Here is a 112,753-nt window from a genome sequence, read left to right as displayed (position 1 = left end):
AAAGAGTTAGAGCATTCAGAGATCTTTTTAGGCAATGCCTGCATGTTACATGTGCATCACCTTCACTACTTTTCGAGTCGCACAAGCTTCATGAGCATGTGGTGTGGAGAATAAAAACAGTCAAAAAGTCTCTTTTTTAGGACCATCTCAATGATGCTAAGCATTTGATGACGGACATGTTCGTTGCTGCTCTGTTGTTTCCTCTTTTAGTTCAAGGTACAATCTTATCTCAAACTCAGCCATTGATCTTGTCAAATGAAAATGAAAAAAGATAAAAAACGTGAAAATATATATATAGCCCGTTTCATTTGGTCATGATACCTTATATTTTTTGAATACTTTCGAGTGTATTGGCAGCCAATTGGCTCGCTTGTTGCGAGTATTGTTGCAAGTCCGTCACGTAGTGAAATGCCACCAGAACAATTCAATCATCGTTTTTAGATTAAAAATATAAGGTATCATGACCAAATGAAATTGGCGATATATATATAGAAGATCGAAGGGTTATCTTGCAAAAAGGCCATAGCCCGTTGTAGCGTGGGCTGTCGGATGTAAACTTTTTTTTTTTTTTTTTTTTTTTATACCTTTCCACCTTAGGGGAGTGTAACCTACAAAGTCGAATACAGTGACCATTGATTAAGCGAACATTAACATCCTGGTCACCAAACCAGCCTTTGCCAGAAGAGGAGGAACTTCTTTTTTTTTTTTTTTTAACATGACGTGTCCGTCCTATTTGGAAATTGACAAACCGACAGCCAGTGCTAATTACACCAATCTGACATTTCCGATGTCCATCCCCTCTAAATACTCGGACTATCCTCGCCCACATTGAAGATAGCGATGTTAGAACGAAATCCATCACTCGGTCCCACGCTAAACTCACTGCTGTGGAACAAGTGCACAGATCCAAAAAAAAAAAAAAAAAAAAAAAAAATCATGCGATTATGCATGCGTTTCCTCGATGAAGACGCTCTCTTTCCTTTTTTCGTCCTCATTCACATTCACATTCACACACATTTGCATCATTCTCAATTCATTGTTTACAAAGTTCAAGTCCCAGTATGGCCTTGCCACAAGAGATAGTCCAAAAATTAGAACAGATGCGGATATGTCTATCAGAGCCATCAGAAGAGGATCAAGATCAAGACTCCGTTGCAAACCTTGATAACAAGTTGGGGCAAATGTTTCTTAATGGTTCTCACCCCAATGGTGTAGCGGGTAGTCCTGGTTTTAGATCCCGCAAGGAGGATCTGCTACAGTCATTGACCCAGCTGAGCATCTCTACAAGTACTTTTACTACTCCTGCTCCTGCTCCTACCCCTACTCCTGCTCCTGTATTTGCTTCTACCCTAACTCCTGTTCCAGCCACCACCGCTACTTCCACCGCTACCACTACTCGCTCTCTATCGACGTCTCCACATACTTCTCATTATAAAAATAGTCATATTCTGGGGTATTCGTCCTCGCGATCGTCAACTGCCAGTCCTTCGTCTTCTCGTCCTGCTCCATCTACGAACCCTAAAGGCCCCATCTGTCCTTTTACTCTACCAGGCGGTATCCCATGCAGAAGCGGCACATTTCCTATATGCGCTACTGGGCATATTGCCGAGTTTTTAGCTACAGCGATGTTGTCTGAGGATATACCCCTGTTTGATAACTTTCTTTGCGCATTTCGAATTTATGTACGCTACTGCGTGGCTACCTACAATGGCGGTATCCACAGCAGTAACAGCAGTAGGAAAAGCGACAGGAGCCATAACAATAACGACAATAGCAGATCATCAAGAAATAGTAGGGAAGCTAGAACCTCTAGGCGGTCGGATCCTTATAGGAGAACTCAAAGTGTCAGCAGCAACAAAAGTTATGATAGCTTCGCCACAATATCCTGTCAAGGACAGAAAAAGTCTATGGAATTGGAACAAAAAAAGGACAAAAAGATGGCCGGAATGATGACAGAAATGGAACTATCTTGAGTAAAGAAAGTGATTGCTAAGGCCATACCACCTATTGGTGTTATCATAACTATATTCTTTTGTCAGCAATGAGAATAAAGGTCGCGCTTTGATCACGCACACGTAAATATAAAGTATATACCTCTAAAAAAAAAAAAAAAAAAAAAAGCGGAATCTCAATATGTGATAAATATTCCTGCTCGGTAATTTGTCAGTATACCAAGTACCTCCGATGCGCATGCTCTACAGAGCTTCTAATGATGACGAAAACTGCATAGTATTGGAATCCGATAGGGAGAAACCACATGGTGGCGTTGTCCATTTGAAAGTTTTCGCATGGAATGAGCTCCAACGCCGTCGAACAGCCATGCCTTGTCGCAAGGGAATTTCGTAAAAACTGTGTCGACAAGGAGATATGGCAGCCAATCTAGTGCCCCAACTAACTAAGGAAATACAGAATGAAGCTTAACCGAAGAAAAAGAATAAGAGCAAGTGAAGACGGGAAAAGGAGAGAAGACTGATTAACATCGTTGGCAGCAGGAAAGGTGGCTCAAATGGCTCTGCTTTCCTAAAATATTACGTCATGCGTCGTCGCGTGTAGGACAGGATCCTAGCCCATGCAAACAGTTAATTTGATAAAGTGCACAAGGCACTATTGTAGTCAAAATGTAACGTTTTTATTTTATTTTTTTATTTTTATTTTTTACTTTTGTCACCATTATCACGGTATCCTAATCATCAGTGGTAGATCTTGGAAGCCTCATGCTCTTGTTCTTCATACCCATTCCAGGCTATTATGCAAATATACGTATATTGTGCGACTCCAAGAACCATTTCAACAAGTCAGCTGTCTCTTTCTCATCGTTCAGAGCACCATACACGTATTTAATATTTGGCCAATTGTCCACCATCCATGTCGCATCCTCAAGCTGCATTCGCTGGTGAGCATCATGTTCAACCACTAGCACTTCTAGTCTCTTCAGGTTGGCTAGTTCACCTAGACCTGCTCTTAATCTCATGTCCAGTGTCCTACTATGAGGATACAGAGAGCGTCGTGTTAGGTTAAGATGTTCTAGCCGAGTCAGCTTGCCAAGCTGCTTAAACGCAATACGTGTCTTTGCCATCCCTTCTTCAGTCTCTTCATCAATATCTGCCTCAAGAGTGATACTCAAGCGAGTCAATCCACTACAAACCCATTCTGCTCCATTGACAATCTCTGATACTGTAGTTTTAGGTCCTTCTAGTCTTTTCAGCCGTGGACAATTTGATAAAATAGCCTGAGCAACACTGCTATCTTTACCGAACACTAACGTCTCAACTGTCTCACAAAGTCTCCGAAGCCTTGTCTTCTGTACTAGCTGTCCATTTTCCACCACTTCTTGCTTGTCAGCTAGCAACTCCTGCAAAGAGAGCTGATAGAATCTACCCCAAAAGACGTCTAACCGCCTTAATCCTGTCATCCGTCTGAGAGTTGCCGCCATATCCTTGTCTTCTATTCTCATCTCACGAAAACATATATCTGATAAATTATTCAGGGTCCAAGGATGCTGAAGGAGTAGCTCCCTGTATAGTTCATTTGTGGTGCCACTTAGTCTAATAGCCAATAAACGCAATGCTGGACATTTTCTTATAAACATTCCAAGACAATACCAAGAGTTTTGGTTGAGGTTGCATATAGAGAGAGAGTCCACACGCAGTGTGTGTATGTTTGGGAAAATATACTCGTTGTTCTCCCTACTTAGGAAGTTGACATGGCCCAATTCTAAACACCGAAGTCTCTTGCAGACCTGAAGAAATAAGTCGAATTCGACATCGATATATGTAGTTACTTCCATAACCCCCAAGTGGTTGAGACTGGTGCATTCTAGTAAAGCATTCCAGATATCTGGCCCATACTTAATAGCTCTGCTCACATTAAAGCCGGTGATGATGGAGCTGTGGGCCTTGATCTGATTGATGGCGTGGATCGGTTTGGGCCATGAACACCACCCTTTGTATGTGATGGGCTGAAGCCTCTGTAGCGACTCATACTTCTCTGGGAATGAGTCATTAAACTTGTAGCTGTCAAATGTAATTTCTTCAATGTATTCGTTATGCTTCTGTATTGCTTTGCTGCCAGGTTCTCCTCCCTGTCCGACAGTGATTTTCTTCCATATGAGGCTGATAAGAGTTTTATGAAAAGCCTTGGAGACGCGGATACAGTTCAGAAGGTCTCTTTTGTTGAGCAGCTCGGCAATGAGTAAGAGGATTTCTGGAATCTGTAAGGGATTCAGCTTAAGGTTGTCCATGTTGCGAAGAAACAAAGTCGATGGAGTGAGGAAAATAAAAAAAAAAAAAAAAAAAAAAAGTGACTGGATTCTGCGTGAACAGTGAAATTGAATTCCAGGAACACATCATAACCCTCCCTCATCTGCAACAAACCACAGCTCGTTGGGCAGCCATAAAAAATAAAACAAAGCCCATTTCATACAAAGCATTCTGTACAGCAGGATGCAAATTATATCAATGAGTGAAATCAAGCGTGGACTGTAAAATCCAGCCACATTTGTTTTTCTCACTCCATCGACTTTGTTTCTTCGCAATATGGACAACCTTAAGCTGAATCCCTTACAGATTCCAGAAATCCTCTTACTCATTGCTGAGCTGCTCGAGCGAAGCGACCTTCTAAACTGTATCTGCGTCTCCAAGGCTTTTCATAAAACTCTTATCAGCCTCATATGGAGGAAAATCACTGTCAGACGGCAAGGAGATCCTAATAGTAAAGCAGTACAGAAGCACAAGGAATACATTGAAGAGATAACATTTGAGTCTTACACCTTTAAGGCTTCTTTCCCAAAGAAGTATGGATCACTGCAGGGACTCAAGTCCATCGTATTTGGAGATGAATGTAAATGCTCCAAACCAATCCGCCTTTTCAACCATATCAAGGCTTATAGCTCCATCATCACTAGCCTTTGCTTGAACGAAAATATTAAGTTTTCGTGTTCGTCAGAGCTCTGGCTGGCTTTATTGGAATGCATCAATCTCAGGCACTTGGAGGTTTATGACAAAGTTATTGATGTTGGAGCCGACCTATTCCTTCAAGTATGCAAGAAACTTGAGCACTTGAAATTGGAAGATGTGTCCATCCAGCTACCTATCAACTTCTTTAGTAATGAGGACAGCGAGTATATTTTCCCAAACATACACACACTGTGTATTTCGGATCTCAGGATAACCAACCCTCCGCATCCGTACAGCAGCTGGTATTGCCTCGGGATGTTAGTAAGGAATTGTCGAGCATTGCGTTCATTGGACATTGAGAGCTGGGACGAAGAAGATCAGTCAGACTTCTACAGGGTATTCCTTCAGCACCCTTGGGCTCTGAATAACTTGTCAGATCTATGTTTCCGTGAGATGATAATACACGACAAGAATATGGCGGCAATTCTCAGACGGATGATAGGGTTAAGGCAGTTAGACGTTCCTTATGGTAGATTCGATCAGTTCTCTTTGCAGGAGTTGCTAGCTAACAGGCAAGAAGTGATGAATAATGGACAGCTAGTACAGAAGACAAGGCTTCCGAGACTTTGTGAGACAGTTGAGACGTTAGTGATTGGTATATATAGATATAGCAATGTTGCCCATGCTATTTTATCAAGTTGTCCACGACTGAAGGAACTGAAAGGATCTAGAACCACGATATCAGAGATTGTCGATGGAGCAGAATGGATTAGCACTAGATTGACTACACTAGCTATAGATCTTAATGTAGGTATTGATCAAGAGACTGAAGAAGGGATGGCAAAGACACGTATTGCGTTTAAGCAGCTTGGCAAGCTGACTCGGCTAGAACATCTTGACCTAACACGGAACTCCCTGTATCTTCCTAGTCGGACACTGGACATGAGATTAAGAGCAGGTCTGGGCGAACTAGCCAATCTGAAGAGACTAGAAACGCTAAAGGTTGAAGATGACCACCAGCGAATGCAGCTTGAGGATGCGACATGGATGGTGAACAGTTGGCCAAATTTTAAACACATATATGGGACTCTGAACGATGAGAAAGAGACAGCTTACTTGCTGGAAGTGTTCTTGAAGTCGCATAATATAAATTGGAGAATAGAAAAGCACTGTCACATATAGCCTGGTATGGAGAACAAGAGCCATAGCCATGAGGCTTCGAAGGCCTACCACCGATGATTAGGATACCTTCGTGATAATGGTGACAAAAGTAAAAAATAAAAAATAAAAAACGTTTCATTTGACTACAATGATGTCTGCTTTTTGCATCCCATGGAGCTTTTTAAACAATGCATTCGTCAAGTCTATTTAAAAGCGCTCTTCGGAAAGAGTTTTTTAAGCATTGCTTATGAGTGGGCTAGGTCTTGTTAGAACGAACTAATGATAGTCTAGTCTTGTGTAGCTGCGCTTTTTTTTTTTTTATTGGCCAACAAGGACCTGAATCATTGTCTAGGACATACACACTCAGAAAATAGCTACAGAGTATATCGCATGGCCTAGAAGTGATCCCGTTACTCTCTCACTCCAACGTATGTACTCATGTTCCTTCAAAGAGTGCATCAAGACAAACGAATGGAAAGATCCAGCCTAGATTTCTTGCTTCCTCTGTCGGTCGATAGGAATCAAGTCAAAACTCTCTTCTCTGCAGCATAATCCACGCCTAGTTTTTTTTTTTGTAACATTTCCCAGATGTAAGAGTTTACAAGCTTCCAAGTGGCAAAATATATCTAAAGGACATATTGCAAGCTAGCTTATATTCACCAACTATTTGACCTGTGCTTCTAGTTCAAAGGATGACTCACAAAGCGGCCAGAGGTCCTAGCTACGGCATTGAGGACAGCAGAAAAAGAGGGATTCGATGCCTCCCAACTACCAGATTGGCTCACATAGGAAGGAGATCATTGCAACTTTGGAGGCAATCAAATGTCAGTGGGGGCTCATATGAATTTGCTGTTACCAGGATTTGGGTTCTTGGAGATATCTTTTATGCACTATCAAAAGACATCAGTCCATGTCACATTGATGATGTGGTATGAATCGGTATCTCTGTCTTTGCTGACGACTATCCCTGCCATCCTTGACAACTTCGACATCTTCAGCCACTTGCACTTCGACTTCAGAACCAATGTACATTGATCCAATGCTTATGCTTGAGAGTTCAAAGAGGTTTTGGGGAAATTCTAGTAGTTCCCTTCAGTATTATTGTCTAAAAGCCAGACAGTTTCCATACTACACTTTATAATATTTCTCCATCTTTTTCCTTTTTACTCAAAAACATAATTTCTTATCCTTTTGAGGAAGATGTATTTTCAATTATGATTGACACCCTGAGAGACGCAGTTACATGCACGTTTAGAGTTGGAAAGAGTGCGCAGTAGTTTCTGAAACTCAATTTCTCTGTCGACACAAATTCCGGCCACATCGTCGTCTTTTTTTTTTTTTTTTTTTTTTTTTTTTATCGCTCCATCTCTCGCAGCATGGACAACCTTAAGCTGAATCCCTTCGAGATCCCGGAAATCTTCTTACACATTGCCGAGCTGCTCGAGCAAAGAGACTTCTAAACTGTATCCACGTCTCCAAGGCTTTTCATAGAACTCTTATCGGACTCACTTGGAGGATAATCACAATCGGACAGGGAGGAGAACCTGACAGCAAAGCAGTGCATAAGCATAACGAATACATTGAAGAAATTACATTTGAAAGCTACAAGTTTAATAACTCATTTCCAGAGAGGCATGAGTCGTTACAGAGGCTTCAGTCCATCGCATACACATGGTGGTGTTCATGGCCCACACCAACCCGCCTTATCAATCAGATCAAGGCCCACAGCTCCATCATCACTAGCTTTCATGCAACCGAATGTATTGAGTATCCGCCAGAGCTCTGGAAGGTTTTGTTAGAATGCACCAACCTCAACCACTTGAATATTAATCGCAAAGATGTCGATGTTGGAGTTGACTTATTCCTACAAGTCTACTAGGAACTTCGGCACTTGGAATTGGACCATGTAACCATTCACCAGCTCCCTGTCAATATTCTTAGTACAGAGCACAGTGAATATATTTTCTCAAATAAACACACACTCCGTATTGACCATGTCAGGATAGCCGACCTTCTGCATTCGTACAGCGACTGGTATTGCCTCGGGATGTAAGCAAGGAGCTGCCCAGCATTGTGTTCACTGGACATTAAGGGTCACAGCCGAGATGAAGGAGACTTCTACAAGGTAGCGCTCCTTCAGCATCCTTGGACTCTGAATAATCTGTCAGACCTACGTGCCTATATCACAATCGAGGGCGAGGATATAGCAACGCTTCTTAGACGGATGAGTGAACTAAAATGGCTATGCCTCCCTAAGTGTAAATTCGGTCAGCTCTCTTTGCAGGAGTTGCTAGCTGACAAGCAAGAAGTGATGGATAATGGACAACTAGTACGAAAGACAAGGCTTTGGAGGCTTTGTGAGACAGTTGAGACGCTGGTATTCGTGATAAATAGCGGTATTGGTGGCCAGACTATTTTATCAAAATGCCCACGACTGAAAATACTGGATGGATTTGTAATTACAGTATCAGAGATTGTCGATGGAACAGAATGGGTTTGTACTAGGTTAACTCGCTTGAATATCTATCTTGAGGCAGATATTGATCAGGAGACTGAGGGAGGGATGGCAAAGGCACGTATTGCGTTTAGACAACTAGGTAAACTGACTCGGCTTGAAAGTCTTGACCTAACAGGATGGGACCCAAGGAGTCTAGATAGACGGAGACTGGACATGAGATTAAGAGCAGGTCTGGATGAACTAGCCAATCTGAAGAGACTAAATTGGCTAAGCTTCAGATTTGATCGCTGCCAGCGAATATAGCTTGAGGATGCGACATGGATGATGAACAACAGGCCAAAGATCAGAGGTGTGGGTGGTGTTCTGAACGGTGAGGAAGAGACAGCTGCTTTGCTGAAAGAGTTCTTTGAATCGCATAGTATATCCAATAGACAATAAATATAAAGGAAAGTATGATCAGGTCATACCCTGGTATAGAGACAGAGATCTTATACATAGATCTTATAGTGCACATCTACTTCCTGATAACTGTTATTCGACCTAAATGATAATGAAGGTGATAAGAGTCGCCACAGTAATGAACATATGCGCAAAGCATTGCCATTGCAGAAACTATCCAAAAGTGGAGAACATCTCCCCAACTTGGATAGCCTATGCGCAGCATGGGTTTGTCTCAAAATAGGGCCTTTATTTTGCTGCCCAACGAGTAGTGCAGCAACTTGATCTACTGTAGGTTTAGATGAAGGGATAACTGAATCTCGTCTTTGTTTGATTCGTCCTTCTTCTTTTTCTTGCTATTGCTCCTTTCTCTTAAACGATTCTTTTCACAACGTTGAGATAAAGTAGATGCAATGGTTAGTGGAATTCAATCTCGCTTTTGACGTATAAACCTGACTTAAAATCAAGCGTAGAAATGAATACAGTATTCTATCCAATTTGAAAAAATAATAGCCGCACATTTATTTGGCAGCCTCCTTAAGGGAAATGTCATAAATGTGAAAGATTTGTCCCTTCACTTTTAGGGAGGTTGCTAATTATTTTAGTGACGATTTATTTCGCGCTTTTTGGATAGGATAGATTTGTCTTGAAATCAAGCGTGGACTGTAAAATCCAGCCACATTTGTTTTTCTCACTCCATCGACTTTGTTTCTTCGCAACATGGACAACCTTAAGCTGAATCCCTTACAGATTCCAGAAATCCTCTTACTCATTGCTGAGCTGCTCGAGCGAAGCGACCTTCTAAACTGTATCTGCGTCTCCAAGGCTTTTCATAAAACTCTTATCAGCCTCATATGGAGGAAAATCACTGTCAGACGGCAAGGAGATCCTAATAGTAAAGCAGTACAGAAGCACAAGGAATACATTGAAGAGATAACATTTGAGTCTTACACCTTTAAGGCTTCTTTCCCAAAGAAGTATGGATCACTGCAGGGACTCAAGTCTATCGTATTTGGGAGAGGATGTAATTGGCCCAAACCAAAACCAATTCACCTTTTCAACCATATCAAGGCTTATAGCTCCATCATCACTAGCCTTTGCTTGAACGAAAATATTAAGTTTTCGTGTTCGTCAGAGCTCTGGCTGGCTTTATTGGAATGCATCAATCTCAGGCACTTGGAGGTTTATGACAAAGTTATTGATGTTGGAGCCGACCTATTCCTTCAAGTATGCAAGAAACTTGAGCACTTGAAATTGGAAGATGTGTCCATCCAGCTACCTATCAACTTCTTTAGTAATGAGGACAGCGAGTATATTTTCCCAAACATACACACACTGTGTATTTCGGATCTCAGGATAACCAACCCTCCGCATCCGTACAGCAGCTGGTATTGCCTCGGGATGTTAGTAAGGAATTGTCGAGCATTGCGTTCATTGGACATTGAGAGCTGGGACGAAGAAGATCAGTCAGACTTCTACAGGGTATTCCTTCAGCACCCTTGGGCTCTGAATAACTTGTCAGATCTATGTTCCTGTGAGATAATAGAAGACAAGGATATGGCGGCAATTCTTGGACGGATGACAGGATTAAGGCAGTTAGACCTCCCTTATGGTAGATTCGATCAGCTCTCTTTGCAGGAGTTGCTAGCTAACAGGCAAGAAGTGATGAATAATGGACAGCTAGTACAGAAGACAAGGCTTTGGAGGCTCTGTGAGACAGTTGAGACGTTAGTGCTCGGTGGAGATAGCAGTGTTGCTCAGGCTATTTTATCAAATTGTCCACGGCTGAAAAGACTAGAAGGACCTAAAACTACAGTATCAGAGATTGTCAATGGAGCAGAATGGGTTTGTAGTGGATTGACTCGCTTGAGTATCACTCTTGAGGCAGATATTGATGAAGAGACTGAAGAAGGGATGGCAAAGACACGTATTGCGTTTAAGCAGCTTGGCAAGCTGATCCGACTAGAATATCTTGACCTAACATTGTACTCAAAGTATAGAGGCGGACGGACACTGGATTTGAGACTACGAACGGGCCTGAATGAACTAGCCAATCTGAAGAGACTAGAAACGCTAAAGGTTGAAGGTGATGATCAGCAGCGAATGCAGCTTGAGGATGCGACATGGATGGTGAACAATTGGCCAAGGATTAGAGGCGTGCATGGTGTTCTGAACGGCGAGGAAGATGCAGCTGCTTTGCTGGAAGAGTTCTTTGAATCGCATGACATATGCATTTACTGATATACTGATAGATAATAGAAGAATAGGAGGGCGTTATCACATTATACCTTGATATAGAGACAGAGATCTTACACATGGACCTTTTAGTGCATACATATATCCTGATAGCTGCTATTCGATCTAAATAATGATAAGAGCCACCACAGCAGTAAAAATATATAGATCCAAGGCATTACCGTTGCAGAAACTATCCAAAGTGCAGCCTAAAAGGAGAGGGACAAGGTGCCACTCTTTGAATCTTTCACAGCTATGACATTTCACTTAAGGAGGCTGCCAAATAAATGTGCGGCTATTATTTTTTCATTAAATCAAGCGTGGACTGTAGGTCAAAAGTGAGATTGAATTCCAGTAAGCATTACATATACTCTACCTCAACGCTGTGAAAAGAATTGTATAAGAGAAAAAGGAGAAATCAAACAGAGGCGAGATTCAGCTACCTCTTCAGCTAAACCATCATGTCATTTCTTTGCAGAAAACCAAGTTGCTGCACTACTCGTTACAGTTATCAGGAAGTAGATGTGCACTATAAGATCTATGTATAAGATCTCTGTCTCTATATCAGGGTATGACCTGGTAATACTTTCCTCTATATTCTATCTTCTATTGGATATGTTATGTGATTTAAGGAGCCCTTTCAGCAAAGCAGCTGTCTCTTCCTCACCGTTCAGAACACCACCCACACCTCTGATCTTTGGCCTGTTGTTCATCATCCATGTCGCATCCTCAAGCTATATTCGCTGGCAGCGATCAAATCTGAAGCTTAGCCAATTTAGTCTCTTCAGATTGGCTAGTTCATCCAGACCTGCTCTTAATCTCATGTCCAGTCTCCGTCTATCTAGACTCCTTGGGTCCCATCCTGTTAGGTCAAGACTTTCAAGCCGAGTCAGTTTACCTAGTTGTCTAAACGCAATACGTGCCTTTGCCATCCCTCCCTCAGTCTCCTGATCAATATCTGCCTCAAGATAGATATTCAAGCGAGTTAACCTAGTACAAACCCATTCTGTTCCATCGACAATCTCTGATACTGTAATTACAAATCCATCCAGTATTTTCAGTCGTGGGCATTTTGATAAAATAGTCTGGCCACCAATACCGCTATTTATCACGAATACCAGCGTCTCAACTGTCTCACAAAGCCTCCAAAGCCTTGTCTTTCGTACTAGTTGTCCATTATCCATCACTTCTTGCTTGTCAGCTAGCAACTCCTGCAAAGAGAGCTGACCGAATTTACACTTAGGGAGGCATAGCCATTTTAGTTCACTCATCCGTCTAAGAAGCGTTGCTATATCCTCGCCCTCGATTGTGATATAGGCACGTAGGTCTGACAGATTATTCAGAGTCCAAGGATGCTGAAGGAGCGCTACCTTGTAGAAGTCTCCTTCATCTCGGCTGTGACCCTTAATGTCCAGTGAACACAATGCTGGGCAGCTCCTTGCTTACATCCCGAGGCAATACCAGTCGCTGTACGAATGCAGAAGGTCGGCTATCCTGACATGGTCAATACGGAGTGTGTGTTTATTTGAGAAAATATATTCACTGTGCTCTGTACTAAGAATATTGACAGGGAGCTGGTGAATGGTTACATGGTCCAATTCCAAGTGCCGAAGTTCCTAGTAGACTTGTAGGAATAAGTCAACTCCAACATCGACATCTTTGCGATTAATATTCAAGTGGTTGAGGTTGGTGCATTCTAACAAAACCTTCCAGAGCTCTGGCGGATACTCAATACATTCGGTTGCATGAAAGCTAGTGATGATGGAGCTGTGGGCCTTGATCTGATTGATAAGGCGGGTTGGTGTGGGCCATGAACACCACCATGTGTATGCGATGGACTGAAGCCTCTGTAACGACTCATGCCTCTCTGGAAATGAGTTATTAAACTTGTAGCTTTCAAATGTAATTTCTTCAATGTATTCGTTATGCTTATGCACTGCTTTGCTGTCAGGTTCTCCTCCCTGTCCGATTGTGATTATCCTCCAAGTGAGTCCGATAAGAGTTCTATGAAAAGCCTTGGAGACGTGGATACAGTTTAGAAGTCTCTTTGCTCGAGCAGCTCGGCAATGTGTAAGAAGATTTCCGGGATCTCGAAGGGATTCAGCTTAAGGTTGTCCATGCTGCGAGAGATGGAGCGATAAAAAAAAAAAAAAAAAAAAAAAAAAAAGACGACGATGTGGCCGGAATTTGTGTCGACAGAGAAATTGAGTTTCAGAAACTACTGCGCACTCTTTCCAACTCTAAACGTGCATGTAACTGCGTCTCTCAGGGTGTCAATCATAATTGAAAATACATCTTCCTCAAAAGGATAAGAAATTATGTTTTTGAGTAAAAAGGAAAAAGATGGAGAAATATTATAAAGTGTAGTATGGAAACTGTCTGGCTTTTAGACAATAATACTGAAGGGAACTACTAGAATTTCCCCAAAACCTCTTTGAACTCTCAAGCATAAGCATTGGATCAATGTACATTGGTTCTGAAGTCGAAGTGCAAGTGGCTGAAGATGTCGAAGTTGTCAAGGATGGCAGGGATAGTCGTCAGCAAAGACAGAGATACCGATTCATACCACATCATCAATGTGACATGGACTGATGTCTTTTGATAGTGCATAAAAGATATCTCCAAGAACCCAAATCCTGGTAACAGCAAATTCATATGAGCCCCCACTGACATTTGATTGCCTCCAAAGTTGCAATGATCTCCTTCCTATGTGAGCCAATCTGGTAGTTGGGAGGCATCGAATCCCTCTTTTTCTGCTGTCCTCAATGCCGTAGCTAGGACCTCTGGCCGCTTTGTGAGTCATCCTTTGAACTAGAAGCACAGGTCAAATAGTTGGTGAATATAAGCTAGCTTGCAATATGTCCTTTAGATATATTTTGCCACTTGGAAGCTTGTAAACTCTTACATCTGGGAAATGTTACAAAAAAAAAACTAGGCGTGGATTATGCTGCAGAGAAGAGAGTTTTGACTTGATTCCTATCGACCGACAGAGGAAGCAAGAAATCTAGGCTGGATCTTTCCATTCGTTTGTCTTGATGCACTCTTTGAAGAAACATGAGTACATACGTTGGAGTGAGAGAGTAACGGGGTCATTCCTAGGTAATGTGATATATTCTGTAGCTATTTTCTGAGTGTGTATGTCCTAGACAATGATGCAGGCCCTTGTTGGCCAATAAAAAAAAATAAAAAAAAAAAAAAGAAAAGAAAAAAACCTCTCTTATCTTTTCATGTCAACCTGCTACCTCCGAGATTCAAAGATAGAAGGTCAAATGTCAAGTTGACGGACAAGTTTGTGGGAGATGGATGTGGGGGGAAGAAATAATTAGCCACCAAATCAAAATCAAAAAAAAAGAGCTCCTATGACGCTTTCGGTTTCTAGTCATGTTAGTCTACTATGTCACATCCCAGAAACTCATCCTATTGTCAATTAAGAGGTTGTCTCCAGAGCTGTTCCTTGTCATTAAAGGATATTAGAGAAACTTTACAAATTAGGTTTTCTTTTTCATAAAAAAAGTGTCTCGTTTTTTTTTTTATTCAACGTTACAAGTCGTCATCGCCAAATGTTAATCGCATTTTTGACAATGTTCCTGTAACTTTAAACAAAGTTACGCGCGAGAAACCCCACTGTCCAATGACATTGTAAATAATAAAAAAAAACGTGGCAATTTTGTCTCCTTTGGAGATTAAGTAAATGAATAAAGAACAACCACGAACTCACACAACTTTTTTTTTTTTTTTAAGACTGCAATAGGACCCTAGTTGGTGATATACGATGCAGACATAATAAATCCATGCAAAACATTCTCTTGAGTTTTGAATTATGGCTTACATAATTACCTCCGAAAAAAAAAAAAAAAAAAAAAAAAAGAAAAGAAAAGAAAAGAAAAGTGAGAGTCTCAACATTTGACAAATATTCCTGCTGGGTATTTTGTCAGTTTACCAGGCACTTCCGACGCGCATGCTGTACAGAGCTTCTAATAATGACGAAAGCTCTATAGTGTTGGATTCCATCAGGGAGAAACCACAATGCGGCGTTGTCCATTTGAGAATTTTCGTATGGAAACTCTCTATAGATCCAGGAGTCGAGTATGCCCATATGGGCCACAAAACAGCCCATCTTCCCCACACGCTCATTAGCTCTAACAAGACCCTAGCCCACTCATAAACAATGCTTGAAAAACTCTTTTAGAAGAGCGCTTTTAAATAGACTTGACAAATGCATTGTGTAAAAAGCTCCATGGGATGCAAAAAGCAGGCACTATTGTAGCCAAAATGTAACGTTTTTTTTTTTTTTTTACTTTGTCACCATTATCACGAAGGTGTCCTAATCATCAGTGGTAGGCCTTCGAAGCCTTATGGCTATGGCGCTTGTTCTCCATACCAGGCTATATGTGTCATTGCTCTCATTTATTTAAAACTATATTATGCGACTTCAAGAACCAAGTATTTAATATTTGGCCAGTTGTTCACCATCCATGTCGTATCCTCAAGTTGCATCCGCTGCTGGTCAACATTTAGGAAACTTAGTGTATGTAGTCTCTTCAGATTGGCTAGTTCATCCAGACCTGCTCTTAATCTCATGTCCAGTGTCCTACTAGGAGGATTCAGAAAGCACCGTGTTAGGCTAAGATATTCTAGCTGAGTCAGCTTGCCAAGCTGCTTAAACGCAATGCGTGCCTTTGCCATGCCTTCTTCAGTTTCTTGATCAATGTCTGCCTCAAGATAAATATCCAAGTGAGTCAATCCAGCACAAACCCATTCTGCTCCATCGACAATCTCTGATACTGTAGTTTTAGATCCTTCTAGTGTTTTCAATCGTGGACAATTTGATAAAATAGCCTGAATAATACTGCTGTTCTCTCCGCTCACTGCATGGAACACTAACGTCTCAACTGTCTCACAGAGCCTCAGAAGCCTTGTCTTTCGTACTAGCTGTCCATTATCCATCACTTCTTGCTTGTCAGCTAGCAACTCTTGCAAAGAGAGCTGATCGAATATAGCATAAGGGAGGCCTAACTGCCTTAATCCTGTCATCCGTCTGAGAATTGCCGCCATATCCTTGTCTTCTATTATCATCCCACGGAACCATAGATCTGACAAGTTATTCAGAGCCCAAGGGTGCTGAAGGAATGCCCTGTAGTCTGACTGATCTTTTTCGTCCCAGCTCTCAATGTGCAATGAACGCAATGCTCGACAATTCCTTACTAACATCCCGAGGCAATACCACTTGCTGTACGGATGCGGAGGGTTGGTTATTCGGACATGCGAAATACGCAGTGTGCGTATGTTTGGGAAAATATACTCGCTGTCCTCATTACTAAAGAAGTTGATAGGTAGCTGGATGGATACTTCGTACAATTTCAAGTGATCAAGTCTCTTGCATACTTGAAGGAATAGGTCGGCTCCAACATCAATAGCTTTGTCATAAACCTCCAAGTGCCTGAGATTGATGCATTCCAATAAAGCCTCCCAGAGCTCTGACGAACACGAAAACTTAATACATTCGTTCAAGCAAAGGCTAGTGATGATGGAGCTGTGGGCCTTGATCTGATTGATGGCGTGGATCGGTTTGGGCCATGAACACCACCCTTTGTATGTGATGGACTGAAGCCTCTGTAGCGACTCATACTTCTCTGGGAATGAGTCATTAAACCCGTAGCCGTCAAATGTAATTTCTTCGATGTATTCGTTATGCTTCTGTATTGCTTTGCTGCCTGGTTCTCCTACCTGTCCGACAGTGATTTTCTTCCATATGAGGCTGATAAGAGTTTTATGAAAAGCCTTGGAGACGCGGATACAGTTCAGAAGGTCCCTTTTGTTGAGCAGCTCGGCAATGAGTAAGAGGATTTCTGGGATCTGTAAGGGGTTTAGCTTAAGGTTGTCCATGTTGCAAAGAGATGTCGATGGAGTGTGATCATGGATAAAGATAGACACTTAAATTCAGAACCCTTTTAATACTTTTCACACATGGTGGCAAATACCATCAATTTGTGCTTGACGATTCGCCACCATCTCCATTTGATTGGCTAGGTTTTGTCCTTTCCTGTGACTGGTAAAATACTGTCATTCATTGTCAATAGCGCTCCTTTGGTTCGGTCATCCACAGCTCATCAACGTAATAGCTGATAGCTGACGCGAACTTTTATTTGTACAGCTGCATTTAACTCTTTGTCCAGTATTCGCCTGTTTTGCAAGTAACAGTGAAGCAAAGAACAAATAGGGATCAAACGAAGGCGAGATTCAGCTATCCCTCCAGCTAAACCATCTCTTGATTTGCCGCACAACTTGTTGAGCAGCTTTAAAAAATAAAAATAAAGAAAAACCTCATTTTTACAAGTTTGGAATTATTCCCCCATTTTTGGATAGTTTCTGCAATGGTAATGCTTTATACATATTTTCATTACTGTGGTGGTTCTTATCATCCTTATCATTTAGATCGTATGGCAACTATCAGGAAGTAGATATGCACTAAAAGGTTCATGTGTAAGATCTCTGTCTTTATATCAGATATGATAATGACAATGCTCTCCTATTCCTTTATAATCTATCAGAAATTGGATACGCTATGTGATTCAAAGAACCCTTTCGGGGCACCTTGCACGTATTTAATGTTTGGCCAGTTGTTCACCATCCATGTCGCATCTTCAAGCGGTACTAGCTGGCGATCATATCCAAACCATAGCGTATCTAGTCTCTTCAGATTAGCTAGTTCATCCAGACCTGCTCTTAGACTAAAGTCCAGTGTCCGTTTACCTCTATCATGTGTTAGGTCAAGATATTCAAGCCAGGATAACTTGCCAAGCTGTCTAAACGCAATGCGTGCCTTTGCCATTCCTTCTTCAGTCTCTTGATCAATGTCTGCCTCAAGATAAATATCCAAGTGGGTCAATCCAGTACAAACCCATTCTGCTCCATTGACAATCTCTGATACTGTAATTACAGATCCATCCAGTATTTTCAGTCGTGGACATTTTGATAAAATAGTCTGGCCACCAATACCGTTATTTATCACGAATACCAGCGTCTCAACTGTCTCACAGAGCCTCAGAAGCCTTGTCTTTCGTACTAGTTGTCCATTATCTACCACTTCTTGCTTGTCAGCTAGCAACTCCTGCAAAGAGAGCTGACCGAATTTACACGCAGGGAGGCATAGCTGCTTTAATTTAGTCATCCGTCTGAGAAGCGCTGCCAAATGCTCGTCCTCGATTGTGATATCGGTATGTATATCTGACAGATTATTCAGAGTCCAAGGATGCTGAAGGACCGCTATCTTGTAGAAGTCTTCTCTATCTTCGTTCTCGCCCTCAAAGCGCAATGAACACAATGCTGGACAGCTCCTTACTAACATCCCGAGGCAATACCAGCTGCTGTACGGATGCGGGGGGTCGGTTATCCTGACATGGTCAATACGGAGTGTGTGTATGTTTGGGAAAATATATTCACTGTGCTCTCTACTAAGAATGTTGATAGGGAACTGATGAATGGTTACATGGTCCAGTTCCAAGTGCCGAAGTCTCTTGCAGACTTGTAGGAATAAGTCGACCCCAACATCAATGTCTTTGTGAATCTGCAAGTGGTTGAGGTTGGTGCATTCTAGTAAAATCTTCCAGAAATCTGGCGGATACTCGGTATATTCGGTCACATGAAAGCTAGTGATGATGGAGCTGTGGGCCTTGATCTGTTTGATAAGGTGGGTTGGTATGGGCCATGAACACCAGAATGTGTATGCGATGGACTGAAGCCTCTGTAACGACTCATACTTCTCTGGGAATGAATCGTTAAAGTTATAGCTTTCAAATGTAATCTCTTCAATGTATTCGTTATGCTTCTGTACTGCTTTACTGTTAGGATCTCCTTGCGGTCCGACAGTGATTTTCCTCCATATGAGACTGATAAAAGTCCTATGAAAAGCCTTGGAGACGCGGATACAGTTTAGAAGGTCCCTTTGGTCGAGCAGCTCGGCAATATGTAAGAAGATTTCTGGAATCTCGAAGGGATTTAATGTAAGGTTGACCATTTTGCAAAGAAATGTCGATGGAATGAAAAAAAAAAAAAAAAAAAAAAAAAAAAAAAAAAAAAACTGGAATTTGTGCCGACTGCGAAATTGAGTTTCAGAAACTGAAAGCGCGTTCAAAAATAAAATGAGAGATTCACCTGATCATCAAATAAACCATTAGCCTTCCCTCATTTCTCATTCCCATTCCTGGCGCTCAACATGGATTCTACGACTAGTGTACCAGTATACTCTAGTATCTAGTATAGGCGCACCATATCCCTACATTTATGCCACCAAGGAAGCCAAGGACAATACACCCACTGTTTGCTAATGTCGCTACGAGAACTTCTCTTATCCTGTGCGTAAGACAAGAGGGATCGCCATGACAGACCAAGAGTTACATTACAATAAAGCGTTTGGTGGATTTCGGTCAAGCATTGAAGGGTGCTTTGGAGACATGTAATCCACGTTCTTCAAGCTCACACATGACGCTCCCTTCCGTCTCTCAGACGCAAAGATGTTTGATCTTCGATTCAAGCTTTGTTGCCTGCTTATGAATATCAAGAGAGCCGTGTCAATCCATAATATCGCCACTCAGACGCACCACACATTCTGGATACAAGATGCGTTTGACTTTTCAGACAGCAATGGTTATCAAGGTTGCTAATGGGAAGCTCTCCAGCATCAAAGTCAAACTAAATCATGGTCGGAATCTGCTGAAGCTACAAGAGGCATACCTATCTGTAGCTAGTTTGCAGTCTAACGTATTAAACACTGCAGATGAGGCTATGGCAGAGATAGCGCAGGAGGGATACGAGGTTGCTAGGATTTTAAACCATCGCAGAGGAAATGATGGCATGGGGTTTCTGGTCCAATGGGAAGGCTTCGATATCTCTGAGGTAGCATGGGCAACTCTGCAACATCCCAACTACAAACAGTGTATTCAAGGCTATTGGAGAGCTAAAATTAGCTTCTAGAGACCGATTGCACATAATTTCAAAAACCAGCATGTCGCGCACGAACCATGGGGGGCGACTTTTTAAATTTTATTATAGAGATGGAATCCAAAGTCACCGATAAAAACTATATATATTTATCATTAGAAAAAAAAAAAAAAAAAAAAAAGTGCATCAAAGGTATATATACAATATATGATCTTATAAATCTTAAAAAAAAAAAAAAAAAAAAAGGTATAGACAAAAGTTGAGACTATTCTTCTCCACTTGAGGCACGGTGCCGCTTAATTGACCTCGGTGAGCCTGCTGTAGTCAGTGCAGCTGAATCTCCGCTATATTCTTCGAATCCATATGCGCCTTCTACCTCAAACCCAGGCATTAAATGGCGTATTTCACCCTGTTGCCTCAATCCAGCCACCGCTTCACCTGACAAATCATCTGAACGATATCCATCCCCTCCTCCTTCTTCTTCTCCTTCTCCTTCAGACCCAGCTTCATCATCACTGGGTCGCTCAGGAGGCCTTCTTGGGCCACCGAACATGAAGCCATCATACCCTCCCTCTTCTTCTTCTTCTTCTGCTTGACGTGCTCGTAATCTCTGCATCTCTTCCAAAATTGTTTGCTCGTGGATAATACACTGTTCCAGAAAGTCCTTACGCATCTTTGTTTGCTCCATTTGATCTCCATGAGCACTTTGACGCTCATGACCCGGTTCCAGTTGTTTAGTTCTCTCCAAATAATGATCCTTGAATGCAAGAGCTCGTCGAGCAGACGGACGTGCTGAGCCAGAGTAGGTGATCATACTCTCTATCAATTTAAATGCTGTATCAGAAATAGTTGCAGGGGATGATGAACATTTCGCTACACTGACTCCTTCTTTATCAAGATAGTTGTGAGAGCTACTGCTGTCTTTATGTTGAGGGGCCTCCGAGGTCGGTCCGGTGGGCAATAATATGCTCGACAATGGGTTTGTCTCCAAGGCTTGGAACATTAATTTCCCATAGTCCGGCATGGTGGGATATTCCTATCAACATAAGATTGTAAAACAGCATTATAAACAACCCCCAAGGATGTATGTCTGTCGTTTTAGAAACATTTCTAATCATTCTTCCGACAGATTAGGAAAAAGGAAAAAGGAAAAAGGAAAAGGAAAAGGAAAGAAAAGGAGTTAAAGTAATAATAAGGAAGAAGCGATAAAAACCCTTACCGGCCAGTTCTCTTCCGTGGGAGTCCCAAGCACCTTTACAATGGCGCAGACTTGACCAATATCGGACTCTGCTTCAAAAAGTCTCCTTCCAAGAAACATTCCCGCAAATAAAACACCGGCGGACCAAATGTCGATCGTGTTGGTGTAATTTTCCGATGAGAACAAGAGCTCTGGGGCGCGGTAAGCTCTTTTGAGTTTAAAAAAAAAGGACATATTGAGTTATCAAAACATATATATATATATATATGTAAGCAGCAGAGCTTCCACACCCAAAACCAACATGGTTGATAATATGATTGATTATGAATAGATTTTGTGCATACCTAGTCCCAACTTCGAAGGTCAACCTTTGTTGATCATATTCTATGTTCTCCTTCTCTTGATGACGACGACATTCTTGTTGATTATCAAATGGTTCTTCTCTGTCTTTACCCATGGTCTCTTTAGGGTTCTGAAATGTGGCGCATCCAAAATCAGAAATCAAGCATTGGATGATACCGACCTCAGAGCCCTGTAGAGCCTGCTCTCCTTCATATTTGTTGATGTTGTTGTCTGTCGGGTGAATAGCCACCATGATATTAGAAGCTGAGATGTCCCGATGAATTAACCCTGCCTCATCATGGACCCAAGCCAAACCCTCCAGGATCTGTCGCATGCATGTCTCAACGAGCAAAGGCCTTGACTTTGTCCAACCGATTTGGATCAAGTCCTCCATGGTAATAGGCAGATATGGTAAGAGAAGACCACCCATCCTAGGTTGGCGTGTGAATAGTCTATTCCAGCGTTTTTGAGCAGCAGCAACACCATCATTTCTGGAAAGAGTATTAGGGTCGGTGTTCCCGGTCTTAATGTTGTCATAGTCATGATCATCATCCGAGGAGTATATGTCCGAATCATAATCGCTATTGAAACCAGAATTTCGGAATGGTGGGAAAAGCCCACTCGGAGTCATTGATTGAACCTGTCCCGGAGAGGAGAGGAGATCATTTCCTTGCTCCTGAAACAAACTCCTGCCCAATGGAGCTTGTCCAAATAACGATGCACCGAGGCCTTTATTCACAAGATCCACGTTGTCATATTTGTTATTGGTGATACTAGACATTTCCTGTGCGACAGAAGGAGGGGAAAGGGCCGCTGGAATTGAGAGTGGGCCACCTTGGTATGATTCTTGAGCTGAGAAAGCGTCATTATCGTTGTCGTTGTCGTTGTTATTGTATTTACTCTTTGAGGTCTTTGAAGGCTTGAATGGGTTTTGGATAGGTAAGCCTGTGAAGCCAAGGAATGGAATCACACTAGGGTGTCCTTGAGCAGCACGAAGGGCCCGGATTTCGCGCTTTGCTTTGATGCCAAACTTAATTCCCGGAGGAAGAGTTGACTCTCCAACAAAAGGCCACTGTCTCTGTTGCTGTTGCCTTGACTCACAGCTCTTTGGGGTTTGTAAATGGCTGTAATCTCCGTCAAAGGGATCTTCGCAATTGCTCTCATCATCACTATCCCATTCTTCGCTTGCACTGCTTCCTAGCCCATCACGATCTTTATCTCGCTTAGGATGAATGGTCCTGTAATCGCTCAAAAATTTGATAGCTACAAGCTGGGGCAGAGAAGGAGGTGAAGGTGAAGGTGGAGGTGGAGGTGAAGGGGAAGATGCTAGCGCCCCTTGAGAGCCTCCCTCTACCGGAGCCGCTTTAATGTTGTTGTCTCTTTTGAGGGCTCTGATACCCTCTGATTCAGTAGTGGTAGTTTCAGTCACATTATTATGATTGTGGTTGCCAGATTCCTGACTACATTTCTGCTCCTTTGACCGATTGTGTGCATTTGACAAGAGAGAAGGCTCGATTTGGACGATGCTTGCCTTTGTGATCTTGTCACCTGTGTAAGGGTTCTCATGAAGGATCTCTAGAGTGTTGAGAACATGCATGTTGGAATATGTATGTGTGTGTGTGTATGGATTGCATGTCTTTTTATTTTCCCCCTTTTTGGCTTTTGGTCAAGTGGAGCAATTGGGTTCTCTATTGGCACAGTCACCAAAAAAAAAAAAAAAAAAAAAAAAAAACGCGAAAGACGCGACTAGTTTGCGTCAATTAGAAAACAATAATAATAATAATAATAATAATATAATTAAAAGGGTCTAAATAACATGATTTAATTTGTTTTACGTGTAATGGATGATGCGTTTTCTCAGGAACGAGCTTTCTTCTTACAACGTTTTAAAGACTTGCATCATTGCATTATTGCATTATATATAATATAGTTTATTAGTTGTATCATCAAAGGAGGTTCTTGTTCAATATATTCTCACACTGACCAACGGTAAAAAAAATAAAATAAAATAAAGACCGTTGGAGAATCGTTCTTTATGCATTTTGAGACTATAACTCCTTTCTTTTTTTTTTTTTTTTTTTTTTTTTTCATTCTTTGCCACACTTTCTTTTATTCTTTTATTTTATTTTTATTTTTATTTTTATTTTTATTTTTTTACATGTCATCTTGACAGAAAGAAAGAAAGAAAAAAGAAAAAAAAAAAAAAAAAAAAAAAATTCAGAGCGCTTGAAACATGGCCATTCTAACTTACGGACTGGAAGACCAGACTCCAATGTTCAATGCTTTTTTTTTTTTTTTTTTTCTGCTTGCTTGCTTGCTTGCTTGCTTGATGGAGAAACTTGTTTTGATATCAAAAACTATTTAGAAAAACAATGCTCAATCGCGCTTTCCTTTGTCCTCCCTAGCATCACAACAAATATAGGAAAAAATAAAAAATAAAAAATAAAAAATAAAAAATAAAAAAATAATAAAAAATAAATAAAAAATAAATAAAAAAAAAAAATTACGTTCAAAGTTGGGAACCACTGAATCAGGGACTCATAAGGATCCCGCGACCTGGCGGGTAAAAGCGGGTTCAACTTTGAACGCATTTGACGGGGGGGGAGGTTTTTTTTTTTTTTTTTACAAGTGCAAGTTTGTGTGTGGTGTGGTCGCGGGTATGACTTTTTTTTCTCCCAGAAGTGCTCATAATTTCCTTTGGTGTAAATGTGTATGTATAGACAAATATATTTGTATGCTTGTGCGTTTCCGTGTTTCCGTGTTTCCATGTTTCCGTGTTTCCGTGTTTCCTTGTAAAAAAAAATCGTTCGAACATTAATACGTTTTTGGGAAGAATTTTCCAGGCGGTAGACGGAAAGAAAAGAAAAGTAATGAAATCAAAAATCCGTGTTAATTTTTTTTCTTACTGCACAAAAAAATCAAATAGTCAGTCCATAATCGTCAGTCCATAATAGCCACAGAAAAAGGTAGATCAGAAAAAAAAAAAAAAAAAAAAAAAGATTAATGGAAATTGGCAGGATAGGTTCATTCATATGAAGTGGTTTTTTTTTTTTATATGAGCATTTTCTATTTTGCATGTGTTGAATGTGTGTTTTTTTTTTAATGTCTATAATTTTTATGGTTTGAATATGTGTAAGAGTGTGTGGAGAGCGATAGATGGATTGGCCTAGTTTTTGTTTAATAGACTGTATTCTCTCAGGGGAAACGGTGATGTTATTGGTACTATGGAATGAACGAACGAACATCTGCACCATGCAGATTGATACAGATCTTGATGCAGTACTTTAAAAAAAAAAAAAAGGAAGGTTGTGGTTGAGATGGCCTTGGATCCGAATACGAGTATATGATGCAAACAAAAAAGATAAAAAGATAAAAAAAAAAAAACGAGGGCTCTTGAAAGCACACACCACCACCATGCGACTTTACGTGAATCCTTTGTTTTTTTTCATTTGAGGAAATGAAAAACAGAACAAGGAACCCTAACGCTCCTAAGACATGTGGTAGAAAGAAATTCATGGAGCATGCATTGTAAGGTCGTACAGGATCTTTTTTTCTTCTTCTTGCATTACACCTCACTGACGTTGACTAGAATATAAATGAAAATTATGATCATTAGTGAAGAAGAAGAAAAGGGCTTTTTCATGATGGTCAAGGTCCTTTTGGAACTTGCTTGAATCCCCCTTTTGTCTTTTGATTGGTTCTAATGCTCACCTTTAGTCTCTTTCTACGTGTCTTTTTTTTTCTTTTGCACGAGCCTTTTTTTTTTTTTCTTTTCCTTCTTTTTTTTTTTCTTTATCTTTCTATCTTTGGCCTTTTTTTTTTTTTTTTTTTTTTTTCCTTTCTTTCGCATTGACTTGTAATGCTTTTGAATGTGTATGTGTGTGCGTAGAAGAAGAGACAGATAATGGGTTCATCATTTGATCAGAGGGGCAAAGTTCAAATTCAAATCCAAAATTCAAAATTCAAGCGCAAGAAAGAATCGGGAACTCTTAAAAAGGGCTGATCAGCTCAGCTGACTGGCTACAACTACTGCTCTTGAAGCAGATATCTCTATCTGTCTATCGTAAGCAATGCAAAAAGCCAATGCAAAAGTAAAGACGTGTAATGTGTATTTATATATCTCTACAGTATAAAACCTCTACATCTTTTTGTTGTACAAACTGCCGTTTCATGCCTTCGTAAAGCTGTAAGGATGAGAAGATGTTTAAAGGAACGATTGCTGCACATGTAACATGGAACATGGAAACATGTATCCTGTATTTGTACGAGCCATGTGGACTCTCCACACACATTGAGATGTTTTGTTTAAAACTCGTAGTACTACCTCATATTCGTAATGTGGTATATACACAATATACACACAAAAAGATGTAACTGTAGAAAGAGTGAAAGTAAGTAAGGGAAGAAGAGTTCCTTCCTCGGAGGCTGTAATGTGTCATGTCATGTCATGTCAACAAGAATCACTCTTTGTTCTTCTATAGACAATAGACAATGGACAATAGACAATACAATAGCCATGACATGTAAACCAGACCAATAACTGCCACCTGTTACACTGTTACTTACTTGTTACAGGCTACAGGGCTACATGTGTTTTGCGTGTAAAGAAACAGATAACTTCATCCCTTTCCCCTATTCCTTTTCTTCCCAGCGTAAGCGTGGCGTGTGATTTGCTCGCGTTATCACACACACACACTGAACATGAATATACAGTATATATATATATATATATACACACCGTAAAAAAAGCTTCTTCTAGCCAATCCAATCTAATCCACTGCAATTTTTTTTTTTTTTTTGATGTCTATCCTCCTACTTTTTTTTTTTTCATTACTTTGTGCCATGCAATGAATGAAAGCCATGTAAAGATGTGGATACAAAAATATAAATTATTTTGTCCGTTTTCTCCTTTCCCGAGATTTGTTATTTTACTACTGTTCTGTACGCGTGTCACGCTACCTCTCTGGTACAACTAGGGATCTCATGCATCATGACAACAATTTGGTAACCTTTTTTTTCTTTCAAGGCAGAAGGCAAAAGGCAAAGAAAATAAGGTCAGGCACAGCTCATTCATCCATCCCATCCTTCCCATCCCCATCCACCATATTCCTAGGATTGGGATACACATGATCATAGTCTTTTTTCTTGTTTTATAATAGATTTAAAATAATCTAGATTTTTTTTTTTTTTTGTTTGACATTGATTTGATACGCACGGTTTTTTTTTTTTTTTTTTTTGTTGATCAGGTCGGGAACGAACGAATATTTTGTTCAAACGATTTATTATTGTTACATTAAGACTATATATACAATTACAAGAAAGGAACGTTTGAAGATCCCCCAAATTGAACAAAGGAAAAAGAAAAAGGATTTGTTACAGACGTAATATACAATAAAAAAGGTAGTTTTTTTTTTTTTTTTTTTTTTTTTTTTTTTTTTACAAGCAAAAGCGAACGAGAGATTAAAAATACGATAACAATAAAAACAAAGCAAAAGAAGCAAAGTAAACGAAGCAAATAAATATAATGAAGCAATAGAGGCAATCATAAAAAATAAAATAAAAAAAAAAAAAAAAAGCAATAAAAGGGCTGTAGGTCCAGAAAGATAGAGGCCATATTCTCATGTTGAAAAGGGAATGGGGAGCTCCCTTTCCTCCACCATATTCCCTCCCTTTTTTTTTTTTTTTTTTTGTTTTGGCTTGGCTTGGCTTGGCTTGGCTTTTTTTTTTTTTTTTCTTTTTTACATTCGACGGCTACGGCGGCCATCGATCGACATGCTGCGGGGTGTGCTAGCGTAACGTTGGGTATACTGTCCTGCCTTCTGGGTACACCATCCATCCTCGGATTTGGAGCAGTGTGCAATACGCATCAACGACTGTTTGGCAGACAACTTCTTGGAAGAAGAAGGAGAAGTGGAGGAGGGAGAAGAGGATACAGAGGCAGAGCTTGAAGATAAGGTCGACTCTGAGATGGTGGGCAATAACCCGATGGAGGTCTTGGGATGATCCGTTGTCCTCACAATGTGTTCAACAACAGCGGGTGAGAAGGTAACGGTCGACCTTGATGCAGTGGAGAACATGCTCAGGACACTGCCGCGTTGAGTACGGTTCTTGCGCGAGAATGAGGACTTTAGGGAGACGGTCGAGGTAGAGAGAGGGGGGGAGATGGGGGACTCTTGAGGACTGGCACGCATCATGTTTGTGCTCATGGAATTGTGATACTCATCATCCTCTGCGATCCCGAACATCCAATCATCCACCACATAGGACTCTTGTTGTTGAGAGGTATAACATTTCAAGGCCTGACGACGGTTGTAGCGACGATGGTAGCTGTAGTCATGCTTGTTGTTACCACTGTAGGTATTGTAGTTGTACTGGTGCATATGAGAGTCTTGGGGAAGAGATCGGAAGCCGGTTGCTCTGGAGAGGGAGGAATGTGAGCTGCTAGTGTAGGCAGATGAGGGGGAGGAGTTTGAGGGAGAGGAGCTGAGGGAAGGAGGAATAGAGTAGGAGGGAGATGTGGAGAGATTGTGTTGATAATGAGGATTGAACGAATGCTTTTCTTCACAAGGGAACTGCTGAAGGGCACGTTCACGCTGGTGGAAACATGAAGAGAGTTGGCTTTGCTGTTGTTGTTGCTGCGGACGCTTTTGGTTTTGGAATTGATGACCAAAGTAATCGTCGCGTTCACGGTCTCTTGCACTTGGACTGAGAGAGATGTGTTGGCTGATGAAGGTGATTAAAGTGCCCATGATTGGATATGATTGTATGATTGTCAAAGAGAGTGGAGTGTAGTAAAAAAAAAAAAAAAAAAAAAAAAGAAAGAAAGGAAAAGTGAGAATGGGATAGAGAGGTGAAAGAGAGTTGGAGAGAAAGAAGAAGGACTGAAGGTAGTGGAGTGGAGAGAGAGAGAGAGAGAGAGAGAGGAGAGAGAGGAGAGAGAGAGAAGAAGAAGAAGAAGAAAGTCGGAGGATGGAGAATGTAATGAAAGTAATGGTCAAAAGTAATGGAGTGAGAGAGAATTAAAAAAATAAAAAATTTTTTTTGTTCCACAACGAAATGCGCGTAGCAATGCCTTTTATACAAAACAGGGAATGAATAACCACAATCAATTGAAAGAAGTATATATTATATACATATTTTATTATACTGTATTCTGTCTTATATTATATATTATAATGAATACGAATGTGGTCAATTGATGGAGAGAGACGATTGTTTATTTTAAAATGCTTTTTTCTATACAAATATATATATATTGATTACAGTGGTCTACCATATGATACGATACATTCTACTTGATTGGTTACATTTTACATATACACTTTATCCTCTCTCAATTCAAACGTATTCAAAAAAAAGAAGCTCCTTATTGTCTCTCTATCCGATATCTTTATTGTATTCTATCCAATGCAATACAAATGAATATCATGACTATCCTATACTCTATACAAATGTGAGACAGACAAGCGTAATGGTCAATAACAGCCATATCCAACCGATATCCTTGACCTTGACCTTGACCTTGACCCCCCGAACCCTTCTCAGGTCCTTGCCACTTTCACCTGAAAATAAAAAAAAGAAATGACCATTACTGGACCTAACATGTGGGAACCCTTTTAATATAAATGTGGTGTTTGTTGCCGCAACATTTTCCATCATACCGGAACACCCATGGGTGGTTAAAAAATAATATGGAGTATTCAAGTGGAGTTGAGGCGAGACCCTTTAGGTCTACTAAACGTAAGAAAAAGAAAAAGAAAAAGAAAAAAAGTGGGCGTGTGCGGTCTATGAGGGCAGAGCGGGGACTTTTTTTTTTTTTTTTTTTTTTTTTTTCACCTTTTGCCCAAAAGGCTGAGATGGCCGGAGGAGGAGGGCCGTATCGGAAATAAAGCCCGTGCTCTGGCTGTCCGAGTAACCCTAGTGCCCACATAACACTCTCCGGACTAGAGTTGATTTACCACATTGATTTTTGAACAGCATCCAGAAAACAGAGACCCCGTTTTGTTTGAATGAACGGTGGAGTGGAGAGACAATATCCTGGATTCCTAAAATCCCATCTCCAAATCTCCATATGCATGTCCCCCCAACCCCCAACCTCTCCCCTTCCCCTCTTTTCCATTCAACCTATCTCTGCTACCGCGTTTAGCTTGCCGTTTGGCTCTTATTTTCGAATTACAGCGGGGTGAATTCTACAGCCTACTCACAGCAGTCCATCTGCCAAAAATAAGATCCTTTCATTCTCTCTCTCTCCCATGATCCATCAGTAACGCCAAGGGTTTTTTTTTTTTTTTATTTCCCTTCTTTCTCCTGGTGTAATCTGTAATAGGTTAGCAAAGGATCTTGAGTATCCGTCTATTTGATTAATAGGAAGAGGATCATCACTGTTTTTTTTTTTTTTTTTTATTGCTCAAAAAAAAAAAAAAAGATCCTTCCACTGCCACTGCCACTGCCACTGCCACTGCTAGGTTTATATTATAATTTACTTTACTATTCCACCAATTATTTGTCAAACGAAATAAAGGACGACAACCAAATTGTCAATAAGTGCCCCTCATGCTCACATCATGGCAACTCTTCTGGCCAACCAAATATCATAACGAATCCACATAATTACATATATATATATAATATATTTAATGGAAACATCTATTTTATATAAAGTAATGTTTGGTGGATTGATGGTAGATGTATATATATATATATACATATTTATTATAGATATAGTATTTATTTGTTAGGAGATATCACCAATGATGACTGAGCAGCTCGTCCTTGTCACTTGCCACGTTTAAAGTGTTTGGACAAGCCGAAACTCATTCCGACTAACGTCATCTGATGGTGGCGAAGATCCGCACATCTTTAGGTTACCGTAGGAAAAGAAAAAAAAATCTCTAGCAGAAGCGTATAATTATATGCATCTCATGCGTCGCATGGTGGCGAAGACCGTAGGGAAAAAACTAATAATATACATTCTCTCTAAGAAAGAAAGAAAGAAAAGCTACACGTGTTTTTTTAAATATTTTACCATGGCAAATGATTTAGTCATCTCTTGGGTTTAACATGGTCACTTGGACAAAAGAGATTTTTATTACACGTTCACCTGACTTTCCTTCCCTTCCCTTTCCCTCCGTTTCCTTCCCTTCCCCCTCGTTTGATTTACAGCCACGGATAAAAACGTACATGTAATTTAAAAAGTGTCACATCAATGTGTGACAGAGTGGGATAGACATGTGCCGTCTGTCCCACCCTGTGGTAATCATCGTACATGAATAGATCAATTCAACTATTCAAATCATGTGGAATGGACAAAACAAATAAAAAAAAGAGAGCATGCTTGCAACTGGCATTACCAAGCAAGGCAGGCCGAATATAAAACATGTAATACAAATTTTATTTTTGTCCAACCAAATTGGCATGACCTTTTTTTTTTTTTTTTTTTTTTTTTTTTTTTAAAAAAAAAAAGACTTGAGCATCAGCATCAGTATCAGCATCGCAAATAAATCGCCATGTGTTGTGATTTGCATCGCTTCCGATGCTTCTGATTTTTGATCGTTTAACAACCGATCGAATGGAAATCACGTTCCATCACCATGAATCCTGGCCAATTAATGTCCTTGTGTAATAAGCATGTCAGTTCCCATGGATGGTATTGCATTTTTTTATTTTAAATGGACTGAGCGTCCGACCATATTGAAATATCGCAGCACTTTAACTGATCCATAACTACAGCTGACCATGGTATATATATTTATGTATATTGTATTTATACATTTATACACTATCTGAGCAAGAGTGAAAGAAAAAAAAAAAAAAAAAAAAAAAAAAACTAAAAAGGCTAGACCAAGTTGAAAACTAAAGGTCTTTATTGGTAAAAACCATATCCGTTTTCCACATAAGCCTGTCAAGCATAGCAAAACAAAGAAAGGGCAAAAAGGTCAAATGCAAAAAGATTAAGCATCGCTGGAATATGAGATCTCAAATCCAATTCGACTAAAACTAATCGGTTTTAGACCAATCAACAATCTGCAATGCTCCCGATCTTCAAACCTCCCCTTCCTCCCCCTCTCTTCTCCTTATTCTCTTCTCCCTTTCTTCTCTTGCTCTTGCTCTTGCTCTTTTTCTCGTTCTTACTTTTGAGTGGACAGAGTGGATATATACTTTTTTTTTTTTTTTTTGCTGTGTTTGCTCATCTGTCTCCACATTGTTCAACTGTTTGAAGTTGGCTCATACCAAGAGGCGAAACAGCAAAACCGTTTTGAATCTTGGAGATCTTGACAAGAATGGGCCCTCAAAAAAAGAAAAAGAAAACCGAAAAAAATAAAGCATACATGTATATATACATTCATGTCACGGGTATCGTTGGTTATATGGCTTATGATATGTATGACATGATATGAGATACGATAAAAGAAGGAGAAGAGCAACGTTTGGGCTTGGACTATCAAAAGAAAAAAGAAAGGAGGGTGCATTCATGTTTTGTTTTCACCAGAAAGCACTCTTTTTCTTTCCTTTCTAGATGAAATGGGTCTTGGGGATTGGCGTTTTTGCCTTTTGGCGATAGTTAGGAGGACTTTTCTGAATATCTCATGTACGCATTGGACATCTAAGCAAACACTCCCCCCCTGCCAACACCTCCGCGTTTGCCATACCATGCACATCTATTAATGTCCATAAACCAAAATACTGGAATATAAAATTTATCCACAAAAGATGAATGGTCCACACCACTCCAGTAAACATGGATACGCATGTTACTGTTCATGTACAGTACATGTAAAATTGTTAAAGTTATCAATTCACCCCCTTACGTTTCAACTTTTTGCTTTTCATGTAAGCAGACAGGCAGCCAGGCAGCCAGGCAGCCACCAGTTCCCCCCCTCCTCTACCCCTTCACTCCCCGATATTCCTCTTTGCTGATTTAGTTTAGATTCATGTAGAAATGAGCCTCTCCTTCTCTCTCGCTCTCTCTCTCTCTATTCACCACCCTCTTTCCTCAATCCCTTATTTTGCTCTCTTCCCCGCATAATAACCGCATAACTGCATAACTTGCTTTACATGGGCTTTTTTTTTTTCTCTCTGCTCCTCTCTTACTCTCACTCTCACTCTCACTCTCATGAAGTATATTCACTATATATATATATATATGTATATATACACGTTTTTATGGGTAGAAAAAGAGCTTTCAGACCTTTATTTTTTCTTTTTATTTCTTTTTATTTTATTTATTTATTATTATTATTATTGAGCGCTCTTTTTTTTTTTTTCCTTTCTTCATCGAGATCTATAAAATAAGGAGATCGGGTTGTAGAAGAGAATAAAAAATAAAATAAAAAGAAAGAGTGAAGATAAAGAGGTACATCATGATTTTTCTCGATTCAGGGGGGGGTGAAGGGACCGGGTAAAGTATATACAAAACGTAACGGGATCATGGATGGACGTTGTCAAGAGAAAATAAAAATAAAAAATAAAAAGCAAAAAAATGTTTATTTTCTTTACAAAGAGTAAAAGACTGCGCTCTAAAATGTGCGTATGCGCGCTATTCAAAGCCCGATCTACTCAAACCAAGATTTCTCCAAGATTTTGTTTATTCTGCTTATTTTGTATAGAAAGAGAAGCATGCATAATGGAGCCATTGCTTTGCTATTTTGCTACTTTGCTACTTGAGAAAGCCCAGATCTAAATAAATCGTATATACATTGGATCGCGATTTCTTTATATTTTCTATTTTATTTTTTATTTTTTTTATTTTATTTTATTTTTTTTTCGTTATGCATTCAGCCCAAAAACATGGCAACCCCGATGGAATCCCCGATATATCCTTGGCTCTCTTTCTCCCTTTTCCCCTCTTCCAATTTATGCAATCGGCGATTGTTAGTCGTTTTTGTTTTTTTGTTTTTTTTTTTGTTTTTTTTTTTGCTCATTCTAGAAAGTGTATTTCGACTTTACTACTGGGAGCAGAAAAAAAAAAAAAAAAGTGTGGTAGTTAAAAATAATAAGGATCGGTAAGAGCAGTCTAAATCTCGATTTGGATCGGGGGCATTGAGAGAAGAAAGAAAGAAAGAAAGAAAGAAAGAAAGAAAGAAGAGGAGGGGAAACCAGGAAGAGGGAGCCGAGGCTTTTGCTATGCTTCGAAACGTGTAATTGAACAAAAGTATTATACATATATATATCATATACACTATATATATATCTAGTGATATAATATACTTTATATAACCAAGCCAAGAATAACCCTTTGTCATCGTAACAGTATACTTTGGATTTAAAAAAAAAAAAAAAAAAAAAAAAAAAATCAGCTCTCACATTCCTTTAAGCAACGGATCTCCCGATCCATTAATGCATTAATAATGAAAAGAAGGGGTTGTCAATAACATAAAGAAGATTAAAGGGAGTTGCCTCAATTCAGAAGTTCCTAAATTGCGATTCAGGAGCCAACTAGCCCACATAAGCAATATTTATTATTATTATTATTATTATTATTATTATTATTATTATTAGAATCGCTTGGCTGGTTCCCTACGTCCTAGGAATGATGGCTCTCAATAGTATATACGTTATATATTTGTAATATCTCGTTTCCTCACGTCATCTGGAATCAGGGACTCATTAGTGCATATGGATCCATACTTTTTAGAAAGGAGTGCCTAATTGTCTTATTTATATATATAAATCTTACTTCTTTCATCCATTTCACCATAGACTATGTCTGCATCGTATATCACCAACTAAGGTCCTATTGCAGTCTTAAAAAAAAAAAAAAGTTGTGTGAGTTCGTGGTTGTTCTTTATTCATTTACTTAATCTCCAAAGGAGACAAAATTGCCACGTTTTTTTTTTTATTATTTACATTGTCATTGGACAGTGGGGTTTCTCGCGCGTAACTTTGTTTAAAGTTACAGGAACATTGTCGATTAACATTTGGCGATGACGTCTTGTAACGTTGAATAAAAAAAAAAACGAGACACTTTTTTTATGAAAAAGAAAACCTAATTTGTAAAGTTTCTCTAATATCCTTTAATGACAAGGAACAGCTCTGGAGACAACCTCTTAATTGACAATAGGATGAGTTTCTGGGATGTGACATAGTAGACTAACATGACTAGAAACCGAAAGCGTCATAGGAGCTCTTTTTTTTTGATTTTGATTTGGTGGCTAATTATTTCTTCCCCCCACATCCATCTCCCACAAACTTGTCCGTCAACTTGACATTTGACCTTCTATCTTTGAATCTCGGAGGTAGCAGGTTGACATGAAAAGATAAGAGAGGTTTTTTTCTTTTCTTTTTTTTTTTTTTTTATTTTTTTTTATTGGCCAACAAGGGCCTGCATCATTGTCTAGGACATACACACTCAGAAAATAGCTACAGAATATATCACATTACCTAGGAATGACCCCGTTACTCTCTCACTCCAACGTATGTACTCATGTTTCTTCAAAGAGTGCATCAAGACAAACGAATGGAAAGATCCAGCCTAGATTTCTTGCTTCCTCTGTCGGTCGATAGGAATCAAGTCAAAACTCTCTTCTCTGCAGCATAATCCACGCCTAGTTTTTTTTTTGTAACATTTCCCAGATGTAAGAGTTTACAAGCTTCCAAGTGGCAAAATATATCTAAAGGACATATTGCAAGCTAGCTTATATTCACCAACTATTTGACCTGTGCTTCTAGTTCAAAGGATGACTCACAAAGCGGCCAGAGGTCCTAGCTACGGCATTGAGGACAGCAGAAAAAGAGGGATTCGACGCCTCCCAACTACCAGATTGGCTCACATAGGAAGGAGATCATTGCAACTTTGGAGGCAATCAAATGTCAGTGGGGGCTCATATGAATTTGCTGTTACCAGGATTTGGGTTCTTGGAGATATCTTTTATGCACTATCAAAAGACATCAGTCCATGTCACATTGATGATGTGGTATGAATCGGTATCTCTGTCTTTGCTGACGACTATCCCTGCCATCCTTGACAACTTCGACATCTTCAGCCACTTGCACTTCGACTTCAGAACCAATGTACATTGATCCAATGCTTATGCTTGAGAGTTCAAAGAGGTTTTGGGGAAATTCTAGTAGTTCCCTTCAGTATTATTGTCTAAAAGCCAGACAGTTTCCATACTACACTTTATAATATTTCTCCATCTTTTTCCTTTTTACTCAAAAACATAATTTCTTATCCTTTTGAGGAAGATGTATTTTCAATTATGATTGACACCCTGAGAGACGCAGTTACATGCACGTTTAGAGTTGGAAAGAGTGCGCAGTAGTTTCTGAAACTCAATTTCTCTGTCGACACAAATTCCGGCCACATCGTCGTCTTTTTTTTTTTTTTTTTTTTTTTTTTTTATCGCTCCATCTCTCGCAGCATGGACAACCTTAAGCTGAATCCCTTCGAGATCCCGGAAATCTTCTTACACATTGCCGAGCTGCTCGAGCAAAGAGACTTCTAAACTGTATCCACGTCTCCAGGGCTTTTCATATAACTCTTATCGGACTCACTTGGAGGATAATCACAATCGGACAGGGAGGAGAACCTGACAGCAAAGCAGTGCAGAAGCATAACGAATACATTGAAGAAATTACATTTGAAAGCTACAAGTTTAATAACTCATTTCCAGAGAGGCATGAGCCGTTACATAGGCTTCAGTCCATCACATACACATGGTGGTGCTCATAGCCCGAACCGATCCACGCCATCAATCAGATCAAGGCCCACAGCTCCATCATCACTAGCTTTCATGCAACCGAATGTATTGAGTATCCGCCAGAGCTCTGGAAGGTTTTGTTAGAATGCACCAACCTCAACCACTTGAAGATTAATCGCAAAGATGTCGATGTTGGAGTTGACTTATTCCTACAAGTCTACTAGGAGCTTCGGCACTTGGAATTGGACCATGTAACCATTCACCAGCTCCCTGTCAATATTCTTAGTACAGAGCACAGTGAATATATTTTCTCAAATAAACACACACTCCGTATTGACCATGTCAGGATAGCCGACCTTCTGCATTCGTACAGCGACTGGTATTGCCTCGGGATGCAAGCAAGGAGCTGCCCAGCATTGTGTTCACTGGACATTAAGGGTCACAGCCGAGATGAAGGAGACTTCTACAAGGTAGCGCTCCTTCAGCATCCTTGGACTCTGAATAATCTGTCAGACCTACGTGCCTATATCACAATCGAGGGCGAGGATATAGCAACGCTTCTTAGACGGATGAGTGAAATAAAATGGCTATGCCTCCCTGCGTGTAAATTCGGTCAGCTCTCTTTGCAGGAGTTGCTAGCTGACAAGCAAGAAGTGATGGATAATGGACAACTAGTACGAAAGACAAGGTTTTGGAGGCTTTGTGAGACAGTTGAGACGCTGGTATTCGTGATAAATAACGGTATTGGTGGCCAGACTATTTTATCAAAATGCCCACGACTGAAAATACTGGATGGATTTGTAATTACAGTATCAGAGATTGTCGATGGAACAGAATGGGTTTGTACTAGGTTAACTCGCTTGAATATCTATCTTAGGGCAGATATTGATCAGGAGACTGAGGGAGGGATGGCAAAGGCACGTATTGCGTTTAGACAACTAGGTAAACTGACTCGGCTTGAAAGTCTTGACCTAACAGGATGGGACCCAAGGAGTCTAGATAGACGGAGACTGGACATGAGATTAAGAGCAGGTCTGGATGAACTAGCCAATCTGAAGAGACTAAATTGCCTAAGCTTCAGATTTGATCGCTGCCAGCGAATATAGCTTGAGGATGCGACATGGATGATGAACAACAGGCCAAAGATCAGAGGTGTGGGTGGTGTTCTGAACGGTGAGGAAGAGACAGCTGCTTTGCTGAAAGGGCTCCTTAAATCACATAACATATCCAATAGAAGATAGAATATAGAGGAAAGTATTACCAGGTCATACCCTGATATAGAGACAGAGATCTTACACATGGATCTTTTAGTGCACATCTACTTCCTGATAGCTGTTATTCGACCTAAATGATAATGAAGGTGATAAGAGTCGCCACAGTAATGAACATATGCGCAAAGCATTGCCATTGCAGAAACTATCCAAAAGTGGAGAACATCTCCCCAACTTGGATAGCCTATGCGCAGCATGGGTTTGTCTCAAAATAGGGCCTTTATTTTGCTGCCCAACGAGTAGTGCAGCAACTTGATCTACTGTAGGTTTAGATGAAGGGATAACTGAATCTCGTCTTTGTTTGATTCGTCCTTCTTCTTTTTCTTGCTATTGCTCCTTTCTCTTAAACGATTCTTTTCACAACGTTGAGATAAAGTAGATGCAATGGTTAGTGGAATTCAATCTCGCTTTTGACGTATAAACCTGACTTAAAATCAAGCGTAGAAATGAATACAGTATTCTATCCAATTTGAAAAAATAATAGCCGCACATTTATTTGGCAGCCTCCTTAAGGGAAATGTCATAAATGTGAAAGATTTGTCCCTTCACTTTTAGGGAGGTTGCTAATTATTTTAGTGACGATTTATTTCGCGCTTTTTGGATAGGATAGATTTGTCTTGAAATCAAGCGTGGACTGTAAAATCCAGCCACATTTGTTTTTCTCACTCCATCGACTTTGTTTCTTCGCAACATGGACAACCTTAAGCTGAATCCCTTACAGATTCCAGAAATCCTCTTACTCATTGCTGAGCTGCTCGAGCGAAGCGACCTTCTGAACTGTATCCGCGTCTCCAAGGCTTTTCATAAAACTCTTATCAGCCTCATATGGAGGAAAATCACTGTCGGACCGCAAGGAGATCCTAATAGTAAAGCAGTACAGAAGCACAAGGAATACATTGAAGAGATAACATTTGAGTCTTACACCTTTAAGGCTTCTTTCCCAAAGAAGTATGGATCACTGCAGGGACTCAAGTCTATCGTATTTGGAGATGAATGTAAATGGTCCAAACCAATCCACCTTTTCAACCATATCAAGGCTTATGGCTCCATCATCACTAGCCTTTGCTTGAACGAAAATATTAAGTTTTCGTGTTCGTCAGAGCTCTGGGAGGCTTTATTGGAATGCATCAATCTCAGGCACTTGGAGGTTTATGGCAAAGTTATTGATGTTGGAGCCGATCTATTCCTTCAAGTATGCAAGAGACTTCATCACTTGAAATTGGAAGAAGTGTCCATCCAGCTACCTATCAACTTCTTTAGTAATGAGGACAGCGAGTATATTTTCCCAAACATACGCACACTGTGTATTTCGAATGTCAGGGTAACCAACCCTCCGCATCCGTACAGCAGCTGGTATTGCCTCGGGATGTTAGTAAGGAATTGTCGAGCATTGCGTTCATTGGACATTGAGAGCTGGGACGAAGAAGATCAGTCAGACTTCTACAGGGTATTCCTTCAGCACCCTTGGGCTCTGAATAACTTGTCAGATCTATGTTCCTGTGAGATAATAGAAGACAAGGATATGGCGGCAATTCTCAGACGGATGACAGGATTAAGGCAGTTAGACCTCCCTTATGCTATATTCGATCAGCTCTCTTTGCAAGAGTTGCTAGCTGACAAGCAAGAAGTGATGGATAATGGACAGCTAGTACAGAAGACAAGGCTTCGGAGACTCTGTGAGACAGTTGAGACGTTAGTGCTCGCTGGAGATAGCAGTGTTGCTCAGGCTATTTTATCAAATTGTCCACGACTGAAGAGACTGGAAGGATCTAAAACTACAGTATCAGAGATTGTCAATGGAGCAGAATGGGTATGTAGTGGATTGACTCACTTGAGTATCACTCTTGAGGCAGATATTGATCAAGAGACTGAAGAAGGGATGGCAAAGGCACGTATTGCGTTTAAGCAGCTTGGCAAGCTGACTCGGCTAGAACATCTTGACCTAACACAGCTCTACAGTCGGACACTGGACATAAGACTAAGAGCAGGTCTGGATGAACTAGCCAATCTGAAGAGACTAGATACGCTAAGGGTTACAGATTATCAGCAGCGAATGCAGCTTGAGGATGCGACATGGATGGTGAACAATTGGCCAAGATTTAGAGGCGTGCATGGTGTTCTGAACGGCGAGGAAGATGCAGCTGCTTTGCTGGAAGAGTTCTTTGAATCACATAACATAATCTAGATAATAATGAAGGTAATAAGAGCCACCACAGTAATAAAAATATGTACAAAGCATTGCATCGCAGGAACTATCCAACAGAGAGTAGCTTCCCAAATTGAATATCTATGCAACATGCGTTTGTCTCAAAATAGGAACTTTCTTTTTATTTTTTATAGCTGCCTTATGAGTTGTGCAGCAACTTGGTTTACTTTAGGGGAGCTGGATTAGTTGAAGAGGTTGGTGAATCTCGCCTTTGTTTGATTCCTATTTGTTCTTTTCCTCACTATTACTCCTTTCTATTATACGTTCCTTTTCACAGCGTTGATATAGAGGGAGTATACAATGGTTCTCGGAATACTGCATCCGCCATTGTGCTGTTGCCAGGGTTCCCTCGCCTGGCTTGGTGTTAAACTTTTACTTTCACAACTATACGTCCCGGTGTCAAACATTCATCAGTCATATCCCTTTCCTATCCACGCTCTAAATCTTTGAACGGTATGTGGTTAACATTGCTGAGTGTTTGACAGGATGCTAGACGACTGTCTAGCTCGAAGAGGTTATGTGAGCCATATTCATATCTGTCTGCTCAATATGGCAGAAAGCTGGGGGTGGCGGAGCTGATGATAGTTGAGCTGAACTATAGTGCTCGTCGGCTCGACAGCTATCGATTGCTGGTAGAGAGGAGGAAAAAGAATTGAAAAGAGAAAATAGTACTTGAAAAAGAAAGTATAGCAACTAATTCTTTGAAGATAAAACAGGCGAATATTGGACAAAGAGTAATATGCTGCTGTTGCAAATAAAAGTTCGCGTCAGCTATTAGCTATTGCGTTGATGAGCTGTGGATGACCGAACCACAAAGCGCTATTGGCAATGAACAACATGTTCAGAATGACAGTATTTAATCAGCCACAGGGAAAGACAAAACCTAGCCAATCAAATGGAGATGGTGGCGAATCGTCAAGCACAAATTGATGGTATTTGCCACCATGTGTGAAAAGTATTAAAAGGGCTCTGAATTTAAGGGCTTTATCTTTTATGCATGGCATGTGGCCATTGTTTCAGGCATGGCGCTCTACCAGAACACAGTTACTTTATTGGTGTCCGGAAAAAAACCAAAGAGACCGCGATACCAGAACTGCAAGACAGCATGTGCAGAAATAGATATATCTCTATTGTTTTATTAGTGGTGTCTTCTCGGGGGCCAACCGAAAGCTTGCTGTCTTTTGTTCGACTGGTAGAACATGCTCCTTATCTGAGCCAGTTCTTCATTGGCTGAAAAGGAAACATCTACAAGACTATTCCATTCTGGCCAAATCCTCAAAAAAAAAAAAAAAAAAAATAAAAGGCCGATAATAATATATAAGATGCGCCTGAATTGTGGTTGCCTTTCGTCCAAGAATGCCCTCTAGCCTTGTCTATCGACTGAAGGTAGGGAGATCGCTGTTGGTAGAGTCCCGATCACGACAAGCATAGAATACCTTGCAAGCACATGTATCTAGTAGAGAGGGCCCAGGACAGGTTTGAAGTCATAACGCAATGCTGGCCCCATACGTGCCCAGCCAGAGCAGATCTCACTATTTTACCTATTATACTGCTGTGCGGAACGGAGGGAACTTTTGTGTGCTGAAAAAACACCCGAATTTTTTGACCCAGACATTTTTTGTATGCCGGCGTGTCAGATGCTGTATTCAGGCTAAATTTACAGAATAGCGCAAAATAACCACCAAGGACAGCAAGTGTTATTCTTCTATGGAAATACACCTCCGTCTCATCCCTTCATTCCTTTGTATCGACTCGTTCGGATGGGGCTGAAAAGATATCATGTGCTATTTCATCTTCGCCATATCCTCAGAACAAAAAAAAAAAGAAACATATATATATATAGCCGTTGATAGTAACACCGAGGATACGACCACAAGCTGGGATATTTTCTGAAGGCTGGTATGCCAAGGAGATCGAGAGTTGTTTATTATGGTTGCTATGTGGAACCTTTTATTAGGCCCTGCCATAGCCGTCACTAATTAATCTGATATTACGGATTAAAATGAAAGTTTCTTTTGAGGAACCTCCAAACCCTGGGACATAACAAAAGGATATGGCCTGGAAGGAACATGGATATCAGCTAGAAGCACTTTTTAAAGCCATATCTCCATGCGCGTGTAGAAATTCCAACATATGGAAACATAACTTTTTGGAGTTGCGGGGCCAGAACTTTAAAGAAGCTTGTTTGGGATAACACCAGGGGAAGAATGAAATAGAATATCATGTGCAATGGGGGGGCTTTAATAAACGCGAGGCTACATGGGAGTCGCCCAGAAACTTTAAACAAACTCGTACTATTGAATACCATTGGAACTCAAAACGCATATTTTGATTGTTTTAATTCAAAAAGACTATACACCCCTAGGTGGACTTCCGAGCCTTAGGTCAATTCAATCGGCCAAACAAATCTCTTCAGAAGTTAATCCACTTTTTAAAAAGAAATGGTCTGGCAAAGGTGAATGTGATGCTGGCTTGACATGGGCAGAGCAGCGTGCTTTGATAGATCTGTAGCGTTTGTGTCAAATTCACGGCATTCTGACCGAAAGATGTGAGATGTGGCTATTTATCTGCATCGTGAGTTGACCAGCCGCAGCAGTATTGGACATAAAGTTTAGCTTCGTATTAATATATAGTGTATTTACGGATTGAGATTCAGATGGTCCAACAGATCACCTCATACTCCTAATGGACTATTCTCGTTGCTGCTCGAAAATCCTCGGATACTGCTCGGTTAACCGGCGCTACTCGATTTATTGGGGTTTGTATCACTGCTTGGATTCGAAAGTCCACCATAGCCATAATCCAACGCCACTAGTATTCATTCGTATATGGAGTGATGAATCCGAATGCTCATAACGCTTTTTTTACAGGGTCATGGATGGAAGCTTTAAATGTGGTTGGTTGCCAGAGAGAAGGTGTGCGTTCTTTCTGCAGTTCTCAAGGAGCGCTACAGAGAGATGACGCCACCAATGCTCAATGTTATAAATGCTAGATAACCGTTGCTGGGAACACAGCAAAGACCAGAAAGAAGTGCATATGACATGGATCCACTTGGATCGAGACATGTGTTTTCAAGGACTCTTAACCATTAGCGGCGCATATGCTATTTTGTACGCAGGCAAGCTCAATCATACTCTTGATCTGATATAGAACTTCAATGATCACTACCGAGGCATAACACCATTAGTCTGGTCAACGAATGGAATCCTTTATCTTGTACAGCGCGCGCTGGTTACAGACCTTTGTTTGTCCCACTCACCGCGGACAGAGCGGTTGACAGTTATGGAAGGAGGGTATGAGCAATTCCTTTCCTGTAACAATGTGCCTTCAACATGAGACACAATAATGAGTTATAGCACTAATCGTGTGGCGCTTGAGGGAGAATATGGGTTGACTACTGGGCGACTGTAAAGCGCTGTGATAGAGCATTAATTACATATTCAATCCAGATTTTTGATAGTTCTTCAGTTTTTTATCGTTGAGCGAACCATAAATGACGTTTATGACATCTAACCAGTGTATTAAATTTTATTGGCTCTGTTGCTGTTTGTGTTCCCTTCATTTATTATCTCTTGGGCCCCTGTCCATCCAATCCATAGTCCACGTTCCCAGAAACCTACTACAACACAGACTATTGATGCTCTCAATGGCCAATGGATTGTTGCTCTTGTCCCTTTGGCAATCTGTCCTCTGTGCTTACTGGAAAGGAAAGCACATTTTATTTTAGAAGCAAAAAAAATACTCTTTCGATCGAAGGAAAACATTTAAAAGGAATTCTCCCGCGCCCAAAAAGTGGATTCTGTTTCCTCGATTATCCATCTACCTCACTTCCTTCACCTTTTTTCCATCCAACAGACACATATCCTCTCCTCATTTTTTCATAACCAATGCGTGTTGCCACTTTTTTGTTCGCCACTTTGGCTCTAGTTGCCTCGACTGTCATGGCAGGTCCCAAGACTGTTGATGGCAATAAGAAGTACCACAGCAAGCCCATTGTCATCAACAAGAAAGTCTTCCAAACCTCGAAGGTCCCTTTCATCCCTCATAGTGTACGTTCAATACTGGAGGCCTTGAATGCTCGGAGGAGAAAATAAAAATACATAACGGTGTTTCACTCTACTCAACACTAACACCATCACTTGATATACTGCTTTCTTCAATGCACAACTTTCAATTTGAATATGGTTTCAACAGGGCACTGGCTTGTTCGCCAATTGGGTTGGATTGAATGTAGATTTCAAGTATGTCAAACCTGTCTTTGATCTTGTCAACACTACTAAGGACTTTGGTAACGGAACCTTGATCTCCCGTGGAGAGTCACATATCACTGTAATCTTGCCCACGGAGTATGATCAGATCCTTCACCCTGCTGGTGTGACCATTGAAGAGATCAACGCCCTTGCCTCACACAAGAACCGTCTTCAGCGCTCCAGGTTCGAACCGAGTGCTTGGGTCGTGTCCAGATGGTGACGAAGGCGGATGGTGTCTTCCAACAGTCTCTCCAGATCATTCTCAAGAACTACCGTGACTTGACCCGTTTCCGTGAGGATGTTTCAAGCTGTATGTGAAGAAAGGAGGAAACCCCGCTCTGTTTGACCCTGAGAATTTCAAGCCCCACAATCACCCTAGGTTACAGACACCGTGATATCCATGCAGAGGATGGCGTCTTCAAGGGCAAGAATGCTTGCATCCACAAGATTGTTTCCAAGTAAATAAATGTATTAATAGTTAATAAACATAAACATTTTAATCAATTTTTTTTTTTTTTTTTTTTTTCAGCATAGACCCTTATCCCTTTCATTCAGACTCTAATAAAATTAATAAAATAAAGAACAAAAATTGTTCTCACATGTGTGGATTTGATCGGAATTCACTTCGCCGTGCTCCGGTAACTGAAATTAAAATTTGACAAATAGACACCCTACCTCAACGGGTGTGAGTCCGACCTGAATCGAATTACTCATCCACAAAAACACACACCCCACAATTCAACACTGGTTCTCATGCAAATGTCTTTTCATCTCTTTTTCCTCCTTTCTCTACTCATCACTCCCTTTTTCCCTTTTTCCTTTTCTTTCTTTTATAACAAGTTCCCCCTCCGTCATTCCGTCGGTCTTTTAGACTTCTTGTTGCCTTCCTTCTGCAGCATTACCATTACACAAACTTCTTTTTTTTTCTCCGAAATGACAAGCCTACTCTTCGAATCAAGTGGTAAGGTCCAGTGGCTCTTCCTCTTCTCGTCTCTTCTGCCAAATCCTTTCCAGGCATTGACCACTTTACGAACAAGAGTTTATGGGGCAGCAAATAGACGCACAACTCAACAGCCTCAGTATCAGACACAATACCATCAGAAAATACCATCCTTCTTTTGCCAATCAACCTCTCGGGAACTATAATAGTCATCTTTTCCCATCATCATCATCATCATCATCATCTTCTTCTTCTTCGCTTGCCAAAAACAGTAGTCATTTTGCCTCAAGGGTAACAGTATCCCTTCTATCTCTCAAGCCCAAGATGAGTTCACGATCTTTAACAGTGGCACGCTCAACACAACATCCTTCTCTACTCCTATTCTGGTACCCATGGAGTTGATATTTCCGAATACTTGATGCAGCGTCAAGAATATTACGCTCGCGAGGCCTCGTTCGAATCAAGATAGACATGATGGACTAGACCCATCGGGATTTCTCAGAGTCATTCCAATTGAACACAGATCGTGGTGATCTGAATAAAGTCGATTGGAAGATCATTTAGAACAGAGGCATCACAATCGTAGCTACTACTTTGTTATATCACAAACAGACCTCACAGTCATCTGCAGAAGCAGGGACACGGGCACGAGAGCTTTTCAATTATTACATCGCAATCGCAATGGCAATCGCAAGCGAATAGCAACATTCAGGATCATGGGTTGAGATGAAGAGGGCATCATCACAGCAGGAACAAGTCATGATAGATCTTGATATGGTGCTTTTCTTCATAAAGATAGCAGGAAGAAGCAGTAGCATGGGATCAAGTCTGGGATGAGTCGATTGCGCCTACAACTTACAACTCCATAAAGCAGTACTCCACTCCAGACCAGAGTAGGTTCATCATTTCATAAAGGAGCAGCATTATGGCCTTCCGGAGCTGAAACAGATTCCCCGGAATATGGAGCCATATATTACAACCCTCTTCAGTACCATACTCCACCGCAACAACCAATCCATTCCGGTTATCTCCAATCAGCGCAAGTGTCGACAACGGCTGCGAGTCCCTCAAAATGAGCGGATAGAGGAGCTTTCAAGACCTCAGCTATTACCACTACTGATCCACAGCCGCAGAAACAAAGCATAATCAGGATATGGTGAAAGAAGAGGATCACTCAAAACTGCGGCTTTATGTTTGATGTAAGGGTTTCGTCAATTCACCCGATATCTCAGACCCTTCACATCTTTTGTCACTGACTACATCAACAGCGGAGGTTATACCATCGCAAGGTGTCAGATCCACATCAGCATCAGACTTCATACCAGCATCTTCACTACCACTAGTACTACCACAGTCCCAACCCATTCTGGAGTGTCAACCAATTGAGCGTCCAGACCAAGGCTACAATGATGATGTTTTTGAAGGTGATATCTTCAGGCATGGATGAGACGCTTGCCCAGGAGAAGCAGGAAGCAGATGAACGAGCCAGGGAAAAGAAGAGCAGGAGAAGCAAAAAGAGGCTATAGAGGAAGAGAGTCAGAAGGATAGTCCAATGATGAAGCAGAGCGAAAAGCTATACATGAGTAGCGCTTCGGAGGTGAACGCATTGATACATCAGTTGGACCGAACAGAGCCAGAACAAGGGTCAAAAAGCTCGAGTGCAAGTATAGATGTTTTAATAAGACAACTTTTAGATCATAAATAACTAATAGACAATGGCCGGTTTTGTATTTATCTAACAAGTCTAGCATTATATTTGAAATAAGGTGACTGCCATTGGATGTGATTGCATTGTAAACAAACAGTTATGCGCTTTGGTTGGATATTCAAAAGACGGAGGGCAACACAATTAAAGAGACGAAGAGAAAAAAGAGCATCCTCATGGCGTTTCAGAGAATCAGTTGTATGTATCCATGACCACCGTTTTTGTTTCTGCTTATGATATAATGGTAACGTATTTTCAATTTTTTTTTATAAACAAGCATCATTCCATCACCACCAAATAACCAATACAAAACAATTAAAAAAAGGGCCTCTGCCTGTCATGAGCACATCGGCCGCCATTCAAGCCTAACCTTAGGCAATTTAATTGGCTTTAAGTAGACCAGGCTGTGCTAAAGTTGAGGCTACCTGTTCTTTATCTTGTTTTTTCAAAGGCAATATATTAACTATAGAGAGAGCAGCGACAGCTTTGTTTGACTCTCGAAATGTCCCCTTAAGCTTGAAAGCGAATTCATTTTGTCCCAGCTCTCTTGAAAGCTACGAGATCCATTTGAAGCGGATCAGATAGGCCCGAGGAGAAGTTGGTCACCATTTTGTGTCGTAACAAATCATCAATTCAATCAATGTTTTTTTAAAGGCGGTAATAAAGTTTGCTTATTTGGGACAGGAAATACGTAGTAATTTGAGGTATAATTGCTCTGGCAGGAGTTCAGGCAAGCAGGTTGCGACAGATCTTCTTGAAAGCAAACAAGAGGGTCCAGCTGGTTTTAGAAGATACTTAAGGACCCTAGAATGGTAAAAGGCCAAATTACCTTATCTGTTGATCTGTACGGTTTTTAAAGTTAGTCCAGAAATTCAGGGGCAAAAGATTAGAGAGGATGGATACAGGAGACGAAAATAAACAGAACTTACAAATTTTTTGTGGGTGTGCCGGCACCCAAATACTTGTGTCTAGCGTCGTGCGCGCTTTGCAGCCGGAGCAGGCGACTCTTCCGTGGGCTTGTACTTTGCAGGCCTCTCTTGCCTCTCAATTTGAGCAAGACCGATTCTTGCGATGTTTTCCGCCCCTACTGCGTCACAGTCGAAGAATACCTTACATGTCCGGCAATATTTAGAGCGAGGGTACACCGTCTCTAAAAAGCTATCGCAGAGGGGTCGGGGACAGCGGGCGCTGGTGTAAAATTCGTGCGCTCCTACAGCGAAGTGTCCGCGTGCTTTGACCTAAGCGTTTCAAATGGCAGTCGTTTATTAGCAAGGGTTTTATGGCTTTCCAGCTTTGCTTAATTTTTTAAAAACAGCCATACCTGTGTGACAAGATGTCTCGTTATAGCAGTGGCTTGCTGGGAACTCCTTTACTACTTTCAAAGGACCCTAGGCCGACGACAAGTACTCCTTTATCCCCAAGCATCTTCAACACTCGCTGTACCGCGTAGTCGAACGTAGCTCGTTGAGCCTTTCGTAGGTCCCATTTTTTTTTCAGGTGCCATCTGGACTCGTAGAACTCTTGAAGCACATCCAAATTCGTTGATCCTGTCTGTGTCTGAGACTCCTCGTTCATCCATTGAAAGTACTCATTATACGTATCCCTTCCAAACACAGGGATGGCGCTCTCAACCTCAATCATTCCTTTTTCACGCTTCCTTTTGTTCAACAGGTGATTGAAGCGGAGGACAGGGAGGTACAAGAACCTGCTTCTCACCTTTACCGTTTGCCGCAAGTTAGGGTTGTGAGGGTCCAGCGAGGAAAACGTAAGGGCGTTAACAATACCAGGATCACATCCGACGATAGTTGTGGTGTTTGCGGATGGGCATCGCCCTGGTTTGTTGAATGTGAGCTCAACGTTTTCAAGCAGCTTGGAGCTCCTCTTCCAGTTTATGTTTGCATAGTCTTCATCTGTTAGGTCTTCACCGGCCGCCTTTGAACACGTCGTGTTGAGAAATCCCTGAGAAAGCTCCAGTCCTTGGCTGGGGTCTTCTTCATCTACGTCAGACTGCTGCTGTCTCTTCGTCTGGGTTGTGTCATAGGCAAGTAGATTCAGAACTAGACCGTTGGTAGAAATCGTTCCTTTGAGTTTGAACCGAGTTAGATCTTTGTCCTGTGACTGCAGGGATACTTTGTCTTGATATCCACGAACCATGCGATCACCTCCAATGTCACAAAAGAGAGCCTGTATCAAAACCCCTTTTGTTCCCTGTACACACTCATACATTGCAGTCTTGGAAGGATTATTGAGAGGCAGAATATGCTCCAGCAGCTGCTTGGTATCTTCGTTCGCCCAGAGGATGTCAACTAAGGCGTGTTCAGACAGATACACATACCCGGGTGGCCAGGGAGACGTAGGAAAGTCTGAGTATTTTTTCACTTTTTTGTTCTCCCGCAAAAAAAACTCAATGTCGCTCATATCTTCGTTTGTTTTCTCGACATCAAACTAGAAAAAAAATAAAAAAAGAGTCTGAATAAAGAGCATTCGATTGCAGAATATGCATGAAAATACCCCTACACAAGCTATACCATTGCGTTCCTGTAGTGCTGCCTTAATGATGTCTGTACTTGGCCCATTAGTAAGTCTGACGCTCTTGGAAATGTGATCTTTTTGGGATCAAAGCCTTGGACGTCCCCCAATGTGATGTCTATTTCCTTTATTGGGGAAAGTTCAGTGGTGGCCTTGAAATGTTCATAAGCGAGGAGATAATGGGGCGTTTCTACCGCCTTTCCTTGTTTTTTTGCCCTCGCGTAAGCTGAATTGGGGCCACCTTGACCACTCAAAAGAAGGGTGGCGAGACGGAAGGAATAATCATTGCTATCCAAGACCTCGTCCAGTGCCTTTTTCCTCGACTTTGCTGCCCCTGGTAACCGCATGATCCTCTCAATGTCCAAGGCAATCGCCCAGTATGCATAGCGGCGTAGTCGGTTGAGGACAACAACTGCCCCTCGGATCTGGCTTGCAATACTATCCCTTTCATCTGCGTCCAGTCCGCCTTTCCTTGCCATGGAGGCCTTAAGGGACCCAATTGTTAAGGCCTTGATAGGGTGCTTACTGCTGTAGCTGTGATCAACCTTCGTAGCATCCTTCAAGTTCCTAATTGGTGCACCTTCTTTTTTAGCCCTGTGGGGCTTCTTGCCTTTGTGCTTCCGCTTTTGTTTTTTCTGTTGCTTCTTTTTTGCCTTTTTCCGACGTGGTGGATGCTTAAGGCCCGGCCTATCGTGCTGACGACAGTTACTGATATCAACTGTGCGCCCATTCAATATGCTCGGCTTGTCAGAAAAGATGGGCCGGAACTGGTTTCTATGTGACCCTTCCGCTATATAGAATGATGGTACGCCTCTACATTATTCAAGAAAGGGACTAACGATTAGTATTGGGGACGTCTGGTTTCAAGGCCAAAAACTATAGCTTGAGCTTTCTTACGTTCTGCGGCGCTGCGCTCGCCTTTGCTGAGCCATTCTATGGCGAAGATCCTTTTCATTGAGTAGACGCTGCTTGAAGTTATCGAACTCATTGTTCGATGGTAACGCTTGGGCCGACGTTTGATGGCCGGAAGTAAAAATGCGGAGAGCTACACTGAAACGGCCTTCCTCAGAAGCTACGTTCCTTCCCAACACCTTATTAGCTTCCCCGAGGTAATCTTGAGGCATTTTATTGTAGTTCTTGTTCCACGCAATCTTTCGAACTAATCGAAGATTATTAACCGGGCCTAACGTCTCGAGGTTCCTTGAGTAGTCATTGCCTGCGATGGCACAGAATAACACCAGATGCGCGTGTGTTGGCAGTCTTAGTGCTTGGATAACGTTGTCTACGTCGTAAACCCCAAACTTCCGTCTACGGTGCGGAAGGGGTCGCACTAGGAAGCAGACTCGTTCGTACGCAAAAAAATTAGAGTCTTGGGATATCACGATCCTATCATTCTCCTCATCATGGCACCCTATGCATGGGTCCGCTTCATATGCACACAGACAGACATCGAAGACAGAACTAAGGCCTGTTGCCAGCTGATCCTTGTCCTGGACGCTCAGGGTGTGGACTTCTCGAAGACCCTTCTGGATGCGCCTCATGACTTGAGGACGAGTCCATACCCCACTCCGAGAATTTCTCTCGAAGGTGCTCATATTGTTCTCCAAAGCGTCCATATTTTTTTGTCTTATGGCTTGCCGTTCTGTCCTTGCTTTTTCTTTCTCAGTACAAGGTTCCCCATCAATATGTATAGTCAGGTTGTCCGTTGTGAAAAGATCCTTTATCTCGAGTGCCAGGGACCTTCCTACATCAATGATGGTTTCGTTTTTCATCTTTGCATGGACGACTCTGCGGAGGATGTCGTAATAGAACGTACCGAGGAGATCTAAATGAACAGAATGGTCAGGATTTGCCGCCAAGAAAGTGCCCACGTCAGTTTCCGAAGGTAAAACCCCGCGATCCGCAACCAGTTTGAAGAAGGACTTCAGCCCCATGGTCAATATCTAAGCGAAAAGAGAAAGAAAAAAGGAAAAATGGTGGTGATGAAAAGAAATGAAAAAGAAATGAAAAAGAAAAAAAAAAAAAAAAAAAAAAAAGAGCGACAAAGGTATAAAAGGATGAGCTTTTTTATGGTGTAAAGATTCAAAGCGAATAGATAAAGAATATTGAGGGAAAGATACAGGAACAAGTGGCAGTGGTAAAAGGGATGGGACTTTGAAGGAGGAAGACAATGATCCCTTTTTATATCCTGGATTGATGATGAGTTTTATCATTGTCTCATATAGTTTTGATATCGATCCTTTGCTTCACAGGCCACATCAATCTTTATTCAGTTCCTTTGTTTGGATTGGGGTTTTGTCCCAGTCAATAGCAGAGATTGACAAATAAATACAAGCTCTCGCATGAACGGCAGATTGGAAATAATAACATTGAGATACCAAAGTGAGCATTCGAAAAAATCATCTCCATATACAGCATACAGTGTCGATGTCGATCCTTTTTACACAATTTTTTTTTTTTTTTTTTTCAGTTTCTTTTGTTTGCACTGGCTCTCGTTTTGTGCTTTGTGAGGAATTTAATGAATAAAAGAAGATTTATAATTTTGAACAGGGGTAATAAATGCATTAACAGATATGACTTGGTGATTATATCCTTTCAAAGGTAACAACTAAAGAAAAAAAAAGTCTTTTTTATCAGAGAATGGGTTCAGATGTCGTTCTTTGCTCCAACAGCCCCAATACTATTGCGTTAAAGCAGAGATATTCGTTGGCTCTCAGGTTCCGGCATCAATGGCGGAGATAGGTGATGTGCTTATTGCTTGGAGTAAAAGCTAGCTAAGCACCCTTTCTTACTGGACGGTGCCTTGTTAATGGTGATATTACGCAGCGCCTTGTGGATGGAGGGAGAGCAGAAGCGAGAGTGGTGGTTTTTGGCGGTCGTTTGGTGTGTGTATGTGCGAACTTGATAGTTGATACCAATCACCAAAATATATGCATTTAGAATTACAGAAGCGAGATTAATACCGACGCGTTTCATCCTTTCCTAGGGATTGTTATAACCATGGCATGATTGTGGAGTGGCCGCCAAAATAAAGTTTGTTTATTTCTTCTGGAGGCACCAATGGAAAACGCTTGTGTTTTGTGTTTTGGTGCAGAAAATAAATAAGACGCCGCGATGTAAAATGTGTCTACACATGTACAGAAACCAAAGAGATGCTTCAGCTGCTTATTCGTGCACACAGTGATTGACGAACAAAAAAGGAAACAAGATTTGCGAAACAATTAAAAAAAAAAAAAGCCCGCGATGAAAGAAGGCATGTGCAGACAACAAATAAACACAGCAACTGTTTGCTCACATATATTTTTTTCACCGTTGTGTCTGTAACTCTTCTAAGCTTTCTGTCTGGCCGTTTAACACAAGGAATCCTCAGGAAAAGAAATACCTCGCTCGCATGATTGGTGCCAGGTCTGAAAACACCAATAGTGCAATGCTGTACGTGGAAGATAGAGTCTAGAAACTATACCATTGTTATGCGGACTCACCGAAATCAACTTTTGATCACAACTGCTACTCATGCTCTCTTGCCAAGGACTTGAACAGGCATACCAACCCCTTCTTCCTTGCTCTCATAATCGCTCACATCTTTTCGATGCATTCTTTCGCCGTTTATGTCCACTACATCTGAACCACACACAGTTCACCACTCACTCCAACAGAGATATTTGTATCATCTTGGGTATGATATGTTGCTGTGGTTCCCTCTGGTTTCAACAGGCCTAACAAACTCTATTAGCAGTGTTTACCAACCCAGATATATCAAGAAGACGAGGAAGCAAATGATGTGACAAATCAAGTCTTGCCGAGCAAGCTCTAAGGTGCGGTAGAATGAATCAACTCAGATTGCCCTCCTTTCAAGTCGATACTATGGCGAATATTATCACTGCTATTACACCAGTCAATAAATAAACAACACAATGGGCCCCCAAGAGGATGCTAGTGTCATGCGAAAGCCTTCAGGAGTTTTTTATTGGCACAGATAAAGAAGCCAGGATAGCTCCATGACAGTTTAGTTTTCGGTCATTTATTTCGACATCGAAATAAAATTTCAAGGCAATGCCCATGAATTGCTGGATTTTAAGTCCATTTATAATGGCAAATTTGCCAGGTTGACGGTTTAAGGGATAGTATCACAACAATGCATTCAAGGCTTAATTAAACTCTTGGCAAGCTCCCAGATTTTAGTACCATGGTACTCATGCGGTCTCATTGCACAGTGCGCTTATGTCGTATTGGTTCCCTGGATTCGGTGTCTTTTTTTTTTTTTTTTCGCTAGTTGTTATTATTCTGTTATTTGGTCTCTACTTGCGTGCCTCTTATCAATATTTCCGTACAGCTTACATCAGACATAATGGTTTTAAACAGATTCTGAGCTCCTCATCCTACTCAGCAGCGATTCCGAAATGTGGACCTTGCGTGCCTGGTTCAGCTCTTGCTCATTGTCGTCACTATTATGTCCAGAGATTGTTCTGCATCTCTTGGCCCCATATCCCGACACATCCGAGCTATAAATGCTTTCGCTCTCCGCTTTCCGGGATGAGTAGCCCTCTGGTTGTTCATCATTGCTCCACGTGTGGATATCTGTAGCTGTCATATTTAAAAGATTCACAGAACTCTGTCTCTTCGACATTAGCGCATCAATCCCTGCACGAACAAATTCAGAGGCCTGTTCAAAGATATCTTCAAGTATTAAAGATGGGAACGATTGACTAAGGAGCCATTCCAAAGGATGCTTGCCGTCCCTGTAGGATTCATCGGTTTTAGAGGCGCTGCCCACAGATAACTGAGACCGATCTTGATCATTTTGGGCTGGCCTACTTGGAGCACTAGGGCAATCAGACACTTTAGATCGATCAGATGGCAATGGCATTGCTGGAGCTGTCACAGGTTTCTCATCTACAGTAGCCTTGGAAATGGCTGTAGAGGTTTCAGTTGTAGGTGTCGAGACAGCTGAATATGCATAAGTTGCTAGTGAAGTGTGTGCATGGTTAGAAAGACGTGTTTTCTTTTTGGGCCGATCGTCCTCAGCTATTGGCGGTACATGAGAGAGAGAGGATCGGTCCGCGGTTATTTGAGAAACGAAATTAAACAACACACCGTTATGATCGCTACAGCCATCCTTGCCAATAGGGCCAGAGACGCCGTAACAATCAGTAAGATCGATGATTTTGGAGGAACTGGGCTTTATCATGTCCGTTGGAGTATCCAGGCCTGTATATATAGCGCTATGCTTGGAATCGGCTGGACTTGCAGGTGCATTATGACCTGAATATTGAGCTTCAAGAGTAAAGCAGCTCTCGTTTTGTGTAGTGTCTTTATCAGCACATCCGTGTGCGGTCTGTGGCTCCTTGCGATCATTGTCGGTAGAAGGATTGGAAAATGGAGTGCTGGCTCCACTCTGGTTTGGCCTAGGCGTGCTTGAAGCATTGAGCGCCTTTTGCGGTCGGGGATTCAGTATGGCGTAGGGTCGTGGGTCGATCGCCTTCTTTTCGCGTATGGTGCGTTCAAGCCATGTCGTACTAACAATCATGATGTTGACCTTGGTTTTTTATTTTAAAAAAAATGTTTAAGCGCATTTCTTTTAAAAACCATCATTCACATTGCTTTGACGTACGATATGGATGAGTACAGCTACAAACAAAATGATAATTAATAAAAAAAGGTTTCCTTACCCTAAGACGGCTAATCGGCACAAACGTCATAACTTCCCTATACGTGTTCAGGTCAGTTACAATGTGCGTGATAAGCCACGGATTGCATCTGTTTCTGCGAGCTGCCTTTTTGGAGCGGATCTTATTATAGGGTAAAGGGCTTAGCCATTTGCCACCAAGCCCCTTCACGCCGCTGTACAAACTCGCATATTCGTGTTCCCCCATTCGATTATCCAGCACATACACCCTGATCTTAGAAGGGCTCATCATGCGGTATACTATCGGCATACTCTCTTGCTCATATTGCTTCACATCAGGAATATCCCAAACCTCATCTTGGCCACCAAAAAAATGGATTCGCCGCTGCTCCGGGGAGGAAGATGTGCCGGATTCATCCTTGGCTTTAACTGTCTCCTCGGATTGCATTGCAGCCTTCGTGTCACCAGGCTCAACATCATCAAGCTCAACGTCATCAAACTCAACATCATCAACAACTGCTCCCTCTTCTTCATCTGTGTATTCTTCCCCTGGTCTTGTTGAAGCTGGATATGTGGAAAGAGCTTTGCCGTACATTTCATCATACTTGTCGTTAACTTCCTTGAGGCTCTGGTGTACTGATTCATTATATACTTCATCACTGTTGCTGTTGTTGCTTCCATCATCGCTTTCGCTCTCTTCATCATTTTCGCTAGAACAGTCTCCATCGCTCTCTTCATCGCTGTCTCCTTCTGCTTGCCACAACATGCCAGAAGCACCCTCCGCATCCATCGATTCTAAGTCATCATGGCGTTGTGTTGACTGCTGCTTTGGTAGCGAACCCAGGGTTGGGTGCATATCACGCGTCAGCCCACGAGCCTCTGAGAACAATGAAGAGATATTATGAATCCTGTTAAATGCGACTGGGAAACGATATTGCTTCTTTGGTTCACTTTTCTTAAAGAACCTATACGGCAGGATCCAGTCTAGTAACGAGAAGTGCCTATAATCGTCTTCACTTTCTTCTGCGCTTTCCTGGCTCTCTTCGCTCTCTTTTGCACTTTCCTCCTCACTTTCCTCCTCACTTTCCTCCTCACTTTCCTCCTCACTTTCCTCCTCACTTTCCTCCTCACTTTCCTCCTCACTTCCCTCTTCACTTTCCTCTTCGTCTTCCTCTTCGCTTCCTTCTCCGTTTTCCCTTTTGTCTTCTTCTCCCCTTTTCAGCTCGCTTCCTTCAACTCCGTTTTTGACCACGCTAGGATGGGTTGGGTTCGCTAGTACACCATGAAAAGGTGGATCTAAACTTGGATTTCGCCCTGGAGTTGAATGCTGATATTGCACATCTGAGACATCTGCATGTATGTGATCTGCGCCACTCGAGCTTAAAGATTCAGGTGAAGATGATGTAATAGGTAGTAAAGGTGACGAAATGGTGTTATCAGGACTGAAAGTGTGACAAGTGGATAAATCTTGTGAATCTTCAGTATTCTCCATAATGTGATAATGCATGCAGTCGTACAGTTTTAGAAGAGAGATGTAGCATCCAAATGAATGCCAATAAGCGCAGATGAAGCCGAGCTCTAGGTAGATAGTGAATAGAAGCAAGCTGACTAACAGTTCAACAGAGAAAAGTTTTTTTTTATGCACGTTACAGAGGCTTTTTTCCAAGAAAATTTGTGGCGCTTTCCTTTTTTGTTTAGCAAACTGTTCGTGTCAGAGTGCGTTTATATTTAAGGTTATGCTTCAGTCTAATCCCTGGGCGCTCATTCTGCAGAAAACTCTCTACAAATGCTGCTCGGTCACTATCTGTGTGAAGGTACCCATGCATTACCTCTAGCTTAGGCCAATTCTTCAACATAAATTTGTATTCATCCATTCCCATCTTATGGTACATTTGGCAAAAGTCAAACTCCTGCAGCTCTCTCAATGGTGCTAGTTGTGTCAGTCCATTTGTCAGGGTTAAATCTAATACTGATTTGACCGAGTAGGACGATGTAGATGCATTGCGTCCGAGACTCAAGAGCCGCAGGTTTCTCAATTTAGCGATTTGATTGTAGATTGCATGTTGTGTCTCGTACGGTGTCAATAAAGATGGTCCCACAAAAACGACACGTAATTCTTCCAGTCCATGACACACCCACTCTTGCCGCCTTTGTTGAAGCGAAGGTGACGTTGGCAACGGTGATGAGAGCCATACAGCTGGCGCCGGCGATGATGTAGGCGACAACTCAATCACATCCATGGCCCGTATCCGATCCGCTGTTAGGCTTTTTAACGCTGGGCATGATAGCATCATCATACACACCATCTCAGGCGTCACGGCCTTACAATCTGCAACATCAATTACTTGGATTTGATTCTGTAGATACTTTAACACAATTTGTAAACAAAGCGACCCAAATAGACTTTCTCGGACCAAAATCGTTTCCAAGGATGGTAGTCGTTCTAGCGCACAGGCTATGTCTTCATCCAGAGCAATCCCGTTCGAGATCTCTAGGCTCTTTAAATTCGCCCGCCTATCATCGTGACCACTCTGACTATATTGATCCTCTTGATTGTCGCCCCTCCGGATCCCTCCTATTATGCTCATTGGTATAACAAACTGGCTACTAATCCAAGTAATATGCTTAAGATAAGGACACTGTACCACTAATAATGCTTGGGCTTGATAACTCATGGTGCTTTCTACTAAGCATAACGATCGCAGTTTGTTGAATTCCATGGGCTTAGGCGAGCACCCGAATACAGCAGTATTGTGAAGTTCTAATGATTCGAGATGCTGTTGACAAAACTGGAAAAATGGTGTCAGCTGTTCGGCAGTTCTGAGCCCTAGGAAACTTAAAACAAGGTGCTTAAGCTTTGAAAGCTGGAGAATAGCTTCTAATATCTCATTAGACTCTGTCCATAACAGTCGCGGAATAGTGCTGCTAAATGAAGATGTCCTGAAATGTAATGGTGCTGATGATAATGGAGAAAGCGAGGCTGGAGAGGAGGACGATGTTGGGAGAGGGAGTGAAGCTGAGGGCCGTGCAGCAGGTGTAAACTCCAGTTGTGTAAGCGTCTCTTTGCAGTGCCTCAAGATAGAGACCACCTCAGTCGTAATCTTGGCCAGCACCAGAGTCTCGATTGCGTTGCAGTAGGGTATGATCTGGCGTAGGATAGTATTATTATCAGCGCAGATTAAGGTTTGTATGTTGGAGCCATTACGTTGTAAAGCTGATATCATGGGACGTGAAGCTCGCTTGCCACTGCCGCTCAGAGAAAGCTGCTTTCGCTTGGGCAAATTGACACGCTGAAAGAGAAAGGGCGTCAGGTAGACATTCCATATACTACAGACAAGGACGCACTGCAAAACAGTTGCTTGGCTGAGATGAGGGCCAATAAGGACGAGAATCTCTGGCAGCAGCAATGGGTGAATTGGCTGTGGTATTTCATTTTGGCCAGAGTTGCTCATGGATGAAAAGGAAATGTTAGTCTTATTTGTACAATGATGAATTACTAAAAGACAACATTGACGAACTTTTTTTTTACTGATCAGTCACGGGGTGTATTTTATTTGCGCTTTTGTAATATGAATTTTGATCACATTAGCCATATTTTAATTAAGCTGAAGGTGAGGGCGTCGGTGAAGGTGAAGGTAAAGGTGAAGGTAAAGGTGAAGGTGAAGGCTCGGGTGCAGGAGTACCAGGTGGTGCAATGCTAACATTGTATGCAAAGAATCTATATTTCAAGAGCAAAGCTAGAACACCGTGAAAGATAATGACCAGAATCAAGATGATTTTGGCGATCTGTGCCTCGGCTCTGGACAGTACTGGGTACATGTTCCTGATCAAGAACACTCCCGATAGACCTGCTCCAATGCCTAACAAGATCCATCGAGCCAGCTCAATTGGGATTACTGACAGGATTGAAACAGGGATCCAAATTGTGAGCGCATATCCATATAGCGCCAGCATTTCCAAGAGATCTGGTTGACAGCCAAAGTACTTCGTTGCTCCCCAGACCATAAGTGGAACTAAGAATGCGTAAGTATAGATAGTGCCGAATGCAAAAGTCATCTGAAAAATATCGTAGGAGTAAGTAGCTCCGCTAAGGTAAGCATTAATTGAATCCACGATTGACCCGGTGACAAATAACACAAAAATGACTGTCGTTGCGACCCAGAAAGGTCCTAAGAAAAAGAAATAATATGTCATAAGCCAATATAGAAATGATCAGTACTGCGTCTCTACAAAAAAAAAAAAAATTCACTGTCACTTTGCATTTTGTAGACTCTTACCATAGAGATCGGGACTACCACCCATCACTTCCAAAAAATTGTCCTTTGGTACAACACTTGCAAAGAGGCGTTCCATGACCTGTACAACATGTTGAAACGAAAATGATATTTTTTATCAGCATACATAGAGTTGATATAAGGTATATTGTTGAAAGTTGATTGCCGCTTATGGTTGAAATATTGAAACGACGTACCTGAGAAGTGTCGACGTCAAAGAATCTTTGGTAATATGCGGCAGACCAGATCGATCTGCCTGTATCCTGTTCCCGTGTATCAGCTTGACTGGGATTAAAGATCCCTGACGATCCAAAACCTATAGGTTTGACAGATATAATAGATGTCAATTCATTGATGTAGTTTGACTTTCTATCTCTTGAAAACAAACACTTAATGAATTCATTCGAGTGGTCTCCAACTTACCAGCTGAGCGTGGCTGTGATGCATTTGTGGGTGGTGAAGAGATATTCCCTGTTGGAGCAGTGGTGCGAGAATCTGAAGAAAAGTCTATATTCATACAACGCAATGGGAAGAGAGCAAGAGAGAGAAAGAGAGAAAAGGAATTAGCGACATGCTGGAAGGTCTGAGGAATCAGAAGGCTCCTGTCTTCTTTGAGCAATTTATCAATTTGATATGGCCATTCGGCGTGCTGCGATAAATATGATCACTGTTGTGCTGAAGGATGCCGTCCTGATCAATGTTAATCGTTCTAGACACTACCACGTATATCGATCTATAGATTAGTAGTTTAAATCCCTTCCATTGATATGTTTGTGCATCGCGTTTGAAGGCATTCATGTTCCTTGTCGCGATCTTTGATATGTACACCGCGAATGAGATGCTATTTCGTAGAAAGCTTTTGATCTTGGTAGAGGCATCAATAAAAGAAAGCGTACTTTGGAATTGAAGCTCAGTAGCATTGTTCAGCTATGGATTCGCGATCAGAGGGAAAAAAAAAGCAATATTGCAAAAAAAGGATTAACCTTCCAATTCTACTCGTATATAGCAATCTAACCCTTTAACACTTATTGACTGTTTAATGAAGAGAAAAAGACGAAGAACAGGAGTGAGAACAGGGCAATACCTCGTCATCATCGATCTCAACGGCGCTGTATGTGCTATGATGGGCCATGGTGGTGTTTATCTATGATAATGTGGATAAGAGCACTGGTGGCAGTGATGACACAAATACTGCTATACGATCGATTGATGTATGCAAGATGAGATGATGAAGCGATGATGAATGGAATGAAAGGGGTGAAATAAAAGGCATTCAATAAATTGAGCAGTAAAGACTAAAGATATAAAATTAGAAACAAAACGAACAGGGTTCAATGGACTGTGACATTATTTTTTGTGGCACAGATCTGAGAACAGACATGTTCACCCGTCTTGTGCAATCAATCACAATAATATCATGGCGTTGAATATCGATGAATGGTGCGGACCACTTAACAAGGTAGAGTAATGGGAAATCTCTAATCTGACCTACTTCAGAACTCAAAAGTCGAGAACATGAAAGCAGCCATTAAAAGATCCATTAATATCTCCCCCAATCAAGCTGCTAAAATAGAAAGACGTTACACCTACATGTCGGCTTTAGCGGCCAATACTTCATGGTACATGTGTACTGGAAAGCCATGTTGGTGAAGTATTGTTGTTGCCCATGTAAAATCATGACGTGACTTCCAAGAGCATAGCGCGGGAAAATAGTACAACAACGAACATGACATTCATCCCTCATTTCTTATTCCTCATTCGCACTTGCTCCCTCACTCTCTTCTCCACTCTCTTCTCCCCTCACTCTCCACTCTTCATTTCAACATTCCTCAAAATCATGTTATTTCCTGAAGACTTTGACTCACGGCTGACCTCTGTCTACAACTCTGCAAAGGAGTCCGGCAGCCTTATTTTCACTACCACGGATACCCATATGTCCCAGGAAACTGAATATGATATCCTTGTAAGTTACAACATGACTCGCCTAATTAATAACGCTTTGTTTTGAAAGAGGAATAGAAGGTCCAATTTGTTCCGCATCTTTAACAGAACCTCATCGGATCTGAATATCTTTATGAATGGCTTTTTTCGGCTAATTAACTAAATTGTTTACTTTTTATTATTGAAACTTGCTCAATCAAGTGTGAGATTGCTTATGCACCTGCGTTGGCATTGAAGCCTCAAGGCGTAGTCCCTGAAGCAGAATCGCGGCCGGCTACCCCCAAGGTCGAAAAAAAGTCCAACCCATTCCTACCTCATGACCCTACACTCTTTGTCATGGATATTGGGGAAGAGCATATGGCCCTCCTGAACAAATTTTGTGTTGTCCCCAGGCACTTCCTTGTCGTGACAAAAGGTATAAATATACATTAATCGAAGCAAAACTTAGCATGGAGCAATGTCTTAACGCGTTAACTTCCTGTTTATTTTATTTTATTTTATTTTTTTTAAAAAAAAAAAAAAAAAAAAAAAAAAAAGACTTTCAGAAACAAACGGATCCTCTCTCGCCCAACGACCTACTTGCGGTCTGGGGAGCATTGAATGCTGTCAAGTGTCCTGGTGACGCTGTCGCTTTCTACAACTGTGGGGCGCGTTCTGGTGCCAGTCAGCCGCACAAGCATATGCAAGTCATTCCACTTGATCGTCCTGCACCCATTGCGGCCCTTGTCCGTAATCTTGCTAAAGCTCAACCTGGCAGGAAGGAAAAGCGTCCAGGTAAGCATGCAGTGTAAGAACTAGCTTTTTAATATTGTTACTGACATCTAAGTATAAAACCTGGATGCTAATCATCTGTTCCTCACGATTTTGCAGGCGACATGTTTTCAGCTCCATTCAATTGCATCAATCATATCACTCTTCTCCAGGACCCTGCTGCCACAAATAAAAGCCAAGAGGATGTGCTTCTTGACGCTTATATATCACTCATGGATGCCATGCACACGTCATTGCGTGAATATGCAGAGCAGGAAGGTCTCTCAGAGGACGAGCAGCGCCAAGTTACGTCTAAAGTTTCTTACAATTGGCTTTTGACTTCTAAATTCATGATGATCGTTCCAAGGCGTCAGGAGGCTACAAACCCATACCCGGACGCTATCTCTGGCATCTCCATCAATATAAATTCACTTGGATTTGCTGGCTTAGTTTTGACAAAGAGGGATGAAGAGATGAAAATGGTGAAGGAAAAAGGCGGTGTATTCGCACTGGTCTCCGAGACAGGCTTCTCATTCAAACAAAACACAAAGAAAACTCCTGAAGAAGAGGAGCTGATGAATCAAAAAAAGAAGGAGCAAGAGCAATTACTGGAAAAGCAAATAGGGGGTGCGTTGTTAAACCTTGATCAATAATGTATTATCTTAAAAAGACGTAGAGCATAGATATTATTATTATATACATAGTTGAATATTAAAATGACTCGTATATGTTCAGGTATCTCCAGAAAAATGGATATTTTATTATAGCTATTTACATCTGCTTCGACTACAGTACTCATGTGTGGCAATGATCTACCGAGTCAAAGAGAAACCTTCTGAAGACTCTGAGGTCCCTAGGTCTCGTGATTACAGTACTCGTCGATAATATAACTAGGGCGATCTTGTCTGGGAGCTACCTGGGTTTCCCTTGTATTTATATCCAATTCTACTCTCAATCATGGAGATTGCCTTACGTTCTTCAGGATCGTTTTAGTGCCTATACGTAATATGCTCTTATTTTTGACTGAAACCGGACAACACATTTCCATATCATAACTTTCATCTAGATCAGTATCTTCGGCGACAGCGCCTTTTTCCAAATCCTGAATATCATTCTCAAGGCTGATGGTACTTTCAGGTAACAAAGGAGCGGAAGGGGATGAAGGTGACATAGGTGATGAAGATGAGACAGAGAAAGAAGTAGTGGAAAAGGGAAATACTTGACGAAGAGAGTATGAGGACTGCTGTCGTTTCAACGTTAGCACTCTACTCGCCCTCGCTGTTGCCTGAGAGATGGCCTGGGCCATGGACCTCAGTATTGATGACTTTTTTATGCCGTCGCCCCTTATAGTTCCCCCATCGAACCCAGTTTCAACTCTGGTGTCAGCTGCTCGGTTTCGGATGCCATGGACAGCTTTTGCTCGACGATACATTCGTCGATCGACAAGTGAGACAGTGCCATCACGGAATACCTTTGTTGGTATGGCCGTTGTATATAAGTTTACATCTAGACTTGTGGGCCTAGGAGGGCGCGGTGGTATTTGTACCGGTCGTAGTTGTCGAGGTTGTGGTGATGGCGGTGGTGGCAGTGATGGCGGTGAAGTTGTGGTAAATTGTAGAAGGGGTAGTGGGCTCACTACTTTCCTAAAAAGTTTTCCAAAAGAGCGCTTGAGGAGGCTGCTCTGGGCAGGAGGGCTGAATGTAGGGTATTGGTGGGGATGCTTCTCATGAGGGAATGCTTTTTCGTGCTGAATAGAGCATTGTGGACTAAAGCCTTTGTGAGGATGATGTTTTGTATCTCCGCCATTACTATCTCCATAGCTCCCAGTAGTGAAAATAGACACATCTTCTTTTGCTGTCCCATCAATCGTCTTTAGGATTTGGATACCCATCATGGAAGCCCCCTCTGGCCAGAAGCATAATGAATCCACGTGAGTCTTGAGTATGTGTATGCGTTGACGATTTGAATGGTATGTAAGCTGGGTATCCTCAAAACGATAGTCTTGTTGGGCTTCTGCGCCTTGGTGTGAACAAGGGAAATGGTTGGAAACGACTGGAATCATCGTGGAATATGAGTAAGGCTGCTTTGTTGCTGCTGTTGTTCTCTGCGAGGAGGTTGATGTTGTTGATAATGCTGATGATAAAGATGATAAAGCTGTTTCTGCTGCTGCTGCCGCTGATGTTGCTGTGGCTGTTACTGTTATTGATGACGTTGTCAGTAGCGGCACAGTTTTGGCAACAGAAGTGATGGACGAATGGCTTACTCTCTGTGGAGACATCCTCGCTAGGGGAAAAGGGACCATGCTAGGTGGCTATTCGGGTTATTTGCTCGATATAGGAGAAAATGTGGGCGAGAGCACAAAAAAGAAAAAAGATGATCCACTTCGTGATAAAAAGAATTAAAAATATTAGGAGCCCTTTGGTATTTATGCAATCTGTGCACAACAGCAAATACGATTCAAGGCTGTGTCTCGATTGGGTTCGTTCTCAGAATTAGACCCGAAACCTTAAATTCAACCACAACGTGCTCGTGCGCGTACTTATTAACATGGTCCGTTAGAATTTGAGCCACAGTTGCCCTAAGGGCTTTTTTTTTTTTTTTTTTTTTTTTTAATCTTTTTTAATCTCACAGGGTAAGGATGCAACAAAGATTCAGTGAGAAAGTCTATTTTACTGACGTCTGCTCCATCAACTTCGAAGTATAGAAAGCTTTATTTAAATGCGAAAGCCATTTTCATTTTTTTAGAGCCCAAAAGGATCCTCAGCGACGTTGGGTGGCTTCTAGGGTTTGCAAATCTTTCTGCAAGCACTCTACCTTCCTGCGACATTCTGCTCTCAGAAAGATCAGATCCCACACAAGGATCGTGCAGTACTGCAGCATTTCTCTTCGGGATGCAATCGTTCCACTTGCACCTCGGGCCTTGGCGATTCGCAAGGCTCCTTGGATTTCCACCACGGTAGGGGGCATTTGAGAGCTATCAAAGACATCGATAGCCTCTTGGATCGACTGTAAACGACTCTCGTAATGCAGAAAGTTTCGGATTTTTCGCTCCCAGTCCTTCATCATCTCTTGAAGTATTTCGACACTTTCATCTGCCTGCACTTCACGTCTAGCTATTGCTTGTTGCTGTTCAAGAATTGCATGCCTGGCATCTAAATACCACTTTCTGTCTCTGGTCAGATGAACTTCGGACATATCCCTGCTAGTTTGCCTCAGAGCAGCTTTAGGGTGTGGATGTGGATGGCAGTGGGTATTAAAGGCCCACGAAGCGAGAAGATAAATGAGGTAATTTACCAAGGGCAAAAGTAGGGGAGGTATAAATTGCAAAAAGGGACAGTTATTCTTTTTTTTGCTAATCGGTGGAAATGTGGAAATGACTCTTCGAAACACACAAAGACTTAAGAAAAAAAGTAAAAAATAAAAAATAAGAGTAAAAGAGGTTCTTGCAGATGATATGTTTTTATTGTATACTTGAAGCTGTTTCTTAAACGCATATATTATTTATTTTATCTTTTTTACATGAAGCTCAGATAAAATTATCTTATTTTTTGTCCTCATGAACGGACTCGAGATTATCAGGATCCGCGCAAGAAAAAAAAAAGAAAAAAACTAGACCCTGCTACCTGAATAACTAAAATAAAACCTTTCAGTCATGCAGGCCTCATTTCTAACATATTCCACACGATAAAAAAAGACAGGGGAGAGATTTAATAAATCCAAATGCATCAAAGGACGCTCTGCAGCTATTGTAGATCCTTTTTATATGCTTAATTGCATTTTATTTTCGCCTTCATTTCTGTTTTCTACTTGAAGACCATTTTTGAGACGACTCGACAAGCAGGAAAATAAATTTAAAGCGCAAGCTTGTTTCAAAAGGAAGGATGCCCTCGCGGAGGCAGCCTTATTTTAACCGTCAATGCTAAGCAAGGCTTCGCCAAGAGTCTCATAAGTCCTCTTGTCCTTCTCCATTATACGTTCCAATTCCCTCAGCAAAGCCCTGGCGTCCACAATTCGCTGTCGTCTCACCAATACTTCGTCAATGAGCGGTTGCGCTCCACATCCAGCATTAAAAGGTCGTCCGATCAAAGGGACCTTGAGGGTAGTCCGAACCCAGGCCGCAGTTTGAGCTTGGTTTTGAGCACTAACTTGAGTACTCGCTTGGAGATGGGAAGCCTGAGCTCGTCCAACGGCAAAAGTAGGTAGTCTGGGGATTTCCAAAAGTCTGGTCGCTCCCAGAAGCACGTTCTCGAACATAAGGTAAAGATCGACGTCGTGCACGATCCGCTCTTGGTCATCCAACATCTGTTTTACGAGCTCGATCATGGAACGATAGTCCAAAATCCGTTGGTGAAGCGCCATTCGCCTACCAACAACTATTTCGCGCTCAGTGTTGTAGTTGTAGGCCATCTTTTTTTTTTTTTTTTTTTTTTTTTTTAAGAAAATAAGGCTATAAAAGGTGACAAAGGAAGTGGAAAAACTGGTGTAAAGGAAATGGCTTTTTTTCTCTCTTCAGGTGAGAAAGGATAGAGCTTAAAGCTTGCAATGGTTGAAAAGTAAAAAGAAAAGCAGAAACAGCAAAGAAACGAGAATAAAAAATGCTCAGAAAGCAATATGCTGCTCGACCGGTTTGTTGTATGTCCTCACTTCTATCAGGAATGCAAGCCAGCTTTTTTATTTTTTATTTTGTAACCATCAGTAAGTAGCAGCTCTCAATTTTATCAGTTAATGTAAAATGCCGTTGTGTCCAAGATTGTCCAACACTTATTTTAAAACATGCGCTCGTGGAACAGAATTCATGGTAACTCTAGTAAATTCAGTTATATCTTTAAAAGAAAAGTACTTAAGGAAAAAACGAACATACACATTCGGCTTTGTATATGTTGTCCACTGTGTTCCTATTCAGAGAAGACTTACAATCCTAATGCGTGTTCTCCTGGATATAGGGGTTAAGAGCATAATCCTTTAAAAACGAAAACATAGTTAACCAAGGGTTAATAGCTCTTCCCTTGGTCTTTTGGGCTTCTTCAGTAACTACACCAGGGTTGTTAGGATACATGGGGATTTGAACAAATCTTAACTGGTAAAATTACCCCATTCAGGTATTTCCGTTACAAGCTTACTTGGTTATCTCGCCAAAACTCTTAGAGATCTAGACGGGATTTGATTAATTTTTGCGCTTTTAGAACCTGAGATACTGCTTCCCAGCAATAACAGGAAATCCAACAGTGGGAAGATTGGTGGCATGGAGGGCATCCTTGAGCATGAGATGGGGTTTGGGGTGCTTCCTGGTCATCTATCATGGAGGAGGAACCTTCAGTTCTAGGCCCAAGGGTTTGGGGAGTCAGCTAGCATTATATGAGTTATCTACGAGCTTTGTAAATACCCGGTACTGTTGATCCTGCTTGGTTGAGTCTGGTCACCTTGAAGTAAAGCGGGTTATTATAGTAGATTTCCTTGGATCATTGCGAGTACAAAGTAAAAGCGGGACAGACAGGGATGAAGTAGGAAATCCCTACGCCTTATATAGGTTCTTATCCTTCTCTTTTTAAACGATTAAAAAGCACCTAATATTCTGGCACTATGGCAAACCTACCAACCATCCTGAAAAACATGCCACAATAACACAATAACAATAACCGCCTCTGTGACCGAATTGAGGGCATGTGGATACCACCAAGAAGCAAGGCCGTATCAAAGAAGGGAGCTGAGGAAACTAAGCTCTTGATACGTAACGAGGAAGACGTTTCGCTTTTATGCGACATTGTGGTTCGGAGCAATGAAGATTAAAAAAAGCAAAGTTATCCACACACTGCCAGCAGGACAAACCTTTGCCCTCGTATCGACAGCAACAACTGTTTCCAAATCTTTATTCTATTTGTTTCCATTATGCAGTTATGTCATTTGCTCGGTTAGCTACTCTTATCTTTGCTATTATCGGGACCCTCCTTCAGCATAAATTCAGTCATGAGAATAACCATGGCACCTTCCAGCTCGTCTTTTGTTCTTATTGCTTCCCGTAAGAAGGAATTCAGCTCATCCAGGGTCCTCTCAGTTTGCTCCTGTAACGAATAATCGTACAAATGCTCCATTCCATCGGAAGTCGTAGGCTCTAATGCTTCCTGTTGCTCTAATAGTTCTTCTTGTTTTAACGTTTCATATTGTTCTAACGGCACATGTTGTTCTGAAGGATCCTGTTGTTCTGATGGCCGGTATTGGTCAGCTACTCCGTGCCACTCGAATGGTCCTAGCTGTTCTGACGATCCACCATGCTCTACTGGTCCGCACTGTTCTAGCAATTCATATTGATCTGATGGTTTGTATTGCTCAAATAGCCCATGTCTCTCCGGCAACCCATGTTGCTCAAATAGGCCTTGTTGTTCGGATATTTCAATTGTTTGTGCCTGTCCCTGGGACATATCCAAAGCTTCAGGGGACACAGTCATAGGGTAGCCTGTATTGGGTTCTGCAGGTGCAGGTCCTCTTTGGTCTCCCGCTAAGGAGTTTTCCCAGAAGTTGATCATATCTTGGAGTGAGTTGATTCGCTCATCACAGGCGTTAATCTCGTTCGCGACGCGAGTCAACCTCTCCGAGATATCGATGTGTTCAAAATCGGCCATGTTTTTTATTCTTTGCTTTGCGCTCTGGTTGCTTATGATGAAGAGTAATGGATACAATGGAGCAAGAAAAATATGTGCTAACGCGTCCGGTGCGTAAGATGGTGAAAAGGAGTTGAGGGAGAATATATGAACGAGAAAACCAGCTGTAAAGCATATTTAAAGCATAAATTAGTGGCAAAAAGCCGAACACCACCGTTTTTGCGGTAGAGATATCTCGCTTATTCGTTTAAATCCTTTTCGTATCTCTCGCTTCTATAATGGATCCTTTTTTTCATGGCTATTTTCTATTACATGCCAACAAAGTATCATGAGCGACAGCACTTCGCGCGTAACTAGCCTTTTATCCTTAATGACTGAGCAACGTTTGTTTGCTGAATTATTCATTTTATCAAAGTAGTACCTATAACCTCCAACAAGAGGCCTCCCCCCCATTGTGGATCAGCTTTTGTATAGGCTAATATCTGTGTTGATCATTCATTAGAGTCAGGTGCACCATTATGTTTCCTATCATCTTATACTATGATGTATACGGCGATTTGCCAGGCTTCAAAGTCATTTCTTCCAGCCTTTTTTTATTTTTATTTTTTTATTTTTTTAAAATGATACTTCTAGTCCCCTTGTACTGTCAAAAGCAAGATGATGTGAGGGAGTATAAAAAGAATAACGCGTATAAATACCTGGAATCTTATAGCACTGCTCAACAGCCCTCTACTTCAACACTTTTCCTTCTACCCATCTCTCCATTGCGCTCTTAAGCCCCGCACGAGCTTCAAGTGATATAATAACTCTTATTTTCGATCGAAGATTACTCATACCCTAGGTCCCCTGTATTTTCCAATACCAAGATGAGCACATCAAATATTGAAGACGTCCGAAAGGGTATTGAATCGACCAATAAGTCCATCGCCAAATGCAACAGTGATATCGAATACCACACTGCCTTACTCGCCAGAGCTAAACTTAACAATTGTGATATAATCGAACGCAACAAGCTCAAGTTCGAGAGAGCCAACATCAACCTTGGTGCTGGTAAGCACGATTCCGACGGAGATTACGAACTGGTGGACCGATTAGTATCAATGGTCGAGGAGGTTATTGAAGTAAACAAGACCGCCATTGCGCGTTATAAGCAACAACTTGAGGGACTTGAAAAGATACTTAAGGAGCTACAGTAAACCAAGAGTCTGCCAGACAATCATTGGAGAGCCTTAAACTCCCCTCCTTTAAAGGGGGTGGTGGCACATAGCATTTAAAGAATTAAAAGCTAAGCTTGGCTCATCACTCTGTAGTTCATGAAAAAGATAAATTCATATGAGGACCAGTTGAAGCATCTTCAACTAGGCTCTCATAAGCGACATAGGGATGTAAAATGAAAGACAAACTCTATTTCATTGCTGTATTACAAAACCGGGCTTTGTGTATGTAAAATTCGTGATAATTAATGTTTACACTTACGCGTCGCGAAGCTTTGAAAATTATGCTGACGCTTTTTCAGCCTTGTTGCCTTATTGCCTTAAGGGCTTGTTTTATTTTAAGCTTCAACGCACTTCATTGAATTCCCACAATATAGGGCCTCTCAGATCACTGGCTAGCCTCACAGCTCCTTATGGATCATATTATGGTTTCATCGATCCTTTTACTTCCATTAAATGGGATTTCTTATCAATATGCTCTTGTCGATAGAACAACGTCGAGAGTGGAAGGGGATACAGACAAGATGACACGTCAGTTTCCATATCATTTGCTTTTTACTGTTTCTTTCTCTTTATTTCTTCTCATTCCATATCCTGCGCCTAAAGTTCTCCCTGAATTGCCCCTAAATAATTAACGGTTACATTTTTATAACTCTGGCTCTTATTTTTTAGCCCTCTTCCTTCAAGATGAGCACCCCCAGCATCCATCAAGTTATAGAGATGATGATTACCGTCGTGGATTGTATTGCCAGATGTGAAGATGATCTCAGCTATCACATCAAACTGAGTAAAAAGGTAGAGTCCGGTCGCTTTAGCTCGATTGATTATCAAGAACTCATGACCGAGAGGATCAACATGGGCCTAATCCTGCCTACGGGCGAGTTTGGTGCTGGAAGCACATATGTAGACCGGGTAATGAAGATGATTAAGCAAGTCATCCTAGCTAAGCAAAATCTCGTTAAGCTTTATAAAGAGCAGTATGCGCTTCTGGACATGCGACTCAAGGCTTTGAAAGGGGAAATGGTGAGAAACACACCAAAGAGATATGAAAAGAGTTTTCATTGAGTTATTATGTTAAAAAAAGTCAAGTATACCGGCGCAACAATCTTCAAAATTGAGCCTTGTGGACAATACCAAAATACCAAAATTAATAAACCCCTGTTATTGTTAATATTAAAGATATGCCTTCAGTTTCAAAATTTCGAGCCCTCTCCTCCGCATTTTCTTTTACCAGTGTACTTGACCAATATGATGTATGATGTATGACCAGGGTAGCTGTGGCAGTATTGTATTCCCTAATGCAAAGATTTGGGGAGTCATATCCTCTTCGCGTATGCATATGGGGAGCAAGCGGATTTACGAAGCTCCCTTTTGCCTTTCAATGATTTGATTTATCACCACGGTTCCAGACCCTGCCACTCACAACCATTTGCCTCCAGTGTAACGGATGTCTACCTAGCAAAATTCCAGATTTATTCGGAGGTGTGGTTGTATTGATGTAATTATTTGACTTTAGTTCTCACAACCTAATTGTCTTGCTATTTCTGGCTTTAATTTGATTTAAGGAGCTTGAACCTTTTCCCTTGTTTGGGCACCTTGGTGGCCTCCAACCAAATATTAACAGATTGTAGGGCCAATTCGACGAGCATGATCTTCAGTTCATCGAGTGATCTCGTAAGGATATCAATATCGATCTCCGGAAGGAAGGGCAATTGAGCACTGGCCTGATATTGGATTCAATAGTCATTGCTATCTGAAGCAATGAACTGGCTATCAGGCGAATAGACTATCGCTTAAACCGTATATTTTTGAGTAATCTTGAATGTCCATGTATTGAAGTCAATCAGTTTGCTTGTAATGAGGTGGTAATAAGAATGGAAGAAAAACCCAGTCGATGTAGTTTTTGCGCTCTTTCAATCTGGCTTTGTGAAGTGGATTAATTTTTTGAGGAAAAGTTTTAGAGAAATTTGCGGTTATTACGGTTTATGGGATAGGAGCGATCCCGTTGGATGCTCTTAAAAAAAACTTTTATTTGATTCTAAGTCTTTCCGCCCCAAATCAGCCGATATATGATTTGAGGAGGGCAGCCAATCATGGGGTACTATTATTGTTCAAGGTAATCCACTCTTGATACAATTCTGAGTCGAATGCTGGTACGGCTAATTCTTTTTTATATTGGCTTCTACTTGGAAAAATTGTCCCACTTTTTGTCTCACTTTTTGGGTATCTCGCTACCACATCAATTGTGCCATATTGGTGTGTTAATAAGTATAGATGTTAATAGGTGGAGCGAATAAATCTTTACTTCCTTAACAGCTACCTTAAAGTTTAAGGAGCAAAAAAAAAAGCGCAGTGGGATCAAGGTTTAAGAACAGAATAAGCTTTCACAAAATATACTGCGGCAACGGATATGCATGCACTTTTGAAAAGATGCACTATGAAGTCTGTTCCGATATAAGGCTAAAGCTATTGCCAAGCGCAGATCTTTTGACTAATGAGCATCATTACTCAGCGTATAAGAGCAGTGCTCACTACACGCACCATTATTCTTATCAATGAACAGTTTTTATTCTTACTTATATATTCTTCGGCAAGTGATATTCATGCGCAGTTTCCTTCCAAGGCGGGAGGTGCAGGCAATCTATCGTAAAGCTATTAACCAGGAGCCTTTATTATCACCCTGGACTTGTGTACAACAAATTGTAATTGTTTCCGCATTGAAAGGCATGTAACAAAATGACAAAAAATCCGAATGAATAATAGAAAACCATTGCACACTAGCGCGGAATATTCCTAAACCAATAAGGTGTGTGTACTTTGAATTTAGGTTTTGGTCAAGAGGATGCTTAGAAATCAAGCATAATCTTATCCAGCCATTTCCTCGAATGCTTATTTGCTTAATGTTTTGATTAAGTCGTCATTGATTCCAAACATTGGAGTAACATATTATAACGGGAATATAATCAAAAGCCTACGCGTAACCTTGATTGCGACGCAATTTCAATTTGAAAGCCATAATTACTAAAATATAGACAGCAAAATGCTCTGCCCGGGGATGGAGGCCAGCAAAAGTATAAAAAGAATGCAATTTCTCTGTTAGATCCGATCTGCACTTATTTTTCCATTTCTTCAGTTGCAATTCAGCATAATAATCTTATAAGAATAGTCATCCTTATTTATTTTTTAACAGGTCATTCTATCCCATCTCTCATTTCCGCTCTCTTTTATCCTCCTTCTTGCATTTATCACCACCTTTTATTTCATTTTATTTTTTTATTCTACTGTTTTCAAAGTTACCTGCTAGACTTTAGAACCCCATTCGCTGTATTTGAGTCTATAGCCCAAGAAGAGAACTAATGGCTGATATAGACGCATCCACAATCACCTCAAGTAATCATGTATATACTTTGGATCCACAACCAGCAAAAGCAAAGCTTCCTTGGTATAGGACGCTAGATCAGAAAAAGGGCTTATTGCTCGTCCTGATTTCTATGGCGAATATGCTTGATATTATCAATGTCGCTTCTGTCACCATCGCCCTCCCGTCCATTCTGCGTGATGTTCATTATGAGCCAAATCAGCTCCAATGGTAAGAAATAGGCGCGTGTATCGTTTTATATGCCTACCTGATATCGCCCTCTTTTCCTCCTCTGTGTATCTGTACCAGGAAAGTCGTGCTCCAAGCTGCCTACTAACCCGCCTATTTTTTATCTTTATATTTTTACTTGTATCCCTCATATTGCTTTGCCTGCTCGTTTGTAGGATTGTGAGTAGCTATGCTCTTACATATGCTGCATTCCTCTTAGTTGGCGGTAGGATGGTAAGGCTTTTTTATTCTTTCTTCATTCTGCAGAAACAGTTGCTCCTACACCAGTTATTGAACCATAATAGAGCCTTCAAAGCTTGCTGCACTATAAAGATCGTAGTGGACGTACTGACAGGTATTTCCGTACTTGATTCGCTGATATCCTTATAGGGAGATCTATTTGGTCATCGTAGGGTGTTCCTGACTGGCACCACTTGGTTTGGAATCTGGTCGCTGGTCTGCGGCTTCGCTAGGGATCCAATCTTCATGTCTATCGCACGAGCTCTACAGGGAGCTGGTGCTGGGCTCACAATCCCTTCAGCCCTTGCGTTGCTCACCACAACCTATCCATTAGGGCCTGAACGGACATTTGCTCTTTCCATGTTCGGTGGTGCAGGTTGTATTGGCCAGACGACTGGCGTCCTTCTGGGTGGTATTTTCGATGCTACTATTGGTTGGTATTGGATCTTTTTTGTCACTGCCATTATTTCGATCACAATGGCTGTTGCTGGCTTCTTTATCATCTCCAATGTCAATGATAACCCTGGCAATACAGATCGCCGTGTTGACTATTTGGGCGTCGCTCTTTTCATGGCCGGTGTTGTCATGGTAATCTACTATCTTTCTGAATCCACGACTGTCGGCTGGGGATCTGCACAAACGTTGACGCCCTTTATTGTGGGTTTGGTTCTTTTGGCCGGCTTCATCTTTTGGGAACGTCGGATCGAGTACCCAATCATGCCTTTCCGTATCTGGAGTTCCCGTCGATTTTCAGCAAGCGTCCTAGTGATAATATGTGTGACCGCATGCTACAACACCATGATCTTCTTCACCTCATTGACTTTCCAGAATGTGCTCAAATACTCTCCTCTAATCACAGCCTGCTGTTACATCGTCCACGGCGTTGGCCTTGTCATTGGGCTCTATACAGTCACCCGACTATTCAAGTATATCCGTACTAAGTTCATTATGTTGATCGGATGGACTTTGATCATCACATCAGCCATTATCTTTGCTCAAATTGTACCTGGTACAACCTATTGGCACTTTGCGTTCCCTGCCTTCATCGTGAACTGCTTGGGCCTCTCACCGACGTGGATGTGTTGTCAAGTCAATGTAGTCGCTGACGCTGAGGATGAGGACCAAGGCGTGGTTGGAGCAGTCTTCAACGTTGCCATACAGCTGGGTGGTCCTATTGGCCTTGCAATTGGAACTATTATGTCTCAAACATTCGAAGGCATAGGTGGAACACCTGAGGCTCTGATGAGCGGATATAGAGCCGCATTCTATGCGTTTGCGGTCTTTGGGGGCACTGGCATGATCCTGACAGCGATTTTTGCCTCAAATCAGGATCCTATTGAATTCTTGGACATTGATCCAGAAACTGTTGAGGGAGATCAAGAGAAAGGGGAGCCCGCTACAGTTGAAAGCAGTAGCATCTCAATTTTGGAAGGAAATGGCAAGGCAGGGAGTGATGAGGGGCAGAAGCAGGAGACGAGGAATTGAAGAAGAAAAATGAAATAGAAAAGTTCAAGTCATACAAATACGGTGCACGTTAAGACACGAGGAGCAATAATAAACGTGTTCTCATTCAATGGCGAAGCCTTATGCACAATGTCTTCATTATCAATGAGTCTTCAGCCTTTTTTTTTTTTTTTTTTTTTTTTTGTTGCTTCGATACTATAAACAAATAAGTTTGAATGTAGTCGAAAAGGAAATGGTTGTGTGCCCGTACCCATTTTTTTTAAAGTTGGGGGACAAAAGGCGTCTTTGCAATTTGTCTCGCTCACTCACAGTTTTCTCTGACGTTGCAAGAATGGAAAGATAAAAGGCAATCAAGTGAGGTGATATGCCTTTTTTATTGTATAAGCAAAAGCCGCCTCTGGATTCGTCTATTCATTGAAAAAGTTTGCGTCAGGAATGCAAACATCTCCGCAAGTAATGGCAGTTCGCCATATTTTGTGTGTTTACATGACATTTGAGACGTGTTTCCGAATGCACTACGATTCAAGTTAGATGAGCTTCCCATCCCATTCCTTGTAGACTCTAATGGCAGCAGGTATATATAACAGTTCATGGTACTTTGTCAGCTCCTGAAAATGGGAAACTCAATTTAACTTGCCTTTGCTTTGTTCTATTAGGATTGAGCCTCTACGCATCGCATTCTATCCTGAAAGGGTCTTGGACGCCGTTACAGAAGCACCGCAATTCAGCAACAGCAACTGCTGCAGCAGTAGCAGCAACACCGTTATCCATTTACCTGCTTTAAAAAACTCGGGAATGCAAATGGGTTTGTTTCGAACATTATCGTTTGACATACAAAGAAAAAGGACAGAAAGCGTTCATTAATGCGGTCGAGATAAATGACGACAATTATGACTCATAACTCGGTAAAGCAACCATTTTATTGAGATCCAGAACCAGAGCAGAAGAATTCTTCAGCGCCCTAACCAATGCAAGATGTGTTTACGACTTGGATGTCACATTCGACTGGGATTGTACCAGTACTGACCTTGAAACGTTCGAGAGTGCCTAAAAGGTGTCAAGTGTATCGATTCTTCGGCTTGACCTCGGACGGCATCAAGAAAGCATCAGCAGGAGGCTACTTTTATCATCCACCCGATATGAAATCCTTGTCCGTATCATTGGACTTGCCAGTATGAAGACGATTCATATTGTTCTATCCAAGGATTTCATAAAGCTCTGTAGCTTAGAACCTAGGAAGCCATATTTTCATATATCCTTTGAGATGAAGCCTCGATGTATAGGAGCTAGTGATTTTCAAATACTTGTAAACTCGCTCAAGACCAACACAACCTTAGTCTCTTTAGACTTGGAGCCCAATTTGATTGGAAATGAGGGAGTTCTGGCGCTGTCAGAGGCACTCAAGGTGAACATGGCCTTGACAGCATTGAATTTAGCGTTCAATTCGGTTGAGAATGAAGGAGCTCTGGCACTATCAGAGGCACAACACGGCTTTGACCGCTTTGAATTTACAGCATAACTTTATTGGGAAGGAAGGACAACTCAATTGGAAGGAAAGGAGCCTTGGCGCTCTCAGAAACACTCAGGGCCAACACAGCCTTGACTACTTTGCGCTTGAAAAACAACTTAATTGGGAATGAAGGGGCTCTGGCAATGTCAGAGGCGCTCAAGACCAAGACGAATTTGACCACCTTGCGCTTGAGAAGCAACTCGATTCGGAAAGAGAGCACATTAGCACTCTCAGAAGCGTTCAAGCCCAACGCGGCCCTAAATGAGGAGGGCCTCGCTCGATAATTAAGAAGCTCCGGTACTTGGTTTACTTGATGAGGGACAGACTGGTTCGACCATTTAAAAAAAATAATCGAAAAACTATCGACTCCATTTCAACATTAGGCACTGTATTCCCAACTGGGTATTTTTCTTATCCTCCTCATTTCTAGTCAGTTGCAGTCAAATAAAAGCAACCTCATCGCTAAAGGGATGAATGCCAAGATTACCTCTTCTGTTGTATCTTTTCCTTAACATCCCCAAAAAGAGGTAATCATTGTGTATACTAAGCGTTCTCTCATTATAGCTCTGCTTTCCCGTTTAGGATTGTCTTTAACCGCCGTTCTTTTGTCTTTTCGCCTATAGCCGGTTAACAATAAGCCTCAACCGAAATACACTGCCCAAAGTACAATCATTCGTCCTTCCATAGAAACTAGAGATGGCCATGGAGAGTATCCATGGAGCTTGAAATTTCAATGAATCAGCGCAGAAACCCAAGAAGGAATACCCCGCCGTCAAAATTGGGTTGCCTTGTGACAACCTCAATGGAAATTAAAATCCACTGTCGCTTGCTGATTGGTATTGGGGACATGCACAGCAACATTTAGACCCAGCAGCCTGTGAGGCCGGTGAAAAGGGACGAATGTCTATCAAAGAGCCTGTCAGTATAGCGGGTGTGAAGCATTTGCAACCAAAATAAGGTCCTTACAAAGGAGCGAATCGTTGTGAGTTATCAATTTCATTAATGATCACGAAGAAAATGGTGCCCTCTAATATTTTAACCAGCTAGTATAGGCCCTGTCCCTTGGCACAAACGGCCCGAACACCCTCCTTTTTTTACATGGTTTAGTGCGGTTCTCTGTATCCCATAACTTAATGATCTTAGCTACCATACTTGCCAAAAGACTCATTGCTTAGTTCTCAATCCCCCTACTAGAGGAGAACATCCCTAAGAAGTACTGTTAGGTGCCTTTACGAGCCTTTCCCTCAAACCAAATAGCGCTTATTCTATTTTATTCTTTTTTTTTTTCGAGCTAATAAAGTTATCAAAAAGCAAAGATGAGTATCTCGTTGAAGACTAATGTAATTTCTCTTTTACACAGGGCAATCGTACAATATCTGTACGGTAGGGTAGGAGCACGATAAGAGGCAATAGAGCCTAGAAATGCTCTTGTCATTTTTTATTCCCGCATTCTTTTACGCTGTGACGTTGCGCAAACTAAAATAAAGATTTGCAATACATAGAAAGCTGAAATCTGATCTTCTAAAGAATTGCCTTTTAATACTTGAAGTGCCATCTAAAAGAGAGCATGCGGCGGAATGGGAGCTCTTTCTTCTTTTTGGTTTGCCAATTTTCTTTGTGTTATTGGGGCTGTGAAATGGCACAATGCTCCATTAAAAAAACCTCAAGTAGGGGAGTCTGAGCAGTTGAACGTTGGACAAGAGGCATATTGTAAACAAGCAAAGTTCAACGTTGGACAAAGAGGCATATTTATATATATAGCCCGTTTCATTTGGTCGCGATACCTTATATTTTTTGAATACTTTCGAGTGTATTGGCAGCCAATTATCTCGCTTGTTACGAGTATTGTTGCAAGTCCGTCACGTAGTGAGATGCCACCAGAACAATTCAATCATCGTTTTTAGATTAAAAATATAAGGTATCGTGACCAAATAAAATTGGCGATAAGCAACTGAGCTTGCGCACCAAAAAATGTATTTAAGGCGGGTTCCCGTTCGTACTCTTCTAACAGCAACTATACAATACCTCTTCTTTTTATTTAGTACTCAAGTTAACCTTGGCTTCTTTTTTTTCTCAATCACCTTGTCCTTTCTTTTTTTTTTTTAACTTTTATTTTTACTTTTATTTTTATTTTTATTTTTATTTTATTTTATTTTTTTTTTGATTCCTTTATTTTGCTTCTGAGATCATAACCCAGTAATTTGGTTTCCTAAAAACCTTAACCAAACAAGGCTTGCAGATCCATCAACTCGGTTAATTAATAAGACAAACCTCATAAAATGCCAGGCACAGATTCAGACACAGCTACAGCGACTACAATGTTTGCTACACCCATCACCGCCGAGGAGGGCCCTTGGTATACGCGGTTGCGCAAGGCGAAGGGTGTGCTTTTTTTCCTTGTTTCTATGACCGTTATGCTCGATATCATCAATGTCGCGTCTATCACCTTTACATATTTTTATTTTATTCTTTACTGACCAAATTGAGTGCTGGATCAATTAAAAAAAAGGCATGGGCTTTATTCACGGTGGGCATACATAGCTCCGCCTCGTCTTACTAGTGTAATCTTTTCCTCTTTCTCTTGAGGCAAAGCTTCTTCTGCAGCGACCATTCTTTTCGAATGCTGGTGTGAGTAATGAAGTACTCAGGAGGATGGCTGGTAATGCTAGGTTAATTAATTCATTTAAGCAGGATTCAACTAGTGAATGAGTGATTTTGTGGCAACTGTTGGTGGTGCGCTTTCATTTAGGCGTTGTGCAAGAAACGTCAAGCCAAAAAAAAAAAAAAAAAAAAAAAAAAAAAGGCTTTTGATCTCCAAGACTCTGGGCAGATTCTTAAGGACAAGAAGCAAGCTTGGTAAGGTTGCAATTAAAGTCAGAAAAACTATTATAATTATATTAATACAATCGCTTCCTCTCCGAATGATAGACAGGCATTTGTTATGCTATGCAGGAGGTGGAATGATAATCATAAGAAAACAAGGGGACGCTTGCAAAGGAATGCCCGTTTTTCCATACACGCATATGTGAAGAGAAGACGACTGATGCCAAAGACATTAGCAACCTTACAAGTTGTTTCTTGTCATCAATGACAAAAACATGAGCATTGGGGGTTTCCTATTGCCTTTCAGGCCAACGACATTCTACAAGGCTGTCTTTGTGTTGAAAACACTTTTTTCTTATCTTGCATGTGAATAAAAGAAAAAGTGCCTGTGAGCGACATAGATGGATAATAACATTCTTTGCAATAACCCTATGGATTGCATCAAGGGAAAAAAAGAAAGAAAAAACAAAAAAGAGCGAATGCCAACCTTGCAAGGATGGCGTTGGATTAATGGTACCTTCATCGTTCCGGATGACTCTTTCATTCTTTTAATCAGTCCTATTCCATTTGATAATCGTACAGAGTGAAGTACTCGATCGTAAGCATATCATTTTGCTAGAAACCTCTTGGTTCGTCGTTAGAGCCTTGATATGCGGATCCGCTAAAAGCGGAACCCCAACGTATGTCGTTTATGCACTTAAGTGCACAGGTACTGAGATCACTGTGTAGGGCCTTGTTTCTGAAAGCTTGAAATACAATAAAGATTTCACATGCATCTTTTGCGGCCATTGTGGACTAACCAAGTTCCTCATTTACCAAGATACCCCCTTTAAAAAAAGTCTATCCTTGTTCACATCCTTAGGCTCACTCGTCGCGCTTGTAAAGCCTACCGATGAATATGTACCATATCGAAAATAAAGACTGTAAAGCGTTTCGATATGTTATAAAACTATGTATGTATTTGGCCTTACTTTTAAGCAAAAAAAGAAAAGAAACCAAACGAGATCTTTATCTGTATTCATTACTCTTGAGAGTCGCTCCAAAGCCTTGAGAAACACCAAAACAATATCCATATCATAAATCGCTTTACAATATATCAGGCCATCCTACTTGGTACTGGCTGAATCTTGGCCTAAGGAGTAGCCAAAGGAGCATTCACTTGTCTTACTGGGTTCCTTCTTAAGTTATTCACTGCAAATCTACAGAAGAGCATTCGTTTTATTGTTGCAAGGTGGCTTCTCCGTAGTAATCACGTGGATACTTTTCACGTTTTCACGTCCCTGCTTTGGTTTCTGCAGCAGGTAAATGACGGTTTCAGAAGGTAAAAATATCTCTTTCTTTCTTATTTTCTTTTCCTTTCTACTCCATCCTTCACTTGTCAGTTATTGAAGATTGATCCCCACATCGTTAATTTCCCACGCATCAAAGGAACGAGGAAATATAAACTAAAGTCCAAGGATTCAATTGGACGCCAGGACTGCAGAGCAGGAAGAGTTTAGATTCATTTCAGCATTGTCATCCCTTCTTATTCAATACGTCAATTGCTTATTCATTATTCCTTTTTCTTTACCCCTCGAACGCGCCTATTTTATTTTATTTCCTTTTCTTCTTCAAAATCGAGAAACCCCTTTTCAACGCTTCATCCATACACGGGTAACCTGCTGCACTTTCGTCCATTACTCAAATAGAAAGAAATTAACAGGAGTATTTAACAGGGCAGGATTCGTTACGAGAAACGCGCATCGCTCACAAGAAGAAGAAAAAAAAAACATTCCAGTCTTCCGCTTCACATCGCTGGAGGATCTCTCCCTCTTGGAGAATTCAACGAATGATCATTCTTCCAGCCATTACAGCCATCCAATGAGTTTATTTTCAAGAGAACCTCTCGCTGAAGGCGAGTCGGAACAGCCATATAATGCCACGTCGCTGCCGTCATCGCCCATGTCCATCTTAAATTTTGAAAGTGAAACTGAACGCATGGATACAAACCTCGGAGCCCATGATACTTTTTCTTCGTCATCAATAGTAGCAGTGCCCTCCTCCGAACAACGGGAAAAACTTCTCAAGATCTTGAATGACTCTTCTTCCAATGGCCAGATCCGTCTTACATACAATGTCGCACAGGAAATGAACACTAGAAAGCTCTGGCGATTTTACTTGACAGAGGAAGAGCATGAAGTTTTCGAGGCTGCGCTGACAAGTTTGGACACCTGGCATAACTTCATCTCCCTTGACAGCAAATTCGGGTCACAATTTGAGGATATCAAAAAGCAACATGAAAACCAGCAACAATTATTACAACTGCAACAACAGCTGCAACATCAACTGGCAACGCAACAACACTCTGATTCTCAGTCAACACAAAACGTCCCTTCGGCTTCAATATCCCAAGATAGCGTATCAAAAGATAATTTGGAAATTGATGGCGAGACCAAAAGCGAGGGAGCTGATAACCGAGTGCCCGACATTATCAAAGTTGATCAAGATCGGTCAGGATCAGATTTCTCCTCAGTAACTATCAAAAAGGAGGATTTTTCGGCTCAAAACTCGCCATCTGTATCTACACCATCAGTCACGACTCCAAATGGTCACTTGCGCGCTCCAAATACCCCTAATCATCGTGCAAGGTCGCCATCACCTCGAAATACCATGGATTCTCAACTATGTAATGGATCCTCCCCTCAACCTGAGTCAACGTCAAGCTTCCCCTCGACTTCCACATCAGAATCTAACCCAATTCCTGTATCAATTCCAACGACGGCTTTCCGAACGCGTGTTATGGTCTTTGAACAACTACTACCAAAGATATTTCCTGCTCGTGGAGGATGTTGCCATCCAACTGTCGATGTTTTCGCGTTGGAAAAGAAGGGCGTGCTAACGCAGGACAAGGGTCGTCGAACTTCTGTAGCCATTCCCTATAATACAGATAGCTCGTCTCGAGATGCTGGATCACAGAGGAGGATCGTTGAGGATGATAACTACGATGAGGATACAGACATGGAATCCAAGAAAGATATTGCGAGTACCAGCATAAGTAATGATGGAACTTCGGCATCAGCGCCGTCCAAGGACAATAACATAAAAGATAAAAGTAGGTGGTACTCTGTTACTTCCTGGTTTCCTTTATCTCTTTCTATTATTTGAAGAATGTTTAGATTGTGAAAACTAACCAGAAAGTGCAAACAATCCTATAATAACCGTAGAATCGGGCAAAACGCCTATTAGGCTTCCTATCCATCACCTTTATTATACACTGGAATACGATATGGATGCTATGATCGAGCAACAACAACTTGAGGAGGCAGATAAAAATATTCAACAGGAGCAGGAGAGTCAAACAGGCACTAGCCTGATCACAGACAACATGTTGACGCAACTTGGTACAGGGAGTTTAAGCATGAAGTATTTGTTGGGTGCGATTGAAGCCAATAGGTCTGCTACGGGGCTAACTGACCGCGAGCTCCGGACTTTGTTGTCGGATGTTCGACCTAACCGATCTAAATGGGCAAATGAAGATAAAGTAGGTCAAGAGGAGCTCTATGAGGGGTGTGAGCGCGTCTTGATGGAACTCAGGAATTACACAGAACACTCAACACCGTTCCTTAATAAGGTGAATAAGCGAGAGGCTCCAGATTACTTTCAGGTCATTAAGCATCCCATGGATCTTGGAACAGTCCTAAAGAAGCTCAAATCATTTGCCTACCAGAGCAAGACACAATTTGCCAACGACCTTTACCTGATCTATTCCAATTGTCTACTCTATAACTCAGATCCCAGCAGCGTTTACCGGAAGCACGCTATCGCTATGAAAAAGAAGACGCAACAGCTACTAGAGACTGTTCAGGATGTAGTTATCCGCGACAGAGCAGAGGTAGAAGCCGAGGCAGAAGAGAGTGATGATGATGTAGAGAGTCAGGCCGGTCGTCCAAATGAATCATCTAAAGGAATGGGACGAAAGGACAAGTCGTCAAAGACAGTACACAAGACTAATGGGGAATCGTCCAGTCATACCAAAGATCACTCCTCGAAACGTGGCGCGACTGCTGTTCCACTCGGGTCCGAAACTCCAAAAATGGCCATGGATCTAGATACGATGGCTAACTCTACTCCAACGCGTGAGGCTAGCCGAGAGCCTTCGACAATGGATTCAATAGAGGCACCGATGCTCTCCTCTGGCTCATTTGAAAGAGCAAGCGGACTCGGCTGGAGCGGAACACCTAATGGGATTATACATAGCTCGCCAGCGCGACACCGTATGGCAAGAGCGTCTGTACCTGTGGAGATTGATTTGGAACAGGAAGAGAGAGAAATTGCGGAACAGCTGCGTGCAGACCGTGGAGACTTGCTGTTCCAAGAATGGAAGGAAAAGACCAAGAAAGCGCGTGCCAAAATCTGCTCTACACGGGAAAGTCAGCAACAGTTGCCGTTTGGAGACCATTTCGCATTAGAAAGATCGCCATGGGAGATGAAGAAGTCTCGAGAAATCGACCTTGCACATGAGAATGTGTTTCATGTACTGCTTCAAGGGAAACAGAAGAAAAAGAAGAATAAGAAAAAAGGTCGTGGCTTTGGTTTGTTAGATAATAACGGCACATTTACGTCGACCGATGCTGAGGAGGATAAGGAGCCCTTGGACCCATATGAAGATATTTATGACGACAGCGATAGTGGCAGCGAAGATGATGATGAGGAAGATTATGTTCGTGATCTGTTTGCGCCACCAAAGCCGAAGGAGGAAGAGGAAAATCAGCAGAAGAAAGTCAAGAAAATGAACGATATCTTTCTTCCAGAGTATGCGATCCGATCAGGCTTGCCTGAAATCCCTGGTGCAGGTTGCGTACAATTGGATGACCATGAGCAGGCGCGTAAACTGTTTGACGAGTCCGAAATATCAAAGTAAGCATCACGCTCTTGTCTTTTTTCTTTTTATTTTTGCCCTACATAATATGTATTAACAGTTTCTGCCATTTCTACCCTATCTTCAATGCCACTACTATCTTAAAACACATAGGCTCGAAGAAAAGCAGCCCTCACTATCCCTATACCCTACGGCAAATGCAACATCAGGACAACTGGCAGTTGGAATCGAGCGTAACATTGAGGAGCTGCGCAAAATCCGGCACGTTTACACAAAAATTTTTACCGCCAAGGCTACAATCTCAGTAAGCCTATACTCTTTTTTTTTTATTTTTTTTTCCCCCTTCGATAGAGATATATTGACTGATAAAATATGTTTTGGGTATTTTAACAGGAGCCGATTCAGATTGAAGAACCAATGGAACCAATGCCTATACCGCCGTACGATGGTCCGCTACCACCACTTGTCATGAACCATGCCACAGGAAATGCCATGCTCTCTAGGGTGGCCTCCAAACTTTTGGCTCATGCAGGGTTTCAAGGAGCTCAGGCATCTGCGCTGGCCGTGATGACTGATATCGCTGTCGAGTTCTTCTTGAACATTGGTAAAACATTAAGAGGATACTCGGATTTGTATAACAAGGGCATGACCGCGGAGGTAAGAGAAGGCTTAAGTGGAATAATGCTTTTGCCAATCACTCATGGAGTGTTTTAGAATTCTGTGAATTATAGTAACGATTTGATACTAATCAATTTGCTTTAATTTCCACACGCAATTTATAGGAAATACTACTACATACTCTGTACGAAAACGGTGTCAGTAGTGTAGGGGAATTGGAGGGCTATATCCGCGAGGATGTGGAGCGGTATGGCAACAAATTACAAGAGGTTCATAGAAAACTCGAGAGTAGTTATACAGATACGATCAACAACATTCATGAGGAAGTAATTGATACTGATTTCGAATTCCAGGAAAATGACGAAGCTTTTATGAGTGGTAATCTTATTGGTGGCGTTGACGAACTTGGCGATGACTTTTTTGGCTTTCGCGAAATGGGTATTGATCGAGAGGTAGGCCTAAGCTCATTGGCTATCCCGGCACGGATTTGGTACGGTGGCATTAAAAATATTCCTTATAGACCCGGTATCCACGGCATTGGACCGAACAAAGGCAAAGATCCTGCAAAACAAGAATTGCCCTATCCACCGCCACCGCCGTTTACTCCACTAACAGACCCGACAGAGACAATTGGATTGCTCCATCCATTCTTTAAGAAGCGTATGGAGGAATTGGGGTCCCTGTTGGAGGATGAGTTCATGCCAGTATCACGCAGGGTAGCAATGAGGCCTAAGATTCCTCCAACAGGCAAGATTGTGAGCTCAATGAAGAATCGAGCGAATAAGCCTGGTGAACTAAGTGCATTAGCTGAGGCTAAGAAGCGGAAACGGAAAAAGGAGAAGGATGCACAGGAGGCTGAACGTGCTGAACGCAAGAGGCAAAAACAAGATGCAAAGGATAAGAAGATGCAAGAGAGGATGGAGAAGAAGAAGATGAAGGAGGAATCCAAGCTTAAAGAGAAATTAACAAAGCCAACAAAGAAGGTAAAAAAAAAAATCAACATTCCAGTCAATGATCAACAAAAGTTATTTTCATTCTACTAAACCTTCATCCTTATTCTACGCTTTCTTTTTGTTTTTTTTTATTTATTTTTTTTTTAAAAAAAAAAAAAGGGTAAGAAGGGTACTTCAGAAGGCCCTGGAGAGGGGGATGAAGATGATAGTGACATGGAGACGAAACCTGAAGAGACGCCTGACCCAATGCCTCCACCGGCCACAATACCACTTTCTAAAACTGCCAGTTCCAGTGGATCCTCGTCTGCGATTGTTGCTCTCCCCACATCAACGCCTAAGAAAACCAAAAAACCCAAAGCAACTTCAAAGGGCTCTACAACACCAGCTTTAGGTTCGGGGTCAACACCAGTGTTTGTCGCGCCGCCAACATCGATGCTTAGCTCATTGGATTCAGGAGATGGCGATGACATGGAAGAGGAAGTGATGGAGAGTGGTGGTGGAGGCGGCGCAATTCGGATGCTGCCTCCAAAACAATCAGGGACCTACTCGAAATCTGGAGATGATTTTGTCAAGCCTTCAGTAGCAGGCAAAACATTACCAGGAACATTTGCCTCACTAGGCTCCTCATCTACGTCAAAATCGAATGTTGCAGGCAAAACATTACCTCCGCCCATGGTATCTGCGACCAAATCCAAATCTAAGTCTAGTAAAGAGAGTAAAGAGAGGGACAAGGACAAAGATAAGGACAAGGAAAAGGATAAGGACAAAGACAAGGAGAAGGAGAAAGAAAAAGACAAGGAGAAGGAGAAGGAAAAGGAAAAGGAGGAAAAGAAAGAACGTGGCAGTAAAGACAAAGAGCGTGGTAAAGATAAGGACAAGTCTGACCGTGAGAGTTTTTCTGATCGGGAAAAGGAAAAAGACCGAGAATCAATCATCAAGAGCAGTAGTAGCGGTAGTAGCCATAAGGAATCCAAGTCCAAGATTAAAGATAAGAGCGGCAGCGGCAGCAGTAAGGACCGTGATCGTATCCGTGATCGTGACAGCAGTGACAAGGAGAAGGACAGGGAGCGAGATAGAGATCGTGATGATCGTGACCGCGGTGACCGAAGTGATCGTGATCGAGACCGTGATCGTAGCGATCGCGATCGTGACCGCGACAGAGATCGTGATCGCAGCGACCGTGATCGGGACCGTGAGAAGAGTAGTAGTGGGCGGGATCGTGATCGTGATAGAGATCGAGACCGTGACCGTGATCACCGTGACAAGGACCGGGATCGCGATCGGGATCGTGACCGAGAGCGAGACAGAGACCGTAGCGACCGCGATCGAGATCGCGACCGAGATTCTTACCGAGAGCGAGATAGGGATAGGGATCGTGATCGCGATCGTGACAGGGAACGCGACCGTGATAGAGACCGCGATCGCGACCGAGATCGTAGCGACCGGGATCGCGAAAGAGACCGTGAACGTGATCGCGACAGGGATCGAGATAGAGAGCGTGGAGACCGGGACCGTGAGAGAGGTGATCGGGACCGAGACAGGAACGATCGTGGAGACCGCGATAGCGGATCTGGACCTATATCTAACAGCATCAGCGGTAGTCTTGGAAGTGGCAGTGGACATCATAAGAATGGTAGTGGGGGGGGCGGTAGTAAGGATCGGGAGAAGTTTTTATCATCAAAGGACAAAGACAAAGGATCAAGTAGTGGGGATCCACTTAGCTCATTACCTTTGATCCCAACGACACCGAAGAAGAAAAAGAAGGCGCCAATTTTGGAGAGCTCGCCAGGACAGTCGCCGCCTAAGAAGAAGAAGACGAGCTCAATTCCTGTGCCTCCTTCATTCTCAGATGATTAATTGAGATTACTTTTAACGTTGTATTTTTTTTTTTTTTTATTTTTTATTTTTATTTTTATTTTTTTTTGAGCCTCTAGTAATATTAAAAACATGGAGAATGGTGATTCTTTTTTACTTTTATTTTTCCTTTTATTTTCCTTTTTATTTTATTTTATTTTTATTTTTATTTTTCCTCCTCTTTTTTATTCAATTTTAGAACCCTCTCCTTGATAATACCAGAGACTTTAAGAAACAGATGTAGGAATAGTACGAGAAAAGGACATTGATAATAATAAAGAAAATTGGGGCGCGATGTCATACATATTTGTATCACTCAAATTGGTAGCAAGCCCGAGCGATAGTCGATTGCGTGTGTAGTCGTTCCGGCTAACGACACACATGACTTTTAGTTGCTAACGTATAACGCTTAGCGAGAGGAGCACTAGGTCGAGATTGTAGACAAGGACTTTGCGCCTCGGCCTTGGGCCTCTGTATACAATCATTCGCTTTATTCAATGATACCGACCATGATCGACCTCGTTCTGCATGGGTATGCTAGAGCCTGACCACCATCAAAGCACAGTACTGAGTTGGAAGGGCCCAGAGCCTTGCGAATGCCCTCCACCACAACTTGATGTGGGTCTGTCAAATGAGTCGAATACGCTGTTCATACGAGGCCATAAAAAGCTCCTTGTACATCAACGGGGATCCTTCAAAATATCCCATAGGCAGCAGGACTTCTAGCGGGTCGTAGCCTTTTTTCTTCACCTTACTCCAAAGAGTTGGCGCTCCCATTATTGAAGAACTCTTTATCCAGTGCTGTTAAGAGGCAGTTGATATACTGAAGTAGGTAGTAAGGTGACAAGTAATAGCTTCAGATGGTATATGTAGAGCAACAATTGATCGCATTGGAAGCTGTAGAATGTGAGTAAAAACTTTTGCTGGACAAGCTATAGGACAGAAAAAGAGTGAGAACAAGATGTGGATCTACATGCCCGAGAAGTATTTATTCAGTTTTTATATTGATGAACATAATTCCTATATTGACGAACATGCATCTTCTACGAAAAGATCAAATAAATGTTGACCAAACGAGATAGAGTATACTTTTATTGTATTGGTGTACATTTAACTTCTAACATGGATGCATAAAATCTGTTACCAATATGACTTGCATGTTCTGTCACTTTATTGATTTTGTACAACTCTGCTTCTAGAAATATATAGAAGAAAGTCGAGACATGGGTTCGGGCTATAGACGACCCCCACTTTTGTCTTTACTTACGACGCCAGATACCGATCTTTTCTCTGCCTTGGCGAGTTTCAAATGAGGTACAGTCGTCGATTAACAGACATTCAAAGTTAAGATCCAACTGTTCATGATAAGCGGCCTCACTGACAGCGAAAGGGGGACCATCTGTATGGGTTCCAATGGGGTACATGAGAGTAATCAGGATGCCATCTTTGGCGATCAGTTCAGCCATTCTTTTGCCCCAGGCAGGGCGCAGCTCGGGTTGAATTGCGCAGAAGAAACTTTTTCCAATGAACAGTTGAAAAAATTAAAATTAGCGTAACAGTACGACAAACGGTATCAAAGCATTGGCATATTTTGAGGGAGAGGTCCTTACGTGTAGTCATAAATAAGCTTGAATCCTCCAGCAGGAATGTCAAACTTGAAAAAATCACCAACCATGAAGTCAACATGGGATTCAGGAATACCCTTTTGAGTTCGAATCTAATATATTCAAAAAGGAACAATGAGAACAAAAAAAAAAAAAAATGAAAATTGGTATTCGATCATGTCACTAATTATGATAGATGGGAGATAAAAAGAGGACTTACATCTTTACACTGCTGGACAGCAATGGGACTGATATCCAATCCAATAGCCTTACGGTGCTCATTACCCAAGTAAAAGACATCAACGCCACGACCACAGCCAGGGACAAGAACATTGCCTGTTTTCGGGATCTGAGCAGAAATAGGCTTCTGTTCGATGACCTCAACCAATGCAGGGCTAGGTGTGGGGTTGTCCCATGGATGAATGTCATGCTTCCAGAGCTCATTCCATCCGTCTGGCTTCTTGACTTCATTAAAAGAGAGAGAAAATGTTTGAGATCATTTGCGAAGTAACGTTAGTATAATATCGAGCTGCATTTTTCCCTTTTTACTCTAACACATTAAGTTTACTTGCCTTGTTCCTGATATGATTCCATGGCAAGTTGAGTAGTTGAGGTAGATATCAAACTAATGAGGATGGATGGGAGCGGGTAGGTATGAATGAATAGGAAAAAAAAAAAAAAAAAAAAAAAAGAAGAGAGAGGACAGCAGCTATTTGTAAGAAATTCACAAAATCTAAATTATTTCTCTGTAACCTTGAACGTGGGAAATGCTGGATGATCTTCAAAACCATATTTGCCAGTCAATCATAGAGTGCCTTATTTCTCCGGTCACTCCGCAGCGCTGTCAATTAGAAGAGTCCTTCCTTTTTTTTTTTTTTCCTTTCATTTCTCTGTTTAGATTACCCGTAGAAGAGGAGAAATTGTTTGTGCACGCGTATGCCGTTCCAGATCAAATCTAAGGGGCTATGACAATGCTGTGTTGTCGGTTTACATTTACATTTCAAGCGCGTGTTCTTTGTATCGTTCCATACCATTTATACTCTATGTATTCTCGCAGCATACAATCATTGCAGTCATTTACAGTCAGAGTCTGAACAGGATCTGACATGTCTTGCTTTACCTTGCCCTGCTATGCTTACCATCCTATTTGGGGGCGTACACAACGCCATTCCCCACATTCAAAAAAAAAAAAAAAAAAAAAAAAAAACACGTCACATTTGTCTTCAGTCGCCTTTTGTTTCTCATCATCTTTTTTTCTTCTCCTTTTCCTTCTCATTCCATCTCCTCCTCATCTCAACTTTACAAGACTCCGCACTATGGCTTCTACTTACTTCCAGGGCACTCGCAACTATACTGATGTCACTATCACTGACGAGGGCATCAACACTCAGGAATTCCTTGAGGCTACTGAAGGTCTCGTCAAGATCTTTGGTAATAATCAATTCTTTCTCTCCTTCTCATACGTGCGCGTCTCCTTTTTATGTCTCGGTTCATTTCAATGATAAAAAAGCGCAGACATTTCAACTTGTTACTGTTTATTTGACTTATCTCGGCCTATAATTTTCTTTATTCATTCGTTATCTTTGACACTTCAAAATCGTATCTTTATAGACCTCTTCGGCACAGTCTTTGGCGTTGTCCAGAGCGATATGAATGGCAACATCAAGGTAACAAAGAGTAGAAAGAAATGCATGAATGTTTTCTGATTGGCACAAAAAAAAAAAAGATCGGCAGAAGAATTATCGGATAATCCATACGCGCGTTAATTGCCCATGTTCTCTCTTCCTCTTCTCTTGTTTGTTGCCAATTACCAGTTATTTTATATGGCATTCCAACTTGGAAAGGGATTGTTTGGTTGGGAATATTTTAAAGCATAGTTTCTTGTTTATCATGCCATTGTGAATAACCTATTGTTTTCATTAATGTTATTAATAGAAAATCCGTGACCGTTACCTCCAGAACCCAGTTGTCAACTCCACTCTTCAGAATCTGGTTAAAGGTGAGATCGCTGAGAAGAAGAAGACCGCCACTGAGGGTCTCTTGTGGCTCACTCGGTATGTTAACAATTATCAAACATCGAACTTCAGTATTTATCTGGGTGAATATCAGATAAACTAAAATCTTTTCCGAAGATTTCTAATTGATGGCTCTCTCCTATGCTCTCACTTTTTTTCCATGCATTGAAAAATATAATAAAAATTAGTGGTCTTGATTTCACTCTCCAGTCCTTGGAGCGTAGCGAGGCTAACCCTGGTGAGGAACTCTCTGTTTCCTTCACTAAGGGTTATGAGGCTACTCTCCGCCAGTATCATGGAATGCTCGTTCGTCCCGTGTTCACTGTATGTTTTTTCTTTCTCTCTCCCTTTTTAACAAGCTAATGAGTTTTCATTCATTCCGTCTAACTCGTTGCTCTCGCTTATCACATTCAAAAAAAAAAAAAAAAAAAAAAAAAAATAGATGGCCATGAAGGCTTGTCCATATCGCGCAGACTTCTACGACAAATTGGGCTCTGACCAAGCAGCAGTTAAGCAGGATCTTACCACTTATCTGGGAGGTCTTCGTAGAATCGTCACCGATATTCAGGCCTTCTACACCGCCAACAACTTGAAGTAAAAAAAAAAAAAAAAAATGTAAAATAGCCACCATACCAACAACTTCTATTCATCACTTAAAAATATGGGTGTATAGATGTATATTCACCTGATTCGAAATCTCGGATGTCAAACAGTAAAGCAATACTATGTACCTCAGTATCTTTTTTCCCCATAGCTTCAATAAAAAAAAAAAAAAAAAAAAAAAAAACAAAGAATGTCCAATTATTGCAACCAACTGATAGAGAATAGTACAGCTCTTTCTTTCACAACATGAGGAAACTATGAAAACCACTTTATCCCTTATATAAAGAGAGGCTATGGTCTAATTTCTTTTGCCCTGACTCTAAAAGAAAAAGAAAGAAAAAGAATAACAAGCACAGAGATAAGAACGCAGGGATCACAGAGTCATTTTGTTTGCAGGTGTGCGCAGGGCCTCCGCCTTGGGCTACAAAGCGATACAGAGAACAGGCATTGAACATATTATAATACATTTATCTTTCAGTTATTCAGAAAACATATTTTTGTCCCTTGAAGTAAGTGACGTTGCCTTATTCATACCTTTATCTTAGTCATATCCATGCCGATACATTTGGAAAAGTGATTCCAACAATTCAACTCAATCATCTGTTAGAGCGCCTGTTGAATCCTGCTCACGTAAGCTAATTAACTCATCATTGCCAACCATTTCCCTCATACTCCCCTGTGTACCTCATTATCCACTTCATCATTCGGAAAATAGTTGCTGCAGGAGCTTTACTGCAGCAAGAAGAATGTTTACACTAGCGAAGCTCACCAGGAATAAAAGAATGGACCCAACACTCAATTTAACTGGTATAGAATAAAATAAAAATATGTAAGAAAGATCAGACTCTTCGCCTGTTTGCAACTAAGCAGACAGCCCAAGCGTCGTTTCTTTCTAGCCACAACACCATTCCCAGTACACATATTCACCGTGCTCGGGGGTCACTTCGCGAGTTCCCAGTTCACCGACCGTAGCCAGTTTACCAGTACTAATACACTTGATCCTCCAAACCTGAGAAAGCGCGGTTAGCGGCTAGGACTCAAGGAAGAGGGAAAAGATATCCTTTTATACGTGCTCGGGACATGGTGACTTGTTTTCATGTCCACTTTGTGAACTTTTGATGTGTGGGAACAAGAACTGAAATGCATCCATATTCGGATAATGTGGTCATTTATTATTATTGTTAATTGCTGCGCAACTTTGCCTTACTGTTGCTGCTGATGGGAAATATTCATCAAACAAATTCGCATGGTAAATGCTGTCTTGACGCTCTAAATCGTTTTTTTTTTTTTTTTTTTTTTTTTTTGCTACACAGCCAGCAACAACAACAACAACAACAACAACAACAACAGCAACAGCAACAGCAACAGCAACAGCAACAACAGCAACAGTAAAAGTATTATTAGCGGTACGTCAAATGAGCTTATTTGTTTTGGGTCAACATGAAGCACAGCGGTGTGTAAACTTAAAAAAAAAGGGTCCAACTTACAACAATAAATCTGTTTTGAACGCTGTTTATTTATTTCTAATGATTGCCTACGCTGGAATGTTGTCAAAAATCATACGGTCGAGGTCATGGATCGTACCATTTACTTCACGTTTGATGAAGTTGCTGTCGATTAGTGAAAGACACTATGGTATGTGCTCTGTCTAACGCAAGCGCGCTATTTGGCCATTGAACAAAATCACATACGTGCACCTACTGTACATATATTCGTCCTGAACATGTTGCCCCATAGCCAGACACGCAGCTCTTGCGTGCGATATGTAGACCCACATTTTTTTTTGCTTGGTCCCTCTTCCTAGATTTTTTTTGTTTATCACATTTTTATCGAAAGAAAGACTGAGGATCGACTCTCTGTTGGTTCCGATAAGGCTCCCGCTTGACGTTTCATTTCAGGAACATGACGGTGCCCCCTATAGTCAACAGGGGCCCACATGCGAAGTGGCCCTACAACAGGTGTCAGGCGTTACAACGGGGGCTTAAGGCCATTAAAAGAAGCGGGACTTGGCAATTTACCATGCTACCGTGCTCCCCTGTATGCGGCTTGACTTACTACGTGGCATCCTGCTAAGGCAAATGCTACTTAAAAAATGATCACTGGTCCAAATTGCAGGAGGTGTAGACCTTGTTCCTTCCTTGACTTAAAGACCTCGCCTGACTAAAACAAATGCCCTGCTTGGCTTAAATGCCTAGGTCATCTGTGCCTCGTAGCTTGTTTACCTTGATGATCTTAGTGGTTTTGGTAATCTTGGTAATTTTGGTGATCCTAATGATCTTGGACCTAGCACACTGGTGACCTTAAACATCTTGATATATAATTTGATTGTCTCGAATGCGCCGTGAGTATGCTTAATATGTAAGTTAGTGTCTTGTTTCTTTCTAACTCTGTATCCTACGCCTGGAAGTTTACCAACAGTTGTGCTCTCCTTTTTTACACGAGGAAGAGGTCACATCACAATCACTCCCATTTAATGTTTTCTGTCGCCTGTTGGCTCCATGTGGGAATATATCAAACCCCCCCCCCCCCTTTTTTTTTTTTCCTTGGTTTCAACACTTGCGTCTCTTCCTTTATATTCCTACATTTTCTTCTTGCATTGTATAATATTTCATTCTTCTCTCCCTCCTGTTCATTCTTATTTCTCAACGCCTCTCCGTTTCCGCCTCCTATTTAGTATAAAGTAAAGATCTATCATGTTATCCTCATCATCATCGTCACAGATACCCGACTTGACTTCAAAATCGCAATTTGGCAATGCATGGGGATCCGAAAGACTGGTCTCGAAGGAAGGGTGGATCCTGGATGCACAGAACAGAGTTGTGATCTTACATGGCATCAATGTCTCTGGAGGGACCAAAATGCCATTCTACACAGCCTCCGCCGCGGTCCATGCACCTTCTCAATATGTTGGATATTTTGCATCATCGTTACCAGAACCTGAATTCTTTGGAGCTGAGCCTAGGCCACCTTTTTCTACCACATCATCTTCGTCATCATCGTCATCGCCACCCTCTACAAAGAAACCAATATCAGTAAAAGAAGCAAAAGCAGCTGTAGCCAAGGCAGCAAGTGAAGCAGAGACGAACGGGACTAAGGATAAAGGCGCAATCCCTGGTGTAGTATATTCTCATATAGACGACCACTTTTATAATCACCGTGAGGTCTCGTTTGTGAACCGACCATTTACACTACAGGATGCAGAATTACATTTTGAACGATTGGCTCGATGGGGGTGTCAATGTCTTCGTTTACTAATACCCTGGGAGGCATTGGAGCATGCTGGGCCGTAAGTGCTTCTACACTTCTCTCTCTCTCTGCTCTTCGTTTGTAAAATTCAGTTCATATGTCCTCCGGATGCTGTAATAACTTTTAACCCTTTTTTTCATCCTTGTGCATGGGCCTGAACGTGATGTGATCTGGTTCCCCCTATTTTACATGTAAACAGTGGTATCTATGATGAAGATTATATCATATATGTAATCAAGCTATTGAAAGTCGCTTCGAAATACGGACTGAAATGCTTTCTGGATCCACACGTTGATTGTTGGAGTCGATTCACTGGGGGTTCAGGAATGTAAGTGCAAAAAAACATGCTTTATTTGTCATATTTGTTAATGTCACGCTTGTCAATCGTGCCAATCATGCCAATTAACGCACAGACATTTTTATCCGAATGACCCTTTGTGCCACTCAATTCTGACCCCTATTTTTTTTTTTTTTTTTAACTTGCAAATTCTCAGGCCAGGGTGGACACTTGAATTGGCAGGACTTGACATCACAAAGTTTGATGCGACAGGGGCTGCCATTAAGCAGAACGTGAGCATTATTATTTTATTTTGTTTTGTTTTTTTTTCGACGCAAGGGAACATTATTGTCCCAGAATCAAAGTTGATCGATACTAAAATATTAGATGGCCTTACTTATTTCATAGACGCATCATGACAAAGAAAACTATCCAAAGATGATTTGGGCTACCAACGGTATCAAATTGGCAGCAGCTACCATGTATACACTCTTCTTTGCAGGCCAAATCTTTGCACCTAAAACCATGGTTCCACTTTCGACCACTGTCTTGTCTCATCTTCGCACTGTCCACTCAAGCGTTGTGGCAGATGAAGCCTACCGTCGTGGCCTCCCCAATGGCGCCAGGGCCCCCTCTCCTGTCCAAAACTTAACTCCTATCCCCAAGGTCGACCAGGATTTTGTGGAGCGCGGACAAGTCAACATTCAACATTACTTGCAGGCCCATTTCATAGAAGCATTTGCGCATCTTACACAGCGGATCCGTGAAGACGATTCTAAAACAATTCGTGCGAGGAGTGGACCCGGGCTAATTGAAGCAGGCACCGTCATGGGATACGATACCATGAATGAGCCTGCCCCTGGATACCTGAACCATCCGGATTTGACTAAATTGCTAGAGCTGGCCGATCTACAAGTTGGAACGTGTCCTACACCATTTCAAGGGATGGAGCTGGCTCAGGGTAGGACCGTCAAATGTGAGGTCTGGGAGACTGGTGCATTGGGTCCTAGGAAAAAGCGGACAATCAAAGTCAATCAGGAAAAAGTTAATCTTTGGAAGCGACCGTACTGGAGGTCGCGACAACAAACGAATAATCAACAGCAGGGCAGTAACACTATTATTGATGGAGAACCCATAATCCCGCCAGCAAGACCATTGCCTGCATATTACTCCGAAACCTCGACCTTTGATGATGTCTCACAGCTTGGAATCACTGAACCTCAGGCTGATGATGACAACAATAGCAGAATCAAGAGGATGCCCTTGGCTTCACCAATGACTCTGACAGCCTCCCCAGCCAACTATAGCACCAAGGACGCACTGGCTACTCCTCCTTCCAAGTTGGCAGAGTCCCATATCTCCAAAACGTTATGGCCAGAGCCCGCGGGGTATAGTGACTATTGCCTTTGGGCAGAACATAAGGTTTGGGACCCTCGAACGGGGAAATTACTCAAGCCCAACTACTTCCAGCGGATACCAACCCAAGGTTATATACCATCACCATTCCAGCCAGGGAAGGAAGTAGAGTGGAAACATGATTTCTGGTTACCATTTGTCAACACATTTTCTTTGCGACTTCGGCAACAGGATAGTCGGCTTATTATCTTTGTGGAGCCACCTATTAATGAGGCGCCTCCTATGTTCCGGCTAAAGAAGGTCCTTGTCGAAGGTGCGGAGGACGGACTGAAGAATATGTTAAGGTCCGTAATAAGCTGGAAATCACGAAAAACATTCCCCAACCAACATACAACTGCGATCCTTAGGCAGTCAGCGTCAACAAGAGCTACTCAGTCAGCCGATGGTCGTGGCAACTCTGACGATAACAATAATAAAAATAGGCAGAATGACTACAAAGGAAAAGGCTCTTTTGGAACAACCGATGACTTGTATGAGAGTGCGTGTCAACAACCTCGTCTGGACCCAATGGGTGATGTGAGTGAAAATATCATAGTCGCACCACACTTCTATGACGGCTATACGAACATCACCCGCGACTTTGTCCCGTTCACGCTTGACTTCATGGGCTACAAACGGGGCATTTACTCGTCTGTCTTGGGAGCACTCAAGTTTGGGTGGTCAGGAGTCGGCCAGGCATGGAAGGATCAGGTGAAAGGGATTCAGTCCGATATCCGCTTAGCAATGGGTCCTCAGCATGGGATCCTCATGGGAGAAACAGGGTTGCCAATTGACCTACATAACAAAACTAGCTTCAAGTCAAGACATGGTCACCCTAAACAGAGCTTCGCAATGCGGTTGCTATTGGATGCCATGGATGCTAGTATGCTTAGCTTCACGCTCTGGAACTACTGTGCAGATAATTCAAACCAGTGGGGGGATCGATGGAATGGCGAAGATTTTAGTGTCTGGTGCGAGCCCGAAAACGGATTCATTGAGCCTGAATTCACACATACAACAGCAGTAGCAGCAGTACCAAATATGGCCTCCCCTATCCCTATTGCTAGGCACGATAGTGGCATCCTCGCTACCACTAATAACAAAACTCTAGAGCAGCAGTTGGTTCCAATTTCAAAAGTCAATAACCCCTCTTGGAGCCCCAATGTCGCTCTGACAGAGATTGCGGCTGAAATGGGTTCAGGGCTTGAATCTGTAGGTTGTCATGAAGGCTTTATATGGTGGTGCTGCCTGCCGACGACGAACGTTTGGACCAAGCGTACAGCTCCAAAACGGATGGTTGCCGTTTCTGTGGAACCCAAGTTTTCAGGCTTCTCTGCGGAAGATGCTCAAGTTATTGAAGCTAATACAAGCAACAACAACGAGAAGCCCAAGCCCTTGGCGACGCTAACGACATGGCAAGACCTGCTTCCACTCTCACTTCAAATTGAGCGTAGTCGTATTGAGTATTATGGTGGCCTCCGTGTGGGCGAGAGCTTTTTGCGTGCATATCCTCTAGCTATTTGGGGCGAGCCGCTTCTGTACCGCTTTGAACCCGGTATCCCTATATCGGATAAAGGCGTCCACTGTAGTATGAAGGCCCGGAAGCAAAAAACTAAGGATGTCCAAAGTTGGGAAAACCACTTCTTGATGCTCTTGACTCTTTCATGTGATCGTCGGCCGAAACGAAGGGGCGATGGTCAAAGTAACTGCGAACAGTCTTGGAACTATGGACAGCTGCAAGAACCTAGCCATGAGCAAGAGATTGCAAGCACAGGTGGTTCAGGCGATAACCGAACTCATAAAGCGACAACATCACCCTCTACAGACGTGTTTTTGCCTCGGTTCCATTTCGCACTTGATTCGACGGTTAATGAAGACCATTTCGAGTCACTCAATCATATTAAAGAGCTGCAAGAAGACCTTTGCCGCCGTCAACAGTCAAGATACGTATGCTCGAGTTCAAATTCAGCTACAGCTCACTCAGTATCGAGGTCATCCAAAGATAAGGGTCGTTGGCATAGATTAGATATCCGTGTTTCTGATGGTCATTTCAAGCTTGGACCAGCGCGTCAGATCCTTCAATACTGGACGTCGCCTCAGCCCCAATTCAACTCGAATGATAATCTAGCTTCAACAGCCGAGTTCTTTGAAGTGATTGAGACACGAATCCGAGGACTTTTCGCATTAGGCTGGGATGGCCTCGAGGGCATCACCACAGTTGTAGAACAAGAATGGATTAAGAGGATTTGGAAAGAGATCCAAAGAGATGACGCAGAAGCTGGGTATTCGGGCTATCCATGTCTGTGGTCATTTTCAAAGAGAATGGGAAGAACAGTGGAGTTGGAGGAAGAAAAGAAATTGAAATACAAGGAACGGCAGCTTCGATGGAGAGATCGAATAGGACTTCCAAGCGAGGGGGCAACTTACTGTGGTACTTGTGGGCAGTTGGATGTGATGCATGTGCATGGTGTGAGTGTTCGCTTGCAGATGTGGTCCGGATACCGAGGATTGGTTGAACATGTGGAAACATAAAAAGGGGGAAAGGGTTTGTAATTGTACTTTAATTTTGGGTAAAATACCAATAAAAGCATATAGGCATCAGCTCGATTATGCTATTCAGCCGCACAGCTCAAAAAAAAAAAAGCTCGCGTGGCGGTGACAAGCTCAGCTCAAATTTTTGTTTGCCCACTTCGGAGGAACGTGATGAAGACAGTCACAATTCGCCTCAAACAGATCTTTGATCAAGGAACCTGAATGCAACAAAGTGTATCGTTTTTTTTTTAAATCTTTTCCTTATTATATTCATTATAAAATCAACATGCCGGCACCTATGGCCCATCCTGTCCTCAAGAATGGCGTTGGAACATTTATCCCTCAATGCCGTCGCCTTGTCTTTCACTACTGCGAACGAAGCGGGAGCTCTCGTGGCATGATGTAATGAAACAATTAAACGAAAAAGAAAAAAAAAAATGGATATAAGTCGTTTTTTCTATTCTTCTATTCGGAGGAAAGGATAAAGGATTTATGGTCAGGATTCAGAAGCGGCAATGCCATGGACAAATATATATTTATATATATGTATGTGACATTAAAGGGATATAATTAGTCTCTTTTTGTCTTCAAAATCATTCCAAGATAACATGAATATTCGGGACAGTTATGGAAACCTTCATTTGTCTCATTAGAAGTATGGAACAATGAAGACAAAGGGCGATGCCTTTTTTTTTTCCTAAGCTGCTACATGACAAGGAAAAAAAAGTCTTTCGATATTTGCATATTTCGGATATAGTTCAATGGACAGGAGAGAAACGATGAATTCGATCAAAGACATCAGGATCAACGCCAAAATTAAAGCAGGAAATGAGAGCTGTGTCGACTCTGATGTACATGATTACCATTTGCTGATCCACCTTCCAACTTTCTCGCTATCTTTTTATTATGCTATTGGTTGTCTATCGCTTTCAAAATATATACAGTGAATATGTCAAGAAAGACCTGATTGAATTTGCAAAAGAGCACCCACACGTTGAAGTCATTGTTACACCTAGACCCTCTAAACACCCCGTCATCCGCGGCTTATACCGTAAGTTTTTTTTTTGCGTGTGTTCACAGATATGAGTATATTTTATTATTTTATTCTTAACATCTCTAATATTTTTATTCAATTAACTCTATCTTGACTTTCTCTTTTATGTTTCATTTCAACTTTTTTTTTACTAGTCAATGGAAAGGACAAGGTCGTGTGCGTACGCAATATGGAGCCTAAGGATATTGCAGGCAAAGTTCAATTGTTGAAGGAGTCTGCTGGTAACAGGATGAAGGTTTTCAAGAAGCCTGTTATTTCTACTACAGAGTCTGTCCGTGGTATCTGGTCACCTTTCCACACTACTCCCCATCAGATTTAAAAAAAAAAAAAAAAAAAAAAAAAAAGCTCGAGATTTCGCGACAAGCAAGCTCTTAAAATACAGGCTTTTTTTTTTTCCTCCTTCCATTTTATCTCTCTTCTTCACTTCGCCCACATCATCTATCACTTTGCTTTTTTCTTTTTCTTTTCGCTAATTTACAATAAAATCATCAAAACGTCCTATAGACTCGATATTTGTATTTCATCAAAGTATCTTGAGCGCTACATTTTCTTGATGTACCCCACGTGATATATTTCATTTGGGACTTAAATGTTGAAATTTATTTTTTTTCCTTCGGCCTTCGGATGCATAAATTATCTGTTGCTTCCAAAACAATCCTGAGTCATGTTCAAGCCAAACGCGTCGTCTTACTATCTAATATAGAATACTATGGCTTCATACGTATTGTGTGGGTCTAGAAGGATGAAAATGCTTTGGTTCGTCAAGATGACTCGTTGTCAGAGAAGAAATTAAAAAAATTACAAGGGCACCCACACCCTTTTCCAATTGACAACCATGCAATGTGACATCATTTGAGTCTTGTAGGACAGAAAACGTGGGAGAAGACTGATTCAAAAAAAAAAAAAAAAAAAAAAGAGCGCATTTTAGTGCCCTTACATCTGACATTCCAAGGGTGACGCGAAAAAATGAAGAAGGACCCAGATCAACATCATATAGAAAGGCTCATACCTTATTTCAGCCTCTCTTGCTTCATATTCATTCATTTCATGTTGATGTTGACTCATTTCCCTCCCTAATAACAACTCTTCATCAAAGGCATATGAAATCTCGGCTAGCATCTACAAAATAAAAATTAAAAATTAAAAAAAAAAAAAAAAAAAAAAAATCCGCATGACTTTGTTGTATACATATAATGAATTTGCCCTGAGGATTTGTTATTGCGCTAAAATCATATTTCAAGGGTCAGGAGGAGTCAGTGAGGCTTGTAAAAGAAAAAGAAAGAAAAAAAAAATGCATGACCATTTAGACAACCGTTGACTCATCATCTGTGAACAGGCGTGTTTTTTAAATGAATAGACACTAGCAGAGTAACAGACGCATAAAAAAATAAAGAAAAAGAAAGGACACATGAGCTGCTCACGCTCCGTTTGTTTGCTATGCCAATGCATTTGCATGTTAAACTTGATGAAAGGTTAGGTTTAAACAAGAAAGAGCGAATTACCCAACTTGTCAGGGTAACTCCAAGTGCACATGCCAACTGTGTTGAGCAGCCACTGCCAGGTTCTATTACGATTACGACAATCACCACTGTGATTACTTGTGGACCGTGTCATTTCCTTCTCCTACGCATCAACTTTCTCTTTATCTCATGCACTCATTCACTTTATCTCATGTCATTCTTTTTATATTTGTCGTGCAACCATATAAAAAGGCGACTCTGGTTCCCAAATCCGTGAACTCTTCTTTCACCATCTCTACCACTCGCATGCCTCTCCTATATACTTTTCTATCAACTGTATAGCACAAATCAAGCTCACTCTCCTAACTTCATTCGTTTCCTCTTTCATTCTATTACTTTCCCATCAAAAGAAAAAAAAAAAAAGCCCATCTTTAAATCTACATCCACTATCTTTTTGTGTTCCCTGTTCAGGTAACACTGAGTTCAAATATATTTATACTCACGTGTGGCAAAGAACGTATTGTACTCCATCCTTTAATTCTTTTCAATATCAATGTTAAAGATATTGAAGGAATGAGAAAAGAAAAAAAAAAAAAAAAAAAAAAAAACAAATGAGACGCGTTATTCCTTGATCTCACACTTTCCTTCTCTTTCTTTTTCTTTTTACATCGGCTCTCCTTCAACTTCATATCGTCTTCCTCCCTCTGATGATATCACTTTCGTTATCGCACCACATGATTTGTCAACAAAGAAAAAAGAGAAAGAGAAAATCTGCCTAGGCGCACGTGTACAAAATCCGATAACGAGATACAAACACATATATATATATATACAATGCTGAGGAACGCGAATGGATACTTTGAGTGGAGGCCAATGACACCCAAGCATATCTCGCACGTGGGTGTGCCCAAGGGATTTCAGACGATTGAGCGGCATTTGGATGAGGGGCTTGAGAACGAGACTGAGGAAACATTGAATCTACGAATCAAGGCAGACATTGTAGTAATGTGCCAGGATCGAGGTAAAAAAAAAAAATAAAAAAAAAAAAAAAAAAAAAGCAATTAATTTTTTAATTATTTGAAACGTCAGAGCAATTAAAACTGTAATATTTAACCATGTGTCTTTTACTCACATGTTCACAAACATATGCATGCACTCTCTTTTTCTTTCCCACTCTTTTTGTGTTTGTTTATTTGTTTGTTTGCTCTGTTTTTCTCTATGTAGGTTTGCCCACAGATGGAGAAAAGAAGGACCTGATCAAGCGTTTGTTGAACTGGGTAAGAAAGAAGTTTGCTGTTATTGTAACTATGTCTTACCAATACCATGACATGACATGGTTCAAGTTTGTATTTTCTATTTTTATATTGTTTACTCACCATTTCTTTCTTTGTTATATTAATTTGCCCAGCAAAATACAAAACCGGTTCCAGGACCATCAACTCCTACGCTTTGTTGTCCTGACCCCCCTGCAATTGTGAAAAAGCTACCAATCAACACAATCTATCTCAATTCCTTATTAATGGACGCTAATTTTCAAGGTGAAATTACTTTTGACCAGCTCCAGATTGGTCGCAAATTGGGCTCAGGCGGCTTTAAAGACTGCTATGCAGGGAAATATATGGGTGTAAGTTGTTTTTTTTTTTTTTTTTTTTTTTTAATATATTCCTTTTCTTTTTTAATATACATGTTGCGGGCGATCAATTTTTATTACTACATGTTATTTTATTCCATCTTTACGCTTTATTTATTTATTTGTTTCTACATGTGTTTGTCAATCTTCAACTATAAAAAAAAAAAAAAAAAATGTTTATTTTTCTCTGGGATGGATAGGAGGATGTGGCGATCGGAGAGTTGCGTGTTCAAAACTTTACAGAGCTCGACATCATGGAAATGAAGCACGAAATCGATGTTCTCAAGTAAGGGTCGATCATTTTATTTATTTATTGTTTGTTACCATGATCGACCCTAACCTCTTATTGACCAACGTGAACCATGTTCTTTTTTTTTAAAAAAAAAAAAAAAAAAAAAAAAAAAGGCAACTGCGGCACGAAAACGTCGTCCGTTTTGTAGGTGTTTGCACAAACGTGCGACATCTTTGCATTGTGACAGAGCTCTGCGAGCATGGAGACTTGTATGATTATATGCGCAGGACCAAAAAACCTTCATTTGGACGCATGGTATGTGAATGACTAAGAAAAAATAAATTACTATTCTTCATTCAATCAAGATCATTTTGCTCTGCATCAATTAACTAATGTACATTGAACGATACATGCCTTCATTTGTAGATTATGTATATGCACGACATTGCTCTTGTAAGAAGCCAAAGGAAAAAAAAAAAAAAAAAAAAAAAAAAAAAAAGGAAAAAATCCTAATGCAGAACGTCAAGAGGTTAATGTATTCTAACTTTTAACTTTTACTTTTTATTAATCACAGGCATGCTCATATCTCCACACACGTCGCCCTAGCATCATTCATAGAGTAAGTGATTAGACTCTGATTAATAGTCGGTCTCTTAAATTAAGAGCATGAGCCAAACCCTTGTCATCTAACTTGGACATGTGTTATTTTCCCCACTCTTCATTTTATAGGACTTGAAATCCATGAATATCTTGGTAAGAGCCTTATTTATTTAAAAAGAAAAAGGAGTTATTTCCATGTACTTTACCATCCATAAAGTCTGACTTCAATTTTCTCACTTCTATATTAAAAAAAAAAAAAAAAAAAAAAAAAAAAAAAAAAAACAGATCTCATCAGATGATCGAGCTAAGATTAATGATTTTGGTCTAGCACGTATCCGACCTCGTCCTAATGCATCAATGCATACACAATGTGGAACACCCAATTGGCAAGCACCCGAGTTTTGGACGTCTAAACCACGATACACTGAAAAAGTAGATGTTTATGCCTGTGGATTGATCTTCTGGGAGATCTTGTCTTGGGCCGAATTAGGTTATCCCTATCACAACTTGACAGAGCATCAGTTGTATGAAGCTGTCAGGGATAAGGAGGTTAGACCACCTTTAGATCGGTTGCGAAAGTATCCTCAATCACTTTTGATATTGATCCAGGATATGTGGCGTAAGGACCCAAGGAGGAGACCTAGTATGTCTTATGTGGTTGATCGTTTGGCAGAATATCTCCAATAGTTTTTTTTTTAGCTTAGACATTTAGACTTTCCAATAAAAAAAATAAAAAAAAAAAAAAGCTCGTGACGTGATTGTAGTACATGCGATTGGCTTTTACGCGTTGTCCAGAACGGTCATCTGTCAGGTTTTTGTGGATGGATGAACTCTAGTCAAACACTGAACTATCTCTCTCTCAACATAGTTTTTCAATTTCACAACTCACTTTAACAACCATGGTAGGTGATGAACATCAGGGTCATCTCATTTTTGAAACACGAATGACAAAATCGTCTTGACTTTCATTATTTAGTCTCAAAAAAAAAAAAAAAAAAAAAAAAAAAGGTACAAAAAAAAAAAATACGTTTTAACAGCTTCATTGGCACGCGTGTCGTCTTCTTTTTCATCAATTGTGATAGGATATGGAAGAAGAAGAGGTTAACCCACAAGTGAACTTTGCACTTGACCTGATGCGTCGTTTGCCTCCACAAAACGCAGAGAAAAATTTACTATCACTTATTACACTTCTTCCAGACTTGACGGAGGACCTTCTCAACACAGTGGACCAACCCCTCAAAGTCCAAACCTGCGCCGAGACTGGGAAAGAGTATTTGCTTTGTGAATACAACCGTGATGGAGATTCTTACAGGTAAATATAAATAATAGTAGTAGTAACAACAACAATGAAAAAAAAAAAAAAAAAAAAAAAAGACACCTTCTTATGAATGCTTTTCTATGTGTATATGTGCTTTACTTGTATAGGTCACCGTGGTCAAATAAATTTACTCCACCATTGGCAGATGCAACCTACCCTTCAGCCAGGCTTCGCAAACTGGAGATTTCTGCCAACGATGCATTTGATGCTTACAGAGAACTTTATTTCGAAGGTGGTGTTTCATCAGTATACTTTTGGGACCTTAGCCCAGGCTTTGCAGGAGTTGTACTGATTAAAAAAGGTAATTTTTTTTTTTTTTTTTTTTTTTTTTTCCTTAAATGTGTAATTTACTCAACTGTTCAATTCTCGCCAATATATTCTTTCTAATCTTTATTTTCTTCCATTTAGTTGGCGATGGCGCTCGTAGGATGAAAGGAGCATGGGATTCGATTCACGTGTTTGAGGTACAGGAGAAAAATCGCAATTCTCACTACCGACTCACATCCACTGTCATGTTGCACATGGTGACCAATAAGCCAGATTTGGGCCATATGAATCTCTCAGGAAGTATGACACGTCAGGTAAAGAAACCTTTGTGGCTATGAGAGTGTGGGAGATGAGAGCATAAAGGATCGAGAGAAATGGCATTGAGCTTTGAGCCATGAACTTGTGGGTTTTATTTATTTATTTGAAAACGTCATTTGTTTCAAAGATGTGAAATACCTTGCGTCGTGTGTTCTTCAATTGACACATGCTTATTTCCATTGATATTTGGGCTATTACTGACTGAGGGTAACACACTAACAATAACAATGATAATAATACAATAGGCAGAGCAAGACTATGTGGTGGATGACCCCTCGATGCATGTTGCAAACATTGGACGAATGGTGGAGGAAATGGAAATCAAGATGCGTCATCTGCTCAAGGATGTCTACTTTGGTAAAACAAAGGATGTTGTGAATGATTTAAGGTCAATTGAATCGTTAGCAAAGATGAAGAAACAGCAGGATATGCAACGTGAAATTGCTGCAAAGTTACAGGAGCGACAGCCAAAGCCAACAATTAGTTAGAAATGTGATAGGAGAAGGTCGTACAGCTTTTAATAAAAGTCAGATCCAGGACAGCTTCGGCTAATTTAAGAATCGATCAAAGGAAAAAAAAAAAAAAAAAAAAAAAAAAAAAAAAAATTAAAAAGAAAAGAAAAGAAAAAGAAAAAGAAAAAGAAAAGAAAAAGCACAGCAACACGTATGCCGAGGAAGAAACCGAATACTCAAATACTAGGTTAGCATTGGCTTAAACGTCTGCCAATAATAATGCTGTAAACCATGCATGAGCCATTCAAACATCAATTGAATAAAATGTGTAATTGATGGGATTGGCCGTTTTTTTGACATTCCCAAGGAAAATTAATAAGACAGGATGAGAGCGCGATCACCTTTTCATTCTATTTGCTGGGGAAAGAGAGCTAAATAGGATGATTGATATACGCGTACATGGCTAGAGAGCCATAATACAGCAACAAAACAAGGGGAATAAAGGTCAAGAATGCACACATTTTAATAAAAGAAACAAACAAATCCCCTTGTCCTTTGTTTACTAACACATGCCTGTTGCACATTTGTTTAGTCCACGCAATTACACAAATGTATTGAAGATATATTCATTGAATTAGACACGAAGGATCCATTACAAAACATGAAGAGTTCATTCACACTTTGCAACAGATCCATTTAGAGGTTTGCATGTATTAATATATATGTATTGTTTAGGGAATTGAACTCTAATATTGTAATCATTTTAAAGTTTTAAAGTAAGATTTTTATCATTAACCTGTATATTTGCATTAATGCTTTTTTTTTTTTTTTTTTTTTTTTTTTTTGCAAGGCACACAATAGCCTACTACAGCAAAAATAAACAAAAAGAGCCCCGTGTGGGAGAGTGAGTGAAAACGCACAAGTGATGTTTATACAAACATTGGTGGGGGAGGAGGAAAGTAGTTAGTGTCTGTCAGCATTTTTCCTTTTTGCTCTTTATCGTAACCACAATATTGAATAGTCTACATATTCATCAACTGTGCAACACAGATAGAACAAACATTATTTTACAAACGGCGATAACCTGGACGCAGGGGTCATGTTTACTCGCCCATTGAAAAGACTAAGAGTAAAAATAAAATAACATAAAATAAAACAAAAAAGCCTGCCAGATTGGTAACATCAATTATATCATATATATATATATATACAATGGCATGTTTAAGAACAGTATATTTTCCGATTTTGTAACCTTGATCTGCAAAATATGCTCGTTGACAGAATAAGAAATATATAATAATAATAATAATAATAATAATAATAATAATAATAATAATAATAATAATAATAATAATAATAATAATAATAGGATAGTGATCACGAAGAATTGCGACATCGTTGATGCGTTCTTGCTTGTGAAAGTTGAACAACTCTTTGAAGGAGAAAAAAAAAAAAAAAAAAAAAAGGCAACACGTGCATTTGTATAATTGCGCACAGCGGTGTTGTTGAGGGTGTCATGTTGGATTCGATGGGAAAGAGAAGAGCCTGTAGCGATACTTCAAGTAGTATGGTATCCACGTCAGATATTAATCACAGGCATACATGGTAAATCTATTTATGTCCCTAGAGGGAGCTGAAAGCAATGATTAAAATGGTAGTAGAAAGATAATAACGAAATAAAAAACAAATAAATAAACAAGGGGAGTAAAAAGTGAATGGTCTTTTCGGAAATGGTTCCTTGATTTGATTAACAAACATTGTATACAGTATGCATTTGTAAGTGCATCATTTCCCAAGAGCAATTTCATTTAACTAGCTGCCTTTGCCCCCTCGGTATTTGAACTATTCTCTCTCTATATCCAGGAAAAAAAAAAAAAAAAAAAAAAAAAAAAGGAAGTGGTGGGAGGGAGGAAGTGGACAGTAACTTTTGTATTGGAAAGAGGAGGGAGTGTCGTTGTCTTGAACGATCTCAATTGCTCGACTATTTATGGTATAGAGTGTTTCATTCTTAGTTTTTTTATACTAGAGCAATTTGAGTTCGTACGCGTATGACATGAGGTCAGACATTATGCTTAAATGCTTCATTTGAAACAACTGCACAATTGCTATATTTACTTGTCACTGCCACTCAAACCATCACAACTACAAGATCAAAAGAGAAAGGGGACCATCCCATATAATAGAATGATAGAGGGATCCAACTCCAACTTTTATTTCTTTCTTTTAGTCCAGGTAGCAATATGGTAAACGGTAAAATTCCTGCCGAGAGCGAGAGTAAAGGATTGCAGAGTAATAAAATTAAACAACTGAGCACTGTTCACAGCAACTTCATTCCACATGTCCATGAGCAATGACCGTGCTTTGCCTTCCCCTGTGGCTCTCCAACTTTACCTTTTTTTTTTTTTTTTTTTTTTTTTTTTCATTCTGATCATCAGTATAAATAGCTCCTCACTCACCCCACCTACTTGCCTCCTTGGCCCTCCGTCCCGACATCATTCCTCCTATTATCAATCCAGGGCCAATATCTCATCATCACTCCATTATAGCAACCACTCCTTCATTCCACAGCAAGCCAATCAACATGATGAATAGTACCAAAAAATTCATGCGTAGGATTGTCTCCCCACAAACTTCAAACGAACAGTTGCTTCCCCCAGATATCATTGGTGTTGCTGAGGACCGTAACCTCGACGGCAATATTCTCGAAGCAGAAGTCGATCAGGTTCCTGATCACGCCTTGAATCAGCCTCCCGACGGTAAATCCTATGCTGACAAGATATCCAATGTAGATACGCAGACTTATGCTATGACTATCAATATTGTTCCGTAAAACTGATCCTTATATCACTCCATCTTCCATCTTTTCACCTTTGACCACTATCGCCAGTTCAGTTGACAGCACGACCGCTGACAGTAGCAACAGTTCTAATAGCAGTGACAGTTCTGATAGCAGCAATAACAATGCTTGGGTGGATCAGACTCCTGCTTAAGTCGACAGATCAAAAGGATCCGACCAACATGTTTGTCGTGCAATAATTTTGAAGAACGGTCTTAGAGACTTGACTGCCCAAGACGTATTTATTTAAAGAAAAAAAATAGAAAAATAGAAAAAGAAAAAAAAAAGAAAAAAGAAAAAAAAAAAAAAAGTTTTTTTTTATACCTGAAGCATTGGATCAATACACCACAAATTTAAGTCAAGTTATAAACTAAATAAAAAATAAAGAGACTTTAAATGTCAACTCATTAACCTAATGATGCCTGACAACTACTGCCAACTGCGAGGATGAGTGAATGAAATTGCGACATTGTAGTCTTATTGCTGACTGGCGAGATGGGCGGCATTCACAACGCACCATTATTGTGTCTGAGTTTTATTTTTGTAGAATGTAAACGGATCGAATGTGTAAGTTTCAAGTTTCATGTCTCGATGATATTTATTTTTGTCTATCATGCATGTAAATCAAACAATGAAGCAGAACGTTTTCTGTGTGATGTGGGACTGTCTAAATCAATCAATATAATCAATATAATCTTAAATAAGCGCTTTGCTCGTGACTCACAGCCACTTCGCCAACTGTACGTCCGAATTACCGTGTGGAAAATGTGGAATTCACCCAACTCCAATTCTCCAAAACTCCTTCTATCGAGTCTAACTGCTACTGTGTCATGATAATACTCCAATAATAGTCTCGATATATCTTAGGAACGACCATACTGCATCCATGTATTTAGAGACGCTACTCAGCTTGCGTAATGACCACTGTATCCTTCCTCATCCATTCCTCATTACTATCGACTTTTCATAAATATTCAATTCTTCCCTTAGACTTTTAGCAAGGGCCGGGCGCTGTCTAAATAAGCAATCACTTGACCATACCATAATCGTAGCATCATCTGGACAAGGCAAAAAGATGCAGACATTCAGATTTGATTCATCAAGTCCATTTCGAGAAACTATTGTAGCAGCCACCAATCATGATCTTTTACAGTCATCAAGGCCTGTGGATCCCACAAGTGCACCTCCCCTGTGCAGTGTCATCATGCCTATCGACAATATCTCTGTCCTTAGCCCTGCTTTTGTGCTCTCCCTCCCTCTACAACCTTTGAAAGATTATCCTAACGCCTCCAATCATTGGACTAAAAGCCAGGAGAGCACTATAATGATACCACTGCCGGCACATGTCCTTCACAAGTACGAGAACAACGAGTGCAATAGTAATATTCCAATCCCTCAACCAAAAGAGACAGAGCAGCCGCCTACTTTGCTACCAGAGCAATTGCTACTATCGCTCGCTAGTTTTGACCTCACAGTGGTCTTCACAATGTGCTTCTCTTATGAAGGATCTCCGTTGAGCAAGAATATGTCGTTGGTCGCCTTAAGCATCCTTTGTATTACTTTTATAGTTCTTCATTTAACGGGCATACATCACTAGAATGGACTGGATATTGGTATCACTGTCAGTATATGCTTTTATGCTATTGGTCCATATAAGAATAAAAAATAAAAAATAAAAAAAAAGGCAGTTTTCCATGCTCTTCTATTATTGCATGCGCTCAGACGCGTTTCCTTATTTATGAGCAAAGGGGGCGATGCCCTCTCTGTAGTTTCGGGATTTATTACTCCAATAATAAACTTTTTTTTTTTTTTTTTTTTTTTTTTTTTTGCTTCGCCCTTATCCAGCTTAACGTAGCTCTTTCCTATTCTCTTTTCTTTACATCCTTTTTTTCCTTTTTCTTTTCCTCTTTTCTTTTTTTTCTTTTTTCTCCTTCTATCGTTCCAAAGTGTTGAGCGTAGGAATAAAAAAAGAACAAAAGAGCCACTAAAGAATAATAAAAAATAGCAACGGTAGAGCAGAATGACGTACGGGAAAGCTGACGCGGGACCCGTGTAAGAAGGAGGACCATAATCTCTTTGTTTTTGTATATAGCATGTATCGTATATTTATTTTTATATGTGCCTGGATTCCCGCTGTTAAACGCAACGGCTCTTGTGGCGTATCCCAATAGTCCGAAAGTCCATTTCCACGATAAAACATTCGCTCGCACCCTTCATCTACTCTCTCTCTCTCTTTACTTCCTGCGATATTATTCACGAAAGCAACAAGCACTCTCTCTTATACCTAATTCATAAAAAGGTCTCCTTTCCTTACTCTCATCCTTTTATACATCTAAACTCTTTATATTTATCAACTCTTTTTCACTCTTGTCTTCTCACCTTTTACAAGCTCTCCGCAACTCTTTCTGAAAAAGAAACCATCTCTCCACCCATTTAAAAACCATGAATCTCGCCAGTAAACGCTCAACAACGGACATGCGCAACTCTGCCAACCCCCAAGTAATTAACAATGACTCCAGCGAAATGCTCCTACAAGAGTCTGTAGAAGAAGAAATGGCTGTCCCAGGCCAAAGCTACTTTCATTTCTCAAATGAAAACGAAGGAAATCAAACTAAGGTCCAATCAGCCAAAGACAAAAGTCCAGCTAATAAACGTCAAGGGCAAGGCCAGAGCGGGGATAAGAACGAGAACAATAATGGGGGTCAGGCCAGTGGAAGTCGCCCTACCGCAGTATAGCCATCACTTTTTTTTTTTTCTTTGGTTCAAGCATTGTGGACAATTCGGCCAAGCGGCAAGAAGAATACCAAAAAAAAAAAAAAAAAAAAAAAAAAAAAAAAAACCATTTACAGGATCCCTTACACAAAATCCGCGACTTTTTTCTATCCCGGCTCCGTAATCCACCCATGATGCATAAGATCCAGCAATCTACAAGTTTTGAATCAACATATCTAAATTATAACTGTCTGTACCAATCATAAGAAAAGCAATTTGTATTAGTAGTCTCACCAAATAAAATAGAAAGCAATATATCCGTCCATACTTGCTCAGTATTTCTTCGGTTCTGGAATTTTTGTGCGTTAATGTTTATTTGTTTGTATTCAGATTGCATATTCATTCATGCAATAAAAGGAAGCGAGGCAAAACTTTTGTTCACACCCTTAAATGTAGCTAGACCTCAGATCATAAGGTTTGGGTAGTGAATCAACGTTGTAATTTCACGAGTCTACGAGTGTTCTTACTGGGAAGAGGGAGAAATGAAGAAGGAAATCAGAGAAAATGGATAGTGATTATGGTTCATTCTACCCATTTAAATAAAAAAAAAATGAAGAGACTTTTTTTACAACGTTCAATTTTAAAAAACGTCCTTAAGCCTAGAGCCTAGCCTAGCCTAGCCTAGAAT

The 112,753-nt window shown here is 41.1% G+C and overlaps 33 protein-coding genes across 33 annotated transcripts; 19 read left to right on the top strand and 14 right to left on the bottom strand.

The window, feature by feature from the left end:
• Window positions 1-945: 945 nt before the first annotated feature.
• On the top strand, window positions 946-2,072 carry BCR41DRAFT_360468 (hypothetical protein). The gene has a single exon (XM_022025370.1). The coding sequence runs from the start codon at window positions 1,062-1,064 to the stop codon at window positions 1,971-1,973; it is 912 nt and encodes a 303-aa protein (XP_021877796.1). The 5' UTR covers window positions 946-1,061; the 3' UTR covers window positions 1,974-2,072.
• Window positions 2,073-2,668: 596 nt separating this feature from the next.
• Window positions 2,669-4,279, bottom strand: BCR41DRAFT_163585 (hypothetical protein). The gene has a single exon (XM_022019672.1). The coding sequence runs from the start codon at window positions 4,238-4,240 to the stop codon at window positions 2,747-2,749; it is 1,494 nt and encodes a 497-aa protein (XP_021877795.1). The 5' UTR covers window positions 4,241-4,279; the 3' UTR covers window positions 2,669-2,746.
• A 981-nt stretch (window positions 4,280-5,260) lies between these two features.
• BCR41DRAFT_360466 (hypothetical protein) lies at window positions 5,261-6,087 on the top strand. The gene has a single exon (XM_022025369.1). It carries the CDS (start codon window positions 5,349-5,351, stop codon window positions 6,075-6,077), a length of 729 nt encoding a protein of 242 aa, XP_021877794.1. The 5' UTR covers window positions 5,261-5,348; the 3' UTR covers window positions 6,078-6,087.
• A 4,313-nt stretch (window positions 6,088-10,400) lies between these two features.
• BCR41DRAFT_360463 (hypothetical protein) lies at window positions 10,401-11,410 on the top strand. The gene has a single exon (XM_022025368.1). The coding sequence runs from the start codon at window positions 10,510-10,512 to the stop codon at window positions 11,191-11,193; it is 684 nt and encodes a 227-aa protein (XP_021877793.1). The 5' UTR covers window positions 10,401-10,509; the 3' UTR covers window positions 11,194-11,410.
• A 511-nt stretch (window positions 11,411-11,921) lies between these two features.
• Window positions 11,922-13,860, bottom strand: BCR41DRAFT_399855 (hypothetical protein; the record flags this gene model as incomplete). The annotated part of the gene is made up of 4 exons (XM_022029102.1): window positions 11,922-12,628; window positions 12,743-12,803; window positions 12,894-13,148; window positions 13,657-13,860. 4 exons carry the CDS (start codon window positions 13,858-13,860, stop codon window positions 11,922-11,924), a joined length of 1,227 nt encoding a protein of 408 aa, XP_021877792.1.
• A 1,658-nt stretch (window positions 13,861-15,518) lies between these two features.
• On the bottom strand, window positions 15,519-17,073 carry BCR41DRAFT_399854 (hypothetical protein; the record flags this gene model as incomplete). The annotated part of the gene is made up of 2 exons (XM_022029101.1): window positions 15,519-15,572; window positions 15,658-17,073. The coding sequence occupies 2 exons, from the start codon at window positions 17,071-17,073 to the stop codon at window positions 15,519-15,521; spliced, it is 1,470 nt and encodes a 489-aa protein (XP_021877791.1).
• Window positions 17,074-17,713: 640 nt separating this feature from the next.
• BCR41DRAFT_360462 (hypothetical protein) lies at window positions 17,714-19,209 on the bottom strand. Its single transcript, XM_022025367.1, has one exon. The coding sequence runs from the start codon at window positions 19,202-19,204 to the stop codon at window positions 17,735-17,737; it is 1,470 nt and encodes a 489-aa protein (XP_021877790.1). The 5' UTR covers window positions 19,205-19,209; the 3' UTR covers window positions 17,714-17,734.
• A 142-nt stretch (window positions 19,210-19,351) lies between these two features.
• BCR41DRAFT_360461 (hypothetical protein) lies at window positions 19,352-20,282 on the top strand. The gene has a single exon (XM_022025366.1). It carries the CDS (start codon window positions 19,807-19,809, stop codon window positions 20,158-20,160), a length of 354 nt encoding a protein of 117 aa, XP_021877789.1. The 5' UTR covers window positions 19,352-19,806; the 3' UTR covers window positions 20,161-20,282.
• Window positions 20,283-20,343: 61 nt separating this feature from the next.
• On the bottom strand, window positions 20,344-22,444 carry BCR41DRAFT_163561 (kinase-like domain-containing protein). Its single transcript, XM_022019671.1, has 4 exons — window positions 22,273-22,444; window positions 21,670-22,078; window positions 21,347-21,533; window positions 20,344-21,163 (listed from the first exon to the last, which is right to left on the bottom strand). Exons 2-4 carry the CDS (start codon window positions 22,059-22,061, stop codon window positions 20,393-20,395), a joined length of 1,350 nt encoding a protein of 449 aa, XP_021877788.1. The 5' UTR covers window positions 22,062-22,078; window positions 22,273-22,444; the 3' UTR covers window positions 20,344-20,392.
• Window positions 22,445-27,405: 4,961 nt separating this feature from the next.
• Window positions 27,406-28,469, bottom strand: BCR41DRAFT_389023 (hypothetical protein; the record flags this gene model as incomplete). The annotated part of the gene is made up of 1 exon (XM_022028078.1): window positions 27,406-28,469. The coding sequence occupies exon 1, from the start codon at window positions 28,414-28,416 to the stop codon at window positions 27,406-27,408; it is 1,011 nt and encodes a 336-aa protein (XP_021877787.1). The 5' UTR covers window positions 28,417-28,469.
• A 7,004-nt stretch (window positions 28,470-35,473) lies between these two features.
• On the top strand, window positions 35,474-37,412 carry BCR41DRAFT_399849 (hypothetical protein; the record flags this gene model as incomplete). The annotated part of the gene is made up of 3 exons (XM_022029100.1): window positions 35,474-35,677; window positions 36,339-36,440; window positions 36,531-37,412. The coding sequence occupies 3 exons, from the start codon at window positions 35,474-35,476 to the stop codon at window positions 37,410-37,412; spliced, it is 1,188 nt and encodes a 395-aa protein (XP_021877786.1).
• An 801-nt stretch (window positions 37,413-38,213) lies between these two features.
• BCR41DRAFT_360459 (hypothetical protein) lies at window positions 38,214-39,823 on the top strand (the record flags this gene model as incomplete). Its single annotated transcript, XM_022025365.1, has 1 exon — window positions 38,214-39,823. A coding segment is annotated over exon 1 (1,489 nt), but the record flags the coding sequence as incomplete, so codon positions are not given.
• A 3,731-nt stretch (window positions 39,824-43,554) lies between these two features.
• BCR41DRAFT_389021 (hypothetical protein) lies at window positions 43,555-44,595 on the top strand (the record flags this gene model as incomplete). Its single annotated transcript, XM_022028077.1, has 4 exons — window positions 43,555-43,832; window positions 43,978-44,216; window positions 44,420-44,491; window positions 44,568-44,595. Exons 1-4 carry the CDS (start codon window positions 43,671-43,673, stop codon window positions 44,593-44,595), a joined length of 501 nt encoding a protein of 166 aa, XP_021877784.1. The 5' UTR covers window positions 43,555-43,670.
• A 155-nt stretch (window positions 44,596-44,750) lies between these two features.
• Window positions 44,751-46,732, top strand: BCR41DRAFT_360458 (hypothetical protein). Its single transcript, XM_022025364.1, has 6 exons — window positions 44,751-44,999; window positions 45,073-45,264; window positions 45,676-45,750; window positions 45,773-45,866; window positions 45,889-45,996; window positions 46,206-46,732. The coding sequence occupies exons 1-6, from the start codon at window positions 44,967-44,969 to the stop codon at window positions 46,418-46,420; spliced, it is 717 nt and encodes a 238-aa protein (XP_021877783.1). The 5' UTR covers window positions 44,751-44,966; the 3' UTR covers window positions 46,421-46,732.
• Window positions 46,733-47,620: 888 nt separating this feature from the next.
• BCR41DRAFT_360456 (hypothetical protein) lies at window positions 47,621-49,122 on the bottom strand. Its single transcript, XM_022025363.1, has 2 exons — window positions 48,044-49,122; window positions 47,621-47,916 (listed from the first exon to the last, which is right to left on the bottom strand). Exons 1-2 carry the CDS (start codon window positions 49,094-49,096, stop codon window positions 47,647-47,649), a joined length of 1,323 nt encoding a protein of 440 aa, XP_021877782.1. The 5' UTR covers window positions 49,097-49,122; the 3' UTR covers window positions 47,621-47,646.
• Window positions 49,123-53,561: 4,439 nt separating this feature from the next.
• BCR41DRAFT_412495 (hypothetical protein) lies at window positions 53,562-56,375 on the bottom strand (the record flags this gene model as incomplete). Its single annotated transcript, XM_022029474.1, has 2 exons — window positions 54,877-56,375; window positions 53,562-54,743 (listed from the first exon to the last, which is right to left on the bottom strand). The coding sequence occupies exons 1-2, from the start codon at window positions 56,338-56,340 to the stop codon at window positions 53,562-53,564; spliced, it is 2,646 nt and encodes an 881-aa protein (XP_021877781.1). The 5' UTR covers window positions 56,341-56,375.
• A 65-nt stretch (window positions 56,376-56,440) lies between these two features.
• On the bottom strand, window positions 56,441-58,336 carry BCR41DRAFT_163500 (hypothetical protein). The gene has a single exon (XM_022019670.1). The coding sequence runs from the start codon at window positions 58,283-58,285 to the stop codon at window positions 56,528-56,530; it is 1,758 nt and encodes a 585-aa protein (XP_021877780.1). The 5' UTR covers window positions 58,286-58,336; the 3' UTR covers window positions 56,441-56,527.
• A 97-nt stretch (window positions 58,337-58,433) lies between these two features.
• On the bottom strand, window positions 58,434-59,624 carry BCR41DRAFT_378732 (hypothetical protein; the record flags this gene model as incomplete). The annotated part of the gene is made up of 4 exons (XM_022027176.1): window positions 58,434-59,002; window positions 59,111-59,189; window positions 59,305-59,423; window positions 59,531-59,624. 4 exons carry the CDS (start codon window positions 59,622-59,624, stop codon window positions 58,434-58,436), a joined length of 861 nt encoding a protein of 286 aa, XP_021877779.1.
• A 994-nt stretch (window positions 59,625-60,618) lies between these two features.
• Window positions 60,619-62,534, top strand: BCR41DRAFT_389018 (HIT-like domain-containing protein). Its single transcript, XM_022028076.1, has 4 exons — window positions 60,619-61,070; window positions 61,250-61,463; window positions 61,586-61,822; window positions 61,919-62,534. The coding sequence occupies exons 1-4, from the start codon at window positions 60,834-60,836 to the stop codon at window positions 62,449-62,451; spliced, it is 1,221 nt and encodes a 406-aa protein (XP_021877778.1). The 5' UTR covers window positions 60,619-60,833; the 3' UTR covers window positions 62,452-62,534.
• A 219-nt stretch (window positions 62,535-62,753) lies between these two features.
• On the bottom strand, window positions 62,754-64,076 carry BCR41DRAFT_399841 (hypothetical protein; the record flags this gene model as incomplete). The annotated part of the gene is made up of 1 exon (XM_022029099.1): window positions 62,754-64,076. One exon carries the CDS (start codon window positions 64,074-64,076, stop codon window positions 62,754-62,756), a length of 1,323 nt encoding a protein of 440 aa, XP_021877777.1.
• A 1,628-nt stretch (window positions 64,077-65,704) lies between these two features.
• Window positions 65,705-66,205, bottom strand: BCR41DRAFT_399839 (hypothetical protein; the record flags this gene model as incomplete). The annotated part of the gene is made up of 1 exon (XM_022029098.1): window positions 65,705-66,205. One exon carries the CDS (start codon window positions 66,203-66,205, stop codon window positions 65,705-65,707), a length of 501 nt encoding a protein of 166 aa, XP_021877776.1.
• A 1,502-nt stretch (window positions 66,206-67,707) lies between these two features.
• On the bottom strand, window positions 67,708-68,415 carry BCR41DRAFT_399838 (hypothetical protein; the record flags this gene model as incomplete). The annotated part of the gene is made up of 1 exon (XM_022029097.1): window positions 67,708-68,415. One exon carries the CDS (start codon window positions 68,413-68,415, stop codon window positions 67,708-67,710), a length of 708 nt encoding a protein of 235 aa, XP_021877775.1.
• An 845-nt stretch (window positions 68,416-69,260) lies between these two features.
• On the top strand, window positions 69,261-69,590 carry BCR41DRAFT_373767 (hypothetical protein; the record flags this gene model as incomplete). The annotated part of the gene is made up of 1 exon (XM_022026813.1): window positions 69,261-69,590. The coding sequence occupies one exon, from the start codon at window positions 69,261-69,263 to the stop codon at window positions 69,588-69,590; it is 330 nt and encodes a 109-aa protein (XP_021877774.1).
• Window positions 69,591-70,295: 705 nt separating this feature from the next.
• BCR41DRAFT_373766 (hypothetical protein) lies at window positions 70,296-70,673 on the top strand (the record flags this gene model as incomplete). The annotated part of the gene is made up of 1 exon (XM_022026812.1): window positions 70,296-70,673. One exon carries the CDS (start codon window positions 70,296-70,298, stop codon window positions 70,671-70,673), a length of 378 nt encoding a protein of 125 aa, XP_021877773.1.
• Window positions 70,674-72,913: 2,240 nt separating this feature from the next.
• On the top strand, window positions 72,914-74,919 carry BCR41DRAFT_412493 (major facilitator superfamily domain-containing protein; the record flags this gene model as incomplete). Its single annotated transcript, XM_022029473.1, has 3 exons — window positions 72,914-73,197; window positions 73,371-73,428; window positions 73,585-74,919. The coding sequence occupies exons 1-3, from the start codon at window positions 72,965-72,967 to the stop codon at window positions 74,917-74,919; spliced, it is 1,626 nt and encodes a 541-aa protein (XP_021877772.1). The 5' UTR covers window positions 72,914-72,964.
• A 947-nt stretch (window positions 74,920-75,866) lies between these two features.
• Window positions 75,867-76,692, top strand: BCR41DRAFT_399834 (hypothetical protein; the record flags this gene model as incomplete). Its single annotated transcript, XM_022029096.1, has 3 exons — window positions 75,867-76,070; window positions 76,163-76,303; window positions 76,435-76,692. The coding sequence occupies 3 exons, from the start codon at window positions 75,867-75,869 to the stop codon at window positions 76,690-76,692; spliced, it is 603 nt and encodes a 200-aa protein (XP_021877771.1).
• A 5,804-nt stretch (window positions 76,693-82,496) lies between these two features.
• BCR41DRAFT_373763 (hypothetical protein) lies at window positions 82,497-87,517 on the top strand (the record flags this gene model as incomplete). The annotated part of the gene is made up of 5 exons (XM_022026811.1): window positions 82,497-84,127; window positions 84,243-84,393; window positions 84,483-84,746; window positions 84,872-85,690; window positions 85,820-87,517. The coding sequence occupies 5 exons, from the start codon at window positions 82,497-82,499 to the stop codon at window positions 87,515-87,517; spliced, it is 4,563 nt and encodes a 1,520-aa protein (XP_021877770.1).
• A 1,067-nt stretch (window positions 87,518-88,584) lies between these two features.
• On the bottom strand, window positions 88,585-89,909 carry BCR41DRAFT_389016 (TPMT family; the record flags this gene model as incomplete). Its single annotated transcript, XM_022028075.1, has 4 exons — window positions 88,585-89,029; window positions 89,125-89,231; window positions 89,339-89,583; window positions 89,879-89,909. 4 exons carry the CDS (start codon window positions 89,907-89,909, stop codon window positions 88,774-88,776), a joined length of 639 nt encoding a protein of 212 aa, XP_021877769.1. The 3' UTR covers window positions 88,585-88,773.
• Window positions 89,910-90,344: 435 nt separating this feature from the next.
• Window positions 90,345-91,731, top strand: BCR41DRAFT_381890 (glycolipid transfer protein domain-containing protein; the record flags this gene model as incomplete). The annotated part of the gene is made up of 5 exons (XM_022027332.1): window positions 90,345-90,549; window positions 90,730-90,785; window positions 91,054-91,172; window positions 91,322-91,457; window positions 91,576-91,731. Exons 1-5 carry the CDS (start codon window positions 90,435-90,437, stop codon window positions 91,729-91,731), a joined length of 582 nt encoding a protein of 193 aa, XP_021877768.1. The 5' UTR covers window positions 90,345-90,434.
• Window positions 91,732-94,298: 2,567 nt separating this feature from the next.
• On the top strand, window positions 94,299-99,192 carry BCR41DRAFT_424908 (hypothetical protein). The gene is made up of 4 exons (XM_022030504.1): window positions 94,299-95,022; window positions 95,182-95,310; window positions 95,477-95,552; window positions 95,668-99,192. The coding sequence occupies exons 1-4, from the start codon at window positions 94,430-94,432 to the stop codon at window positions 99,184-99,186; spliced, it is 4,317 nt and encodes a 1,438-aa protein (XP_021877767.1). The 5' UTR covers window positions 94,299-94,429; the 3' UTR covers window positions 99,187-99,192.
• Window positions 99,193-99,425: 233 nt separating this feature from the next.
• BCR41DRAFT_360438 (thioredoxin-like protein) lies at window positions 99,426-100,583 on the top strand. The gene is made up of 3 exons (XM_022025362.1): window positions 99,426-99,588; window positions 100,131-100,237; window positions 100,375-100,583. Exons 1-3 carry the CDS (start codon window positions 99,473-99,475, stop codon window positions 100,557-100,559), a joined length of 408 nt encoding a protein of 135 aa, XP_021877766.1. The 5' UTR covers window positions 99,426-99,472; the 3' UTR covers window positions 100,560-100,583.
• A 1,990-nt stretch (window positions 100,584-102,573) lies between these two features.
• Window positions 102,574-104,849, top strand: BCR41DRAFT_389012 (kinase-like domain-containing protein; the record flags this gene model as incomplete). The annotated part of the gene is made up of 9 exons (XM_022028074.1): window positions 102,574-102,721; window positions 102,925-102,977; window positions 103,109-103,324; window positions 103,531-103,616; window positions 103,736-103,877; window positions 103,989-104,015; window positions 104,137-104,181; window positions 104,292-104,315; window positions 104,448-104,849. 9 exons carry the CDS (start codon window positions 102,574-102,576, stop codon window positions 104,847-104,849), a joined length of 1,143 nt encoding a protein of 380 aa, XP_021877765.1.
• Window positions 104,850-104,985: 136 nt separating this feature from the next.
• BCR41DRAFT_389011 (F-actin-capping protein subunit beta) lies at window positions 104,986-106,635 on the top strand. Its single transcript, XM_022028073.1, has 5 exons — window positions 104,986-105,064; window positions 105,245-105,474; window positions 105,588-105,781; window positions 105,889-106,061; window positions 106,311-106,635. The coding sequence occupies exons 1-5, from the start codon at window positions 105,062-105,064 to the stop codon at window positions 106,551-106,553; spliced, it is 843 nt and encodes a 280-aa protein (XP_021877764.1). The 5' UTR covers window positions 104,986-105,061; the 3' UTR covers window positions 106,554-106,635.
• Window positions 106,636-112,753: the final 6,118 nt, after the last annotated feature.

The sequence above is a fragment of the Lobosporangium transversale genome (genome assembly GCF_002105155.1).
Source record: "Lobosporangium transversale strain NRRL 3116 chromosome Unknown BCR41scaffold_43, whole genome shotgun sequence".
NCBI classification, from domain to species: Eukaryota; Fungi; Mortierellomycota; class Mortierellomycetes; order Mortierellales; family Mortierellaceae; genus Lobosporangium; species Lobosporangium transversale.
Note: the sequence above shows the minus strand (reverse complement) of the source record. Positions and strands in the feature narration are given on the sequence as shown.

Excerpts from the sequence above, each read along its gene's own strand:
- BCR41DRAFT_360468 (XM_022025370.1), top strand. The coding sequence starts at position 1,062 with ATGGCCTTGCCACAAGAGATAGTCCAAAAATTAGAACAGATGCGGATA.
- BCR41DRAFT_163585 (XM_022019672.1), bottom strand. The coding sequence starts at position 4,240 with ATGGACAACCTTAAGCTGAATCCCTTACAGATTCCAGAAATCCTCTTA.
- BCR41DRAFT_360466 (XM_022025369.1), top strand. The coding sequence starts at position 5,349 with ATGATAATACACGACAAGAATATGGCGGCAATTCTCAGACGGATGATA.
- BCR41DRAFT_360463 (XM_022025368.1), top strand. The coding sequence starts at position 10,510 with ATGGCGGCAATTCTTGGACGGATGACAGGATTAAGGCAGTTAGACCTC.
- BCR41DRAFT_360462 (XM_022025367.1), bottom strand. The coding sequence starts at position 19,204 with ATGGTCAACCTTACATTAAATCCCTTCGAGATTCCAGAAATCTTCTTA.
- BCR41DRAFT_360461 (XM_022025366.1), top strand. The coding sequence starts at position 19,807 with ATGCGTTTGACTTTTCAGACAGCAATGGTTATCAAGGTTGCTAATGGG.
- BCR41DRAFT_163561 (XM_022019671.1), bottom strand. The coding sequence starts at position 22,061 with ATGGAGGACTTGATCCAAATCGGTTGGACAAAGTCAAGGCCTTTGCTC. Across the intron at positions 21,534-21,669 it reads ACCTTCGAAGTTGGGACTAG|AGCTTACCGCGCCCCAGAGC; the intron begins GTATGCACAAAA and ends TAAACTCAAAAG. Across the intron at positions 21,164-21,346 it reads CCACGGAAGAGAACTGGCCG|GAATATCCCACCATGCCGGA; the intron begins GTAAGGGTTTTT and ends TTATGTTGATAG.
- BCR41DRAFT_360458 (XM_022025364.1), top strand. The coding sequence starts at position 44,967 with ATGACAAGCCTACTCTTCGAATCAAGTGGTAAG. Across the intron at positions 45,000-45,072 it reads TCTTCGAATCAAGTGGTAAG|TTTATGGGGCAGCAAATAGA; the intron begins GTCCAGTGGCTC and ends TACGAACAAGAG. Across the intron at positions 45,997-46,205 it reads GCAACAACCAATCCATTCCG|ACCCTTCACATCTTTTGTCA; the intron begins GTTATCTCCAAT and ends CCGATATCTCAG.
- BCR41DRAFT_360456 (XM_022025363.1), bottom strand. The coding sequence starts at position 49,096 with ATGAGCGACATTGAGTTTTTTTTGCGGGAGAACAAAAAAGTGAAAAAA. Across the intron at positions 47,917-48,043 it reads CCTTTGAAAGTAGTAAAGGA|GTCAAAGCACGCGGACACTT; the intron begins GTTCCCAGCAAG and ends TGAAACGCTTAG.
- BCR41DRAFT_163500 (XM_022019670.1), bottom strand. The coding sequence starts at position 58,285 with ATGAGCAACTCTGGCCAAAATGAAATACCACAGCCAATTCACCCATTG.
- BCR41DRAFT_389018 (XM_022028076.1), top strand. The coding sequence starts at position 60,834 with ATGACATTCATCCCTCATTTCTTATTCCTCATTCGCACTTGCTCCCTC. Across the intron at positions 61,464-61,585 it reads CTTCCTTGTCGTGACAAAAG|ACTTTCAGAAACAAACGGAT; the intron begins GTATAAATATAC and ends AAAAAAAAAAAG. Across the intron at positions 61,823-61,918 it reads CAGGAAGGAAAAGCGTCCAG|GCGACATGTTTTCAGCTCCA; the intron begins GTAAGCATGCAG and ends ACGATTTTGCAG.
- BCR41DRAFT_424908 (XM_022030504.1), top strand. The coding sequence starts at position 94,430 with ATGTTATCCTCATCATCATCGTCACAGATACCCGACTTGACTTCAAAA. Across the intron at positions 95,023-95,181 it reads GCATTGGAGCATGCTGGGCC|TGGTATCTATGATGAAGATT; the intron begins GTAAGTGCTTCT and ends ACATGTAAACAG. Across the intron at positions 95,553-95,667 it reads GGGCTGCCATTAAGCAGAAC|ACGCATCATGACAAAGAAAA; the intron begins GTGAGCATTATT and ends CTTATTTCATAG.
- BCR41DRAFT_360438 (XM_022025362.1), top strand. The coding sequence starts at position 99,473 with ATGCCGGCACCTATGGCCCATCCTGTCCTCAAGAATGGCGTTGGAACA. Across the intron at positions 99,589-100,130 it reads GGGAGCTCTCGTGGCATGAT|TGAATATGTCAAGAAAGACC; the intron begins GTAATGAAACAA and ends AAATATATACAG. Across the intron at positions 100,238-100,374 it reads CGTCATCCGCGGCTTATACC|TCAATGGAAAGGACAAGGTC; the intron begins GTAAGTTTTTTT and ends TTTTTTTACTAG.
- BCR41DRAFT_389011 (XM_022028073.1), top strand. Across the intron at positions 105,782-105,888 it reads AGTTGTACTGATTAAAAAAG|TTGGCGATGGCGCTCGTAGG; the intron begins GTAATTTTTTTT and ends TCTTCCATTTAG. Across the intron at positions 106,062-106,310 it reads CAGGAAGTATGACACGTCAG|GCAGAGCAAGACTATGTGGT; the intron begins GTAAAGAAACCT and ends ATAATACAATAG.